The 135,196-nt window shown below is 38.9% G+C and overlaps 2 protein-coding genes across 2 annotated transcripts; one reads left to right on the top strand and one right to left on the bottom strand.

Moving 5' to 3' along the window:
- Positions 1-3,126: 3,126 nt before the first annotated feature.
- Positions 3,127-59,714, top strand: BMX (BMX non-receptor tyrosine kinase). Its single transcript, XM_010366076.2, has 20 exons — positions 3,127-3,146; positions 3,418-3,531; positions 11,254-11,400; positions 12,235-12,339; positions 14,353-14,434; positions 20,480-20,599; positions 22,298-22,362; positions 26,717-26,958; positions 29,729-29,806; positions 30,480-30,533; positions 34,152-34,206; positions 35,494-35,573; positions 38,381-38,508; positions 40,599-40,673; positions 41,710-41,881; positions 46,437-46,653; positions 47,540-47,604; positions 51,726-51,844; positions 54,951-55,108; positions 59,264-59,714. The coding sequence occupies exons 2-20, from the start codon at positions 3,529-3,531 to the stop codon at positions 59,336-59,338; spliced, it is 2,040 nt and encodes a 679-aa protein (XP_010364378.2). The 5' UTR covers positions 3,127-3,146; positions 3,418-3,528; the 3' UTR covers positions 59,339-59,714.
- A 3,711-nt stretch (positions 59,715-63,425) lies between these two features.
- Positions 63,426-111,293, bottom strand: ACE2 (angiotensin I converting enzyme 2). Its single transcript, XM_010366065.2, has 19 exons — positions 111,091-111,293; positions 110,180-110,468; positions 103,123-103,281; positions 100,053-100,146; positions 99,549-99,692; positions 96,868-96,980; positions 95,277-95,382; positions 92,986-93,083; positions 84,340-84,509; positions 81,201-81,427; positions 78,773-78,917; positions 76,475-76,573; positions 75,317-75,439; positions 74,739-74,911; positions 73,430-73,488; positions 70,547-70,647; positions 69,022-69,138; positions 66,465-66,659; positions 63,426-64,400 (listed from the first exon to the last, which is right to left on the bottom strand). The coding sequence occupies exons 2-19, from the start codon at positions 110,363-110,365 to the stop codon at positions 64,292-64,294; spliced, it is 2,418 nt and encodes an 805-aa protein (XP_010364367.2). The 5' UTR covers positions 110,366-110,468; positions 111,091-111,293; the 3' UTR covers positions 63,426-64,291.
- Between the last annotated feature and the right edge of the window lie 23,903 nt (positions 111,294-135,196).

The following is a 135,196-nucleotide window of genomic DNA, read 5'->3' on the forward strand; positions in this document are numbered from 1 at the left end:
ACTTTCAAGCAGATTATTTTAGCACCAGAAGGAATACATGCAGGAGGTAATGGAGTGATGCCCCTAAAGAAGAGATGCCCATGAGCAAAGTTCAAACTGTAGAGATAAGCTGTTGGAGCCCTTGTGGTCTTACTCTTCAGTGAGGAGAGACAAATAATAAAGGTAATAAATAAGTAAATTATGTATTATGCTATAAGGTGATGAGTCCTGTAGAAGAAAGAAAAACTAGAGCAGAGGAAGGGAGATTGGAGTGCTGGGTGGAGGGCGAGGCTGTGATATTAAACAGGGTGGTCTGCGTAGGGCTATTAGGAAGATGCCACTAGAAGCAGAACCTGGAAATGAGGACATGAGCCAGTCAGGTATCTGGGGCAGTTTGCCAAGCAGACGATATTGCCAATGCAATGGCCCTGGAGCAGATGTTGCTCAGAATATTGGAGGAATAGAAAAGATGTCAGTTTTAGGAGTGGTAAGATGAAGTAGAATAATCATGTGATGATGTTAGAGACAGTCCTAGGGGACCAGAATGGGGGGACAAGCGAAGAGTTCAGACTGGAGAAGTGCTAAGATGTGACTTACATTTGAAGAATCACTCTGGCCCCTCAGTGGAGAATAGACTGCAGGGGGCAAGAGTGTAAGAAGGAGAAGAGTCTGGAGACTATACAATATTCCCCCGGGGGCGGTGGCAACTCAGACCAGTAGGTGGCAGTAGAGGTATTGAAAAGTGGCCAAACGGTACATTTGAGGATAGCGCTAACCTTATTTCATGAAGGATTGAAGGTTTGGTGCAAGGGAAGGGTAAAAATTAAGGATGACTCCATATTCTTTAGCTAGAGCAACTGGAAGGGGAGAGTTCCTATTAGCTGAGAAGAGGAAGACTGTAGGAAAAACTAGTTTTGGGTGGGGGTGTGAATCAGGAGGTCAGCTTTGGACAAGTTTTGACATATATATCAGATATCCCAAGTACAGATGGACAAGTTGACAGTCAAACATGAGTCTGGAATTCAGGGAAGAGGTCCTGGTTGCCATAAGCATATAGATGGTGTTTAAAGCCATGAGTCAAATGGATTTTTAAAGTGAGAGAAAAATACAGGTCAGTCACAAGCCAGAAGGACTCTGATTATCTCATTTTCTTTCTTCCTCTCTCTCTCTCTCTCTCTCTCTCTCTCTCTCTCTCTCTCTCTCTCTCTCTCTCTCTCTCTCTCTCTCTCTCTCTCTCTCACAATGGATTCTACCAGGTTCTTTTTTATTTTAAAAATGTAAGCACAAGTAAACAGGCTTGTTCACATCATGAAGTCAAATTATCCCATGCCATGTCCCTTTAGTTGTTGCCTGCTAAAGGCTTGCATGAACAAGCTTTGGAGAAAATTCCTAAAATTCTGAATAAAGATGACAATGCAGACTATAATTTGAGTAATGAAGTCATATTATCGAAATAGCAGGTTGCCAAAAGTTAGGTTGTAACTAAACTCATGGAAAATACAGAGCCAAAGAAATGGTCAGGAGAAGTAGCAGAGGAAATGAATGAATAGAATAAGTAAATAAATCTGTGACATTTTGCCTTAGAGGAAACCACTCCTTCCAGCTGCCCTTGGGTGTTTTATGCCCCAAGAAGGCATGGAAATCCCAAGAGATTGTGGCCAGGTGTTTCCACAGTTATACCAACTGTATTAGTCCATTTTCATACTGCTATGAATAAATACTCAAGACTGAGTAATTTATAAAGAAAAAGAAGTTTAATGGACTCACAGTTCCATATGACTTGGGAGGCCTCACAATCATGGTGGAAGGTGAAAGAGGAACAAAGGCATGTCTTACCTGGTGGCAAGCAAGAGAGCATGTGCAGGGGAACTGCCCTTTATAAAACCATCAGATCTGGTGAGACTTATTCACTATCATGAGGACAGCACGGTAAAAACACCCACTCCCATGATTCAATTACCTCCCACTAGGTCCCTCCCACAACATGTGGGGATTATGGGAACTACAATTCAAAATGAGATTTGGATGAGGACACAGCCAAACCATATCACCAACTCCTCCTTCCCCTGCCCTAAGTTTACTTTTTATTCTAGAATCGAACTTTTGCCATATTACCATATATAAGTTGTGAAGTAAATACAAATCACCATGTGGAAAAGGAAATTAATTAGCAGAGTGTAGAATTAATTTATTTGACCAGGTTGTTATGCTACTGTTGCCCTGCTTCACCCTTAATTTTTTGAATGACTACCTACTATATTCCTAAAGAATAGAGAGCTATTTGGAATCCATCAGTGACTTTAATTTGCTATTAGAATGTAAGTTACACTCTTTTGAATTCTTGTGAAGGACTCCTTGCCCTTCCCAAAATTCCAGTTTCCAAACTGAAATGTTAAAAAATATTTCTGCAAGTTACTTTTCCCACACTCTACCGTAATTAAAACATTACTTGTGGCTCCCCCACCCACACACACACACATAAGCCCCTTGAAGATGTGGGCTGCTTCTCCTCTGTTTGCTCTTGTGTCTCTAGCCCCTCACGGAATGCTCAGCACATGGCAGGTTCTCAAATAAGACCTGACTGAACAAATTAATAGAAATGATGCTAATCCCATGTACACTCAAAAGAATACCTCTTTGAAAGTCAATAGCTTCACCCTCCTCTGCCAACCCAAGACTTCTTCACATCATAGATACTTACAAATAAGTTACAGTAAGCAACAATTTATAAGTAAACACAGTGTGTCAATGCATGGCAAAAGGATGATTACTTCTCTTGGCTATCCATAGCAGGATATAAAACATGCCCTTAGATTTATTACAAAAGGCCAGTCAGTATGCACCAGAGAAAATGGTGGAATGGGGGAAGCCAAAAGTTGTGAGTCTGTCATAATGATGTCAAGTGACACACTTTTCCATTGCAATCAGGGTGTACCATACCTTAGAAAAAACAATCTATTTTCCATTTCTGGATGTCTTAATAATTTAAAATATATAAATAAGCTCCTTTTCCACCATATGAACTGTTCTTACATATTCTCTGGCCTTCCTTTGCCCAAATGTTGAGTTGAAGTTTTCATTGCATATTCTCTGTGCGCTTTGGCATTACCTAATGGTTTCCTGGCTCGTGTGAGAGAAGTCAGCGTCAGCAGTCGGGTTTTGCCGAGGTATTTTCTTGTCCTTTCCAGCACAGAGCTCTACAAACAAAGGCAGGGTTATCACATGTACCCGAGAGCTGCCTGGGAAAAGCGGGAGCTATAGTTATCAAAATTTTAACCTTTATGAAGTATGCTTTTGTCTCCGTTTTTGTTGCGTTCAATCAGATCAACAAGTGTTGGCTAAGTGTTGAGCGTGGTTTCCTGTGGGATTGTGTAAGGCTCTGCAGGACAATAAATGTGTTGGGGGCACTGAGTAATGTAGCCATTTCTGACCCGGCAGCCAGGAAAATGTGAAACAATTTGCTTCTGGAAACAAGACAGCTGGGGCTGTGTTCCTGCAAGAGCAGACCAACCACCACGGCGGACCCAGGCAAGCACGGAACAAGCCGAGATGGTGCGTTTAAGCGGCAGGTGGCTACTCAGTGTTATATACTATGGGGAAAATAGGTTTGGTTCCCGGTGTTGTGGGGCCTGAAGTTACAAACTTTGGGAAGCTCACTTTAAGAAAAATAGTACAACATTTTGAATATGAAATTACTAGGGCTTCCTCTGGGACTTTAGATGGGACCAGGTAATTTGGAGATCAATGGCTGAAACTGCTATAATTTCACTGTAAAAATTCACTCCTTGCTCAAAATCTCAGTTAGGAAGCTATCAGGTTGTGTACATTTCACCACCAGTTCTATCTAGCTTTGTGCTGTATACTCTGCTAATTTTCTCCATCCTCTTCTTTAGGTATTGCCTTTCCACAGCTTTTCGTATTGGCCTCATAACTGCTTACAAAGAAACATAGAAGTGGCCCTTGTACCTTCTTTACCTGTGTTTTTACGATGTTACTTTAGCTACAAATATTTGCTCTTAGGTTCCTGAGGTCTCCCTAAATCAAGTGCTTTATGTATTTTAGATGAAGATAGACAGATGGGAGGGAGGTGAACCATACAGTTGTACTCACATCCATATAATTTTAAAAGATTTTGTGGGCCACAATGATTTCATTGGATTTGAAAAGGAGTACAACTTTGTGGTCCATATAAGTGCTTCTCAAACTTTCCTGTGCACATGGATCGCCTGGGGATCTTGCTAAAATGAAGATTTGGCCGTGCAAGGTCTCGGGTGGGAACTGAGAGTCTGCATGTCTAATGAACACCCGGATGATGCAAGTGCACGGACCACACTTTGAGTCACACCCAAGTATTTATTTGTAGGACATATGTGGCACAAATACACAGTCAATAAGGGGCTGGTTCAACCTCATTTTATGGTAACTCGTCTCAAGTTGGAAAGTCTGCTACAAACCTACTATGGACTGGTGTTTGTTGACATGACAATACATGAGGAGGACTTCCTGCCTCCAGTTATCTCCTATCCCCAGGAGCTGGGGACAGAGGGATGGGAAGTAAAATTTTATCCTTAAGGATCATTATCATTTCATTGTCTTTAGTTTTTTAACTTTGCTATGGTCTTTTTTAAAACTTTGCCTATGGAGCGATGAGAAGGGATATAAGTTTTTAGGATACCTACTAGGGTGTTGGGCATTAAGCTGCCATCTTCTCGACTACTCATAACCCTTCGAAGTGGTTATTGTTTCACTGCCTTTACAGATGGGGAAGCTGAGGTTTAGCTGGGTTAAGTAACATGACAGATTGCATAGAGACAGAGCAGGGATTCGAACCCAGCTCGGTGCTTTCACTCACACCAACCTGCATCACGTAAGCAGTGTTACATGTTTAATTCAGCATGAGATGCTAGCTCATGGATTTATTATTTTTTGCTTTTCTCCTAAGGAAGGTGCCCAGAGAGAGTGCCCTAGGCAGAGGAGAGGGAGCAGAAAGAAAGAGGTTAGTGAAAACAGGAAAAGACTTAGAAAAGCTCTATGGGGCACTGAAGATTAATCTCACACCTAAAGCAAAACTTAGCTCCAAAAGGACTAGCATTAAGATTCTTGCCTTCTTTGTGAGAAAATGATCTTCCCAAAGTGTCTGGTTTTTATACACTCACTTTGGATCAATTAAGGTAGATGCTCCAAGATGCTGAGAATTTGACTGTCAATGTTAAAAGATTTCTGTCCATATCATGCCAAGATCAACTTTAACTTACCCTCTCCTGAATAACATCATGTGAAATAAGGATATGTCAGGTTCTGTGAAGCCAGTATTTGTCTTTGGCCAGCATCATAAGACTTTTGGAACCACTTTACTTGATTATCAGTCAAACTTTTTGTTCTTGTTTAAACTTACCATCACATTTTATTCAGTTATTTAGCAGGAAGATAAGCAGGCCTGGCATTTGGGCAAATATTTGAAGATCAAGTTTGTCACAGGGCCCTCCAGTTTCCCTTCCAGATCCTGCCCCACTTGGAGCGTCTTCCCTTTCTTTCCCACCCTTCCTGCTCTACTGCCTTCCCACCACATGTATTATTTTAACACCTTGACACCTACCAAAATCTTCAGCTATATGGCATGTAAAGTAAGAGAGGATAACTAAACCAAGTCAAAGGGTAAGGAATTGCTATCCTTATCTCTGAATTTTAAAGGATAAATCTTTAAAAGCACCACCCTGAGCCAGTCAGGGAATACACTTCCTGGTTGAGGGAAGTATCCAATGGACATTTAACTAGATAACCCTGTCTCCCTTGGTATCCTGTCTCCTGCTCCCCTTCCGTACCACTGAGAATTTATTCCAACTTTTGAGGTTGTATGTTCTTACCTATTTCCAAAATGTGGTTTCAAATTTTGTTATTTAACACTGCCTTTCAGCAGGAAATTCCTACTGAAAGATTATAGGTAACATCGTTCTGATATATCCAATAAAATGTCTCTTGCACGGGTCTGTTAAGACTCAAATTTATGGGTAGTTTCACCAAACTATGTCCCTTAACAAAGCTGTAGTATGTTTGGCTGAACACATAGATATCTCCTACTCTGTTTACTGCCATCAGTGGAGTGGACGTTGTACAGGTATGACACCTGAAGCTGGCTCCCAGGGCCATGCCTCTTAGGTCACTTGTTAATGGTACTGGCTAAGTCACTTAGGCTGCTGGGGCTCAGTGTTACATCTGTAAAATGACTTCTAAGTTTCCTATAAGGTTTGACATCCTAGGACTGCCTTCCTTTAGGTTAGAGCAGTCTCTGGTTTAGGAGGGTCGCACAGCAGGCATGTCCTTCTCTAGCATTAGAATCATGGTCACGAATATGGGCTGTGGAGTTAGACTGCCAGGATTCAAATCCAGCTCCACCCACTAGCAGTGTGAGCTGGGCAATTTATTTATCTATTGCAGCTCCATAAGCTATAAGCAGGGAATGATATTACAACTTACTCTATAAGGTGACTGTGTCACAACCTACTCCATGGGCTGGGAGTATCACAAAATATCCCATAGGGTGTGGGTGTTCTGGCCTACCGCATAAGGTGGAGGTGTCATGACCTACCCCATAGAGGAGTTGTGACCAGTAAACTCTAAACAGCCTGGCACATAGTGAGCCCTCCTTAAGCACTGGCTAGGATCATTATCACAAAATCACTCTCATCCTTCAAAGTCTAATTTCAATGTGCTCCCTTCTCAAATACCTTACTTGGTTACCTTAAGAAAAAAAAACAGCTTTGCCTTCCTTGGACCTTTCATAGCAAAGTGTATGGACTCTACTCTAGCACCTACATTTTTTTCCCCATCTTTTCTTTTTTGAAACATAGTTGGTACCCACAATGTGCCAAATACTTTCACACAAGGTTTCTCATTTAACTCCCGTAAAGTAAGAGAGTTGTTACCTATCTCATTTTACAGATCAGAAAACTGAAGGTTAGTGCAAGGGAGGAGTTTGGCCAGGGTGACACGGTTTACAAATGACAGTTCTGTAACCTCCTCCATGCCTTCCAAGTTTGCCACCCCACAGCAATCTTGCATATTAATTAGTTATGCAGCCTATCTCTCAAACTTGTTCATTGTCACTCAGGGCCACGGACAGCTGATCTTTATTTCTGGAACCAGTCGTTCAATGTTGGACACACTGTAGGCTCAAAATCAGGCGTGTCAAATAGAACTGCCGACTTGAACTTCTTACTCTCATGACATGGTTTCCTTGTAAATCCTAAAAAACTATAGTGATTACAAGTCATGTTAATTTAACACACACCTTTTATGTATGTAAGAGGTTACCTAATGGCTGCTGGCTTCCTTATAGGAAATGCTATATTGATTTCTGCCAGGTTTTTGTGTCTCCTCTGTGCCTTAATCACTTTCTAGTTTCATCTGTTTATGAAAATAGGCAGCCTGGGCTATTTGGTAAGCAAATTGATAGGTCTGTTTATTCTATGTGGGTGGTAATATGAGAGTCCACCCAAATCCCACTAGCTCATCTATGGAAATAGATTTCTTGTTAATACTGACTGGGTTTAGGATCTCATTTTACTATAAAAGGTTTTTGTTTCACCTTCCCAACTGAATTTTCCTTAAATAAGTGTAAGAAGAGCAGGGTTTGCTAGTTGTTGGACAGGCATTTGACTTAACAGTGAGCCCTGTTTATTTATTGTCAAAAGACAAGGGGGGAAGATATTGCATTTCTAAAAATTAATCATCAGCAACTATCCAACTATCCTTCTATATCAAGAGAGACCATAGAAATGTTTTCGAATTAGAATTTAGGCCATGTAGAGGAGAAAGGAGAAGTATAAGGAAGGGACAGAAATAAATAGAAGGAGAAAGGCAAGTCCAAGCCTAAGCAGAAACCACATGGTTTATCTTAGAAGAAACTGATCCGGAAATGAAAAAAGCTTGACTCATCAAGACGAGGTCCTTCAAGATTGTTAGGAAGCCTCAGTAGCCCAGCTTAGGCAGTGGAATTTGAAAGACTGTTCCTCTTGGATGGGTACCTCAAAAGTCTGTAGCTTCAGGTGTTTGTTACACGAGAACAACATATTACAGACTCAAGTGCACAGTATGTGAACCCATCTTTGAGAAAATAAGCATATGTACATAAATATTTGAAAAGAAAAACATCTAGAGATGTGCTGTGTTTTTCTTTTCCCTGTCTGTAGCTCTTGGCTTTATAGAATAAACATATATTGCATATGAATCTTAAAGTGAAAGCAAAAAAATGTATAAAAGGCAGGATTTTGAAATGAATAATTATGTTGAAATTTCACAAGTTATATTTCATCAGATGTAACAACGCTTGTAAACCCCTGGAGGTTTACTGGAGAAGGTGCTTGAGGGCTCAATACCTTCCTTTTTACTCAATGTTCTTCCTTTCACTATACCGAGGCAACTTTGTGAATTTGTCAGTGGTCTCTATGACTCATCTTATTAATTTTTTATATAAAATTCCAAAAATTCTCACCTTTAGTGTCATGCACATAAAAGTTTTATTTTTCTTTTCTTTTTCTTTTTCTTTCTTTCTTTCTTTTTTTTAGGAAACAGGGTCTCACTCTGTCGCCCAGGCTGGAATGCACTGGTGTGATCCTCCCACCTCAACCTCCCTAGTAGCTGGGACTACAGGTGCATGCCACCATGTCTGCTAATTTGTTAGAAACATTTTCTAGGGACAGGATCTCACTATGTTTCCCAAGCTGGTCTCAAACTCCTGACCTCAAGCAATCCTCCCTCCTCAGCCTCCTAATGTGCAATGTGCTAGGATTACAGGCATGAGACGCTGTGTCCTGCCTAGGTGTGAAAGTTCTATAGACAGAAAAAAATATATATCAGCACGTAGTACTGGGAAAGACTGAATAGCTCCTTGGACATTGGGATTTTTACATTTTTAAAACAGCGTTGTTAATGTCACAAATTGATTCAGCATCTAAAAAAATTAAAAAGTAAATTTTCTATTCAACTAATCAGATCTATTTAACTAGCACTCTGCTTTGAGGAATGATGTTTCAGCTGTGGATATAAAAAACTGACAAGAGTTTTCACAGTTTTCTCCTTCTGCCTCATTAGTAAAATATAGAAATATAAAAGGCAAAAGTACCCTACGACTATGTGCAGTGTGATATTGCCTCCCCAAAGGAGGCTTTCACTCAAAAAAAGTAGACCCTCATGGTTTCTATAAGTCTCCGAGCAAATTCTCTTCTGGCCACAGACTTTGGATGTAGAAAATAAGCTTATCTGGGCAGGTGGATATGTAGAGTTCACAATGGAAGCAGAGATAAAAGGAAGGCATGCTACCTACCTCCATAGGCTCTACTATACCCTGATCTCTGCCCTGTCTTTGATCACTGGACAAAGAAACCAGTGACCATTGCAAATAGCACCCATTGTACTCAGAAGAAACCCATTCTACTTTTGTGAAAGAATTATCCTTTTTAAATAGCTAAAACAATATCCCAAGCAAAAAGTAACCAAGACTTTTTTTTTTTTTTTTTTTTTTTTTTTTTTTTGAGACGGAGTCTCGCTCTGTCGCCCAGGCTGGAGTGCAGTGTCCGGATCTCAGCTCACTGCAAGCTCCGCCTCCCGGGTTTACGCCATTCTCCTGCCTCAGCCTCCCGAGTAGCTGGGACTACAGGCACCCGCCACTTCGCCCGGCTAGTTTTTGTATTTTTAGTAGAGACGGGGTTTCACTGTGTTAGCCAGGATGGTCTCGATCTCCTGACCTCGTGATCCGCCCGTCTCGGCCTCCCAAAGTGCTGGGATTACAGGCTTGAGCCACCGCGCCCGGCCGACTTTATTATATTGAATGGATAAGGTTTCCACTACTTCTGTCTAAAAATCAAATAACGCCCTCGGAGGACAGTTTAGGAATTAATAAATAATCTTTTGTTCTATGTAGTAAATAATAAAAGCTGGTTTTCTTAATTCCACTTTGAGAGTTGTGTGGTCTATGTTAGGAGGAAAGCAGGCTGGAGGCAACCATGGTTTATTCAATGCCAGGCTGTATTTCTTAGTCTCCCTTTCATTTCATTCTTCTGCCATAGTGGGTCCATCATACTCCCAGGCCAGTGAGAAGTGCCCTCTAGTGATTGGATGGGTTCACTTGGCACCCGCCTCCATGCAGACAGAGCAATGCCTGTGTGGGTGCTTCCTGATCAAGACTGATAAGTGGGATGCAAATATCTTCTTTTGAATGCATGACCCTGGCATAGCCAGAGGGAATATGAGTGATGGTGCCTCAAAGCAGTAACTTTCTGCTTAGAGATTGAGAGTTAAAGTTAAGGACCACACGTATACTTCGGCTCTAGCGAGTCTAAGGTGAGTAAAGCTTTCAGATTATCAATAAAGAAAGATCTTAACTATTGGGCATCTGAATTCAAATAACGATGCAATTTCACAAAGCAAAGAAGAACATAAGAAAGTTTGTCTCTCTGGCCTACTGCTCAACATCGCTACTTTTCATGATCAGACCTGATATCAGACTGAGGGATGAAGTAACTGTCTTAGTAGAAGTAGAAAATTAATGCATTTATTTTTCAGAAATACCTTAAATTTTAATGTTTTACATGATTTTGGAATAAAAAGGAAGGGTCTTTTTAATTTGTAAATGTACTCATTTTTTCAGTTCTTTTAAACCTCTTTTGATAGCATCTGTTATTGCAGCCTCATACATTTTCCTCATTTTATCTTACCTTAGGCATTCACTTTGATTTTAAATTCTCATAGATATTGAAAATTATACCTGTATAATTTATGTTAAATATCTGGTCATGATCAGGGGCTGCAGGTGTTATTTACAATAATGTCAGTGTCTCATAGTGGTTTGGGTAATTTGGTCAAATTACTGGCCATTACTTCATAAATTGTGAGCAGTCTGGAGTTAAATTTTTTAAAGTTTTATTACATCCAATTCAATTCAACCAACACGTATAGAATGTTTAAAGAGTAAGGAGCATTTTGATAAGGTGGTCTGGAGAATGAGGCAAAGATGATGAATTTATTATCCACAGTGGGAGGAGTCAAATGTATAAAGTGTTTTTTAAAAATCAGCATATTTATAAAATCCGAAGCAAAGGCAGCAGAAAAACTGTAGCTATTGTGTAATTTATTCTATAATCCTAAGTCAGTCTCATTTTTAAAAAATTAGCATTTATATTATACCTTAATAGGAAATAGTTGAGGAAAAGATATGAAGGTTAAAGAGAACTTACCTAGATGCTGCAAATACTCATTTTAATTATTTATTTTGTTTAGGATGATAATATGGATACAAAATCTATTCTAGAAGAACTTCTTCTCAAAAGGTCACAGCAAAAGAAGAAAATGTCACCAAATAACTACAAAGAACGGCTTTTTGTTTTGACCAAAACAAACCTTTCCTACTATGAATATGACAAAATGGTGAGACATCATGTGTTGCTCCATTGTTTTTATACTATTTATTACTTTTCCTAAGTCTCCACAATGTACTTGATCATAATGAAAGAATATCAGGTTTCTACACAGTGAAGATCCACTTCTATCCACTTATCACATGACCTTTTCTTAATGAAAGTATAATGAATTCAAGATAAAGGATTTTAAAACATTAGTTAACTTTACTAAGGCAAATTATTACTTTAGAACAGTGGTTCTCAACTGAGGGCATTTTTGCTCCCCAGGTGACATTGGGAAAAGACTGGAGATATTTTGGGTTGTTCCAGCTGGAGGATAGGAACAGTAAGTGTTAAAGGCATCTAGTGAGTAGAGGCCAAGAATGCAGCTAACCATCCTGCAGTGCACAGGACAGTCCTCACAACAAATAATTACCCAGGCTTAAATGGCAATAGTACCTTAAAACAATGCTAGAAATAAGACTATTCCTGTACAGTTGAGAATTCTACTATAGTAAAAATACTGAAATACTGTCATAAGATTGAACCAAAATGAAGATGCTTTGCAGAAGTTAAATCTTGATTTTCCTGAGTATATTAACCACATGGTAGGTGATTTGAAACACATTTCAAGATAATCAAACAAGATTATTAACCACTGGAATGTATGCGTTTGTGTCCAGACTCAAGGAATAGATTCTGTTGTCATTGGATTTTGACTATTACGGGATAATGGGAAGTGACTCTCCATTGTCCACCCCCTACCCCAATCTCCCTCTCAAGCATAACTTGAGCTTTATGCCTTTCCTTGTGCACCATGATGTATTGCATGAAGTATCTTACATTTTGCTTTTTAATTCAGAAAAGGGGCAGCAGAAAAGGATCCATTGAAATTAAGAAAATCAGATGTGTGGAGAAAGTAAATCTCGAGGAGCAGACGCCTGTGGAGAGACAGTACCCATTTCAGGTAAAGGGAAGAACAACATTACATTGGGTGGATAGTTCTTCCTTTAATTTTTCTATTGTAAACTCAATATATCCAGGAAAAATAATGATATTTCAAAATAATCTATTCAGACAATAACAAGGCTTGGAATATTCCCACATGGGAGTTGGGCATTTTGCTAAAATTCTGTCCACAATCTGCCTTCTCTGGAGGGAAGGGAAGCAAGACAGGAGCGTAAGTCGCAGTGACCTGACCTGCCTCAGGTCTGATCATCTCTTTTAACACACATTGCTGAGTATCTCTGATGTGGTACACAGTAGTAGGCATACTATGGGGAATGAAACACTGCCCCTACCCCAAGGCACTGACAGGGAAGTGGCAAAATAAACTAATACACAGACCATTACAAAGCAGTGAGGGTGTTAAGGTGGAGGTCAGCAGAACGCATCCATGGAGTCCCAGGATGTGGAAGCTTCATTCCGCACTCCAAGAGGCTAGAGAGAGATTCTATTGGAGGTGACACTCAAGTTGGGAAGGACAAGTAAAATTTAGCCCAGCAAATACGAGAAGGACAGTGGGATAAAAGAAGCAGCAGGTGTCAAGGTGTCAAGGCACTGATGAGTGAAATAGTATGGCATGTTTAGAGAGCACTAAGTAGTCCCTATGAATAGAGAAGCCCATGCGGCAGTGAAAGAGATGAGCCTGGAGAGGTGACCATGCTAAGGAGTTTTCATTTTATCCTGAAGTATTTTAAACAATGGTATGGTATGGAGTGTATGCTGACAGTACCTTTCGGAAGTGGCCTAATCTAAGTCATGCCCTACTTTTCTTATATCATAAAAAATTACATTTCTGATCTAAAGGTAGGTGGATTGTCTTTCAGATGGCCTGACTAGCCTGTGCTAGTATTAGGAACCTGTGGCCAAAAATGAAATACAATAATCCAGTTGATTAACAACCCATACCTCCCATTTGGAAAAAATATTACCAGGCCAGGCACAGTGGCTCATGACTGTAATCCCAGCACTTTGGGAGGCCAAAGAGGGAGGATCACTTGAGGCTGGGAGTTCAAGACCAGCCTGGGCAACACAGCGAGAACTCATCTCTACATAAACATTTTTTTCATTGAAAAAATTACCCAATTGGGGGAAACCAGGGGAGGTCATGCTCATGGAAGGTGCTGCAAACTCACCTCACAGAGGCACAGAGTGCTCAAAAGATCACAGGGTTTGGAGCCCCCACAGAGTTCCTAGTCCCACCACTTATACTTGTGCAACCATAAACACATATTCAACTTCCATTTCTCATAGAGTTGAAATAAGATTAAAATATTGAAGTAGCTAGGAAAGAGCCCAGCAACTAGTAAGTGTTTAACAAATGTTGTGTATATTTACCAATCAGAGTTGAATAAACTAGAGAAGGATCTGGAGAAGATATTGTAACCTTCAAATGTTCAAACATTTGTCTTAAGAAATAGAAAAGTATATATTCTGGGGATTCCTGGGGTGCCACATGATGAAACAGATGGAAGTAACAGGGAGATATATTTTTACTCAAAGTGAGTATGAACTGTATAATAATCAGAATATATGGATATTGGCAGAGATGACATAGTAAAGAGCATTCCATCTTTGAAGGTATTTTTAAAGATAGAGCAGTTAAACATTTTCCAGTGGGCTGTAAGGAAATCATGCACTGGGTAGGCAAATGGACCAGAACAATCCTAAGACACGTGTAAAGTCTTACATATTAATGTCCATAGTCCGGGGCTTCCGCGATGAGAACTCAGTGTTCACTACTACTATTGGGTGCATCATCGCTGTAATTTTCCCAAGTGTAGGAGTGTCTGGGATAAAACAAACTGATAGCTGGAGGATTTTTTTAAGCAGATTTTTTTTTTAAATCTAATTCCAGAGCTGATGTACACTATATAAGCAAACTCAAGGTTTCTTTTGGATGACAAAAAATTTGCAGGTGCACCAAAGTGAACTAAGTGCAATTATATATAAACACACCAAATATTTTCCTTTCTAGATTGTCTATAAAGATGGGCTTCTCTATGTCTATGCATCAAATGAAGAGAGCCGAAGTCAGTGGTTGAAAGCATTGCAAAAAGGTAATTCAAAAAAAGAAACATTGAAAGAGAAAGGTCAAAAACATGTCATAAAAGAGAGCGTTTTTTGAGGCTTGGTGGAGGAAAGATATGGCAGTCAAAAGACTCAATGCCAAGAGACAATCTACTGATTTTCCTACTAACATCAGGGAATGTGTCACACTCATCCTCATTTTTGCATTCGCATTGTTACATACAGGGAGCCTGTGGGTCGGATTCTCTGTCCCGCACAGAGCCAGTATTGTGCCTTCCCAGCAGCTTAGGGGAAGCCAGGCCACCTGCTCTCCACTCAGTATGCTTGCCTTTACCGGGGGGAAAGTCTAGGTCATCATGGGGATATGTCAAGTCCTGTAGCTACCAGACTTTTGATGTTTATAGAAAGTTACATCTAATACTTATACTGAGCATTTACCTGTCGCCAGCTACTTTTCAAATACTTGTAAAACATTTTTTTAGGTAACGCTCCTAACAACTCTGTGGAAAGAGGTAATATTATTCTCCATTTTTCAGACAAGTGAAGTTTTTAAAACATGGCCAATGTCATAGATACAGTAATGAGGGACTCAGAACTCAATTACCTAAACCTGACTTTTTAACCAATACATTGTAAATGCTAGGCAAAACTGAAGATTTATTGAAGCTTTTATTCAGTAATGTTTAGGCCGCCCTGGTAACAACTTTTGGTAGAAGGGAAAGAATCATTGTTAATGATTTGGTACTATAGTATTTCCCTCTGTGGTATTTTAAAGATGGGTAATGGTGTGAAAACAATACTTAACTCAAATGAATTGTTCCATTTGTTGTGAAATTTCAGGTATTATGCTCCCAGATGGAGGAAGATTTTATTTTATTTTATTTTATTTTATTTTATTTTATTTTATTTAAGTTTTAGATTATGATTCTTTCTCAGTACATCTCAAATTACACACAGTTACTCCACTTTGATGCAAATATACCCTTTTCACACATAGGGCTTAATTTTTCCTTTGCATAAAAAGGTTTAGCAACCCATTCTGCGGGTAGCAAGTGGTCCATTGGGGGACAGAAGCTTCCCTCTACCCACCACCAGCTCATTGAAATGAGAAAGGCAACCCCTCTAGAGTTAGATACACCTGCAGCAAAGTCCTGCCTTGCTGTGTCGCCTAATAAGATCATCTAACATCTCTGGATTTAAGTTTCTTGACCTGTAAAATAGGAGATCACATTTCTTTTCTCCTAGAGCAGTCACGAGCCACAAATGAGACACTCATAAATATATTAAAATATCTTATGCACAAACATGAGTCACTGTGGTTGCACTAGGGCTTCAAGGAGGGGCTCTAAGATTCTGCTTCCCATTTAGTCTCCTTTGGTGGAATTTCCTGAGCGGTAGGTGCTATGTCCTATGTGCAGCTCTTGGTCATGCCCTGCTAGATCCCATGTGCCTGAGCAGCTCACGTGAAGACATACGAAATGTAAAGGAAGAGCAGAGAAAGAAGCAAAAACACATCTCCTAGCCCCTCATAAAACTGCAGAGAGTCCCGATCACTACAGCTGCCATATGCACAATAAGTGGTTTGTCTCTATGCACAATAAGTAGTTTGTATCAGTTAGCGATGCTTTGGGCTGCAGGTAAAAAGACATCAAACAGTTGCTGAAACAAATCCACTTTTGTTCTTCTCCCACAGTAACAAATGCAAAGGTAGGCAGTCAGTCAAGGGCTAGTGCAGCAACTCAGTGAAGTCAGTAGGTATGCAGGCTCCTCCTAGCTTTCTGCTCTGTTATCCTTGGAGGCTGCAGGAGAGATTCCAAGCCTTCCCAGAAGCCTCCCTGCAAACTTGTGCTTATGTCACATTATCCAGAACTATATCTGATGGCCATTGATGTGGAGGCTGGAGACAGCATCTTTTTTTTCCAGTCTCTGTGCTGGAAGATAGTGAGAAAGAAGGTGCGTGGGATTTGCTGTCAAGTTGGCCAACTAACCTGCTGCAGGAAAAGAAAGAAGTTCTGCTCAAATATTCTCCCCTACAAAGTTTCACTGTGCTATAATGACTCCTCCTGACTTTTGTGTCTATTATTTGGCTCAAGCATTATAAACTGAGGTAGACATTTAAGACAGAATTTTCCAGATGTTAACCTACACTTAGAAGGTTTGGGCTGATTCAGTGGTAACAGGAGTGTGGAGTGTGTGTCAGCTATCATGGTTCTGAATTCAGCTAACCAGATGTGGAAAAAATGTGCCCTTCTTTCCAAAAATTTAAACAGAAGGGGGTTTTGCAGAGGAGTTGGCACCTGTACATTGTGATGTAGTAGAAAAAGCCTGAGGCTGAGTCTCAGGTCTGCTATTTATTAAGCTTGTGAACTTGAGCAATTGTACTACCTCTCTGCACGTCAGTTTACCTAACTGTGTGAGAGGTGTAATAACAATAGCTACCCCTCAGGTTCTTGAATCGATTAAATTAGAGGACATATGTAAAGGAAAATATGTAAATGTAAAGTCCTATAGATATATGAATATATGAGTTCCTCTTATTGTCACTATTAGGTGGTGAGATTGTTGCAATGTTGACTTTTGGATTTGGTTGGAAAAAGAATTAGTTACTCAGGAAACCAAATCCATGTAGTAAGGAAATAATAGGAATCCCAACACGCGGAGGCCAGGAGCTTAGAGAGCAGGAAGGCAAGTAATGTGCCCAAGAGATTGCAATGGCCATTTGGAACCAGAATCAGAAACTTACATTTTATAATTTTAACTCTTTTTGCCTTTTGTGATTTCTGCCACATGAAAACACCAGCTTTTCAGCTAAACTGAACTAAGTTAAATTAAGGGAATGATATCACTAAAGCCCACTGTTTATTGAACACCTATTTACTCTGGGTCAAACACTGCTAGTTGCTTTACATACATTATCTAACAGCCTTCCAAAGACCCGGTAAAGTAAGTATTATCTCCATACACTTCCTTGAGTCAGGACTGTAAAGGAGAAGCAGAACTCTCCTGGGATCAACATAAGGAAATCTCAAGATGAACATTAAGTCAAGAGAGAAAGAGTTAAAGGCACACATAGAACCAGCCCTTCTCACCTAGATACTCTTCTTAAAATATACTAAGATCTTGTAGGTTTCTCTGTTGTATTTCAAAAGAGGCTAATTTGTTATAGATTAAAATTTCATTTATTTGAATTATACATTGCCCTATTCCTGTGGCTTTTTAAAATATGCACATATTCCTAGGAAAGTAGCCCCATAAACCATTCATTCCTTAGTATAAACATGTCAAAGTCACAAAAGTCAAGGAAGGGATGAGAAGCAGTTCTAAATTAAGGGAAGCAAAGTGCCATGTGTGATTGTGAATTGGATCCTTGATCAGAAAAAAAGTGAGTGATTATAAAGGCCATTATTGGAATAATTAGAAAAATTTTAAAGATGAAATATTTATTAAATAATAAATGCAGGCATAACAAAGAATGAGTTCATGTCCTTTGCAGGGACATGGATGAAGCTAGAAGCCATCATCATCCTCAGCAAACTAACACAGGAACAGAAAACCAATCACCGCATGTTCTCACTCATAAGTGGGAGTTGAACAATGAGAACACATGGACACATGGAGGGGAACATCACACACCAGGGCCTGTTGGGGGATGGGGGACAAGGGGTGGGAGAGCATTAGGACAAATACTTAATGCATGGGGGGCTTAAAACCTAGATGATGGGTTGGTGGGTGCTGCAAACCAGCATGGCATATGTATCCCTATGTAACAAACCTGCACGTTCTGCACATGTATCCCAGAACTTAAGGTAAAATAAAAATTAAAAAATTTTTAAAATTAATAATAATCACATTGTATCGGTGTTAAATTTCCTGAGTTTGATAATTGTATTACAGTTGTATAAGGGAATGTCCTTGTTAATATAAGTTATGTACTGAAGCATTTATGGATGACATTATTTAGGCCATACAATCTACTACTTCCTCATAAATTATTAAGCACAATATAATAATGATTTTAAAAGTGAAAAAATAATACATATGTGCAGAGAGAAAGTGATAAAGCAAATGTGACAATCAGTTAATAATTGGTGAATCCTCCTAATACCCTTTAACATATTATGAGAACTAATACTCTCACTTTGGGTGAGAATTGGGTTGGAGTCTTTACCCTTCATCTTAATGGTCCTTTATTACCTCCACTTCATATCATTACTAACTCTTCAAGATCTTTTATCGGTGATAATTATAACAAGTAATCACTTCTTCCACATATTCCACAGATACTTGGGTATATGGATAGAGTCTTCTCAGCATTGTTTGTTTATGATGAGGAAATCTTAATATAGTAGACTAATAAGAAATTAGTTGTACATTTAATACAGTTTTGAAATATAGGCCAGAGTACTAAATAGGTTTTCTCTGGGAATAGTTTGTTCTTTCGTTTGAAGCTTTTACATATTCAAGAGACAATGGAAACTTCTGCCTCACTTCTGCATTCTGAAGGAGTTTTTGTGGCACTCAGAAACATATATCCCTGCCATCAGCCCTAGATATTTTTAGGCCTATTTTTTATAGTGTTATAACTTCCTGAAAAGCCAGGCATTCAGAAGCTGCCTTGTATGCACCTATACCATAAGCCTGTCCACTAAGGGCAATGAACCAGGCCCACTCTCCTAACAGGCACAGATGAGAAGCAGGTGCAGGTAGACTACTCTTATCCCAAAATAATGTGTGCATCTTACTGGGTCTTCTAAATCCAGTACCTCTTCCTCTCTTCAGTATGTTTTGCAATCAGTCAGAGAAGACTGGGACTGGAAATCCTGGAAAGAAACCTAGAGTGTGAGGTGCTAAATATGAACCACTAGCACTAGCAGTGTTTTCTGAAGCAGATTGGTTGTTCCCCTCTGCCTCAGTTCCCTCAAAAAAGGGAGATAATGAGACTTGTCATCCACAGGTTTGCCCTGACCAAGAGTCATTTTCTAAGCCCATCAATCTGTAGGGCACTGTGTGCTTTTTTGGAGATACAAAAACTAACATGATGTGGCTCTTATCACACAACTTACAAGAATACTATGAAGATAAACATAGACTTGTAACATTTTATTATTACTTCATTTTATATAAATTGATAGTCTATGTTAATCTATTTTTGTCCCATAACAGAGAAAATATTTTTGATAGGATTTTGAAGTGCCCCAGAGTTTTGGTTGTTTTTCCCTCCTGCTTGAGGTTTCAATATGTCACAACTCAGGTGATTTGTATGTTGTGGCTTACCCATGTAGCTGGAGTCACTTCAGGAAATGTTATAAGAAAAAAAAGTTTTAAATTTTGAAAATCCCTGTTTTAGGTGAGAAGAAATTGATGTTTGGAACTGTCTGCACATGCATATGAATGAATGAACATTTTGAAAAATAAGTATTTTAAAAATAATTGTTACTGTAGCTTGCAGTTCATAAAGTTATTTTTAGGAAAGCTAGAAGACATTACTCTTGCAAAATGTATGTTTTATATTTGCTAACAATAAACAGGATTCTTGACTGTATCAAAAAAAAAATAATTGGTGAATCTAGGTAAAAGACATATGGATGCTCATTGTATTAATTTTATTCTTGCAACTTTTCTGTACATTTGAAAATTTTCACAATAAAAAGTAGATAGACGTGTATGTTTATCTGGGCCTTTTTAAAGAACTTTTTGCTAAAATTTAGCCCCACCCTTCCCCTTCTGCCACAAGAAAACACCATGTGCTATAACCCACTCTCTTTCTTTACGGATATATCTCTAAAATCCTAACATCAGGCTGATCTGTATATGCATTGTACTAGTTATTTTTTCTTCAAAAATGACATGTTATTGTGTTGTTCTCAACATACTCATGGTTAGACTTCTTTTTTCTTTTTGGCTTATTAACTGTTGCGTGAAAGACCTATATCCTTCCGGAACCATTTGCTCTTACTTTGGTTGCTGGCCAAATGGGGTTTTTATTGTTCTGTGATTACAGCACTTACTGAATGTGTTTCTCCTCTTGGATCAACGTTTGCTAACGTCTTGTTTTCTTCCTGTCTGCTCCTCAGAGATAAGGGGTAACCCCCACCTGCTGATCAAGTACCATAGTGGGTTCTTCGTGGACGGGAAGTTCCTGTGTTGCCAGCAGAGTTGTAAAGCAGCCCCAGGATGTACCCTCTGGGAAGCATGTAATGTGTGATTCCTCTGTTGGACTGGACCTTGGGTGGATAGTGCTCCATTAGGGTAAACCTGCCAGAGGCCAGAAGAGCTTGCCAGAAAACAAGATGTGCCAGATGGGTTGGCATCATGAAAATTCAGCCTTGCAGATGCTATGTGACAAATGAAATCTCATTCTAGGGTCAATTGAGTCATGGCCATTAAGATAATAACAATATTAACGTCTGCCATTCTTTCATTTCATGAGAAACATTTTAAAAATTTTAATCATTAATCAAGCAATGAGCTGTTATTTCCTCCCGTAATTTTTATTGGTTCAAGATAAACTCCAAAAAGCTAGAATATGTTGGATATGTCATCATGGTTCAAACAGCTAGGTTTCCAGTTTGATAAGAAAACCAGCTCGCTTTTCTTATAAATAACAAAAATCACAAACTGAAAAAACAACATTCTTTTTTTTTAAAAAAAAAAAAAGAAAGATATAATTTAAGTATCACTTTTCATCACCATATATACTAAAATGATGGTCAAGTTTTAAAATATATTTTTAAAGCAGTTTGCTATTCTGTATATGTGTGTTAATTTCTTAATGACATGAGAGAAGGGGTTGCTTTATGTGAAATCAGATTCTATCCAGAGTTGTATTCCCAGGGAAACGAGAGGGACTTATATATATTTAAAGTTTATAATTATTTAACATAAAGTTGTTGAAAAATACAAAATAGGAGAACTTATTTTGGTAACAGTTTTACCAGCCTGGACAAAATATGCCTGGATTACAATGGCTTTACAGAATTGAATGAGATCAGCTACAGAATAGAACTTCATGAACTGGAAAAGATAGAGGCACATAAAACATTTTTAAAATTCACTTCATAACAGTATTGATACCCAACAATCATGTTAATGCTACTACTGGTCATTTTATCCCCCCAAAATCAATTAATAAGTATTCATTGTGTTTTGCATCTTAATTAGACTATACAATGAATATTTATTAATCTCAACTAGATCACGTTGCTCTGTATACTCATGAATTATAGTGATTTCATGAACTCTACAGATTGGCTGCACATGGGCCTTGCCTCCACTGTAAGGGACCGAGGAGTAATGTCTCCTTATAGTGTTAATCATTTTCCCCAGTGGTTTTGTCTATGGTCTTTTATCATTACCTAGCAGGTCAGATTCCAGCTTTGACCATGCCCTAACTTTCTGGAAGGAGCAGGAAAAAGGCCAGAGAGAGCACTGCCTTGGGATTGCCTTCCTAGGCTCTGTCTGGATGACACTCAGCATGTGTTCTGGGTGCCACAGGTGCTGTGCCTCTGAGGAAAACTACAGAGTGTAGAGGTGTTGCAGTTCCTGAGCAGCTGTAATACTGTCTATCTGTCCAAGTATAATTTATTCCCTTGGCTTCTTCTGCTGAGCTACCAGGAAGTCCATGGGCATAACAACTAAAAGAAAAAGTTGGGTGTCTTTATTTCTTTTTGTCCAAGATGCCTTAATCCACCCTTTTTCCAGGATACATGGCCTACATAGGAGCTGGGCCTTATATAGGAAAGCTACAGAATCACTCCAGATGTTGTGTCTGGATTCACTTAATCTGGAGTATTGCTCACACAAGCTGGTTCATTCTTTTAATTCATAACATTGAGTGTTTCTCTTTGTTTTGTTTAAATTTCCTTCTGATATTACTTTGTTTTAATGCTCAGATGCTAATCTGCATATTGCAGTCAATGAAGAGAAATACAGAGTTCCTACCTTCCCAGACAGAGTGGTAAGTCAATATTTTAAAAATGTTTTTCATGGTCAGGATATATTAAACAAATCAAGAGTTGCCAGATTCAAGACTAGAAAATGTGGAATTCATTTAGACTTCCCAGGAAAGAGAGAAAAACCATGAGCTCCAGACAATAGTTATGGGTGGTATTGAATAGTGGATTCAAATATAGAACCATTGTAATATCTCATATTTTTGTATTTAATTGTTGTGTCTTTTCCTAGCCAGTAAGCCCATAAATAGTCACCAAAAAAATGTGTACATGTGGGAGATGTCCTTAAGATGGCATCACACATAACAGGCAGCTGTTATTAGCTGTCATTCTTTCCTTACCATCAACATGGCCAAGACTGCTTCATGGAAGCACCCTTGTGTTGAAATGGAACTCTACAGGACAAAAGCAGAAAACAATATAATTCTTTCCCTCCATTATCCCTTCAAAACTATTCAGTGGGCTTTCTTCCCCGCTTCCAAATAAAGTCTTTGCCAGATTCCATAGTTTTGCAGTCACTCTGAAATGATAAAAATTTCCCCATTACTTGTGATCATGAGAACAGCCTCTGAATTGTTCCACCCAATGTTATTATCACATGACTGCAAACATCATTCCAAGTTAAACATCCTTCGCCTAGCTTGGGCCTGCATCACCTGGCAGCCTGCTTTTGGGGAGGGATTTTGGAGTGGCTGAGGTTCATGGCCCTTTCAGAGTTAGTTCCAAGGAAGACAAGGTCTAATTAAAAAAAGACACACATAGCTGTTTCTGTCATGATGTGGTGGTGGTATCTGAGTGAATTATCCAGCACTGATTCTTTATCTCATGGGAGACTTTTGGGAATTTCCTACTGAAGGGCAGATCCATATGTAGTTTTATGACAGGGGAGAGATTTTGATCCTCAGCTCTTGGATTTTCAGATTTTCAGCCCTCAATCTTTCAAGATGGCTGTCAGCCAACTTTTTCCCAAGGGTGGAGTTGGCCTATAAGAAAACAAACAAAACCTTGATTGCTCTGGTTAATTAAGCTGTATGTAGCTCTTTCTTGAAGTACAGGCTACTGCTCTCTTTTTGCTCTACTGTCTTAGATTCATAGCCACAGCCTCCTGTTTTTAGGGTTCCCAGGCAGGTGTGAGCCTCCTCAAATGCCAGGATACACACAAAATGGCTTCCCAGTGGCTCTCTAGAAGTTCACCTGAAAGCAAGGGGACATCTCCACCCACCTATTGGATCTATGGTGTCTTGGGTACTTATTTTCAGCTACACACATTCGTGCACACTTACTTCTCTCTTTCTAAGTAAAAGCCACATAATTTTTGTGAATCAACATGAAAGAAAAAAAAATCCATTATTGTAGTAGACTGAATAATGTCCGCCAAATTTTATGTCCATGTAGAACCTCAGAATGTGACCTTATTGGAACTAGGATCTTTGCAGACATAATTAATTGAAGATCAAGATGAAATCACACAAAAGATGAGAGTGGGCCATAAATCCAATGACTAGTAGGATGAGAGGACACAGAGAGATACACAGAGGAGAAGGCCATGTGAAGACCTAGGAAGAGATTGGAGTTATGTTACCACAGGCCAAGGAACACCTGTTTCTTAGTCCATTTGTGTTGCTACTAAGGAATACCTGAGGCTGGGTAACTGATAAAGAAAAGAGGTTTATTTGGCTCACCATTCTGCAGGCTGTACAAGTAGCATAGCACTGGCATCTGCACCTGATGAGAGCCTTAGACTGCTTCCAGTCTAAGGAAGGAAGGGGAGCTAGTGTGTACAGAAATTGCATGGTAAGAGAGAAGAAACAAGAGAGAGGGAAGGGAGGTGACAGACTCTTTTCAATAACCAGCTCTCATGGAAAATCATAGAGTGAGAACTCATTCACTACCATGAGAATGGCACTAGGCCATTAATGAGGGATTCGCCCCTATGACCCAAATACCTCCGTTAAGCTCTACCTCCAACACTGGAGATCACACGTCAACATAAAATTTGAAGGGGTCGAATATCCAAACCATAGCAACTTGGAACGACCAGAAGCTGGAAGAGGCAAGCAAAGATTTTCTCCTAGAGGCTTCAGAGTAAATACAGCAATGCTGAAACGTTTATTTTGACTTCTAGCCTCTAGAACTGTGAAATAATAAATTTTTGTGGTTCTAATCCACCAGACTTGTAGCAATTTGTCATGGAAGCCCTAGGAAACAATTATAATGGTTAGGAGTTTTTACTTTGTTATTAGCAACATTGCTGTTTGGGTTTGAAAATATGTTTCAGTCCTGAAGCTTGAAAAGTATGGCCCTCTAAAACACCTAGGAGAAACGCCCAGATTAGGCAAATCTATAAAAACAAAGAGTGATCAGTGGTTGCCTGGGACCAGAGTAGGGATGGGAATTGACTGCAAATAGGTATGAGGGATCTTACTGGAGTGAGGGAAAGACTGGGTTGTGGTGATGGTTATAAAAGTTGATAAGTTTACAGAAGTCACTGAATTCTGCACTTTAAAAAGAATGAATTACCAATAAAGTTTGTTTTTGACAACTCTAAGAGCAGAAGATAATTTAAGAGCCAGAAACCATTGCATCTAGTCTCCAGCAGGGAATTTTTTGGCCAATATATTGAAAATTATCAGTTAGGCAAATCAGTGGCTAAGGGTTCATAAGCCTGTTTTGATTATAAGCTTCCCAGATGAACCATGGATCAGAGGGTATCATGTAAAGTATGTTTTTCTTTGTTTTGTTTTTTTACCAGAGTGTTCAGTAGAGGGCTTATTTTCTGAATGGAGGAAATAAAAATCAGCTCTCTAGCTGTTCTGTTCTAAGAGATTTCCTTAAATGATTTCCATTTAAGGAACTTCCCAGTGCATTTTTCTTTGGAGATAGCCCACTTCACAGCTCATAAATAACACTGTCCTGCATAATTAAAATTTCCAGAATGTCAAAGCCTTAACTCCAAGTAAATGAAATTTCTGAAAAAGTAAAATACAGCCTGACAAAAATGTTAAATGCATCTCTGTCTGTCACACACGCGCAGACACACACACACACACATATTGTGAATTTTTAACTGAGGTATAACATGAACATAGAAAAGCACACAAATCCTAAGTGTTCAGCTTGATGAATTTTCACAAACTGAACACTTCTCTATAATCTACCCTCAGATAAAGAAACACAACATCACAGAACCCCAGGGACACACTGATGTTCCCTTTCAGTCATTACTAACCTCCAAAAGTAGTTGCTAACCTGATTTATAACATCATAGATTGTTTGCCTGATTTTGACTTTTATATGAATGGAATTATAAAGTGTATAGTCATTTATTGTGTGTCTTCTTTTCTTCAAATTATGTGATTTGCCTTTTTTTTAGTATGTGATTGTAGTTTACTGTCATCATTGTATAGAATTCAATTGTGTGAGTATACAACTGTTTTGGTTTCTTATTACTTTTCTAACAAATTACCACACAAATTTAGTGGCTTAAAGCCACAAACATTTATTCTCTTATAGTTCGGAAGAGCTTATGTCTAAAATGGATCCGCACAGCTGTGTTTCCTCTGGAAGCTTTAGGGAAGAATCTGTTTCCTTGCATTTTCCAGTTCCTAAGGGGTACTTACATTCACTGGTTCCTGGCTCCTTCCCCCGTCTGCGGAACCAGAAGGTCGCAGCTCCTCTGCTCTCTAATCTCTGCCTCCATTCTCACAGCTCTCTAATCTCTGACCACCTTACCTCCCTTTTATAAGGGCCCTTTTGACTACATCAGGCTCATCCCCATAAAATCCAGAATAGTCACCCCATCTCAAAATCCTCAACTTAATTACAATCTGCAAAGTCCCTTTTACCGTGTAAGGTATTCACAGATTCTGGGAATTAGGACATGAACATGTTCGGGAGACCATTGTTCAGCCTTCAACAACCACAACGTGTTTATTATTTTATTCTCTTGACGGGCGTGTAGGCAGTTTCTAGTTTTTATCTAATTAAAATAATTCTGCTATGAACATTCTTTTACAGGTCTTTTGGTTTCACTGTTGGGTATATATACATATAATTTATGAGTCATAGGGTATGACCAGATGCACATCCAGATTTACTAGATTCTGCAAACAAATTTCCAATGTTGTTGTACCACTTCATACTCCAACCAGCAAAAGTATGAGTTCCAGTTGCTCCATATCCTTGCTCATACCTTTCTTCTTTCCTTGCCTCTTTCCTTCCTCCCTTTCTCCCTCCCTTCCTCCCTCCCTTCCCTCCTTCCTTTCTCTTTCTTTCAAGAACTGATATACTTAATTGTCAGTTCCCGGTACCTGAATCTGTGCCTCACTGTGATGTATTAAAATCTCTTCCCTTCCAAAGCTGAAGATACCTCGGGCAGTTCCTGTTCTCAAAATGGATGCACCATCTTCAAGTACCACTCTAGCCCAATACGACAACGAATCAATGAAAAACTATGGCTTCCAGCCACCATCTTCAAGTACCACTGTAGTCCAATATGACAGCAACTCAAAGAAAATCTATGGCTCCCAGCCAAACTTCAACATGCAGTATATTCCAAAAGAAGACTACCCTGACTGGGGGCAAGTAAGAAAACTGAAAAGGTAATCCCCAGCTTTCAGACCAGCTGCCCAGCATGTAAAGCAAACACTACCCCGCTACCCTGAACCTCAGCCTCAAAGCTGTTGATCCAGGCCTTAGGCTGTCCTCTCAGAAAATGTTCAGTGCTTGAGCCAGAAGCCTGGGGAAGCAGTGGCCCCACTGGGGCTGAGAAGCATAGATTTTCCATTTAGATTATCCAATCTAATGATCTCAAGAATGCATGATCATTGTATTCCCTTCCCTTTCTCCTCCTTCTCCCCCCAAATATCTCCACATTCCAGAATACAGAATCTTTAAAATCTATCCTTTATATGAAAGAGCTTAGGATGGGCTTACTTCTGCAATGTGCTTCAGTGTCACTAGCCAGATGGCAAATAGCATTTCAAGCAAGGCCATGGCTTGCCTTCTTGGAATGTACAACCTCACCTTTCCTGACCTGATTAGTCTTCTCACAGTTTTTAGCCTAAAGATTCTATCTAAAGCCAGAATTGAAAATTCCTTGAAGGCAACATGTAAATTGTGTATGTATATATCTCTTGATCTGGCACTGAATTTTCCCTACACTCGATGCCAAATAAATGCTGAATTGAATTGCAAGATGACTATATGGAAAAGGTCAAGTGACTCCCCTTCCTTATTTCCTGTCTCAGACCTCCTTCCTATCACATTGTCTACTCTCTGCCATCTTCTCACTCAGTTATCAGCATCCCTCCAGGGAAGTTATGTCTGCCTTTCCCCACAATGGATACAGATCATCTCTCTGACTCACCATGTGTCTCTTTTCATAGTTATTTTTCCTGTGTCCTTTTATTCCTTTGTTCTTTCCATCCTCATCCTTTTTGCCTAAGGCCAATTACTCAAAGTTTCAATAATACAGGGCCATATGGAATTTGAAATAATGTAAGTGTATTCTTCTTGATTGTTTTTTTCAGTATAATAAGCCATGGTCCCTTTCATTCCAAAGTGGAACTAGAATCCTAGTGTATTAATCTATACCTGGTGCCCAAGGGATGGGATTACATTTGTGTGCCTGTAGCCCACCATTCTTGTGGAAGGAGAGGATCAGTAAACCCAGATGCAAGGAGAGTGGAAGTCGTGTTAATGGTGTTCCAGGTCCCCTTCCTGACAGAAACTCCAGTGATTCACTGAGAGAGGTGTGAGGTGAAACTGACTGACCTGTTTTCAAATAACCAGGAAGAACTGTTGATTCACATGGGGTTGCTGCCCAGCTACCAACTCATAAATTGCCGGATCCAACCTTTATTTAAGATCTCAATATTTTGTTCATTAAAATATTATTTATCTTGATTATTGAGTTTTTGACACTCCCTTAGATTTGCACCTCCTTAGGTTTGGTCCCAACTGTGGATTTTCCCTAGAACTTCAGGAATCTAGTTATTTTAACAAAGGATTGATTGACCACCTCTTAGCATGAGCAGCATTGCATCTGAGAGTGAATTATAATAATTGCTAACAGGTCTTCATGGAGCTTGACTTTTTAAAGTGCAGCCGTGATTCTCAGCTCATATATGGGATAATACTTTTTATCAACTTTCTGTCATTCTTATAATCTTCCCCTGAGCTTCTTTTTAATCTGTTTTCTGTTTAGTAAGATAATCTATGCTCCTATTAAATCATTCAAATATTACAGAATATTCCATTTACATTCCCCTAAAATGTTTTCTATGCACATGTGGCCATGTGCATAAAAAGCAAGTAAGTTCTGACGATACAGTCTTTGCCATTTGTTCTTTTCACTTGACATCTTCAGCATTTTTCCTATTTGAATATGTGAGGATACACCTGACTTTTAAAATTTCATTTTCATTTAATTTTGGTTGATAACATAAAGTTTACCATCTTAATTATTTTTGAGCATACAGTTCATTGGTGTTAAGTACATTTACATTGTTGTGCAAATTACCTGATTATTTTTAATGTCTGTAAAGTACTCATTATATAGCTATTAGGTAAACCTAAGTGATGCACTATTGATGGACATTCTCTAAGTGTTTTTAGAAACAACAAGGCTAAATAAAAGCTATTCTAGTGGGCAAGGCTCTTTGGGAAGGTTTGGCATTTTAGAGTTTAAGGGCTTTATCTAGGCATTCCTTGAAATAGAGCCAGGGGAGCATTTCCTTGCTAAGGAAGCTTGTTTCTATGAACTGTGGTTTTGAAAAAAAAGTCTGGGCTATGAAGGCAAACAGGAAATAGGTCCTACATTCCAGATAAAACAGCCTTTAGACTTTGAGAGGTAAGCACTTCTTCATGCTCTGCTTAATACTCCAAATAAAAGAGATAAAATGATCTATGGCAGAGGATGATGAAAATCCTGCTTATCCATCTGTGTCCAGAAGGAGTAAAAAGATCAGCATTTTCAAGAATTTTAATTGTAGTCACATTAGCAACGAGGAAAATAAGTTATTTTAAAATATATAAGTGACAGAATGCTTGCATATCTATAAGAAAATCAGGGCAAATCCAATCAAGATGATTTATTAATCTAGATTTTCCATTGTTTGGGGTCATTATGAGCCATTATTAACAATTTTCTTTTGTTTAGGAATGTCGCCAAACTACTGCTTTTATTGGAATGCCTGAAAGAATCAAAATGTGAAAGTAACTCATTAGCTTAAATTTCCCAAACAAGTGAAATGTGTGGGTCAAAATGTCAAATAAAGCTAAAACATATATGAACAAAATTACTTCTGTCATTTAAAATTTATAAGTAGAAACATGTTTATTAACTTACAAAATGTCTCTTTTTTGCAGTAGCAGCAGCAGTGAAGATGTTGCAAGTAGTAACCAAAAAGAAAGAAATGTAAATCACACCACCACAAAGATTTCATGGTAAATCAAATTCAGATATTCCTCTACATCCAGAATATGCTTCCATTTTCAGGAAAACTTAACAAACTTGCAATAATTTTGCAGCTAGGCTTTGTACTTAAGGTAAATATAAAGCAAAAAAGTCTATGTAGTTTGCCTCTCTAGACCCTGAATGGATGACTTTTGGGTTCTAGTTTTTCTTGCACTGACTTTTCCTAGCCAGCATCGATGACATACACCAGTAGTAGCACGAACACTAGTATACCTGACCTAGGCATCTCTAGCGGGAAGAAACGCAATCTAGAGTTGAATAACTCTTCCATAAGAATAGCTATATACACAACCCAGTCTTTTTTTAACTTTATACTACACCCATCTCTGAAGGAGTCTTCATCTATTTCATGAGCCCACTCTTTGGAAAAAGTCAAAAAAATACAAGTTGCTCTGGGGGCTTCCTGGGGATCTCCTGTATCAAAGAACCATTCTTTCGTCAAAACTTGGCATAAGCCCAACTTTTGAGTGACTCTCTCTTTACTGTTGCTGTGTTGATACCTTCCCAGGTGCAGAAGGAGAAACCTAACAATCTAAATGTTAGGTGGATAAAATCAGGGTGGGATTTGATATTGCATGGCTAGGCACTTGGATTATTTCTTGGTGCTTTTTTGCACTTACGTTTTTCTCAACTTTTCTTAAGGGGATTCCCTGAGTCAAGTTCATCTGAAGAAGAGGAAAACCTGGATGATTATGAGTGAGTATTGAAAGTCTTATGGGTTCTTCTAAAACTAGACATAGATACTTCTACTCTTTTCCTCAAAGACATTAAAACAGATGACTGAGACTGTCTCAGGAGGTTGTATTTACATGGGTAAACTTATGTACGGTTCTGGGTCATTTATCTAGGTGACAGGTGACAATGAGCTGGGTTGTTACCAATGAAAGTATTTTCCCCCAAACTGGATTATCTAAATTGGCTGCAAATACTCATTGGATTTATCATATGTCCCGTATCACCTTCATTTTACTTTGTCTTTGTAGATGTAGCATATAATGTTTCTGCTCATTATTTCTTTCCTGGAGACCTCTAATTAAGGTGATGTTTGAAAGCTCTTATTAACATTGAGTAATATTTTTGGAGAAGTTATTAATGATGCAGCAATTTTACAGGGTAGCACAAATGAGACCTTGAACATGGCGATATTTATATCAACAAATCTCTATTCTTAGGGTGACCTTGGTTTTTTTTTTTTTTTGTAGACAGAGTTTTGCTCTTGTTGCCCAGGCTGGAGTGCAATGGCACGATCTCAGCTCATTGCAACCTCCACCACCTAAGTTCAAGCGATTCTCCTGCCTCAGTCTCCCGAGTAGCTAAGATTACAGGTGCCTGCCACCACGCCCAGCTAATTTTTGTATTTTTAGTACAGACAGGGTTTTGCCATGTTCGCCAGGCTGGTCTTGAACTCTTGACCTCAGGTGATCCACCCGCCTCGGCCTCCCAAAGTGCTGGGATTACAGGTGTGAGCCACCGCACCCAGCTAATTATACACTTAAAATAGCTTAAAGAGTATAATTAATTGTTTGTAACTCAAAGGATAAATGACTGAGAGGATGGATACCCCATAATCCATGATGTGATTGTTACACATTGCATGTCTGTATCAAAACATCTCATGTACCCCATAAATATATATACCTACTATGTATCCACAAAAATTAAAATAAAAATTACACCTGGACATCAGGCATAAACTGGACTTCTGGGCAAATAAGAATGTGTGGTCACCCCAAATATACTGAGGAGGTTGGCCTAAGTGGCTATTAAGTTTCCTTCCAAAATCTAAGGGTCCATCATTCTACAAATAGGGACAAATAATTGTCTCCTAGATGTAAAGATTAGTGTTAAGAAGAGGTGGGAATAATACAGCATATTGCATTTCTCAGACACTTGATACCAAATGGCACAGAATTCACTTGGACACTAGGATTATGCGTATTTCCAGTTCTGTTTTTGTACAAGTGTTGTATTATTGATTTATTGGTTACATGTGAAACAAGAGCTTTTCCAAAGTACGTGCTACTGTTTTCACTCCTCCTCTCATCTCTAACCCAGCCTGGCCCTAGCCATACCTGTTGCATTGGGGAAGATGTGCTATACCCTCCACCTCTTTGTGGCATGGTCTCTTTACCACTTTCTAGCTCTCTTTCGGCTTTACTTTCTTCCCTAATATCTATTCTCAGGAAAGCATTGATGGAATAATTCATACTAAGGCATAAAAGACTGAGAATGACCAACCCATGGTCATTTCCAAAGATAATTGCACTTTAATGAAACACAAAGACTTAAACCAATGGGAGTGAACCTCTAATTGTGGATTGTAGTCTTTAGCATTTAAATAAATTGGAAATCTTTCTCTGATTGGGTAAGCCGAGATATGACCATTTAGACAGTCTCTATTCCCATCTTTTCTGAATGCAAGTGGTGCGTGAGAGACAGACATTGAGGAAATTCTCAGGGAAGACTTGTCCTCTTCAAAATCAAAAAGATACCAAAGGGAGCTCGGGATTATAGGGCTATAGGATCTGGGACTCAGTCACCTCACATTGTGCTTGATGCTCTCCCAGCTTCCTATTCTATCAGTGTCATGGGAGTTTTTGTTTTATGGCCATAATTTCATGAGCAATTCCAGTCAATTCCATTAAAGACAGAAGCACTAAGCACTGAGATTTAGATAGAAAATCATGTGTTAATGAACTAGACTAGGCCAGGCCAGGCACAGTGGCACATACCTATAATCCCAGCACTTTGAGAGGCCGAGCTAGGTAGATCGCTTGAGCTCAGAAGTTTGATACCCGCCGGGGCAACATGACAAAACTTCGTCTCTACAAAAATACAAAAATTAGCCAGGTGTGGTTGCCCATGCCTGTAGTCCCAACTACTTGGGAGGATGAGGTGCAAGGATCACTTGAGCCTGGGAGGTCAAAGCTGCAATGAGCCGAGATCATGCCACTGCACTCCAGCCTATGTGACAGAGTGAGATCCTGTCAAAACGAAAAAACAAAACAACAACAACAAAAAACCTTATGCCTAGGACTCTGCTGCTGTCATTGAAATACTAAAATATTATTTAAAACAATAAGAGGCAGGCCTCAGCAAAATTATGACACAGGCAACATTTGCATGTGTGTGGGGGGTATAATGTATAGGGTATATAGGTTATATCACCTTGCCTCTCCAGGTCTCTCTCCTGATTCCTGATTTTCTTCCTTCTATTCCCCTGTAGGTATATATCCTGTATCATAGCTCCTGAAGGGCCTTTTGATTAGCTAGTATCACCTTAAAATGTTGACTAATAAGAAAACCTATCAGTTAATATTTCAAGTATTAGTTATACAGTATCCATAATGGTTGAGTTGAAAGAGACTTTCAGACTTATCAAGATCAACCCTCTCCCTAGTTTTACGGGTAGGGAAGTCCAAGGTCAAACAAGGCCAAGTGGCTTGTTCGAAGTCATACAATTACACATAGGGAAGTCATGCCTAGAACCCGCACCTCCAAGCTGGGTGGCCTAAGGCTCTTTCTATTTTATTGAACTGTCCACCAGCTCACATCCCTTCCCAAAACTCATACAGAGATTATACAGAGAATCACTTCCCATCCATTCCTGCCAAGTTCTGAGATACCTTCTACATTGAATTTCTCCTACAACTCCTCCCTTCTGCCCTCACCTTCCTCTTGTACTTCTTTCCTCTGCAGATGTTATCTTCAGGCCAGTTGGTCCTCCCACTCACCCAAACCCATGCTACATCCCACCCCATACCCTACTTTTACTCATTTCCTAAGTAGGACATTCTGTCTAAAACCCAAAGGCCACAGACATTGTTGCCCTCACACGAGGAACAGCTCTTGGCCTGTTGAGCTCCACATATAAAGTAAAAGCATTTGATCTGAAAATAGATGTTATCACCAGATTATTACAAGGAAATTATATGACTGGAAGACAAGGGCTTTCATCCTTGGCAGCCCTGACTTTCCTCTTGGAATATTCTTCATAGGTCTAATCTCTAGTCCTTACTCAAAATGGTAAAATGTAGGAAAACTTAGAAGTCACCTAGAAGAAAACCAAAGATTCCTAAATGCCAGCCCATTTAAAAATTAGATGTGCCGACCCCACCCCAACATCAGAATTTGGTAATGGGGACTTAAGCATCTGTAGTTTTGAAAAGCTCCTCAAATGATTCTCTTGAGCAGTTAGGCTTGGAAACCCCTGAGGTAAGCCAATGCCTCATTTTACAGATTAGAAAGTTGAGTGTCAAGCTATACAATCTAAAACTTATTGATTCTCACATATAAATTTTTTTCCTTTTGCAGCTGGTTTGCTGGTAACATCTCCAGATCACAATCTGAACAGTTACTCAGACAAAAGGTAAATAGTCTTGTCCTTAAAACAGCCTCACAGAATCTCTTTGTATTTTGGGGTCCAGAGGCTGATGCATTTCTCATAGAAACCTTGCTGCTAATTATATAGTCAAGTCATTGTAGTGTTGCTTGTCCAGTCTGCGGGTTGCCCAACTCTTCATGTCTAGCCACTACTTCTGTGTCCATTATTTATTGCTGCATAATAAACCACTCCTAAATTTAGTGGCTTGAAACAGCGGGATTTATGATATCTCATGATTCTGTGAGTCAGCTGGGCCAGCAGTTCTTAGGCAGGTTTTGCTTAGGGGCACTCCTGTGGCTGCATTTGGGTGGTGGGTTGACTAGGGGCTTGGGTTTAGCTGAGGCAGTCAAGTGGAGTTCCACAGTTCTTCCCCAAGCAGCCTCTCCATGTGCCTTTCTTGGGCCTCCTCACAGCATGGTGATCTCAAGGCAGTGGTTGAAGAGGACGAGCCCCACGGTGCAAGCACTTTTCAAGTCTCTGCTTTTGTTGTGTTTGCTAAGGTCCCATTGGTCATAGCAAGTCACATGACTCAGCCTAGAGTCAGTATGGGAAGGGACTGCTCAGAGTATGAATAAAAGAAATGATTTATTGGAGGCCGTCAATGTAGCCATTAACCTGAGCTCTGTCATTGCTCATTAGCACCTAGACCAGAGTATAGCAGATGTGATACAGTATATGTTTATCTGACTTTATTACTAATTAGTATGGAATGCAGTAGCAAACTCTTTTGATTTCTAAAAATGACACTTTGATATAGTTTAACCTGATAAAAACACTAAACACTACACTTATTTCTTTGAGGGGTACTAGTGAGAATGTAATGACTTCATTTGGTGTTTTGTCACATTCATAGTTTATAATCTGCTCTTTCTGAACCTTCATCTGCTTAGTATTAGCACAAGTCATTGAGAAAGACAACTTGAGTATAGAACTTTAACAACTGATTTATTCTGGATGTTTGGTTTCCTAAAACCTTCCAAGGGCATGATATGGTGATACATGGTTCTAAATTGCATTTCTTAAAGATGAAAACGTTAGGCTTACATAAGCACAACACAGAGAAAAGTATGTGATAGGGTTAAACATTAATTGGAGAGGAAGTGTTCATACACATAGGGAAGATCTGTAAAGAGACTGAGTGAGAAACCTGTGCCCTTTGTGACATATAAAGTCAATCTAAAAGATTTATTTTCCAACCACCTACCATGCAAAATCGTTTTCGAGAATAATGAAAATATTTTCTGTTCCTTCTATATTTTCCTTCCTTTTTAGGGAAAAGAAGGAGCATTTATGGTTAGAAATTCGAGCCAAGTGGGAATGTACACAGTGTCCTTATTTAGTAAGGCTGTGAAGTAAGTATGATAAGGATTTATTTATTTTACCTTTCTGCATATATTCGTTGAATATGCTGGTCACAGTCACATTTTGGGATAAGACATCATCTTTAAACTCTGGAATTTTAAATCAAAGTATTTCTGTTGAATGTGACCATTTGTAGTTGCCTCCACCACCCTCACCCCACTGCCCCACCATCCTTGCCCCACTACTTTCAAGAGGCCATTCTCTGGCTAATCCTCTCCTGCCCCACCCTAGGCAGTAACAGAGTGCCCAGAGCACAGCATGCCTCAGTAAATGTTTATTAAGAGACTCCCAGGTGATTCCCTTTCATTCAGGTCTAAGCCTAGAAAGAAAAAAAAAAATAGCAGTGGAGCCTCTATACTCTCAGCCCTAGCCACCTGCTGAGCAAAGGTGCCTACTCCAGTGTCCAGTTCTTAGTAAGTCCTTCCACTGGGTTCGGAGTTAGCAGAAGGTTGACTCAGTGCCGCTGTGTTCTCTACACAGCTTCCTTCCAGGGCTCTGTCCTCTGTGTGTGACTAAAAGTTCTTGTTTGAAGCCAAATTTCTAGATCCAAATCCTGGCTCTACTATTTCAGGGCTTTGTGACATTGAGCAAGTTTCTCAGCCTCTGTGCCTCAACTTCTTCATTTGAAAGGGGGACATAATGATTGTTACGTTCCATGAGTGGAGTGGGTTAATTCATATATTATATCCAAAACAGTGCCTGACACATAGTAAGCACTTAATAAACTAACAGTAATTACTATTATTGTTGTTGCTGCTGCTGGGGAAGAGTAGTTCTACCTGCTGCACTCCCTGTACCCTAACACTAGGGCATAAAAGACACCCCACAGTCATCTCATGCAAATCATCATCAGAATCCTTCTCCAGAGTTTTACAAGCCACTTTCTTATTGGTAGCTAGCTCTTTTTTTCCTTCTAATCATCCTCCAAAGCAAATGGGAAAGCTGTTTTTATTTACACCATATTGCAGATGAGAGGATTGAGGTTCCAAAAGAACTTATGAAGACCTACCTGGAGCTAATAAGTGACTAGTTGAAGCTGGGCTTCCAATAGCCAAGTCATATTCCTTCATCTACACCTCTGTGCTTACACCGAACCCCCAATGTTTTGGAATGAGAATCTGGTCAAATACTGATTAGGATCTTTTTTTAAAAATTTCTATGTGTGCAACTCTTTTTTAGCAGCTATATTGAATGATCGTCTGCCTTGGTGCCTTCTCCATGTGCCCTACCCCACAGTGCATATATGTATATTTATAATAATTAAGTAATAAAAACGTTATTTTATTTTGAAATTTTTTACAGAGTGCCTACCTACACTTGAGATAATAGGATGTACCCTGAATTGTCCCACAGCACTTTCCAATGCCAGAATCCACGTCCCCAGTGTATCTCATATATTATTTTTCACATGGTAACACCTGGATGCTGTCTAAAGCCAACCCAGTAAGAATTAGGAGAAGACTTTGTTGACTGAGTATCAAAAGCTTTGTGGTCCTCTGGCCCTGCAGTTTCAGCCAAACCTGGTATCAGATATCTTCCTAGTCGAGTTTCCTGACTCCAGATTCATTTTTTAAGGTAGCCAGGTAGATAAATAAACAAATAGATAAAGAATCAAATGAATACAGAAGCCCTCTTTTATGAAACCTCATCAATGGCCTTGAGTGAATTGTATGCTGACACCAAAAGCTGAATAAACATTTGCAGCAAAGAGAAGAACCCTTTCTCCTTTAGTACTTGCAATTTTTACTCGGTTGATGTTACAGCAAGAATTTTTAAAATTTTTTAGCTTTTATTTTAATTTGATGGGTACATGTGCAGGTTTGTTATAAAGGTAAACTCTTGTCATGGGGCTTTCTTGTAGAGATTATTTCATCACCCAGGTACTAAGCCTAGTATTCAATAGTTATTTTTTCTGCTCCTCTCCCTCCTCCCATCCTCCACACTCAAGTAGGCCTCAGTGTCCACTGTTTTCCTCTATGTGTCCATGTGTTCTCATCATTTAGCTCTCACTTACAAGTAAGAACATGTGGTATTTGGTTTTCTGTCCCTGTGTTAGTTTTCTATACAGCAACAATTTATTAACTGTTTCTTATATGCCAGGCATAACCATATAGGGTAGCTAGTGAGTGATAGAACTAAAATGAAAGCCTGGCTCTTGACCACTATGTAATTGTCTACAATCTAAGACAGGTGTATTATTCCTGATTAGCTTAAATCAACATGCATCAATTCAGCATTATTGTATAAAAGCAGAGGAAAAGAAAAAAGTGTTTTATGTGGAGAGGGTACAAGTTCACATGAGGAATTAAAGGACATCCCCACCTACTTCATTCTGCATGCCCCAAAAGAGCCTCCTCCCATGTTTTGGGGTGAGGATACTCAACAGCCTAATCACCTTTACCTCCCTCATTTCCACCTCTGTTATTATCCTATAAGATAATTTATGCTCAGAATAATGATCCTGAAGAACTGTAAGCCTCTCGATTATCAAAGAAAGATTCCAGTTTTATACACTTACTAAGGGAGGAGAAGCCTGGAAAGTTGGAATTTTACTGTACATGAATTCTATACGTGCACCAAAAGATACATTGGGTTCAGTGAAGAACTCTCTTCCATAATTACTTTTATAGTTACACCAGATGTCAAGACTGAGAAAAACATCAGATGCCAAGACGGAGAAACCCTCCCTGACTTCCCTCTCCAAAATTTGCAAATGCATCTAAAATAATTATTTAACCCTGCTTAATCAAGTTTTAATTGTTTATTTAAAACGTTCTAACATTCTCTCTGTTATTAGTGATAAAAAAGGAACTGTCAAACATTACCATGTGCATACAAATGCTGAGAACAAGTTATACCTGGCAGAAAACTACTGTTTTGATTCCATTCCAAAGCTTATTCATTATCACCAACACAATTCAGCAGGTAACTTATTTTAGTTTTTTCTTTTATGGGCCCTTGTTCTTAAATATTAATTTTCTTGGATAATACTGATCCTCCTAATATTCTTAATTATATAGGGAACCATGAAAGTAGGAAAAAATCCTCTCAAGTCTTTTGCCTATCATAATCTTTAACTTACATTCCTAGGAATATAACATGATTGTCTCCTTAATGCCAGAAAGAATGAAATTGAGTAAACTAGGTGACTTAGAAAGAGAAATTCTCTTTATAAAAATATTTGTAGGATTTTTCTGTGTATAGAAGCAAGAGGATTATAAATTTAAAATATTATAGAAATATACATATATATCATTGGATCATGGACCAATTGTCTATTATGACAGGGTTTTTTGCATGCTGACACTAGCACTTACTAATCATTACATATATAAACAGAAATTATATATTATGCATATACATTACATTTTTAGAGAGATGAGATCATTCTACACATATTGCTTAGCTTGCATTCTTTACTCAACATGTCTTAGAGGTTTTTCCATGCGAATACAAAGAGTTTACTCTGGTCTATTTAACAGCTGCGTAGAATTCTACCATAGTTACCCCATAATTTATTCACCTAGCCCTCTGTTGATTAGCAGTTGGATCATGTCCAATATTTTCACATTATAATGGATGTTTCAGTGCACAATTCTGCATGCATAGCTCTGTCCATCTATATGAGTGGTTCTATAGCCAAATCCCTAGAAATGGAATTTCTGAGACAAAGGCTAAGAATACTTACAATGTACAGATTGCCAACTGCTTTTCAGAAATATACAATCCTACTAGCATTTTCTCTCATCCTCACCAACACTGGGTGTTATTAATCTTCTAAATTTTTGCCTAATCAACTGGTGGAAATCCATCTAGAAATACCCTCTGTTTTCTAGAATAGTGCCACTTAAGAGCAGTGGCTGAGTGAATTTCCAACAGTGAGTAAAAATAAGCCATAAGCTCAGCACTAAATTTGTGCTACTTTATATGACTTGATTGCATGCATATAGGTAAATTGGCCTCACTTCTGGCTTTCATTTTGGTTTCTACTGTTGTGTTTCCTTTGTCCCAATTTCCTCAATTGTTTATTTTAACCTGTAGTACCTCAGAAGTACCTTTTGGAAAAGGTATTGGACAAATAGACATCTCTAAGTGAAATGATTCCACTGCAGAGGATGCACAGGAAACTTCACAGGATATCAGTAGGAAATATTAAGATGTTTATTTAGATTTGGATTTTTATCTCATTCTCTTACATTTTCTGTTTGTGGTTGTATTTTTATAATTCACACCAAATATATATTTCATAGAAATGTACTAATTTTTATATTTTAATTAATTAATTAATTTAGCTGATTAAAGGTGAAGGATTTTTATCAAGCAGAGAAATAAGAAAAAAACATAAAAGTGAAGGATTTTAAAAGGTTGGAGACCACTCATATAAAAACCAGACAGATATACAGAAAAAGGAAGGAGGGGAAAAGTACATGTGTGATAGGTTCCTTGACTTGGACAGCATTCCACATTTAAAGCAAAAAACATATATACATATATTTGTAATGGGTTCTTTCAAGCAACTATTAAATTTTATAATTATTTTAACCCAGTTTTACCATAACTAAATATAAACAATTAAAATGACTTGACCACTTAATGAAACTTAGTAATAGGTTCAGTTTTTAAAAATTCAGATGGCTTATTATTTTTTATCCTTCTGTATTGTTTGAATTTTTTGTCAAATGTATGTGCTTTGTGTATACATATTTAAGCGTAAGATTGTAAAGACATAGCAAAAAAGAAGGGAGAGAATTTTTAAAGATTCCATCATGCAATTAATTTCTATGGGATTTTTAAAAATCACATACAGTGTTTTATTCATCTAATTTTTGCTTTGCATTGAGCTAATTAGTCAAGTTAAGCACAACTACAACATGAATGGATTCTCTCTCTGCATTACAACATTCTGAACTCTTTGCTTTTTCAGCCACTTTGGAGACAGACTAGTTGTGAACCAATGTTACATAATGTGATAGGATATGATGTAATGATGTGATATGATGCTGATTCCATTGCAGGCATGATCACACGGCTCCGCCACCCTGTGTCAACAAAGGCCAACAAGGTCCCAGACTCTGTGTCCCTGGGAAATGGTATGGATACATACTTGGGCTCTTAAACTCCATTTTCCATCATTTTTGATTGAAATATATGGTTAATTTACTGACAAAAAAAAAAAAAAAAAAAAAGGAGGAAAGACAGGAAGGAGGCCTCTGCTCAGATTGTATCAGGAAGGATTTTCTTTAAAAAAAATTCTGTCCTTGGCCGGGCGCAGTGGCTCAAGCCTGTAATCCCAGCACTTTGGGAGGCCGAGATGGGTGGATCACAAGGTCAGGAGATCGAGACCATCCTGGCTAACCCGGTGAAACCCCGTCTCTACTAAAAAATACAAAAAAAAAACAACTAGCTGGGCGTGGTGGCGGGTGCCTGTAGTCCCAGCTACTCGGGAGGCTGAGGCAGGAGAATGGTGTAAAACCCAGGAGGCGGAGCTTGCAGTGAGCTGAGATCAGGCCACTGCACTCCAGCCTGGGAGACAGATCGAGACTCCATCTCAAAAAAAAAAAAAAAAAAAAAAAAAATTCTGTCCTCTCAACCTAAATCTGTAAGCTTCTAGCATCACCAAAAAGATCATCAATTTGTTTTCTCTTATTAGACCCCATTATTAGCCTCCAGCACCCCACTGTCTATCCTTTTTCTTTCCTGGATTTTGTGCCCACTCAGCAGAGCTAGTATCCAACCTTATGTTTTAGGACGATCACATCCACCCCGATCACAGTTTAATTTTTTTATTTAAAAAATCTAACAATGTTTTACCAACCTAAGGACATCGGGTACATTTTGATGCTGAGCCTCTCCAAGATGCCTCTGGTTGGCAAATCGTTTTTGCTCTGAGCCTTCTTGTCAAATAACTGTAGCTACTTCGAGAATAGTGTTGTCCTGGTGCCATTGTCAAGTAGTCACAAGACCACATCACTAAGGGTTTGTTTTTTTTAATTTATCAACTTAAAATAAAAAGTCTTGTTTATATTGTCACTGTGAAACTCCCATTGGAGAAGAAATCACTTGGGAAGCTGTTAGCCCCAAAACTTTCTATGCTCATCCTAAAGAATGTCCATCTTGCCTTGTTAGGAATCTGGGAACTGAAAAGAGAAGAGATTACCTTGTTGAAGGAGCTGGGAAGTGGCCAGTTTGGAGTGGTCCAGCTGGGCAAGTGGAAGGGGCAGTATGACGTTGCTGTTAAGATGATCAAGGAGGGCTCCATGTCAGAAGACGAATTCTTTCAGGAGGCCCAGACTATGACGTAAGTTTTTCCCAAGGAATGGCTCTTTAGCCCTCATCATGGGAGGGCATTAGCACTAATAGGCCTACTCTTAACTTTGCATAAATTTGACATAAATATTTAGAAGTTATAAATCGGACTAACACACTGTTAAATCAAATCAGTCTTATGCTCCTACTTTGACAAATATACCTTCATAACAACCTGAAAGGCCATATTCAAATTTAGAATTCCAAGACTCTACAAAGAAACCAGCCTCTGGCCTGTGGTCTTCCAAACTCCACCCCTGCCCCTCTCCCCCAACACCCAACTCCGTCCTGCACTATAAGGGGCCTCAGTAGTTATGTGCAGACAGAACATTCAGTACACACAAGCTCCCTCTCTGTCTCCCTCAAACAGTTATCTAGTGGCTAATAATCTTGGCTAGGGGTAGCGTGCTTTACCCTTAAGCGGACAGACCCCTCAAGGAAGAGTCAGCACAGGTCTTGAAAGAGGACTCAGGACTACATGGATGTGTGATTTCAGAGTCCTGGTGCTCTAAGGGTGGCTGAGAAAGGGATATATAGGAATTGAGTAGGCATGCCTCCTTGGCCCTGTGGCCTCCTTGCCCTGTGGGGAAGTGCATGGTGGGATGAAGAACAGAGTGCTACCACCCAGAACTAATGCAGTACTGAAAACTAATGCTCTACCAACAATATCCTTTTCCATCTTGGTACCTTCAATACAGTCTAATACTCTTCCTAATGTGTCTCAGCTCCCAGCACAACAGCCTTCAATTCTTGCCAATACATATGTGTTCTCTTTCCATCTGTGTCTTCTCTCTCTCTCACTTTCTCTCTCTATCCCTCTCTCTCCCTCTCTCTTTCAGTTATATATAATTCTCCCTCTTCTTGTCAACATAGTAAATCAGACTTTGCAGAGTGACCACCGTTCAGGTTTGCCGAGGTCTGGGAGGTTTTAGCACTGAAAGTCCTGTGTCCTAGGAAATCTCTCAGCCACAGGCAAACCAGGACAGTTGGTCACTCTACTTTTAGAGAATCTATCAGTATGGTATGAAAAATGATGTTATAGTAGGTTTCTGATCAAAAAATAGTTGAAATAAAAAAATTCCTAGCCTGCTAGAGATTGAGAGCATTTTAAAAATTTTTACTTAAATAATTATACTGTACAGTGTTTACAGGCATTTCTCTAAGCACTTTATAAATATTAACTCGCTTAATTCCCATAAGAAACCTATGAGGGTTGTACCATTGTTATCTTAGATTTACAGGAAACTGAAGCACAGAACTGTTGAATAACTTGTCCGGAGTCAGCAAGCTAGTAAAAGTGGAAAAGCAGAGATACAAACCCAGGCAGACATTCTCGTGTCCATTTCTTTAGTCATTCTTTTATGAAGACCAAAGGAACCAGGAAAGTCAGAACAATCACTTTTACCATAATTGCACAATTATTGGGAAGCAGAGATGCTATGTGAATATAGGCCTTTTGCCCCAGCTGACTTCGTGAGCATATGAGATCCGCATAGTTGCAAGGGCCCCCAGTACCTAGAAGGGCCCTGTGCTTGGTTTAATGCTCTGCTGTTGCCATCTTGAAATAATACTTCGTGATTTTTAAACAAGGATTCCTGCATTTTCATTTTGCATTGGTGCCTGCAGTTATGTAACTGGTTCTGCCTTCAGCGATTGGACTGTCATAAAACTGGGAAGGGGGCCCTTGATATTCTCCTTTTGTAGGACAGATTTCTGCCAGATGGGAACTTTCTGCCAGATTTTTCTCATGGTTACAGGCTCATGGTGTAACCTCTGTGTCTTGGTATAACTTTAAAACATATTTTTACCATTACCAAGCTGGTATCCATAAAAAAACACACAAGAAGTCATTTAAAAACATCACCTAATCATAAAGAAAGATGTCAAACTGTGCCACAATGGGAAAAAGTCTAATCCCAAATGTAGGGGCCAAACTGAAGCCTATCATGTGAGGAGTATCAGTTAATATGGTGCCCCACCTTGAGCTGCCTGGGTAGTGACTGAATTTGTTCAAGGAATATTCCTTTACTGGGTGATGGACCTTTGTGCCATCGCAAGCCTTCCCTTTGAAGGGAGCAGTGTTGAGTACCATGCAAGTCTCCAAAACTGCTAAAAGATGAATACTCCCAAGCTCATCACCTTGAGTGACATGATAAGCATTGTCTGTATAGTTAAACTAAGAAGGAAGAAAATAACTTAAAATTTAATAAATTCTTATTAAAATATTTAAGACTTCACATGTTAAATTTAGACTTCTTTACACATTTGAACATTACAGAATAATCCTGTAAATTGTTAAAATTAGATTAATCGTATACGAACAAGTTAATGAGCTTGTAAAAACTGAATGTCCCTTCTCAAAAGAAGACATTTATGTGGCCAACAAACATATGAAAAAAGTTCATCATCACTTGTCATTAGAGAAATGCAAATCAAAACCACAATGAGATACCATTTCACGCCAGTTAGAATGGCAGTCATTAAAAAGTCAGGAAACAACAGATGCTGGAGAGGATGTGAAGAAATAGGAATGCTTTTACACTGTTGGTGGGAGTGTAAATTAGTTTAACCATTGTGGAAGACAGTGTGGCGATTCCTCAAGGATCTAGAACCAGAAATATCATTTGACCCAGCAATCCCATTACTGGGTATATATTCAAAGGATTATAAACCATTCTACTATAAAGACACATGCACACGTATGTGTATTGCAGCACTATTCACAATAGCAAAGACTTGGAATCAACCCAAATGTCCATCAATGTTAGACTGGATAAAGAAAATGTGGCACATATACACCATGGAATACTATGCAGCCCTAAAAAAGAATGAGTTCATGTCCTTTGCAGGGACATGGATGAAGCTGGAAACCACCATTCTCAGCAAACTAACACAGGAACAGAAAACCAAACACCACATGTTCTCACTCATAAGTGGGAGTTGAACAATGAGAACACATGGACACAGGGAGGCGGACATCACACACTGGGGCCTGTTGCGGGGTGGGGGGCTAGGGGAAAGATAGCATTAGGAGAAATACCTAATGAAGATGACGGGTTGATGGGTGCAGCAAACCACCATGGCACATGTATACCTATGTAACAAACCTGCACGCTCTGCCCATGTATCCCAGAACTTAAAGTACAAAAAATAAAATAAAATTTAAAAATCAACTTCTGCGTGGCAAGAAAACAAAATAAAAACCCTATGCAAACTAAAAGACAAATGACAAACTGGGCAAAATTATTTGTAATTCATATTACAGACAAAAGACTAATCTCCCCAACAAGGTTAATACTTCCAAACTCATTAACAACTACACTAATGCACTGTTTGTTTGTACAATGGATCACTCAGAGTCAGCTCAGAATCTGAGGGTAAAGTACATGCCAATCCAAAAATGTGCCCAAATTCACTGAAATACAATGTAGAACAGAGAATAAAGAGTAATTGGAGTTACTAAGTACTTTCAAAAGCTTTATGCTTAACCGTGAAGACAGTAAGAAGAATAAAGCAGTAGTTCGGGAGCCTGTTTGGAGAAGTGAAGGTGATATGGCAGCACACTGCTAGAGATTCCGTTAGAAATTTAGCCTGACCTATGCATCTCACAGATGGAAAAATAAATCAAGATAGGTGAGAAAAGACATCATGAGAAAGGTAATTAGGGTAGGAGAATCACACTTTACAAGAAGATTTGCTTGATTTCTTTTAAGCTCTAGGCTAGTACAAAATTTAAGGTTGATATTACTTAAATTAATAAGAAACACTACAGAACTCTTCAATTGCAAGATTAAACACTTCCATCTGGAACATCTGATTACGAAATAAATAGCCCATAGCCACATTATGCTCTGTTTTCTTCTACTTAACTTTCTCATTTTAAAAAGGGTGCTGGGAAGAGGTACGGTAAAACCATCCGCCATAATAAAATGAAAATTATCTCATTAAAAAAAGTCTGAGTGCCCATACCATCACGACCTACCAGAAGTGCTACATCGTATGGTTAGTATTTTATAAATTTGTTAATCAAAAATAATGAAAATAATAATGTAAAATAATTTTTAAAAAATCAAACCTCATCTGACTTCATTTAACCTGCATCCTTCATATTCTGCTATACATTTTTAGAATGAAATATTTAGATGTGAAAGTTAATAAAAGGGAAATGATTGTTCTTAGGGTGTGACTTCCTCTAAATAAGTCATCGACGTTCCCAAGATGCCATGAGACTAAACAGGGTTTCCAGTGCAACAGACCATTGCTACCCTGATTCTCTGTAGGAAAGTTGAATACAGCATTTGAATACAGCATTCACAAACTGCTAAATTGCTGCTGAAGTCACCAATGTCTGATATGAGGCAGAATTTTTTTTTTGCCTCCAAAGATAATTGTGCTTGCAATATAAGATCCTAAACTTTTCCCTCTCTTTCTCTGTTCAAGTGAAAGGGGGGAAATTAAAACAAACAGAAATCTGAAAGCAATTCTTTTTCAGTACATGTAGAAAATGGAGTGTGGAGCATTGAACTTTGAAAATCTGTTATTTCCAGAAAACTCAGCCATCCCAAGCTGGTTAAATTCTATGGAGTGTGTTCAAAGGAATACCCCATATACATAGTGACTGAATATATAAGCAATGGCTGCTTGCTGAATTACCTGAGAAGTCATGGAAAAGGACTTGAACCTTCCCAGCTCTTAGAAATGTGCTACGACGTCTGTGAAGGCATGGCCTTCTTGGAGAGCCACCAATTCATACATCGGGACTTGGTAAGCAAAGCCATTGGAATTTCAAAGAAAGGAAAGCAGTCCATGGCTCCCACTTCTGGAGATGGGGTCACTGGTGGGGAAGGCAAGAAGGGCACCATCCCTTTTGCTTTGCTCACTTGTGCTTGTGACTTGTTTAAGCAAATGACATTTTTACAAAAATCAATGTAAAAATATTTGAAGTATGGAAAGAACAGTGAGAATAGCATAAGCTGTTAAGGTCTACATAGCTGTGTTGTGGTATGAAGGAGAACAGATGGAAAGGAAAGACTTTGGCCAATTTAGTGTTTCTCAAAACCATTAAACCCAAGTTGACCTTTATTTCAGGAAGGGCTTAGTGCTAAAGCAGGCATTTGATACAATAACTGAAAATGAAAAAAAAAAAAAAAAGGAAACAGAATTTGTGTGTCTTTGGATCAGAATGAGAGTGGGGAGTGCTGTGTTTGGTATTCGCTGGGATTTATCTTTAGAGATTTTCTTGCACTCAACATTAGACCTGCATTCACACTAGGCCCGTATGTTCCCTAAGTCATAGGTGCAGCGTTTATGCCTTCAAAGTATCTGTGAATGCACACACGGTATCTGGTGGTGGAAAGGGAGATTCTAGAAATTTCTCATCTTTCCTTGATAAGCTAAGGTTCTGTGTTTAAAGTGTAATACCTTTTCATGTCGTTTGACAAGGATGAATGCTTGGTTGAAAGTACTCACGGGAGAACATTTTTATTTTGAAAAATTGAAAATTGCAAAGGAAAGAAAAGACAACTTTAGAGCATTTGGGGGTTGTGCTAGGTAATCTTAGATTTTGCTGAGAATTCTACTGAAGAGGAGGAAAATGTCAGGAGATTCTTGGTCACTTTCACTACTTGGTGACTTTGTTTTTCCTTTAAAGGCTGCTCGTAACTGCTTGGTGGACAGCGATCTCTGTGTGAAAGTATCTGACTTTGGAATGACAAGGTAAGCCAATTCCAAAAGGGCAACCAGTGAAAGGGGGATTTCCATTCACATTGGAACACCATCATAATTGAAGGCCTTGTGGGGATATAGAAGGTGCCTTGAACTGGGGACTTAGAAACCTAAGTCCCTCCCATACTGCCTCTAACTACCTGTGAAACACGTTTCACCTCATTCCTTCGCTTATAAGATGGGATTGTTCTTCAGAAATTATCTGAAGTCACTTTTAGTTCCTTCAACAATCCAATACTTTCTAAACTTCTAAATAAATTCCATGAAAGATCCTAAATTTAAATACAGTATGTTACAGCCACATTATTGGATTTTTAAAATTTCTTTTAAATTTTTTTATTTTTAATTTTTGTGGATACATAGTAGGTGTATATATTTATGGGGTACATGTGATGTTTTGATACAGGCATGCAATGTGAAATAATCACATCATGGAGAATGGGATATCCAGCCCCTCAAGTACTTTGGAGTACTACTCAGCCATTAAAAAAGAATGGATAAATATTTATAATTTTTTAACTCAATCAAGGATCTGCTAGCTCTTTTTGTTTGTTATTTAAAAAAAACCTGATGTTCAAATGGGTAGAGCATTCACACTAGGAAAATTTTTGTTGTCACATCATTAGATTTTCTGCATCACAAAGTAAGGTATAAAACTAGACTCTGAGATTCTCTTGATGGGCATTCTACCACCACTTGATGATTTGGAACAATTATTTTGATTACGATAGTTTTTTAAAAGTCATCTTTTACCTTTATCCTGAATCCTAATACTATTTAAGCCTCAGAGCAAATTTTCATAGTTTTACATAGAAAATGAAGACATATACATTGACCTTTCTATTCAACATTTATTGAGTGCCTACTGAATACCTCAGTCCTGCAGGAGATACTGATATGAATAGGATAGTCCCTGCCCTCAAAATGACCACAGTTTAGTCTAGAGGGTAAGTAGATATCCCTGACATTGAGACAAGATACAACTATAAAGTTGTGCTGACTCAACATGTAATTCTGAAGGTGAATAATGCAGTTTAAAAGAGATCTGAAGAGTTGACCAAGGCCAGGTTAATATTTAGCAAACATGGCCCTAAAATGCCATAGGAGGATCTGTTTTTTTAATGTCTTCTCCAAAATTCAGTGTTAGGGGATGCCTTTTGACCCCTGTGGCACATACCATGGAAGATACAGTAATTCCTCTGGGAGCCCTAAATATTGGCAAGATGTCCTTTTAGCTGTGTACTAGTTACCATCACTCCAACCACCATACACTGAGTCCCCTACACTGACACTCCAAACATGTAGCTTTCTCAAGGGCAAGAAAAAATAATCTGCTGACAGGTTCTTAAAGCAGGGAGAAGCTCCCAGGTCAAGGGAACTTTACTCTAAAAGCAGGAATATTGGCTGTTATGTCAGCATCCAGGGAACATGCTGTCACGTTCTCTGTAGCTTTGGAAAAGGGAGACAAGAGATCTTGCTCTGAGTAAGAGATCCTGGAAGCCATGTACCAGCCCTGTTGGTTATGAAGCTCTGTGGCCACATCAATTAGATGCCTGTGACTTCATTTGCTCCTACCAGCTTGAAGGAAGGTTTAAGCCACAAGCATCCCCAAACCAGGAGTGCCAGAGTAGTGTCTGGGTGTCTGGTAATGTCTGGGGAACTGAGGGGTTCTAGGGAGAAAAGTATGGAATGTACTGTATGTAATCCTATGAAAGTGTAGTTTATTAATATTATTGTTAATATTTAGAAGAATGATCTTCCCAATCAGCTGTTTTAAATTACAGTGAGATCTCTAAAACATTTGGTGTGTAAATTATATCCAAAATTCCAATTGCCATAACTCCTGTTGTTTTATTTTCTCTAATTAAGAGTCATTATGTGTTTGTTTTTGTTGTGTTTTTTTGTGGGCAAATATATGATGTTCTCTTTTATCAATACCATAAATAATATGTACTTATTATAAGAAAAATAGCAGTAGTGTATAAAGCAAAAAGTAGAATTGTTAGCAGCAGTGAATCTATAAAGGTCTGCAGCAACTCAAATTCTTGCCTCCTCAAAGGAAAGGATTCATCTGAGGGGCATAGGGCAGAGAGAGAGACTGAGGCAAGTTTTTGAGCAGGAGTGAGAGTTTATTAAAAAGTTTTAGAGCAGGAAGGAAAGGAAGTAAAGTACACTTGGAAGAGGGCCAAAAGGGCAACTTGAGAGATCCAACTGCCCTGTTTGGTTCTTGACTTAGGGTTTCATACCTTGGCATAATTCCAAGGTTTGCATCTTTTCTCCCCTGATTCTTCCCTTGGGGTGAGCTGTCTGCATGAGCAGTAGCCTGCCAGCACTTGGTAAGGGCCGCACGCACAGTGTGTTTAGTTAGGTTGTGCTCATGCTCATTTGAGGCATTTTTCTTTTACCAGTTGGGTATTCCTAGAGGAAGGTCATACACCAGTTAAACTCCATCATTTTGCTTCTTAGTGCGCATGTTTGACCCCAGTTGCCCAACTCCTGAGATCATATCAGGAAGCTGTTGATCATCAGCTTCAAGTATTTTCTATCTATTGGGAGACTGCCTTTCCCTGGCACCAGCTGTGACCAATTATTATTTTAGAGAGACGGTTAACAACTGCCTATTACCTGACGGTCACCTAACATTCCTGGGTTGGGGGTGGGGGACCTCTCCTGCCCTGCTCATGTCTGCCTAGCTACCTACTCTGACAGAATCCGTCCCTCATTTTCAGTGCTAGGAGTAACCACTGCTCAGATGTTTGGTGGGTATCCTTTCAGACCTCATTCTTAAGTGTATCCAATCATATACACAAATATGCACATTTACTATTTGTTCCCACACACAAAAAAGTGAAATCACATTATACACACTTGCTTTTGCGCATAACCATATACCATGGGCACCTTTTTATTTTGGTAAAGAGTTATCTCATTTTTTAATGGCTACATGCTATTCTATTGTATTAGTGTGCCATAATATATTTAATTACTCCTCAACATTGGGAACATTGAGGTTGCTTTCATTCTATCATTATTACAAACAAAGAGTTTAGTGAACATCCTTCAACATGTATTTTGGTTTTGATATCTCCATAGGATATTTTTGTTCATCATTATTCATAACAGCAGAAGATTCGTAGGGTGGGTTTCTGAGTAATTTTATTTTTGCTTTTTTGTGTTTTTCTATTTTTTTAATTTTTTTATTTTTTATTATTATACTTTAAGTTCTAGGGTACATGTGCATAACATGCAGGTTTGTTACATATGTATACTTGTATACTTGTGCCATGTTGGTGTGCTGCACCCATCAACTCATCAGCACCCATCAACTTGTCATTTATATCAGGTATAACTCCCAATGCAATCCTTCCCCCTTGCCCCCTCCCCATAATAGGCCCCGGTGTGTGATGTTCCCCTTCCCGAGTCCAGGTGATCTCATTGTTCAGTTCTCACCTATAAGTGAGAACATGCAGTGTTTGGTTTTCTGTTCTTGCGATAGTTTGCTGAGAATGATGGTTTCCAGCTGCATCCATGTCCCTACAAAGGACACGAACTCATCCTTTTTTATGGCTGCATAGTATTCCATGGTGTATATGTGCCACATTTTCTTAATCCAGTCTGTCACTGATGGACATTTGGGTTGATTCCAATTCTTTGCTATTGTGAATAGTGCCGCAATGAACATACGTGTGCATATGTCTTTATAGCAGCATGATTTAGAATCCTTTGGGTATATACCCAGTAATGGGATGGCTGGGTCATATGGTACTTCTAGTTCTAGATCCTTGAGGAATCGCCACACTGTTTTCCGTAATGGTTGAACTAGTTTACAACCCCACCAACAGTGTAAAAGTGTTCCTATTTCTCCACACCCTCTCCTGTGTTTGTCTATATTTACCAAACATTTTACATTGAGGTTTTGCTATATTCAGTTAGATATTATTTCTTAAATGCTTACAAACCATAAGCAGCCTCCAGCTAAGCCCACACATTGAAAGGAAGCAAAAGTTCCAGAAAACTGAGGCAATCGACTGAGACTCTGGGTGGCTTCTGTGTCCTTCATCGGCCTGTACCACCACGGCTTAAGGTCTGTGTTGATGTGTTTTCCCTCGCAGGTATGTTCTTGATGACCAGTATGTCAGTTCAGTTGGAACAAAGTTTCCAGTCAAGTGGTCAGCTCCAGAGGTGTTTCATTACTTCAAATACAGCAGCAAGTCAGATGTATGGGCATTTGGTAAGGATATGGCCACATACGACCTGGTCCTGTTTCGTAAACTGACTTCCACAACAGGAAACCACAAGAGTAGCAACGTCCATTTTAAAAGGGTCCTTGAACACTTAAAAAGTTACACATATAACCTGAGACAAGCAAGCGGTTGAAGAAGGTGATTTATTTTCTTGGGTTTGGTATTAGGATGTCTCCTACACATTTTGTAACGTACATCCTGCTAGCACTTTTTCATAAAATCAAAGGGGACAAATCTACTCAGAGGTTGAGGTGGAAGGATTGTTTGAGCCCAGGAGTTCAAGTCCAGCCGGCGCAACACAGTTAAGACCCTGCCTTGGAGTAGGTGGTACCAGAGAATGATTCCTCATTTTCTAAATGGGGAGATTGAGACCTAGATTTAAGTTTTTTGCCCAAAGTTGTACAATTAGTTAAGTAACTGAATTAAAAACAGAATTCCGATCTTCAAAAAAAAAAAAAAAAAAAAGACCCTGCCTTTAGAAATATCAAAGGGGGTGAAAGTTTTTCCAGTGAAGATTTCAAATAGTTTTTTACAAGGAGTCATTGAAAGCTAAATCTCAGTTTTTGCTAAGCCCAAAAAGTGGAAAAGACATCGATCGTCTGCATGAAAATAATGTGATAGCCATTCCCTTCTGCACTGACCAATTCTTAGTGTAAATACCACACATGACTTGGTATTTTCCTTGACTCCTGCCTAGTTTCAAGCAGTCTCCTCTCTGTTAAAATTTATATTTTAGATTGGGATTGGCAAGCCACAGCCCAGGACCAGGTCAGTTGGTTTTTGTAAATAAAGTTTTATTGGACACAGTCATGCCCATTCATTTATGTATTGTCTATGGCTCATTTTGTGCTACAACAGCAGAGTAGAGTAGTTGCCACAGATACTGCATGTCCCAAAAAGTCTAAAATGCTATGTGGCCCTTTATAGGATAAGTTTGCTGACTCTTATTTTACTAAAATATCTATATTAAAATTTAGTAAAGGTCATTAGAAAAGGGAAACAATTCTTAAATTGTGACTACATTTTCTGATTTTTTTCTATGTTGTGAGAATATCAAGGCTATTTTCAATCACTGTTGGATGGACCCAGGAGAAGTAATCCAAATGTGACTGAGACTTATTTCATGCCTTAGTTCAGAAGTGTAATTTGATTTACTGCTTGTCACCTACAAGATTGCCTTTGAAAAGGGGAAAATTTAGTCATTTATTTCTCTATGTGACACAATTTTTAAAACTATTCCCTTTGTAAAAGTGGCATTGTTCGTTGTTAAAAAAAAAAAAAAGAAAAGAAAAGAAAAAAGATAATCAAATACACATAGAAAAAGAACAAAAAATCACAAAGATAGCATTTTGGTGACTACTTGATGCCATGTTGTGCTGATTAACTTTTGTACCTTGTTATCAAAATTAGTTTTGAGGCTGAGTGCAGTGGCTCACGCCTGTAATCCCAACACTTCAAGAAGCCGAGGCGGGCGGATCACTTGAGGCCAGGAGTTCAAGACCAGCCCAGCCAACATGGCAAAAACTTGTCTCTACTAAAAACACAAAAATTAGTCCGGCATGGTGGTGCATACCTGTAACCCCAGCTACTTGAGAGGCTGAGTCACAAGAATCGCTTAAACCTGGGAGGCAGAGGTTACAATGAGCTGAGATTGTGCCACTGCACTCCAGCCTTGGCGACACAGCAAGAGACTGTCTCAAAAAAAAAAATTAGTTTTGATAATCATACATCAATTATAAATGATACCAAAAAATCAATGCCCTTATTTAATAATTACAGCTTGTTTTTGACCAAAAAATTGTATTACCCAGCTTGATTATTTACTGTATGCCATAGAAGTTGGCCCCAGATATTTTCCAGCTGTTTATAAACACTAAATTCATTCTTAAACCGTATATCCCAGTGAGGATACCCAAAATGAATCAAGGCCTCTGATAGCAATTCCCAAAAAAGAACCCCACAGATAGTTTGAAATAAGTGTGTAGCCTTCCAAAGAGAAAGTTATGAGGAAACTGCATTCTTTTGGATGGTTGCTTTAGATTGTGTGTTTTAAAAGAAAAAAGCAGCCATAAAATTTGTAAGGTTGCTTTATTATAAATATTTGAAAGTAGCTGATTGTTGACATTCTCTGACCTTGGCCAGCACAGCACAATTGCCGCCATTTAGAGAGAACTTGAAACATCTCAGTGCTCTTTTAAGTGTTCTACGTGTTTTATCCTATTTCATCCTCACAGCAAGTCCATGAGGTGCAAATACCCCATTTTATAGACAGAGAACCTGAGGCTGAGAGGGCTTGAGAAACTTATCCTGCCTGTAAATGACAGAAGTCAACTTCAAAGGCCATGTCTAACTGACCCCAAATGCCACCCTCCTGACAACCATGACCAGAACCGAGATTTCTTAACCTGGGGACTGCAGTTTCCTGGATGAGTTTTGGGGGACTGTGAACATCCTGAAACTGAACACAAAACATGCTGTGTATTCACTTTTCTAAAAGGCGGCCAGTGGCTTTCCTCAGATTCCCAAAAGGGCTCCGACCCATATAAGATTAGGAGCCACTGCAGCAATAGAAAGGAGAATGTTGTCAATGACTTTCTCTTTAAATTTCCACTGAAAGGTAATCTGATTGTGCAATGAAATTGTTGCACGCAGCTGCCAAAGCAGAGAGACAGAAGGGTGAGGACATCAACCACTCATTCATAAGGGTTGGGGCAGGGGCTCACTACACAGGTAGTTGTAGTGAGGCTGTGTGAGGCTGAATGAAATCTCAGCCACTTCCCAGGAGTAGCTCAAGAATGATGTCTTGGCCCCAAGCGGTTCCTCTGTGGCCGCCCTTGCCGTTCACCCATTTTCCAGCAAGCACAGATGTACAGGTATCAGGGAACATGGGGAAGAAACCCCAGGCTCCAGAAGCGATGGCACGGGCTCACCTTCCAAGCTCTGCTCATTTCGCTGGGACTCATTTCCCAGGGATCCCTCGCTCTGACCCATAGCCTTCCTGACCTGTTGTGTGAAACTCACTCCACAAACCCTGTACTTTCTAATAACAGCTCTCTTCCTTTTTCATCTGGGCCACCTCTTGGTGCGGTGCAGGGATCCTGATGTGGGAGGTGTTCAGCCTGGGGAAGCAGCCCTATGACTTGTATGACAACTCCCAGGTGGTTCTGAAGGTCTCCCAGGGCCACAGGCTCTACCGGCCCTACCTGGCATCGGACACCATCTACCAGATCATGTACAGCTGCTGGCACGAGGCAAGTGTATCCTCTGGGTGGGCTGGAAGGGGTCTCAAGCACATCCGGGATGATTACTGCATCACCACTGGGACGAAGCTTTTTTGAGGGAAAGCCCCTGGCACAGAGCAGGAGAAAATGGCTCTCAGCCCCTGCCCTATGTTTGTAATCTAAAACATGCAGGTGCCAAACAATTTACTGAACAACTTATATCCAGCTGTGTTCTAAGAACACTATAAATATTAACTTACTTAGGCATCAGGAAACACACTGAGGTAAGTATTATCATTGCTAAAACTAACAGAAGAGTAAACAAAGACTCAGGAAGGTTAAGTGACTTGCCCAAGGTCACATAGCTAGTAAGAGGTAGGCTAGCTAGTGCCAGGGTCCCTGTTCTTAACTGCAACACTATGGAGCTCCTCAAGTAGCAAATGAGTAGCAGAAAACATCTAACCACACGTAGAGAACACATAATGGACACTATCCCGTCTTCTCTCCCCTGCCTCCCAAACACCGAATAAAAGCATTCCATTCAGGTAGAAGATAAGGGTATCTTATGGGGAAGACATGGAGCTGAAGTTTCAGGGGATTAATTTGCAAAGCATCCACTAACTTCATAGAACTAATGGAGGTTGTTAAGGAAGTATGAGGCTCCATGTGTGCCCTTACTGAACTCAAGGTCTTTACACACACACACGGGCGCGTACACACACACATACACACACACACACACACACACACATAACAATGGGACTGAAAACACCTAGCAGTTTATAATTATGTGCCAGAATTAGAAAGACAAGGTTTTTGCCATAACTTTCAATGGCAAAAAACGTGATTACTTTTGCACCAATCTAACACAAGAAGAGCTCAGAGGAAAGAGAAACCAGCTTCCTGAGATAAAGCAGCTTCCTCAATGCATTGGTACCTGAGCTGAAGCAGGAAATCTCTACAAAATGTCCTAAGTATGTGAGTGGAGACATTGTAAAAGGGTGTCCAGGTGAGAACAGCACAAGCAAAGGTGTGGCGGCAGGAACGAGCATGGCATGATAGGTTGGTGCTATCGTTGGAAGGGCTGGAGATAAGTTTGGAAGAGTAGGTCTGGTTCAGGTTCTACAAGTGCGAGTTTTGGTTGTTATAGGCAATGAGGAGCCACTGAAGACTTTTGAGCAGTAACATGATAAAAGGAGGCTTTTGAGAACATTAATCTAAGAGCCCATGTTCATAATCATTATATGGCACTTCCTCAATGACAAAGGGCCTAATGCTGCATTCATTCATTCACTAGTAAAAGGCAGATTGGTGTAATGGTTAAGCCTGTGGGTTCTGGCATCAGAATACCTGGGTTGAATCCTGTCTTGATCACTTACTAGTTATATGACCTTGTACAAACCTCCTATTATCTCTGTGCTTCACTGTACTGTAATACTTACCTGTAATGTAATACTTACCTCATAGGATTTTTGTGTGGATTGAATGAATTAACATTATAAAGTCCTTAGGACAGTGCCCAGTACACAGTTCTGTTTGTCTGTTATTAATATTGTGTGTGTATATATATGTATTTACAAAGCACCTATGCACCAGGCAGTATGCTTGCTGCTAAGAATAAATTGTCACACACAACTTAAATAGTTTCTAATCTCTTGTACTGGAGCCTAGAGTCCCACTTTGGAAGAGTTGCTGATTGCATCACATAACATTATTTTTTGTTTAGCCTTAAATTATCACCTGGAATATGAGCACTCTGTAATTTCCCACCCTATGGCATTTGGAACAGTATATAAGATTTCCCCACCTTTTTTTCCCCAAATGTTGACTATGGGAACCATGGATATGGACAGGGATATGCAGACTACAGTGGCCAACAGAGCACTTATGGCAAGGCATCTTGAGGGGGTGGCAATCACCAAAACAATTACCAGCCATACTAAAGGAGAACATTGGAGAAAATAGGATGAGATGTTAAAGTAACCCATCTTGCAGGACGACATTGAAGATTGGTCTTCTGTTGATCTAAGATGATTATTTTGTAGAAGACTTTCTAGTGTACAAGACACAATTACACAATTGTGTCCAACTGTATATAGCTGCCAATTAGTTTTCTTTGTTTTTACTTTGTCCTTTGCTATCTGTGTTATGACTCAATGTGGATTTGTTTATACACATTTTATTTGTATGATTTCATGTTAAACTTCAAATAAATGCTTCCTTATGTGATTGCTTTTCTGCATCAGGTACTACCTAGCTCTATAAAAATGTAATTTAAAATAAATAATAATTAAGGCACAGTTGATTTTGTAGAGAGTATTGGTCCATAGGGAGAAACTGCGGTCCTTTATAAAGAGCCAGCCAGGGTCACCCTCTTCCCCAATTTGTAGATGTATTCTATGCTCTTAAGGTTTCATCTTCTCCCTGTTAACTGAGGTTTCTACCACACTTTTGAATAATGTTCTTTCCGCTGTGGTTATCTGAAGACTGTCCTGAGACGAAGACATAAGTGTTGTGATTAACAGAAACTTTCTAGTAGACCATGTCTTTTTTCTTTTTTCTATCAGGTTTTAAAGATCTCTTTACAAATTAGGGAGAGTAATACTTTAAGCTATCAGCTTTATTTGATTGAGGGTGGGTGGGTTTTTTTTTTTTTTTTGACCATGCAGAAGTTTTTCTTAATATAGCTGAATATATCAATATTTGTTTTTATTGCTTCTGGAAATTGTCATAGATAGGCTTTCTCATGCCCAAATTACAATGACTTTCACCTGGATTTTGCTCTAGTACTTTTATGATTGCATTATTTTCCATTTATGTTTCTGATATAGTTTGTGTTTGTTATGGTATATGGTATCAAATATGGCTCCAAATATATAATCTTGTGTGACTATTCTGTTGTTGTCAGCCCTATTTATTAAAAGACCATCTTATCACCAGGAATGAGATACCACCTTAATGGTGGTGAAATGCCACCCTAATATTATACTAAATTTCCATATGTACTTGAATCTATTTGGAGACTTCCTCTTCTGTTCTTTGGTCTCTTTGTTCATGTGCTAGCACCACACTGCTCTGATTCTGTAGAGACTTTATAATATGTTTGAATACTAGGTAGGCTAGCACCCCGTATTGCTCACCTTACTTTATAATTTCTTAGCCATTTTTACATATTTTTTAATTCTATAAAGAATCAATTTGTTTAGCTTGAAACAAACTCATTCATATTTTTGAGGAGATTGTATTTAGTTTGTATTTTAAGTTGGAAAATTTGACATCTTTATGATACTGACTTGTCCTAGTCTAGGATGAAGGAAGTTTTTATTTTTGTTTTTGTTTGTTTGGTTGGGTTTTCTTAGACAGAGTCTTGCTCTATCACTCAGGCTGGAGTGCAGTGGTATGATCTAGGCTTACTGCAACCTCCACCTTCCAGGCTTAAGTGATTTTCATGTCCCAGCCTCCCACGTAGCTTGGACTACAGTTGTGCACAACCACAGCTGGCTAATATTTGTATTTTTAGTAGAGACAGGGTTTCACCATGTTGGTCAGGATGGTCTCAAACTCCTGGCCTCAAGTGATCCGCCCATCTCAGCATCCCAAAGTGCTGGGATTACAGGCATGAGCCACTGTGCCTGACCAGGGATGCTTTTTTATATAGTCCAGTCTACATTTGCATTTTTCATCAGTGTTTCAAAGTCGTCCTCATTTTAGAGGGGGAGACTTTTTAGTGTTTTATTTTGGTGGTGGTGTTACTATAAATGGGGTTTTCTCTTCCATGATAACTTCTAAGTGGTTACTGTAGGTATATGTGAAGGCTATTGATTTTGTATGTTAATTTTATATCCTGCTGTCCTAGTGAATTCCTTTATTCTTTAAGTTGATTCTAACATTGATACGCTCAGATTTTCCAGGTATACACTAAAACGCTTGCAAATAAAGAGACTTTTTCTTTTCCAATTATTGGGGCTCTAATTGTTTTGCATTGGTTAACACCTTCAACATAATGTTAAGAGTGGTTATTATAGTGAGCGTCCTTGCCTTATTTCTGACCTCAATTGAAATGCCTACTGTGTTTCCACATTTTAAAAGTTGCTAGCTTTCTTAGGTGTAAATCTTTTATATATTTTATCTTTGATCATAACTTTCATCATCTAAAACACTGGGTTTTTTGTTGTTTTTGTTTAGCTTCCAGAAAAGCGTCCCACATTTCAGCAACTCCTGTCTTCCATTGAACCACTTCGGGAAAAAGACAAGCCTTGAAGAAGAAACTAGGAGTGCTGATAAGAATGAATATAGATGTTGGCCAGCATTTTCATTCATTTTAAGGAAAGTAGCAAGGCATAATGTAATTTAGCTAGTTTTTAATAGTGTTCTCTGTATTGTATATTATTTAGAAATGAACAAGGCAGGAAACAAAAGATTTCCTTGAAATTTAGATCAAATTAGTAATTTTGTTTATGCTGCTCCTGATATGACACTTTCCAGCCTATAGCAGAAGCACATTTTCAGACTGCAATATAGAAACTGCGTTCATGTGTAAAGATTGAGCAGAACTGAAAAATTACTTATTGGATAGTCATTCTTTTCTTTATATTGTCACTGTCACAACAATTAAATATACTACCAAGTACAGAAATGTGGACATTTGTCTTCATATTTCAATGTTTTCAAACTTCAGTAGGCATGATGATAATCAAATGCAGAGTTTATGAAAAGATTCCTAGAAACTACCTCCATAAAACCTGGTGGAGGAGGTCTGAGTGCAGCCTGTGAATTTGTATTTTTAGCAAACTCCCAGATGTTACTGAAGCAGTTGTTCTGAACTGCCCTACGGGACCTCATTACATGGTGGGGTATCATTAGGCGGTCCATTATTCAATCCAAATGGCACAATTCTCTCCTAATATCCAGATGAGTACAATGACTCTTAATGTCATGTATAAAACTAAAGTTAAATAATATTAAATAATATATTAAATATGTTGCACATAAAGCAAGTTTTTTAAGATGCTAAGGTACGATTTCTAGAATTAATTACATTGTTGCTTTCTAATCATTTTAAATCCTTGAGTTTGGGGATCTGGGGCTTCTGGCTAGTTTGATAACTGAAGTTATCAGTCTGCTATCTTAACATAAAAATACAGAAGTACTATTTTAGCTTCTCATGGCTATTACTAAATAGTATTTCAGCTTTAAAACTGTACCTGGGGATGCCCTTCTTCACGGCCTGCTACTGAACCCACTGGTTTTAACCTCTTTCCGAGTATGCCCTTGTCTTTTCTATAACGTCAAGAAGGGGGAGACCGATTCTGTAGAGGGCACCATTACAATGAAGAGACACCCCAATTACACCCTGCTGCTATTTTCCAGAGATCAGTCAATAATCTCTCAGAGACATTTCTATCCTCTCTCATCCCACTCTGTCCTTCAGCCACCAGCTAGTTTCAATGCTCCCTCTTGCTTATTTGTTTCTTGACATTTCATTAGTAATTCCTTCATTTCAACAGAGAATTGACACTCGTGAAGTCTTCTATTTTTTACAGAGGCACACAAATCTCAATTTATAATGAAATGTAACTCAAAATAATCACTAGGGCATTTGTATATTTTATTTTTGTAATTTTTTTTGTAGTGTTGACTATATCCTAGGTTCTTTCCTACCCAAGAGAAAAGAAAGAACAGGTGACCCAAACCCTCTGTCTCAATGGACCCACAGTCCGATGGGGGTGCCAGCCTTTCCTGCACCACAGACTGTTTCCCCACTCAGAGGATGAGCTCATGCACAAGCTGGGTCTTTCTGGTCTCCCTCTTGAAGATTTTTTTCCTCTCTTCTTCTTATTTTTGTATATTTACCTTTTAAAAATAATCCTCTTTATAACAAAATACACGCTTGTAGCAAAAATTCAAACAATACAGAATTGTTTACTATGAAAAGAGGCCAAAGGCCTGCTTAGAAGCCTAGCTGCAAAAATCAAGTCAGGCAACAATTTAAGGTACCACTAGAGGTTTATCAGAAAACAAGTCCAGTGATGCTAGGAGGAGCCAAGCAAAAGAACACTATTCATAGTATTTCAAACGTGTATAATGATTTTTTTAATGCTGTATAACTGTGTTTAGTGGTGATATCCAGAATTTATTATTGTTATCTTAAACCAAGAGTCTGCCTACGCTCTTTTGGCGGTGAAGAAAAAGGAAGACTATGTGGTAAGAAACTTTCCCAAAGGGCAGGCTGCAGAGCAAGTTCAGATAAGTCACTTGCTAGGTAAAATCCAACAGATGCTCCCCAGTCTTGCTGAGCATTTTCTGACCCGCCAGAAGTCAAACACAAAGTCAAGAGGGTCTGGCAAAACTCACCTCACATCTACTTGAGTTAATTAAGATTCCAACACAGTAGATTTAGCAAGTTGAGTTTCTCAGTTTGTATTCTATCTTGGGAGTGGGTTTATGAGGAAGAGAGATTGGACCTACGGCCCCATCTTTACCTAAATGTGGAGGGAGGAGGGTCTCAAATGAGGAAGAATAGTTCACTGAGAGACACCAGAGAAGAGGAAGCTAGCACCTGCCCTTTCTGGCCTGATCACTACGTTTCTCTGGTCTGTGAGCTCCACAATGGCCCTTTTGCATTTGCAGTTTCATTTAATCCTTGCTTCCTTATAGCCCAGGGTTTGGCAAAGTTTGTAAAGAGCTTTGTGGGCCATGCCGTCTCTACTTCAACTACTCAGTTCTGCTCCGTAGCATGAAAGGAGCTCTAGATAATATGAAAATGAATGGGTGTGGCTGGGTTCCAATAAAACTTTATTTATGGACACTGAAATTTGAATTTCATATCATTTTCATTTATCATGAAATCTTAATTTTTTTCAACCACTTAAAAATGTAAAAATCACTCTTAGTTCACAGACCAGACAAAAACAGGTGGTGGGGTGGCCGGGTGCAATGACTCACGCCTGTAATCTCAGCACTTTGGGAGGCCGAGTCAGGCAGATCACCTTGGTCAGGAGTTCGAGACCAGCCTGGCCAAATGGTGAAACTCCATCTCTACTAAAAACCACAAAAAATTAGGTGGGTGTGGTGGCACACACCTGTAGTCCCAGCTACTCAGGAGGCTGAGGCAGGAGAATCACTTGAACCCGGGAGGCAGAGGTTGCAGGGAGCCGAGATTGTGCCACTGCACTCCAGCCTGGGTGACAGAGCAAGACTCCATCTCAAAACAGAACAAAACAAAACAACACAAAAAAGGTGGTGGGCAGGATTTGGCCCATGGGTCATTGTTTGCCAACTTCCATCCTAGGCCCAGGCACTGGTCCCTCTTTGTAGAGTCTCCATCCTTTCAGAGGATGCTCCTACACAGGAAAAGGACCACAAGCTTTACCTGGTGGGCAGAGTGAGGACTGTTCTAGAGAAAACCCCAAAATTAAGTTATGGAAATAAGCAGGTTTTTCTTTCTGTGTTACAGTTGGACACTATGTGACATGACCATGGCTCCTTTGCCATGTCTGGGGAGGCTCTTTTGAAGGTGTTAGATGATGAAAGTGGTTCCTGCAGAAATTATTCTTGCACTGTGTTGAACCAAGACAAGGACTGAGAACTTCATAAAGACCATGTGGCAACTACAAAGGATGTTTAGATAGCAGTAGCTTGACAGAAGATTTTCATGATATATTACAGAAGATGGGACATATGCAAGATAAAAGAAAAAAACTGTCTATGAAATGGTTGCTTTGCCAAGGAGTAAATTATGCTGTGGGCCCAATGAATGGCAGGATGATGCAGATGGCGATGTGAAATGTTGATTGTATCTCACAAAATAACAAAGAACTCTATCTCTGCTACGTGGGTGTCAGATAATTAAGACATCAAAGAGCCTCAAATGATCCTTATTTTGAGGCTATTTTATAGATTATGAAAGTCATCTTCCCCTGACTTGGCTAATTGATCCACCATTACCACAGAGAATTTATGAAGTACAAAGTCATTCTAACATTATGCTGGTCACCACATAGAATGAGTTAATGGGTAGAGTTTGGATATGTTAATCTATTTAATCTAGTTTTAATCAATCTTCAGGTATCTAAGAAATTCTGTGCTTACACTGGGATAGTGACTGTGAGAAATATAAAAGCAGCATCAGGTTTGGTTCCCAACCTGATGGTGTATACACTCTGTACACAACTTTTTTGGGACTAATTTTACAATTGCTTTGTACAATAAAGCGATCTGAGAATTTGCAATATATCAGGAGACATTTGGGAGGTCAGGAGCTCCAGACACTCAGATGATAACTTTGTTCACAGAAGTGAAAAGCAGACAAAACGTAAAGAAGCCCCAGCACATAAGTAAGCATAAGGAGTGTGCAAATCTAGCATTTATTGAGTGTCTGCTTTGTGCTCAGCACTACTCAAACACTGTGGGCAAATACAAAAGATTTAAGAGACTAGATATCCACTTCAGAGGGTGAACATACAATTGGAATTTCCATTCACTCCACAGTTAGAGAACAATGGAAATGGGTTTCTATCAGGCATGCTCTGGGAGTTCACGGAGGCCCCTGGTGCTAGTTTTGTGTTGTCAGGGAGATGTTGATCAAGCAGCTTGGAAGTGAAAAAGCAATGTCCTCTACCTGTTCCCTGGATTCTTCTCTCTTTAGACCTGTCACCTTGAAGAAAGCATGATCTGTTCCAAACATCACTGTAGGCAAATCACCATAGTACTTGGATTAAGTTAATGTGAAGAAAGCATGTCATCCTTGACAATGGACTAAATGAAAGTGAACTAGTGCATGCCATTCTCAATCCTTGCAGCTGCACCAGTTCCCAGGCACTGTCCTTACAAGTGTTCCATCCATATTCCATACAAGGTCCAATACTTGCTCCCATGATATATCCTTGTTTTCAACTTCAGAAATTCAACACACATTTACATTTAGATTATCCCTGAACAGCCTGTGAGACCAAATACACACTTTCCCTAATACACTCTAATACAAAATCCTTATTAGGAAACAGAAGTCAAATCCAGAGACAGAAATAAATACTGAAAGCAATGTCAGTGAAGATGCTCTCTCCTTGACCATGTTGTCTTTGGACAATTTTTTTCTGAACAGATTCATAGTTTTGACATTTAATGATATCTTTATCATCTCATATGTTCTATACCATGAAACTAACATTTACCTACAACAAAATCACCTCAAGAGGAAAAACATAGATTTTTCTAAAAGGAGGTCTGAACATCATCAGTGTTTTGGAATCCTGGATTATTTTCTCCTTGGCTAATATCGATGGAGGCATAAGGATTTTCTTCACTTCTTGCTTGATTTTTCCTGTTAAATAGAGCAAGGTTGCCTTAATATACCTATGTTAAAATCAATCGGATTGATGAAGATCAAAAAGTTTGACAGCACTCTGTGTTAAGGAGGCTGGGTGGGAGGAACAGGAAGTTTCATAAACTGTTGATGTGAGTATAAATTGGTACAGCCGCTATTGAGGGCAATGTGGCAATATTTATCAAAATCAGCAATTGCACGTGTGCTTTGCCGCAGCTCTCCCGCTGCTAGGATTCATCTTATGGGTATATTGGCACACACAGGAAATTACCTATATGAAGCCATCACAACTCTTTTTTAAGTAAACATAAATATTTGGAAACAACATAAAAGTTCATCAATAGATGACTGTTTAACAAAATTACAATCCATTCGTGAAGTGGGAAATTATACTGCCAGAAAAAAGGAGAAGTTTTTTGTGCAACTAAATGTGTAATGATCTCTAAAACACATTAAGTGGGCTGGGTGTGGTGGATCACACCTATATAAATAAAAATGTTAAAAAACCATTAAGTGGAAAACAAAATATGCAGAACATTATTTATAGCCTGCTAACATTTGTATACTAAAAAATAAGATATACATATGCACATATACACATATATACACTAAAAAAGTATATATTTGTATACTAAAAAGGAGATATATATATATATCCGAGAAAAAAGAAAAAAGACTATATATATAACTCTTTCTATATATATCTCTCTCTCTATATATATATGTGTGTGTGTGTGTGTGTGTGTATGTGTGTGCGTGTGTGTATCTCCAAGGAACTGATAATTTTGTTTGGCTTTGGGAAGAGAACTTGGAGGCAAAAGGCGATAAGGAAGACTCTTCATGTTCACATTTGTATTTTTTAATTTTAACTACATGAATGTATTACACATTCAATGCCTAATTTTTTAGATGAAACTATTTTGGGTAACCGAAAAATCTCTATAGTGAAGAAAATTGAGCAAAATAGACTAGCACATATAGAGATTCAATCAAGAATATGTTTAAACAACCTGAGGTGTGCATAGAGTTTTGTTAGGTGCTATAAAATATTAACCTTCATTTCATAAGCCCAGCAAGAGTCAATTTCTTAAGGACAGAAGAAAAACATCTAGTAGTAAAGCAAGACTAGAAATCAGGTCTCTAGTAATTTAAATCCTCAATGAGCTTTGATATTCAGTTCAGGAACAAATTAGAGCATGCCTAACCATGAACTGAGAGAATGATATGGAGTCTGAGCTACCCCACGAGAAATAAAGGTGAGTAAAGAGTGGCAGTTTGGGCAGGGCACGGTGGCTCACGCCTGTAATCCCAGCGCTGGAGGGCGAGGCAGGCGGATTGCTTGAACTCAGGAGTTCAAGAACAGCTTGGGCAACATGACAAAACCTTGTCTCCACAAAAAATACAAAAATTAGCTGGGTGTGGTGGCGCACCCCGGTAGTCCCAGCTACTCAGGAAGCTGAGGTGGGACAATCACTTGAGCCTGGGAGATCAAGGCTGCAGTGAACTATGACTGCACCACTGCACTCCAGCCTGGGTGACAGAGCAAAAGACTCTGTCTCAAAAAAAAAAAAAAAAAATTAAAAATTAAAAATTAAAAAAAAAAACACAAGAGTAGCAGTTTGAAAGAAATCTCACAGCCCATTCTTGAACAGTTTCACGGTTCAAACCCATCAGCAATCCAGTCTCCAACAATCCAGTCCCCACTTTTAGACTGAAAAGGATTCAGCAGTGAGAGCAGTGAGAACCATTCCCTGAGCCCAACCATACCTGCTGAGTTTACAGTGCCTCTTTGTAGGAGGGAAATGACACTGTGGCTGGGATGGAGTTTACTAGGGCATGCTCATAAATCCCAGGCCAGATACTTACTGTGTGGGCTTACTAGGAAGGGGAACTGCTGATGACATCTAGTAAATTTCTAGGGAATGCATCAGAGTATTTAGGTGCAAAATTGTCCAACTGAGTAATTGGCCTATACAATCTACCACTTACTGAAAATTTTCCAGTTACTGTTCTCTAAATCTTTCTATTTTCAGATAGTTAAGTCTAGGAAAGGCCACTTACTTCTTTCGATCTCTGATCCCAGTGAAGATCAGGACAACAATGCCAGCCACTATCACTCCCATCACAACTCCAAAAACAATTAGCCATATGGTAACGGGGGGCTGGTAAGGAGGTGCAAGTGTTGGCTGTATCCCCAGAAACTCCAGGCTGTTGTCATTCAGACGGAAAGCATCATTGATACGGCTCCTGGAGATCCTATTTGCAAAAGCAAAACATAGCAAAGAGGACACTTAGACAAAATAAAATTGCATGTAGTTATTTACTCTTTTTTTTTTTTTTTTTTTTTTGAGACAGAGTCTCGCTCTGTCTTCCGGGCTGGAGTGCAGTGGCCGGATCTCAGCTCACTGCAAGCTCCGCCTCCCGGGTTTACGCCATTCTCCTGCCTCAGCCTCCCGAGTAGCTGGGACTACAGGCGCCCGCCACCTCGCCTGGCTAGTTTTTTGTATTTTTTAGTGGAGACGGGGTTTCACCGCGTTAGCCAGGATGGTCTCGATCTCCTGACCTCGTAATCCGCCCGTCTCGGCCTCCCAGAGTGCTGGCATTACAGGCTTGAGCCACCGCGCCCGGCCGTTATTTACTCTTTATATCATTGTTCCTGAAAGGTCTTAATAGAACTTATCATAAGAATATACACCTAGCCAGGCGTGGCGGCACGTGCCTATAGTCCCAGCTACTTGGGAGACTGAGGTAGGATAATCGCTTGAACCCAGGAGGCAGAGGTTGCAGTGACCCGAGATTGCGCCACTGCACTCTAGTCTGGGTGACAGAGCAACAAGACTCTGTCTCCAAAAAAAAAAAAAAAAAAAAAAAAAAAAAAAAAAAAAAAAAGGAATATACACCTAAAATCATAATAGGAGCAAAGTAAATAAGGTCTAATTAAATATATAAGTCTTTGACAATTATGCATCTTTCATGCCTTGCAACCTAGATCAGGTTCATCAACAGCTCCATTGGAAAATTGAGTTGCAAGTGTGGAAATGTATAAATGGTTGGCATTTATTCATTTGTGACTGCTGTGTTTAAGGGCAAAGTTAGCAGATTTGGCAAGAATTTCCCTTCTGTCAGAATACATCTACAATGACTTTATATCAAATAATGGAAATGGATAATTGGATATACTTCTTCTATTATACAAACGAATCAGGTCCTGTGACCAAGTCTCTATAATAATATTTTCCAAATAAAAGGTATTGGCATTTGGAGGTAGCACTGGGGAGGCACATAAGAAAGGGAACTTTGCCAGTTTCTTCAGCACTGGGATGGGAAATGGCTGACTTTTATGGAGGCAAAAGGATAAAGATTGTTTAAAGAAAAAAAAAAAACAGTGATATGGAGAACATTCTGGGGATCAAAGATCAAAGTGTCTGGCATCTCATCTTCCTACCCTTGGGTATAGCCCAGGTCAGGAGGTCAGAATCCACCAGAGAGGGAGAGAGAGCAACGCAGAATTAGTCAGGTAACCCCTGGCAACCTCAGCCAGAAAATATCTGAAAAGAGTCATCCTGGAAACAGAGAGTTTGAGGTCCCCTGTAGCTTGCAGCTGAGTATCCAGGAAGGCTGAGCTTTTTCATAAAGATCTCAGCTAGAAGTTTTCCCTAAGACAGACACAAGTCTTCTGGAGGCAGTAAGTGAGTCTCTGGGCACAGTTGGGTCATACATTCCAACCAAGCCAGATTTTTCTAGGCACACCCTGCCCAGCAGGTCTTAGATCTGCTTCCAAAGTTAAACAGGACTCTGATGCAGCTCGAGAGGGCCACCTAGTGAGCTGCCCAGAAGCAGTAGGTATATTATGCCTTTTTATAATGACAGGAAACCATCTGCAAGGTCGATCCATTTTTCACTCCTGCTGTCTGTTGTGGGAAACAATTGAGGCAAATTGGACAAACTGTATCTTCTAAACATTCATTGCAAGCCCCTCACCTAGCGTAGAGGCCAAGGAATGCTCTACTTGCCTAACTTGTTTCAGGCTTTGGGCAGTTAAATGAATCCTACATCAAAGTCCCTAGAGCAAATGATGGCAATACCTGTCCATGTCCCTTCTGCACTTACTATTTTCCATGAGTTCTAGCCAGACTTTCTTTAACCAGCACCTGCTCCCCTTTACCAGAGAGCATTCTCAGACCACATGCCTGCAGGGCTGAAATGCTGGGGAATTAATGCCACCTGGAAGCAGTTCTCAGCCAATAACTGATGGGAGGTGGTAAATAAATACCCCAACTTCCTCAGCCCTCTGATGGGACAATTCAGGTGCACATTCTACACAGTCTCTTCAGATTTCCCAGCAGGACTGAGCTCTAGTTGCCCGTAGTGGTCACTTGCTTGATAACATGTAATCTACAGTTTTCCTTTCCTTTTGTAAGGGCCTACATCTGGGGGAACTCAAATCAAGATTATTCCCTTGCTGTGGGATCCTTCTGGAATTACATGGAGTTTGTAGCATGAAGTAACACATGTAAATGACTCAGAACAATGCTTGGCACACAGGAAGAATGCACAAAATACTGGTTATTGTTGTATTTGTTAACCCCCTCGTCCTTAGATGAAAGTAAAATGTCACCTGATGGCCTCTTCAACTTCAGTTCTAGGAATGATGTCAGACACATTTTTAGGTGCAGTGACATAGAAATTAAAGGAGATTCTTGGTTTAAAATCAGCAACTCGCACATCCTCCTCCCTGTAGACAAACAAAACAAACATCTTCACTTGTGGCACAGAGGACACAATAAAGAGAATGAAGACTTCCCCTGCTGGTGAAAAGGAGATTAGAGAGAGGATCACAGGGTAGAGAGGCATGGGGGAGGGTGAAAAGGAGATTAGAGAAAGGATCACAGGGTAGAGAGACATGGGGGAGGGCCAACAATGGGAGGATGTAATTGTCAAAAAAAAGTTAATGCTGCCCAAAGCACATGAAATCAACTACATAAAAATGTGATATCAAGTCTTGACACTATTTATTTGCCTTCATATAAAACCCACATCTTTTTCAATGATAGAAAATTTTCAAACTGAAAACAGCAGGAGAATCAACAAGGAATAATTGGTGGCCCAGGATTGTGGCAAACAATGTGGTGGGCAGAGATGGCTCAGTACCACACACAGAGATTTACACACACAGCCTGGTCCTATCCAGCAGAAAACATCGTGTTGCACCCATGGGTGAAGGTAATGAGTGGGGTCTACCATATGATGTGACAAGACTGTGCTCTTATAGCTGTCAAGTGATCCTAGCACAAAATAAGGTAGATCATGTGGCTCACAGCCCTTGAGTGACTACCCATCTAACTCAGAATAAAAGCCAAAGTCCTTAGAATGGCCCTCAAGGCCCACATGACCTTTTGTCTCTCCCTTCTTCCTCTATGCCCTAACATCATCCTGGCCACGTCTCCACTTGTCTGCTAATCTGCTCCAGCCACAATGGCCTCCTTGCTGTTCCTTTAACAGGCCGAGGCTATTCCTTCCTCAGTGTCTGCACCTGCTGTTTCCCCCAGCTGAGACACTTTGCCCATTGTCTGCATTTCTCTCACGCTCTCTCGCTCTCTCTTTCACTCTCTCTCTCCTGCTTCATATACTTGTTCAAATAATAGTGACGTCTTTTCTGACCATTTTGGTTAAAATTGACATACCCCCTGCCCAACACACACACAGACACACACACACACACACCAACCCTCCCCAGACCCGTTTCTCTTATATTTTTCTCCCTAGCACTTAGTACCTTGTAATTCTACTATATTTCACTTACATATTACACACATAGACACACACACAACATGCATACTAGAATATAGGTCAATGAAGGCAGGAAGTTCTGCCTTTTTTTCTTTCAGTGCTGAGGGTGTGTGACAGCATTCTAAGAAGAGAGTGACAGCTGTTTAGTAAGAACGATACTCTTGCAATCTACAAGTCAAATAAGGCACAATCAGCCCTCTGTGGAGTCGCCCAAATTCCACGACACCAAGTAAGTATAAGTTACTAGGAGATTTTTATCAATTTCACTTGAAGAAAAGTTTAGGCAGAGTATCTCCTCAGACTCAAGAGAAATCCTAGTTAGAGTAACTTGAGAACCCAGCAAATCAACTCACCCAAAAAGAATCGTCTGATGTTTGATTTCTAAAAAGTACTTCCTCATGGCATATGCAACAGATGATCGGAACAGGTACATTTCATTGTCGTTCCATTCATACTGCAAATTCAGAAGAAAGACACTGCTCAGCTGGACTCATAAGACACATTTATAATCTGATACTCCTCAAGAATTATTCTTAATATTCCAGAGATTCCTGCTATTTATTACGTCAGTGACCGTCAGCATTTAAGTGTGCATCCATATCACCTGAAGGGTTAGTTAAACCACCGAGTGCTGGGTCCAACCCTAGAGCATCTGATTCAGGAAGCCTGAGATAAAACCCAGTAATTTACAGCTCTAACAAACTCCCAGGTGGTGGTAATGCTGCTGGTCAGGCGACCACGCTTTAGGAACCATTGGGTTCACGGGTCCTTTTTCTTTAGTTTGATGTAAACTGAAACTAACACTTTCAGTGTAGGTTTACCCACGGGAGTCAAACAAAAGTTGTGGGTTTTGTAGCAAAATGTCTGTACGTTGTGGATAAAATCAGTTTTTACTATTTTTACAGTAAGTTCTCAGAAATGTACTTATCTATAAGTGTAAAAGAAAAACTTGAAGTTCAAATAAAAAATAACACTTTGTAAACAGCAAACTACTCTGTTTGTTCTTGTTTTCCAGTGCTAAACAAATAGCTTATGTTTGCATAGCTTTTAAAGACTTAAAAGAAAGCATTCACTCTTTCCTCCAGTAGCTGGCAGTAGGAATCAATGAATGGCACTAGTTGTATGTTTCTCCTTTCCCTTTAAAAAGATTATATTTCACAAAAGAATTGTTACATTCACTTCAGCTTGGTTTCACCCAGGTTTGGAGGAGTTCCTTTAATAGTAGCATTATTAATATTGTTACTAATAACAGTCTGGCTACTATTTCTATAAATATAAAATATTTTAAAGGCTGAGTTCTCAAAATAATGCCATAGATCCGATTGGAATTCACCATGAAATAGCTTGAACTGAGCAGATATTCTGACCCTGATGTGTATATGCACTAAATATATGATCTTGTTTCATCAAAACAGATTGTTGCTTGGTGAATTGGCTTCAGAACATTACAGCATCAAACCCACTGAACACTATTTACTAACCCTCACTGCATGGAAAGAGGATGAGTATAAATGTCAAGAAAAAAAGATAATTGAAAAATGTCCTGATCTGCCGAGACTAATTAAAATTTATTAAGCCAAGGAAGAGCTAATAAAAATATGACAGAGAAATAGTCCCACAATCACCCAATGATTATTAAGAAATAGGAACTTGAACACTTAATGATTGGAAAGAAATGCACTTCCATTTTCATTTTTTCTTTCTTGAATGTTCATCTTTTTACTCCTGAGTTATTTATGGTTTGATGTGTTATCTATGAAAATTATACTAAAAGTGTTGTTGAATCTTGGACAATGTGTAACTTTGCAGGAAAGGTAAGGGGGTAGAAACACAATCTTTGCATCTATCCAATGCAGACAACAATTTGCTGTAGCATCTTGGACCATTTTATTCAATAGCCCCAGATTGACTTCTAACCCTGCAAAACCTTCAGGGTGTCATGCCCACTCTCAGGCTTTTGAGCCCCATGTACCCGAGACTACTCTTTCCTCTCCTCTTTCCCAATCAAAGCTACTACTTCCTCAGACTGGATCACCTGAGACAGGTGTTAAGGAGAGAGCAATAGCTAAGTAAATAATTCACATAAAGGGGTAAATAACATAATTTCCTGTAAAATATTTTGTTACCCCCAAAATGCATTTCTCTAAATAAGTGGTTCTCAAACTTTGCTGCGACTAGAATCACCTGGGGAGCTTTAAACACTCTTGATGCCCAACTCTTGAGTCCATGCCCCAGAACAATTAAATCAGAATCTCTGGAGGTATATAACCCAGGCATTAATATTTTTTAAACTTCCCATGTGATTCCACTGTGCAGCCAAGTTTGAGAAGCAGTGTGCTAAATTAGAGCTTCCCAGTCTTGATTGTATGTACAAATCACCTGGAGGCTTGCTAAAATGCAGATTCTGATTAAGTGATCCAGGGCTAGGCTTGAAATTATGCTTTTTTTTTTTTTTTTTTTTTTTTGAGACGGAGTCTTGCTCTGTCGCCCGGGCTGGAGTGCAGTGGCTGGATCTCTGCTCACTGCAAGCTCCGCCTCCCAGGTTCACGCCATTCTCCTGCCTCAGCCTCCCGAGTAGCTGGGACTACAGGCGCCCGCCACCTCGCCCGGCTAGTGTTTTTTTTTTTTGCATTTTTAGTAGAGATGGGGTTTCACCGTGTTAGCCAGGATGGTCTCGATCTCCTGACCTCGTGATCCGCCCGTCTCGGCCTCCCAAAGTGCTGGGATTACAGGCTTGAGCCACCGCGCCCAGCCGAAATTATGCATTTTTAACAAGCTTCCAGGTGATTCAAATGCTGCTGGTCCATGGGCCACACCCTGAGTGAAGCCAGGATACAGATGATTTACTAAAACAAAACAAACTAAAAAACACCTAACTGTACTGCTTCTAAAAACTATCTTTCAAAATATAACCATGTTATCTTTCTAGAATAAAAGTAATGGTGACAAGAGTCAATTGAAAGGATTGGTGTTTGATATTTAAGGATTGATACAGATGTTTTCTCATTGAAGTTCACAACACCTTCAAGGCAATAAAAAGTAGGAATAGCTTATCCAATAAGGAATGTGTTACTTTAAAAACCCAAAGCCAAAGGCCAGAATCTGGAACTTATAGTTTTGAAAAGAACCACACGGCCTCTCCTCTTTCAGATCACACTGAAAAGGGTTTATTGTGTCCTATTTAATGTGAAGACTGTGCACTCAAAAATAATGAATTCACGGTCCAGAATACTCACTGCTTTATCTCCAAGAGCTGATTTTAGGCTTATCCTCACTTTGATGCTTTGGTCAGCATCTGATTAAAGAGAAATCGCAGACCGCTGGTTACAGATGACAGACTGCCCACATGTGCTTATTTCCTTTTCCTCCCAAGATCCCACTAAAGTGATAGTAAAGGGATCTTTTAAAGGTATCGACAGACTTTTGGAAAATGAGAAATGATGAGAGGGGGTAATTGCTTTCTCAGGGACAGGAAGCCGTGACCTAATTTGTACATAGAGGGAGCACAGACCCACAAAGAGCCAAAAAATCCAAAAGAGGTTTGGAATTCAAGCACAGGTGAGGGTGGGAAAATAATACTGGGCTGAAAAGAAGAGGGATGGAAGTCAGGGTGTGGCTAAAACCACTTTGGAGAACAGTTGATCCTCCTACCCCTTGTGCCCTTGCTTAGACACTCAGTTGGAGGTTGTGCTCCAGAAAAACAAGAGGTAATCCAAGAAAGAAGACATGGAATCTAGGAAGCAGTGGATTCAACCCAGGAGAACAACAAATGTTGGGACAGGAGGATGTAAGACTCCAAGAGGGAAGTCTCTAGGGGAAAAAAATGGGACTGAAAAGAATAGATACGTTGAAATATTTGGGAGAAAAACAAATACAATGTAGATAGCAAATTAGGTAGGCCAAAAAATTTAGGCAGGTAGAAACTTTTAGACAACAAGCCACATAAGAAAGGACACAAAATAGTATATTACTTGGCTCTTCGGGCATAGTGATGTAAACACTGATAACTGTTTTACTAAAAATCATTATAAGGGCTTATTGGAAGAGCAAGAAATGGAAGTGGAAGAATAGACCAAAGTGAAGGTTTAAAACTGAGCAATGACAAAATAGCAATGTAAGAAAATTATTTAGAAATATGAAAGTGACTGCCAGAAAGAAGAGATAATAGCATTAAAATTGTTTTTTAAAAAAAGTATTTGTCTTTGGAAAGCAGGATTCAAGTACAATTGGTTGGAGAAAGTTATAATATGTATTTTAAAGATGAGGTTAATAAAACAGACTTGAAAGAGTACACACTCTTGTATGTGTATGCATCTGTATGTGTTTGTACAGTTACTTTCACTATGTCTCATACATAGGTGCTCGACAGTTGTGATTTTTCTGCCATAAAACGGCAGCTGTCGTCATAGCAGAGAAAGAAGCAGGTACTATAGAGAAAGAAAACATTCTCAGCTGTGTCACAAGTCCTCATGAGACTGGGGCCAAAGGAGACTAGAAGAAGTAGACAAGGAATGGGTGTGAAACTTGTCAACTGGGTGTACTCACATGGACTCCAGTCGGTACTCCATCCCACAAAAGAATTCTTGTTCTGGTCTTTCAGCCAGGTAAACAAGGGCTCAAAGTAGTTGAGCAGTGGTCTTACATTCATGTTCTTTGCTCCTACAACATTTTCCAATGCTAGGGTCCAGGGTTCTGATTTTCCAAGCTTCAGCATATTGCTACACAAAAAAGAGGGGGTTCAGGGCCTTTTGAGGGGTTCCAGCTATACATATATTTACATCTATGATCTATGGTTTCTTCTCTTTGACTTGACTAAATTTGCTTCTGGCAGATAAGAAAATAATGCATATTAATGGATATATTCCTCCCTCAACCGCTCTTTCCTTCCAATTACCACAAAGAGAGGGCTGTAGTTATAATAGGGAGAAAAGAGGTGGCCCATCCAATTGTTGTATGGTCTAGGTTCCTGTGTGACCACAAATTAAATGTTTGGTTTGTAAATGAGGACATTTTGAGGCCATGAAATTTTCTTTTTAGAACAAAGAAATCAAATTCAAACCTAGGCATGGAAATGAGTAATACTGAATACTAGGAGAGGTTCAACATTTTGAGGTATTTCTTACAGCAGTTTCTGTCCAGCTTCTGTAGAGTTTGAGATGTCACATTTGTGCAGAGGGCCTTCGTGTTTAGCTGCTTGACAAAGTGCTTCATGAAACTGGAATTGGTAAAGGGTCCTTGTGTAATATCTGCACAAGAGACAAAAACAAAAAAGCAGTACCATGTTTACTTACTGTCTTAGAGTTATAGATTGGAGCATATATTTAAATCTGGGGCCCAAGTAACCAAAGAGATACTGATCAAATCTCTTTCTCCAGACATGAACTCTTCACTCATCATAACCTATTTGCATTTTATGTATCCGTTGATAAACATGGCAATATTACTCTGGTAAATGTTAGCTAACATTTGTTTTGTGTTTTACAGATTAATAACCCTTTCATATAAATGATGCAAATCCATCCTCATAACAGGTCAATAATATTATTTTCATTTTACAAATAAACTGAGCTCCAGCAAATTCAAGGACTGGGGTTACTAGGTGAAGAACATATGTTTTTGGACTTCAAGTTAAAAATTCTCTTTCTGTTACAATGCACAGTAAACTGCCAGTAACAAGAAGACAAACAAAACTACTTTTTATTTCTCCCAATGATACTATTGATTGCTTGATGACAGGGACAAGATCTCACACAAATTTAATTGAACCCAATAAATTGTGTTAATTTAAATTGAATTGAAATTGATCATCTATACAGACAGTCCCCAACTTACAATGGTTGGACTTTTGATTTTTCGACTTTACAATAGTGCTTTCAGTTGTGTATGCTAATGGTAAGTACCCAAAGGTTTTCACTTTCAGCGCAGTATTAAACAATTACATGAGATATTGAACACTTTATTATAAAATAAGGTTTGTGTTAGATGATTTTGCCCAACAGTAGGCTAATGTGAGTGTTCTGAGCACATTTAAGGTAGACTAGGCTATGCTTTGGTGTTCCATAGGTTAGGTGTATTCAGTGCATTCTTAAGGTATTTTCAACTTATGATGAGTGTATTGGGACGTAACCCCATTGGAAAGCAAGGAGCATCTGTATTGAGCTTGGTAGTTATGGGTAGAAAAATTATAATTATCACTTCATTTATCCCTACTTTTTGTCATTATTAGTACAGCTATCCACAAACCCTAGAAGTTAAACAGAAATGAGAAAACTGTAATTTACCGAATGAATGAGTAATCATTAGAAACATGGAACAGAGATGCGGGGTCACAGTATGTTTCATCATGGGGCACAGGTTCCACCACCCCAACTATCTCTCGCCTTTGGGGAGAAAAGAAAACAATACATTAGCTGTGGATCACCCATCACAAGCAGGTGGGCATAACTAGTGCAGTTTCATCAATCATTTTTTTTTTTTTTTGAGACAGAGTCTCACTCTGTCACCCAGGCTGTAGTACAGTGGCACGATCTTGGCTCACTGCAACCTCCGCCTCTCGTGTTCAAGCGATTCTCCCATCTCAGCCTCCCAAGTAGCTGAGATTATAGGTGTGCACTACCACATCTAACTAATTTGTGTATTTTTAATAGAGACATGGTTTCACCATGTTGGCCAGGCTGGTCTCGAACTCCTGGCCTCAAGTGATCCACCCGCCTCAGCCTCCCAAAATGCTGGAATTACAAGCGCCACCGTGTCCAGTCAATCAATGGTATTTATATTAGAAATGGTTGTCAGGTGAAATAGAAACAAGGTAAAAAAAATCACCTACAAAAATAAAAAATAAATAAAACTTTTTTAAAATCAGACAGTAAAGCTCATTACATGGTTATCTCTTAGTTTTAATTCAGCCAGAATATACCCTTGGAAACTAGCTATGTCTTCAAAAGACTAATTTAATAAAATTCATAAAGTGCATTGCATGGCCAAAAGTGTACAGTGAAAGCCCTAATAATTCCTCTCAGGCACCACACTTCATGTGCTCCTGGCAGAGAGAATTTAATAAAATTGAAATCTTTCTTACTCTCCACGCCTACCCAGCTCAAGTGTTCCCTCCTCTGTGAAGCCTGGCCCTGATCCCATCCACCTTCTGGCAGAATTAACCCCCAATCTCCTTTAGCCTTCTCTAGTTGTGCCTCCTTTGCCATTTATCTCCTGTTTTGTTGTTATTCACCTATAGTAACTTCTTGCCTTAGAGACTTAAGTACCTAGAGGGTGGGGCTGTGTCTTGGTCTTCTCTCTAATTTCAGTGTCAAACATGGTGCCTGTCACTACGGAAAGAATTCATTTATATTTATTGAACAAAGGAACAATTGATGCATTAATGAATCACTCTAAGGATCTGATTCCATGTGCCTTTAAAATAAGCTAAGAGGGATCAAAAGATTAATCTAGCCAGAAAAAAAGGTAGCAAAATCATGTATTTGACCTTGATTAAATGGAATACATTTTTCCTTTAAAACTGCAGGATCACTGTAGACATAACTTCAGTAATATTTAAATACTAGAAACAGTTCTTATAGGTGCTGCATATTTCCTCCCAAGTAAGATGTATGTTAACAGAGAGAATCTTGACAGAAGAAGTGTACTGTTTTAAACCTGTGCATGTGGAACTGCTTGTTACACATGAGATCTTCATTTCAAAAAGAAAATATAAGAAAAACAAAGAAAGAAATAATTGATGAGGGTCTAAGATGGTAAAAAGAAGATAGATTTCTTTCTTTCTTTCTTCCATTCTCTCCTTCCCTCTCTCCTTTCTTTTTTTCCTTTTCTTTTTCTCTTAAAATTCTTTCATCCAAAAACCTATTTATTTCATACTTGCATGTGACAGGCACAGTGTGAGGCACTTGTGACACAGCAATGAGTAATGTAGTGCTACAACTATGGAAATGGTCACTGTTGCCCAAATGTGTCAGGTTCTCTCTAGCTTGGAATTCTCTGTGTTTCCCACATCTTTCTCAGGGCTTAAGTGCCTCTCCTCATCTGACACCCCCAGTTGGGCTTTGGATCTCCCCTGGACATTAACGGACCCTGTACCCTTCCATCACAACACTACACATTGCAGTGGTTTAATTTTCCACACCCTGCCATAAACTAAACGTTTTATTGGGTTGAGGACCATACCTGAAATTATTAGCATTGTATCCCCAGTGCTTTGCCTAAAATGTGGGGTCACCATTTTGTTTAAAAGGCTGGATAAAAGAATATGTAAAATGGATAAATTGATCACTTTCAACATAATATCATAGTTTAATGAGTAAGCCAATACTTGAATATAGAGTATGAAGTAGTGTCACCTGACCCAAGGAAATTTTATCTGAGGAGATGGCATCCAAATGGAGACTAAAATGTAAAATATAACAAACTAAAAATACCAAAAGGAGTTAGTTAATGTGTGCCTCTGTGTGTGTGTGTGTGTGTGTGTGTGTGTGTGTGTGTGTGTGTGTACACGCCAGTCAAATGCTTTTAAATACATAGCAAACTCATTAGAAAACATTTTACTGATTACATATTCATCGACTTACTTCATCTCCCACCACTTTTTCATCCACTGGTCTTTGGGAATTTCACCTTTAAAGACCATCCACCTCCACTTCTCTAACATGTAAGTAAATGGCAGAGTCCCAACAATCGTGAGTGCTTGTTTGAGCAGGAAGTTTATTTCTGTTTCTGAAAGTAGAATGGAAACGGATAAATATTATGATGAAGATGACAGTGGATGTTTTGTGTTAAAGATAATTTTCCTAACCTCAAAATATTATTCCTCAAGATATACTTACTATAAGGATACATGAGAAAAATTGACAGTATACATAATAATATGTATATATTTATTTTCTCAGCTAAGGGATTTGGAGTAGGTTGAAGCCCTGGAACAGAACAGGTAAATAAAAACCCAAAGTTACTTCTAATCCTCATTTTCTTCATTAGTTTCGGTTTCCTCCCTTAAATACCTCTTATCAGAGTTCATTAGAGCTCTTTCATCCACTTTCCCAGTCACACTGTTTATTCTGGAAAGCTCCATGAAGTCAGTGACTGTTAATGTCTCATTTAAGACTGTATAACCTACTCCCACGTCTGCTATGTGATGCTTTCTGTGAGTCTTTGTTAAATAAACAAATGCTAAACAGATTCAGTGAGAAGCCTGTAAATCGGAGAGGGGAAAGAAAACAAAAGAGCCCCCCTGGAGGGCACTATCCACTGGATGGTGGAAAGTACAATGTACTTTAAATGTAAGGATATCTTCCTTACCAAGAATTTAAAAGGCTTTAACAAATCATGTTATTTCATTTTATCCTTTATTAGTGACATAAAGAGGCAGTGGAGTCAATCTCTAGTGTACAAAGGAAATGTATTGAAATGTAAGCAGGGGATGTTATCTACTTTTCACATCACTGTGTCTCTAGTGTCTAGAAAAATGTCTTGCACACAGTATGTGCTCGATAAATATGTTTGGAAGAAGAAAGAAAGAGAAAGAGGGAGGGAGGAATGGAAGGAATAAAGGAATTTATTTAACATTATTCACAAATCGGGGCAGAGTCAAGAAAAAAAGCAGGAGTTTTCCAAACCAGTGGTTTAATCATGTCTAATACCATCTTTAAAAAAAAAAAAACTTTTATTTTAGGTTCAGGAGTATGTGTGCAGGTTTGTTACATAAGTAAACTCATCTTACAGGGTTTGTTGTACAGATTATTTCATCACTGATCTAATACCATCTTAAGAAACAGTCATCAACCATTTTTACCTGCTGTCAGGGAATATTTTAAAATAATAAAATATCTGTTCATTGACTTGAATTAATGATATTTTAAAATTAGGAAGCAGGTGTGGTTACTGTTAACTACCTTTGTTACTCTCTTCATGGGAGGATGCTGCTACTGGTCTGTAAGCCACTAGGACTATGCTTACAGTAACTATTTGCAACATGATGACAGGCTTTACGCTGGCCTGCTCCCAGGCCCTTGTGGGGTCACCAAGGATCTGGAACCAGAGATCAAGGTAAAGTGAATTGTCTACTCAAGGATGGAGCTCATGACCTTGATCTCATTGACCAAATGCTCCAGACAGAGGAGCTGATCTTTATGTTTAGTTATGTCACAAATAACTAAAATTAGAGGAGAGAATACATGGAAGAGAAGAAGGTATTAGGCTTTATTTGTCCTCCTTTTATGAGGAAGAAGCAAAAGCCATGGCATCCTCACTGAAGAAATTCGATCTCCTGAACATTTGTCATGTTCCATCAAGTCCAAGCCATATAAAAGGAAATGGGATGCCTCAGGCAGAAATGTTGAAGGATAGCACAGATTTAAGGGGATGTTACAGGGGAAATTCACGCTTCAGCAGGATGAACAAAATGTTTCAATCCCTTCCAATGTTGATATTAAACCACCTGTTCTTTAAGAATTCAAAAATTTAAAGCTATACTTTGCTTTGCATAGTATTATGGAAAAGGCTTCAGATTAAGGCTCTTGTTTTGGTTCGGCCACTGCATTGCATTTTGACTTCAGGCTACTTTCCCTCTCTTGTCTTCAGTTTACTCCTCTATAGAATGGTTTTTAGAATCTATTCCAACTCTAAAGTTTTGGGAAGTTTTTACCTACAACCAGAGGGGTCTAGTTAGAATGCTGACACTAATCGGACAAGCCATTTCGGTTCTGTGACACTGTTTCATCATCTTTAAGAAAAAAAAACAACTTCTGTTAGATGTTTCACAGGATCCCAAGTCCATTCATTCAGTTACCTCTCTTATTCCCTTTTCAATAATACAAAACTGAAAGTTGACATGTTCTGATATATACTTAAAATTTTTCACCAGTAGTAATTTCCAGTTACCCATAAATACCTTATACCTTATGCGGCAAAAAGTAAATATTTCCTACATAAGATAATAGATACCTTTGCCCGTATCAGATTAAAGAACCTCCAAAACAAGCCATGAGAAAATGTCCATACCATTGTCTTCTTGAAAATCAGGTGACAGAAGACCAATGGATTTTAAATGCTTAGGTGTGGCTGCAGAAAGTGACATGATTTCCCCAACAGCTTCATGGAATCCTTCATTAGCTCCATTTCTTAGCAGAAAAGGTTGTGCAGCATATGCCATATCATATTGGATATGCCCCATCTCATGATGAGCTGTCAGGAAGTCATCCATTGTCACCTTTGTGCACATAATGATCCTGCATGAAAATGGACAAGATGAAAATGAATCTCACTGACTTTCATTTAACAATTACAGTGGAGTTGTATGGGGTTTTGGTAGCATGAATCATCTTTCCAAGATTTATTCACCAGTGAATCTTGACTACCCACCTTTTATGTCCTAGAAACAGTACTAGTTGCTCAATATAAAGCAATAGGCATGGCTGAATCCTGTTCTCTTGCTCATAGACTACGAGGAAGACAGATAAGCAGAGTTCTCTGCTATAAGAACTCTGAGGCAAGTACTCTATAAATGATCAGTACACACAGCCTTGAGCATAAAAATGAGTGAACATAGGCACAGTCCTCTAGAAGCACCAAGAAGGGCATGACTGAAGATGCAATGAGCAATATGGACCTTAATCAATGTGCAGGAGTTTGTCCGGTAGAAGGCACAGAGGTTGACGTTCCTAGTGCTCAATGAGAAAGCCTTAGGGGCAGAGGGGTGGAAACGTGGCATTCAGGACGCTGCAAGCTATTTGCTATTGCCAGGATAGAGAAATAGTAGAAGGAGCTGCAAATTGAAACTTGGGAATCATTAGCATGTAAGCTGGGAAGTAGATATGATGGGCCATGGAGCACGGATAGAGTGCAAGAAAAGAGGACCAAAGATAAACCTATAGAAGGTCCAAGTACCTAAGGAGTGGGGAGAGGAAGATTATTCAGGGGAGATGGAGAAAGTACAATCAGAGAGGTTCAAGGAAATCTGGAAAAGAATGACAATGTGGAAGTTGGTAAAAAAAAAAAAAAAAAAAAAATAGCATTTGAAAGACAACTCGTAAATCTTGTCTAATGCTGCTATAGCCCAATGGGATAAGAACTGCATTTGGCAATGAGATGGTGGTCCTTTTTAACTTAGCAAGAGCATTTTCATTCAGGTGGGTGTAGGGGTCATATTTCAGTAGATTCCCAAATTTATTTCATACCACTTGGATCATGTCACCACCCCGTCCAATATCCTGTGAGGCCTCCTCATTGCTCGAGAATAGACTCAGCCACCTTTTATACACCAATATGACCCTGTAAACCAAAAACTATTTGAGATAGGTCTCAATCAATTCACAAGTTTATTTTGCCAAGGTTAAGAACATGCCCAGAAGAAAAGAACACAGAATTTATAGAAACAGTCTGTGGTTTGTGCCTTTCTCCAAAAATAATTTTGAGGGCTTCAATATTTATAGGAGAAAAGTGAGCTGGAGGGGATAATGGGAGGGCATGGTAATCCACACATTGCAAGAGAAAGGGGGAAGGTAAGGAAATATTCAATTATGTATTCATCTTATGCTCAGTAAATCTACTTTCCTTTCACAACCCCAACCTACTTTTTTAATTTGGTTTCTCTCTATTCTCCTCTGAAATAATTATAAAAATAACTACTATATATTTACCGCCTACTGTACGTAAGATTTTGCTCTTGAAAACTTACTTATACCTTCTCATTTTTAAGCCTCACTGGTATCAGTAAACTATGGCCTGCTGGCCAGCCATCTGTTTTTATAAATAAATTTTTATTGGCACACAGCCACATCCATTTGTTTGTGTATTGTCTATGGCTGCTTTCATGTCACAAGGGCAGAGCTGAGTAGTTGCAACAGAGATCTGCAAAGCTTAAACTATTTACTATCTGGCCCTTTACAGAAAAGGATTGTAGATCCATTCCCTACCCTAGTCAATGCTGGTGGGCGCCTGCTGAGACTTTATCCACCATCCCCTAGCTGCCTGAGTCACAGCTGATAAGGGCCAACAGCTGCTCCCTTCACTGCCTTTGACCAAATGGGGGTTATGCTCCCCCACACTCTGGGGCAGTCCACAGTCAAAGACTGCCTAATACAAAAGGCTAGTCCCCTTGTCTTGAGGTGTGGCCTAGTCTGTGGCTCAAGTTATGCTCCACAGAGCTTCATGGGATAAGGCTGAGGCCAAGTTTCCAGTAAAGACCATATCCTTACTTACCACCCTCCTTTGTCCCAGCCTGCTTCCCTCATTCCCCTCTGCCTCAGAGCTCTCCTCAATGAAGCATTTGTGAAACGATCTCCTTTTCAAGCTAGGGAATCCAACCTAAGGCTCTCACAAACCTGCAACCTGGGAGTTACTATCCTACTTTATAAAATAAGGAAACTGAAACCAAAGAAAGTTAAATACCTTGTCCAAGGTTGCATAGTCATTAAGTGACACACCTAGGATTCCGAAGCCTGTGCTCATTCTGCCACGTTACACAAACTCTCCTTAACTTACTTCTCATTCTAGCCTAACTTGCTGACTTAAATACACAGGTTGGGTCCTGCCACTCTGTATTTGATCCTGCTGTTCTCACAGCTTGGGTCCTCCTCCTGACTCTGTGTATCTGAATCCTTCTTGACTTTCCAAACCTAATTCAAATCCCACTTGTAAAGCACGGTCTGATCCTATCTCCTATTGCAAGTGTGGTCAGTTTTCTTCTGATTCTCCATAGGGCATGCCCTGTGTCTCTCTTACGACATGTACCACTTTCTCCCTTCCATCCAAACTTATTTATTCACCTATTCTGTCTCACTCACAAGAGTGAAACATGGAGGGGAAGATCAATGTGTGATTCACATGTCCATCTTACAAAAATCTTAGCACCAAATCTTTCCTGATATGGATGCAACCATCCCCATTACCATACAATGTCAATGGATGCATAATATTTCAAAGAAAGCAGATGGTCTAAAGGTTCAAGTCAGAGACTGTTGGCAATCCTCTTTTCCTGGGAAAACCCAAATGTGCTGTCCTGGACTCCCAGCCTTAGTTCAAGGAGAGTTAACTTATCTTTTCTGTGCTCAGAAAAGCAGAGAAAGAATTCAAGTTAAACTTCAGCCTGCCTCTGTTGTCTCCCATTTAGTATCAGTTGTGTAAGTATCAGCCCCACTACCTGAAGTCGCCCTTCCCCAGGTCCCAAGCTGTGGGGTGGCAGACTACTTTCTGAACATTTCCTGGATCAGTTAGCATGGAATTTTCCCAGAATCCTCGAGTCATATTAGGAAGACCAATAGATACAAAGAACTTCTCGGCCTCCTTGAATATTCTCTGTGCATTCCAGGCCTGGGAAAAGAGAACAGTATTAATTCCAGCATCAAAACAACCACATTCTTAAATTGAATAAGCCAGGCACAGAAAAACAAACACCACATGTTCTCACTTATGCGCGGAATCTAAAACAATGGAACTGGTAGAAGCAGAGAGTAGAATGGTGGTTACAGAGGCTATGGGGTGGGGGCAATGGGGAGATGATGGTCAAAGCGTACAAAGTCTCAAACAGGATGAATAAGTTGGTTTTATTTTTTTGAGATCTATTGCACAGCATAGTAAATATAGTTAATAATAGAACATTGTACATTTTGAAATTGCTAAGAGAGTAAATTTCAAATGTTCTCACTGCACAAAAAGTATGTTAAGTAACTGATATGTTAATTAGCTTTATTTAACTATTTTTCATTGTATTCATAAATCATGAAATCACCTTGTACCCCATAAATATATAAATTGACAATAATAAATTGTCAATTTACAATAAAATTTTAAAATGGAAAAAGTGCTAATGTAATTTTTAAAATAGCAGCATTATTTCTGTTGGATATATACACTGGCATAACCTTTCCAAAAGGCAATTTGATAACACACATGGATATCATTTGAAATTTTTTTCTTTGTCTCAGTAATGCTGTCTCTAAGGAACTTACCTAAAAAGTTATCAGAAATTAGATTCAACAATTACACTGAGAATTATTTTTAATAGAGAAAAAAGTTGAAATGACCATCAGAATGGTTAAATAATGATACCTTTGAAAAACAGAATAATGTGCAGCCACCCAAATTATGTTTATGAAAAATGTTTTGGTTTATATCCAAAAGACAGGCAATAACAAATGCTGGTGAGGGTGTGGAGAAAAGGGAACCCTCCTACGCTGTTGGTAGGAATGTAAGTTAGTACAACCACTATGGAAAACAGTTTGGAGGTTCCTCAAAAAAGTAAAAATAGAGCTACCATATGATCCAACAATCCCACTGCTGAGTATATACCCAAAAGAAAGGAAATCAGTATTTTGAAGAGAGATGTTTGTTGCACTATTTGCATGTTTGTTGCAGCACTATTCACAATAGCCAAGATTTGGAAACAACCTAAGTGTCCATCAACAGATGAATGGATAGAGAAAATGTGGTACATAAACACAATGGAGTACTATTCAGCCATAAAAAAAATGAAATCCTGTCATTTGCAACAACATAGATGGAACTGAAGGTCATTATATTAAGTGAAATAAGCCAGGCACAGAAAGACAAACATTACATGTTCTTACTTATTTGTGGGATCTAAAAAACCAAAAGAATTGAACTCATGGACATACAGAGTGGAAGGATGGTTACCAGAGGCTGGAAAGAGTAGTGGGAAGGTGGCAGGGACAGGTTAGGATGGTTAATTGGTACAAAAAAATAGAAAGAATGAGGCTGTGTGTGGTGGCTCAGCACTTTGGGAGGCCAAGACGGGCAGATTGCTTGACACCAGGAGTTCGAGACCAACCCAGCCAACATGGCAAAACCCTGTCTCTACTAAAGATACAAAAATTAGCCAGGCGTGGAGGGGCACACCTCTAATCCCACCTACTTGGGAGGCTGAGGTGGGAGAATTGCTTGAACCCAGGAGGTAGAGGTTGCAGTGAGCTGAGACCGTGCTACTGCACTCCAGCCTGGGTGACAGAGTGAGATCCTGTCAAAATAAAGTCTACTATTTGATAGCACAACAGGGTGACTATAGTTAATAATAATTTAATTGTACATTTAAAAATAACTAAAAGAGTATAATTGGATCATTTGTAACTCAAAGGAAAAATGCTTAAGGGGGTGGATGCCCCCATTCCCCATGATATGATTATTATATGTTGCATGCCTGTATCAAAACATCTCATGTATCCCACATACCTAGTATGTATCCATAAAATTTTTCAATCTGAGAATTTTAATTGATATTATAAAATACAATTTAATAGTAAGTAAAAAAGTAGAATATATGAGCGACTTAATGAGGTAGTACATGAAAATGTTAACAGTAGACTGAGTATGATTATTGATAATGTTTTCTTGGTTTTATTTTTTATATTCCAAGTAGAAACACAACTTTCCTACTCAAGCCAACAATCGTTGATTGATCTCCTTCAAGGGGAAAGGCCCTGTATTAGACTTGGTGGAAGACATAAACTATAAGGTGGATCTGAAGGCATAGGCTTTTGGAATCAAAAAGGCCCAGATGTGGCCTAGCAGCCAATGGGTAGTTGGGCCTTGGCTTCATGATCTGTATGAAGTTCAAATTTTCACAATGTTCTGGGACTAAAAAGAGGCAGCAGTAGGCATCTGCCACCCAGAAAACTCTTCTGGGAACAAGTCTCAGGAGCTGGCCAAGCCTGCTTAGGAGGAAAGGCCTACATTAGGTGAGCTAAGTTTGTGTAATTGGCAGCTAGTCTATGAATCACTTTTAGTAACAGAAAACTTCCTCTGATCCCAAAGACCAGTCAAGTCTGGTTTTTCTCCTTTGCCAGCCCTGGGAATAAGAAAGAGGATATGAGCCTATAGATGGTTTAAAAATTAAGGACTTATTGTCAGGCAATTGGTATTGATGAGTATGACATTCTTAAGTAGAATGAACCTATACCAAAACAGTGTCGATTAGGAAATACAGTTAACATCTGTTGAATGAACAATGAATGAATGAATAGAAAACCAGGCTGAAATTATTAGGAGTTCTGAGTTCAATCCTTAGTTGCCAATGACTGACTGTCTTTGTGACTTTGGGCAAATCATTTACCTGAGCCTCAGTTTCCTCACCTATAGCATGGAGCTGTCACAATACCTATCCTGAGTCTTAGAGATGACAATAGAAGAGATGAGTGTGAAAACCCTTTAGAAAGACTAAAAATCTACATCCAGATGGCCCTATCCTGCTGTTCAACTTCAAAGTGGAGCTAGAACAGCTACAAGAGTTTAGAGGCCCTTGCAGCTTCACTTTTTATTCTGCAGTGGACTTTTCCCAGGAGTATGTTATGTATGTGAAGATGTTCATTGCATTGCTTCTTACAGATTTAAAACTATTAACAAGCAAAGGTTCAGCAATGCACAAATAGCAAATTATGGTGCAATTATCTGAAGAAATTTCATAAGGCAAATAGAAGTATCATTAGGTATTCTACTCAGAAATGTAGAATTTTAGTCGAATGAACAAAAATACATAATTTATAACTATAATATCATTTCATCAACAGAAGGGAACACAGAGAATTTTTTTTTTTTTTTTTTTATTTATTTTTATTTTTTTAGATGGAGTCTCACTCTGTCGCCCAGGCTGGAGTGCAGTGGTGTGATCTCGGCTCACTGCAACCTCCGCCTCCCGAGTTCAAGTGATTCTCCTGCCTCAGCCTCCTAAATAGCTGGGACTACAGGTGCACACCACTATGCCCAGCTAATTTTTATTTTATTTGATTTTTTATTTTTAGTAGAGACGGGGTTTCACCATGTTGGCCAGGCTGGTGTCCAGCTCCTGACCTCGTGATCCACCCGCCTCAGCCTCCCAAAGTGCTGGGATTACAGGTGTGAGCCACCGCGCCTGGCCTGAGAATTTTTTAATTTAAATTATTTAAATTTTAAATTCAGGGAATTCACGTGCAGGTTTGTTACAAGGGTATATTGCATGATACTGACGTTTGGGCTTCTATTGGTCCTATCAACCAGATATGAACATAGTACTCAATAGGAAGGTTTTCAGCCCTTGCTGCTCTTCTCTCCCTCCCTCCTTTTGGAGTCCCCAGTGTCTATTGTTCCCATCTTTATGTCTGTATATACCCAAGGTCAGCTTATAAGTGAGAACATGTGATACTTGGTTTTCTGTTTCTGCATTAATTTACTTAGGATGACAGTCTTCAGCTGCATCCATGTTGCTGCAAAAGACATAATTTCATTATTTTTATGACTGTATAGTATTCCATGGTATATATGTACCACATTTTCTTTATTTATTTCTTTAGGTTGATTCCATGTCTTTGCTATTGTGAATAGTGCTACAATAAACACCCGAGTGCAGGTGTCTTTTTGGTAGAACAATTTATTTTCCTTTGGGTATATACACAGTAACGGGATTGCTGGGTCGAATGGTAGTTCTATTTGTAGTCCTTTGAGAAATCTCCAAACTGCTTTCCATAGTGGATGATCTAATTTACATTCTCACCAACAGTGAGTAAGTGTTCCCTTTTCTCAGCAGCCTCACCAACATGTTATTTTTTTACTTTTTAATAGTGGCCACTCTCACTGGTGTGAGATGGTATCTCATTATGGGTTTTGATTTGCATTTCTCTGATGTTTTGAAAATATTTTCTCCCATTCTGTAGGTTGTCTGTTCACTGCATTCTGTAGGTTGTCTGTTTACTGCAATTCTGATTGTGCTTATTTGGATCTTCTCTCTTTCTCTGTTAATCTAGCTAGAGGTCTTTCCATCTTGTTTATCCTTTTAAAAAACTGAATTTTTATTTTGTTGAACCTTTGTATGAGTTTTTCAGTCTCAGTTTCATTAATTCTGCCCTGATTTTAGTTATCTCTTTTTTTCTAGCTTTGGAATTAGTTTGTTCTTGTTTTTCTAGTTCCTTTAAGTCTGGTGTTCTATTATTAATTTGGTATCTTTCTAGGTTCTTGATGTAGGCATTTAGCACTATAAACATTCCTCTTAACATTGCTTTTGCCACATCCCAGATATGTTGTTGGTATGCTGTGTCTCTGTTTCCATTTGTTTCAAATTGCTGTACAGCAGTTTTTTAGTTTAATTAGGTCTCACTTGTCAATTTTTGTTTCTGTTGCAATTGGTTTTGAAGACTTACAAATTCTTTGCCCATGCCAATGTCCAGAAGAGTTTTTCCTAGATTTTCTTCTGGGATTTTTATAGTTTGAAGTCTTGTATTTAGGTCTTTATTCCATCTTGAGTTAATTTTTGTATGTGATGATTGGTAGGGCTCTAGTTTCATTCTTCTGCATCATACTTCTATTTGCCTTATAAAATTTCTTCAGACAACTGCACCATAATTTACTGTTTATGCATTGCTGAACCTTTGCTTGTTAATAGTTTTAAATCTGTAAGAAGCAATGCAATGAACATTTGAGCATACGTAACATACTCCTGGGAAAAGTCCACTGCAGAATAAAAAGTGAAGCTGCATAACCATATATGGTTAGCCAGTTTTCCCAGCACCATTTATTGAATAGGGAGTCCTTTCCCCATTGCTTATTTTTGTTGACTTTGTCAAAGATCAGATGGCTGTAAGTGTGTGGCTTTATTTCTGGGTTCTCTATTCTGTTCCATTGGTCTATGTGTCTGTTTTTGTACTAGTACCATGCTGTTTGGGTTACTGTAGCCTTGTAGTATAGTTTGAAGTCAGGTAATGTGATGCCTCTGGCTTTGTTCTTTTTGCTTAGGATTGCTTTGGCAATTCAGGCTCTTTTTTGGTTCCATATGGATTTTTGAATAGCTTTTTCCAATTCTGTGAAAAATAATGATAACTTGATAAGAATAACATTGAATCTGTAGATTGCATTGAGCAGTATAGCCATTTTAATGATATTGATTCTTCCAAATCGATGAGCATGGGATATTTTTCCATTTGTTTTTGTCACCTATGATTTCTTTCAGCAGTTTTTTGTACTTCTCTTTGTAGAGATTTTTCATCTCTTTGATTAGATGTATTCATACATGTTTTAATTTTTGTGGCTATTGTAAATGAGATTGTGTTCTTGATTTGGCTCTCAGTTTTTGGTATATAGAAATGCTACTGATTTCTGTGCATTCATTGTTGTATGCCCCCGCTTACTGAAGTCATTTATCACATCTAGGAGTCTTTAAAGTTTTCTAGGTAAAGAATCATATCATCAGCAAAGAGAGCTAATTTGACTTCCTCTTTCCTTATTTGGATGATTTTTGTTTCTTTCTCTTAAATGATTGCTCTGGCTAGAACTTCCAGTACTATGTTGAATATGGGTGGTGAAGTGGGCATCCTTGACTTTTTCCAGTTCTCAAAGGGAATGGTTCTAGCTTCTGCTGATTCAGTATGATGTTGGCTGTGGGTTTATCATAGATGGCTCTTATTATTCTGAAGTATGTTCCTTCAGTGCCTAGTTTGTTGAGGATTTTTATTATGAAAGGATGTTAGATTTTATCAAATGCTTCTTCTGCATCTATTGAGATAATCATATGGTTTTTGCTTTTAATTATATTTATATGGTGAATCACATTTATTGATTTGCGTATATTGAACCAACATTGCATCCCAGGAATAAAGCCTTTTTGATTATGGTGAATTAACTTTTTGATGTACTGCTGGATTCAGTTTGCTAGTATTTTATTGAGGATTTTTGTGTCTATATTCATCAAATATATTGGCCTGTAGTTTGTTTTTCCATTATGTCTTTGCCAGATTTTGGTATCAGGATGATACTTGTCACATAGAAGAGTTAGGGAGGAAAACTTCCTCCTCAATTTTTTGAATAGTTTCAGTAGAATTAGTACCAGCTCTTCTTTTTACATCTGGTAGAATTCAGCTGTGAATCTATCTGGTCTGGGCCTTTTTTTGTTTTTTGTTTTGGTAGGTTTTTAAATTATTGATTCAATATCACAACTAATTATTGGTCTGTTCAGGGTTTCAATTTCTTCCTGATTCAGTCTTGGGAGGTTGTGTGTTTCCAGGAATTCATCTGTTTTCCCTAGATTTTCTAGTTCGTGTGCATAGAGGTGTTTGTAATAGTCTCTGAGGATCCTTTGTATTTCTGTGGGATCAGTTGCAATGTCACCTTTGTCATTTCTGATTGTGCTTATTTGGATCTTCTCTGTTTCTCTGTTAATCTAGCTAGAGGTCTTTCCATCTTGTTTATCCTTTTAAAAAACTGACTTTTCATTTTGTTGATCCTTTGTATGATTTTTTAGGTCTCAATTTCATTAATTCTGCCCTGATTTTAGTTATCTCTTTTTTTTCTAGCTTTGGAATTAGTTTGTTCTTGTTTTCCTAGTTCCTTAAAGTGTGGTGTTAGATTATTAATTTGATATCTTTCTAGGTTCTTGATGTAGGCATTTAGCACTATAAACATTCCTCTTAACATTGCTTTTGCCACATCCCAGATATGTTGTTGGTATGCTGTGTCTCTGTTTCCATTTGTTTCAAAGAATTTTTTGATATCTGCCTTAATTTCATTGTTTACTCAAAAGTCATTCAGAAATAAGTTGTTTCCAGGTTATTTCATGGTTTTGAGAGTTCCTCTTGGTATTGATTTCTATTTTTATTCTACTGCAGTCTGAGAATATGCTTGGTATAATTTTAATTTTTTGAATGTATTGAGACTTGCTTTATGACTGAGCATGTTGCCAGTCTTAGAGTATGTTTCGTATACAGATGAGAATAATGTATATTCCATAGTTGTTGGGTGGAATATTCTATAGATGTCTCTTAGGTTCAACTGGTCAAGTGTTAAGTTTAAGTCCGGAATTTCCAGAATTTCTTTGTTAGTTTTCTGCCTCAATGATCTGTATAACACTGTCAGTGGGGTGATGAAGTCCCCCACTATTATTTTCTGGATGTCTAAGTCTTTCCCTAGGTTTAAAAGTGCTATGTTTATGAATCTGGGTACTCCAATGTTGGGTGCATATATATTTAGGATAGTTAAGTCTTCTTGTTAAATTGAACCCTTTATCATTATGTAATGACCCTCTTTGTCCTTTTTTACTGTTGCTGGTTTAAAGTCTGTTTTATCTGATACAAGAATAGCAACCCCTGCTCTTTTTTGTTTTCTATTTGCATGATAGATCTTTATGCATCCCTTTACTTTGAGCCCATGGGTGTCATTACACATGAGATGGGTCTCAAAGACAGTAGAAGGTTAGGTCTTGTTTTTCTCTCCAATTTGCCACTCTCCATCTGTTAGGTGAAGCGTTCCTGTCATGCTGTTGTTAGCTGGTTGCTCTGTAGTCTCGACTGTGTAGTTGCTTTATTGGGTCTGTGGGCTATGTACTTACTTGTGTTTTGAGGAACCCAGCACATTTAAATAATTAAACCAAAGTAGTAATAAAGGTGTTACTTAAAATTATTTTAAAGATTCTTGTAATATTTTTAACACTAATAATTTTTAATATGCAAAAATCCCCTCATAATATTCTTGTTTTTACTATCCATAGAGATTACTGGCTGGTTACTTAGCAATGACAAACTTTGGAAAGAGTGATACCAACCAGTTGACAATTCTACATCTTACTGCTTAACGGAAAACTCAGATAATCTCCATTTTAAATACCTTTCAATGAGATCAATACTACACCTGCAATTCAAGGTATCTGAGGCCATTGTAAACTATTTTTCCATGAAAATATAGCTATGTAAGAAATAAATTTCAATTAGCTTAAATTTTTTATTTACATGGTTTCACATAAAAATAAAAATAGAAGGATGACATAAAAATAAATGAAGTTGAGAATTTAGATTTAGTTTTTAAGGGCTCTTTTTCCTACCTGGTTCACCATTGCATCAGTAACATCTATGTTTGGTTTCTGTCCAAAGGGAACTGTCAAAGAGTACAGATTTGTCCAAAATCTACCCCACATATCACCTATTAAAAAAAAAAAAAACTGTTAGTATATGACAAAGCAGCAGAAATGCAGACATAATTTATTAAATATATGGACCATCACTGATACTATAAATTAGAAAGAGATTTCCATAATCCACCATCCATGGTACAAAATATTACAAATTAAGCTGTTAGTAATTCCCAGTGTCGGCTTCAAAAGAGGCCGTATCAGATCATCATTCAGGAACTTCTACTAACTGGTAACTAAATTCCACTTTTATTCCTATATTCGTGTACTTAACTTGGTGACTTTGTAAACATCTCAAACAAATGTTAAGTTGTATTCCAAGGCCAGAGATCATGAAAAAGAAGATGTATCTAGAAAAAGTCAATCTAAGAGCAGGACCAGAATCCTGGTGCCAAAGAAATGGGGCAACAAACTTCATGAAGAATACTCCTGTAATCCCAGCACTTTGCAGAGCTGAGGCAGGCAGATCACTTGAGATCAGGAGTTTAAGACCAGCCTGGTCAACATAGCAGAGATATGGCAAAGCCCTGTCTCTACTAAAAATACAAAAATTAGCTGGGTGTGGAGGCTTGAGCCTGTAATCCCAGCTACTTGGGAGGCTGAGGCAGGAGAATCGCTTGAACCCAGGAGGCAGAGGTTGCGGTGAGCTGAGATCAGCCACTGCACTCCAGCCTGGGTGACAGAGCGAGACTCCATCTGAAAAAAAAAAAAAAAAAACTCTATAAACTTATATTTTAAAAGATAAAATTTAGTAGTGATACATGTGAAGTCCTATGCTTAAATTTTAAAGAAAAACTTAACCATCATAAAAACATATATGTGGCATCAGGCTAAAGCACAGTGCACATCTAAAAGACCAAAAATGAGCCAACAAACAGTATGGCCTGGCTTCTAAAGCATAAATGTGACCTTGAGCTAAATCAATAGAAGTATAGTGTCTAGAACAAAGGTAGTCATGGTACCATGTCTTTCTTTATGTTGGTCAAACCTCATCTGGAGTAACTGTTCATCTCTGAGCATGATAATTGAGGAGGCACATTGACAAAGTACAGTTCATCAAAATGAGAACAATTATAGAAAAGTGAGGTTTTAAGGAATGGTCGATAATGTATAAGATATTTAACTTAACAAAAGAAAACAGTGTAAACATGACAATAACAATAATAGTCACTAAAATGTATTGCACCAGGTACTATGCTGTATCTTATATGATGGTTCTTTATGAATAACTGGAAGGTCATCTTGTAGAATAGGAATTGACATTCTGGGTAACCTCATAGCATGGAAATAAGACTAATGAATGGAAAGCATCAGAGGGGTGTTGCTTAAGTTCCACATAAGGTAGAATTGTGTTACATTGGTTCCAGTTAGCAGTAAATTAGTCTGCATTGGAATGAAGAAATTATCCCATCACACCAGACAGGTTTAAGCAGAAACTGAATTACTAAATAATGCTTGCCATTGACTTTGTAGAAAGGATTTCCATATTACTTTAGAGTTAAAAGTCTCCATAGGTCCTTTCTCCGCATTCTCTCCTGCTGACAGATACAAGGTTTGGCTGTGAAGATGAGCTTCCTGCAATTTAGTTTGACTACAGTAGAAATGCTATGTATGCATGGCATGAAATTTTCAAATATTTATATTTTATTTGGCCTCAGTTGCTGTGGTGGGAGAGGAGAAGATGGTCACTTTTATTCTTCACTCATGCGATTCCAAGCCAAGCACTTTTCAGCAAAAGTAATTGGTGAGGTCTAGCATGAAGTTAGGAAGCTTTCGCCCAAGCTATACCTTTCTGTTACCCTGACCACCCCCAGCCAACCAAGCTTTTTTCCTCTGACAATATGATACTAAAATCTCAAATTCCACCTTAAGAGCTTAGCCAACCAACTTAAATACTAAAAATTATTTTCCCCATTTCCACTCTCATTTGAGCCTGTAATTCTTTCTCTAGTTATCTTAAATAACCCCTTTATCATTTGAATTGCAGCCAAAATAATAACTCTTTATGTATAAAAAAGTAATACAATAGAGAATTGTTTAAAATAGACTTTTGGTTGAAGAAAATGCTTTCAAAATGTGGTTTCTACAATGTTACCACTTACAGAATTTTTCAAAAGTTTTATGTTAAGGCTCACTCAAAAAGGCAATTTTATTGTTAGAAATAACAAAGAGCCAAGTACATAAAGAATTCATGGGCTTCTTACCAAGCAAATGAGCAGGGAGGCATCCAGTTGGACTAATATAGGAAGGGTAGGCATTCATCAACTTTGCCCTCACATAGGCATGAAGATGTTCATATAATGGTTTAATCTGAAAAGCCCAGGAAGAAAGTTTAAGACCAAGAGTAACCAATTCTAATTTCCATTCAACAACACTAGAAATAGAAGATTCTTTAAACAAGTAGAATTTCCCCAAATTATAATTCTTCTTCTCTCAAATTTCTGGAAAATTTAAAAGTATTCCTTCTTCCTAGATATTGATGATAACTCCATTGCATAAGTCAATAAACATATTTGGGAGAACACAGGTCCCAAAATAAAAGCAGATGTGAAATATATATATATTCATTTTTAAGATTGTTACCTCCTTCCTTTGTTTTAGTTTGAGGTATAATTTACATATTATAAAATTCACCCATTTTCAAGAGTGTAGTTCCATGAGTTTCAATAAATTAAAACTACTGGGAAACTGTCACCACTATCTAGCTTTTTAACATTTCTATAACCACAAAAGGTTTCCTGTAGTCAGTTCCACTCCTATCTCTGGCCACTCTGAGTATATCAGAGTCTGTTTATCTGTTCACTAGTTGAAGGACAGCTGGGTTTTCCAGTTTGGGGCTATTATGAATATTGTTGCTATGAACATTTGTGTATGTCTTTCTATGGATAAGGATATATGTTTTCATTTATTTCATATAGAAACTTAAGAGTCATGGTAAGTGTGTGCTTAACTTTTTAAGAAATTGCCAAACTGTTTTCCAAAGTGACTGCCCCATTTTACATTTCTTCCCACAGTGTAAGAGGGCTCCAGCATCTCACATTTTCCCCAATACTTGGTATTGTCCGTCTTTTTAATCATAGCTATTCTGGTGGGTGTGGAGGGGATTTTCATCATGGCTTTAATTTGCATTTCCCTAATAACTTTTTATTTTCTTATTTGCCATTTGTGTCATTTCTTTGATGATATACTTATTCAAGTCTTCTCCCCATTTCCTTTTTGGGGAGTTGTTTATCTTACTTCCATTTTTGATAGCTCTGCCAAACTATGGCTGTGACAAGGTAACTCACATTAGAAGTTTGAAGGTGCAGGTAAAGGGGAGGCATGGGGCCAAAATGAAGGAAAAACATCCATGGGACATTTCTGTTCACAAAACTCTCTCTTCCTGATGAAGACTAGCTTACTCAAAGTAATAGTATCAATTGTCCTGAGGAAGGAAGCAAAGTCTATAGCTCTGCTAACACAGGAAGACAGTACCAGCCCTGGGTAACTCAAGAAGATCATTCCTACTTATAAGCTAAAGGACCATTTCTTCTTATAATATTTCATTCCTATAGTCTTTCTGTTGGTAATTAATGGTCAGTGACTGAAAGAAGGAGGAAAGCAGAGCAATTCTGATCAGCTGTAGGACTATCCTATTATTCTCTAAAATCTTTTCAAACTCTAATATTCCATAACTTTATGAGGCCTGGGAATGGCTGACCAATGTGTTAAGAATGAGCCAGAATGCCTTTAGTCACTGTCCCTCTTTCCCATACACTGCCCCACAGCTGTTTCTGTGTACAGTTCCTTGCTTACCTCTTCAAAGGTATGTTCCACATCTTCAATCAACTGGTCGCGGTTGTAGTCGTAGCCATCTACCCCGTTTACTTCATAGTCTCCTCTCCAATAATCCCCATAGTCCTTATAATCTGTTTTTTTTTTTTTTTTTTTAAGAGAAAGGGAAGAACATAAGGGAAAAAAAGAGAGAGAGTACAATATACATAGATTAGCCTTGCTGGGAGGTTAAAAGAAATTTAAAGGCTTATCACATTTTTATTGTGATAAACATCAACTCAAAGGGATGCAAACGAATAATAACATTAAGTAATCTCTGTTTAAGCACTTGCTCTGTGCCAGGAGTTTAAATGTATTATTTTATTTAATAAGCGCAAGAACCATACAATATTGTCATTATTATAACTCCCACTATGCAGAGTAACAGCCTATGTTTATTTTAAAATAAATTTTATTGCGTATATTTAAGTTGTACACCATGATGTTATGAGATATATATATAATAAAATGGTTACTATAGTAAATAAAATCAACATATCTATCATCTCACATAGTTGAGCACTGTACCCCCATGGAAGAGCAGCTAAAATCTACTCATTTTGCAAAAATCCTGAATACAAAACATTATTATTAACTATAGTCCTTATGTTGTACATTAGATCTTTAGACTAGTTCATCCTACATGTCTGCTACTTTGTATCCTTTAACCCACTTCTCCCCATATTCCACCCCGCTCCACCTCACCTCTGGTAATCACTATTACTCTCTCTCTGTATATTTGATTTTTTTGTAGAATCCACGTTTGAGTGAGATGATGCCGTATTTTTCTTTTTATGTCTGGATTATTTCACTTAGCGTAATGTCCTCCAGGTCTATCCATGCTGAGGCAAATGACAGGATCTCCTCTTTTTTAAGGCTGAATAATATTCCATTCCATATGCCTACCACAGTTTCTTTATTCATTCACCCCTTGACAAACATTTAGGTTGTTTCCCTATCTTGGCTATTGCGATTAATGCTGCAGTGAACATGGCAGTGTAGATATCCTTATGAAGTGTTAATTTCATCTAATTAAGGTATATACCCAGGAGAGGGATTGCTGGATCATATGGTAATTCTATTTTTAATTTATTTAGGAATTCTCATACTATTTTTCCATAACTGCTTCACCAGTTTATATTCCCACCAACAACCTGTGCTTAGAGTGGTTAAATCGCTTCTCCAAGATCACACAGCTGGTAAGTGAAAGAAGCACACTCCTAGTCTCTCAATCCTGGGTGTGTACTCTCTTGATACATCAGTTTGTATCTTTAGCTTTAAAATATGTGACTGGATCTCTAAGTTTTTAAATTCTTCTTTTGTTCATGGCCTTGTATTTTTAGATCAGACCCAACTCATCTTAGACTTTGCCACAGTGAACCTGTGTTTGTTTGCAAATTATATGTATCAATGCATGTTTCTATGTGCTTCCTTTAGTATCTCACCATTAGGAAACAGAAGCTTGTGTTAGGATATTAGCTAATAAAGTGTGTACACATAATTTAATACTTTTTATTTTCACATTCACATTAGCAATTAATGACCAGGAAGATGAGGAGAGAAATAAATATTTGGATGAAAGGACATGCAGGATATTGTTTTTAAAATGGTGATAAGCAGGCCGGGCGCGGTGGCTCACGCTTATAATCCCAGCACTTTGGGAGGCCGAGGTGGGTGGATCACAAGGTCAAGAGATCAAGACCATCCTGGCTAACACGGTGAAACCCCATCTCTACTAAAAATACAAAAAATTAGCCGGTCGTGGTGCCAGGGGCCTGTAGTCCCAGCTATACTCCGGAGGCTGAGGCAGGAGAATGGCGTGAACCTGGGAGGCGGAGCTTGCAGTGAGCCGAGATCGCGCCACAGCACTCCAGCCTGGGCGACAGAGCAAGACTCCGCCTCAAAAAAAAAAAAAAAAAAATGGTGATAAGCTATTGTCTCCAGCTTGCCTAAGGCTTAAGAATATTGAATTTAAGTGGCAGTAAAGGAAATTTTAAAACAACAAATGGGGGGAAAAATTCTTCCTTACTCAACCTCAGCGGGCAGTAAATCATCAAAGCACAGTGTGAATAATGATTCCATGACTTCAGCTCACTATTCAGGGAAGAGAATAAGTTAAGAGATATGGAAATTCCTTCCTATGTTAAGATTTTTTATGAGCACATAATTTGAGATATAATTACAACTGCAGAAAATAATACATTTCCAGCCTAAACTAATCTGATTTTTTTTCTTTCTGGGGTATCGCCCTAAGGTAGACACACAAATGACCTTTGAAAGTGAACTGTGGGGGCTTTAGACAAAAGACAGTGACTCTGTCTCTCATCCTGAGAAATGGGATCCCTCCTTAATCCCCAGACTCCCTCAGGAACTTTTAGGGGTCTGAGATCTTCCTAGATTACTTATAATTCATAATTCCTGGATAATTTATTTTAGGCCTTGTAGTTGAGTCTCATTCTTGAGCTTCTTGAATTGTAGAATGCCAGTGCACCTTTTCTTTTTCCCCAGTAATTTCTTTTTAAAACACGTCATCTGAATTGTTCAGGAGATGATTGTTAATTGAGGGGTATCCCTGATATCAAAGGGCAGGCTTGGTAATGCAGAAGAAATAGCCCCGCCGCCACACAGAGAGCTTCAGGACCTCTACAGATCAGCAAACTTACGATTTGCTCTTGCCATCTCATTTTTCAAGACCACATATTCTTCATATAATGGCCTCAGCTGCTTGCCGACCTCAGATCTCCAGCCTTCCCAAGCCCAGAGCCTCTCATTGTAGTCTAAACTCTTTTCCATTATTTCATTCAAACCTGTTATCCCAAAGCACACAAAGACAAGAAAAGATGCATTTGTAAAAATTTTATTTGTAAGCAACTACATGAACTTTAAAGAATTAAAAGTAAGGTTGGCAGACATCAGGTCATAAAGTGGTTAAATAAAATCTCATGATTCATTCATTTCCTTGCCCTTATAGTTCCAAAATATGTCTGCAGAGAAAATAAACCACTGAAATAACTTACTTATTGACTTGATTAAATTAAGTAAATGTGATAAAATTTACAAGAAAGTTAAAAGACCATGTATGTATTGAAACACACATATTTGCAATCATTTTTAAAACTTGGGAGAAAAGTAAATTTCATAATCACTATTCAAAATTAGTAGCCTACCTGGATCAAGTAATAAGCATTCCTGGGAATTATTTGGGTTACAAACTTTTCCAGTACTGTAGATGGTGCTCATTGTATTTAGAATTGTGTTCAACTGCAAATTTAAGATAATAAACAATGTTAACAATGGAAATTTTGCTGAAGAGAATGCTAATATAAACATACCCTTTTGGCCACATGATTTTTTGATTCCTCAAAATACAGCAATTTACTTCTTTGCCATGTATCTTTCTGCCGTGTATTTACCTCAAAATACAGCAATTTACTTCTTTGCCATGTAGAGAAGGAATAGCCCAGTTAGGTTTTCCCACTGTCAACTAGCACAAAGTGCTATGAGCACATAATAAATATATATGGAGTAACTGAAATAACCAGATCTACCAAAACCCAAAGAATTAACACAGAGAAGTGCATTTTTTGTTTCGTTCAGCATTTATTGAACCTGTAATATGTCCTACACTCTGACAGTTCTGAAATGAACAAGTCAAAGACCGTAAAGTCATAGGACAGTGAGGCAGCCATGAAATCAGTAACTATTAATACATAACAGAATGACAAGTGCTATAACTGTCACCAAAAAGTGATGCAGTAGTATAGAAGCAGGGAGAAATTAATAACTAATAACCTGGAGATTCAAGAATGGGTCCAAAGAGAAGGGAAGATAAGAGCTGTGTCTTGGAGAAGAAGTAGGCATTGGTCATGTAGAGAAGGGAGGTAGAGGGAAGAGTCTAAAAGGAAAGGAGTCGGCCGGGCGCGGTGGCTCAAGCCTGTAATCCCAGCACTTTGGGAGGCCGAGACGGGCGGATCACAAGGTCAGGAGATCGAGACCATCCTGGCTAACACGGTGAAACCCCGTCTCTACTAAAAAAAAAAAAAAAAAAAATACAAAAACTAGCCGGGCGAGGTGGCGGCGCCTGTAGTCCCAGCTACTCAGGAGGCTGAGGCAGGAGAATGGCGCGAACCCGGGAGGCGGAGCTTGCAGTGAGCTGAGATCTGGCCAGTGCACTCCAGCCTGGGTGACAGAGCGAGACTCCATCTCAAAAATAAATAAATAAATAAAAATAAAAGGAAAGGAGTCTTAAAGAGGTTGGAAAAGACAAGGCATTCCCAGGGGACAGTGAGATGTTGAATGAAACTGGAGTGACAGTGTTCATTAAGGGAAATGAAAGACATGAGAATGGAGAGATAAGCAGGGGCCAGATCATGAGGGACCATCTATGCCATATTAAAGTTGTTAAACTTTACCCTGTAGGTAAAGTGAAGGTGACAAAGTGAAGCAGTGATACTCCAGGTGTAATCTGTGGACCAGTGCACATGAGCAAATAGTTTGTTTCCATTCTGTGATAAGTACAGGAATTAAGAGAATAAAAGTTTATAAACTTTGGAAAACAATTTGATATTTCCATGACATCTAAGCTTGTGATCAGTGAACTTAAGCAAGTATTGATCTGCAATGTATTGGAAATAAAGGAATAAAGGAGGGAGAAAGGAAAGACGGGAGGGAGGAGAGAAAGAGGGAAGGAGGAAGAGAAGGAAGGAAGGAAAGAAGAAAGGAAGGAAGGAAGGAAAGAAGGAAGGAAGGAAGGAAGGAAGGAAGGAAGGAAGGAAGGAAGGAAGGAAGGAAGGAAGGAAGGAAGGAAACGGTTCTCTCTCTCAGATTGATTTAAGAAGCACTGGATTAAAGGATCTGTTTCTCCTTCTCCTGTTTCTCTTTGGTTCTGCCTTGAGAATCATCCTAAAACATGAAATAGATCTTATGCTTAAAACTTTCACACGATCCCATAGTCCAAAGGAATAAACCTAAATTCCTTACCAAGGCACAAAACCCCTCATGGTCTCTCTCTACCTCTTCTTCAATCTCCACTGCTTCCTCTCCATTGAATCTAAGCACCCTTGAGTCCCTCCTCTTCCCAAACACTTTAAGCTCTTACATGAATTTCAGTGGTCTTCGGTACTGACTGCACATTAGAATTATCTGGGGATTTTTTAAAAAATAAAATTTCCAGGTTCCACCTAGGCTAGACCAGGCTGTCTATATGTGAATAGGCAAGGTTTCTCACAGTGTCCTTGTGGGGGGAAAAATGGAGAAACAGAATGGATAAGGTAGAGTGGATTGATAATTAGTTGGATAATTGGATCAAAAGAATGCAGAAAAATAAATGTTAACTTGTAGAAAGATACATTTCACATGGTTTTATCTTTGCCTTTTTGATATACTTTTATTTTTATATACACAGATTAGAACATACAAAGTTCCAGAGGACAAGCAACTGAGAAAGAAGACTTTCTTTTTAAATAGCTAAATATTTTAGATTAAAAATATTTCAGTAGGCTATATCAGAGGTCTGCAAACTATGTTCTGCAGACCAAATCCTGTCTGCTGCTTGTTTTTGTAAAGTTTTATTTGAACACAGCCATACTTGTTCATTTACATATTAGCTACAGCTGATTTCCTGATACAACAGCACAGTTGACTAGTTGTAACACAGACAATACCTAAATACACAAAACCGAAAATATTTACTCTTATCTGTTCCTTTATAGAAAAAAAGTTTGCTGTTGACATTGTGGACAAGATCATTCTTTGTTGTTGGGGGCCACCCCATGCATTGTGAACTGTTCTGCAGCATCCCTACCCACCAGATGTCAATAGTATCCCACATTTGTGGCAACCAAAAACGTCTCCAGACATTGTCAAATTTCCCCGGAGGGCTAAAGCATCCCCAGTTGAGAACCACTGACACAAACTAACTGTATTCTTCAGGCTGCCTGATCCTTCAGGAAGGTGACCTAACACTAGGGGGTGTCCATACACACCACAGTGCCAGGGACAATCTCAGTTTAACTCTGTGTTTAAATATAATTATTACCAGTGTCTTTCACTCTCAAAAAGATTCCAGTTTGAATAATAAATTGTATGGTCACCTTACCTAGGCATAGAGATAACTTCTTCTAACATCAGCATTACTATCTTTTCAAATAAAGGAAGCTGCTGTGGGTGATATTAATGTTTAATATTTCCCAAATATTTCAACTCTTGGGATCAATGCTAAAATGTTCACAAACGTACCCGTTTGCTCTTGTCTTCTGAGAGCACTGAAGACCCATTTTGCTGAAGAGCCTGCAACTGAAGCTTGACTGTGAGATTCTGAATTTCTTGTAGTGGATACATTTGGGCAAGTGTGGACTGTTCTTTTAAAAAGGCAGACCATTTGTCCCCAGCATTATTCTGAAATGACATGAAAGAAAATTGAAGTCGGAATGGCATTGCTTGAACAGATAGAACAGAAGATATAGTCCAAAGAATATCTGGTGAAACATTTAATATTTCCTGAGTGATTTAGTCCTCTACTCCGCTGAAGGTCAAGGTTTAGGTTAAGAGTGACCAGGCCACTTTTGACCACTCTCTCTCTCTCTCTGGCCTATTGCCTGGTTTTCCCAAGGGTCCTGTCCCTAGAACTGGAAGTGAATTCTCACAGATAATCCACATTGTGGGGCCCTGGAATTTGTAGCCTTAGTGCTGTGACGTAGGTGAGTTGGCCAAGGATTCAAAGATGAGTGCTCTAAAAGGAGAATCCAGTAGAGCTCAGAGTGGACTTAATGATAATAGAGACCCCTAATAACGATGGAAGCCATAAGAAATGAGAACCAGTTCACAGTAACCTCCTAGCTGCCATAACTTAGCCCAGGGATTTTGATCTTAAGTTACGATTCCCAAAAAAGGCTTCCCAGAAAATGGCCATTGGTAGCCATGGTGATTTTCTACCAGCAAAAGAAATCATCAAGCAGGTGATGATGCCAGGACACATTTCCCACCCCATCTCCTCCAGCTGCCCAATCTTGAACATCAGTTGGAAAGTGAACTTCTCCAAACTACTCTAGTGTATGTAGTCTTTTCTCAGTGTACAAATTCATTTCCATTTACCAAAGACCAAAATGAGCAACTACTTGGTACGGTGTACGGCTGTAGACCACACAAAAGAGATAATGTGTGAGGAAAGCAAGAATTCCGCTCCTGGACTCAAGTACCTTAGCCTCTCTGAGCCACAGTTGTCTTATCTGCAAAATGGAAGCAATAATAGGACTTACCTCAAAGGACTGTTGTAAGGATTCGAAGAAGTAACAAAAAATGAAATGCTTACAAGAGTGCCTAACACATCCTAATCATTCAACAAATGTTAGTTATTTTATTATTTATTTGTTATGTATTATTATGTTATGATTTATTTTATATTTTATGTATAGGGGGAAAGTTCTTGTCCTTAGATTGCTTTCAATTTTATCAGACAGGTAAGATAGGCATTATAAATGTTTCATTAATGAAACATAAGAGTATTTAGTAATGTATAAATCATGAGTGGGCCAAGCAGTTTCTGTTACAAAAAAGAGGAAATTCATGCAGGTGACTATATTTGGCCAAGCCCTCATGCAGAAGTTGCAACTTAAGACAGACCTGAAAGTAGGTAGGAGTCAGATGAGTAAAGAATACTTTGCAAAATAATTTACCTCATTTGATTTTCTTAACAACACTATGAGGTAGAAAATCACTCTCTCTCCTTTTTTATACATACAGAAAGGGGGCTGAAAGAAATAAACAGTGGAGCTGGCAATCAGCCACCAGCATTTGATCCTGGCCCTGTGGCAGACAGACTCTAAGAATGCTCCCATGATCTCTGCCTTTGGTGGTTACACCCTTGTGTGATCCCCTCCCCATAAGTATGAGCAGACCTGTGATTTACTTTCAACCAATAGCATACAACACAGGTGACAGGATGTTCATGTTTATGTTACATAAGATTTTAACTTTAATCTTCATAGAAGACTCTCTCCTTTGCTGACTTGTTGCAGCAAGATGCCATGTTGTGAGCTACCCTATGGAAAAGGCCACATGGCAAATAATTAAAGACGGCCTCTGAGTAATTGCATTGGCGTGGAAGTAGATCCATCCCCAGTCAAGCCTCAGAAGAGACCATAGCTCTAGCCAGCACCTTGAATGCAACCATATGAGACTTAGAAGCAGAAGATCCGGCTGAACTGTGCCTGGACGCCTAGCCCACAGATAATGTGGGATAATAAATATGTGTTGTTTTAATCTGCTAAGCTTGTGGTAACTTTTTGCACAATAGATAACTAGTATAGCTCCCACAGGTAGAACTTCAGGCATGATTGCACTTTCCAGGCCAAGGAATTTCACTTTTACCCTCTGAGAATTAAGCAGTCACTGAGCGTTTTGACTACACATGTGACATGATGGAAATGATGCACGGAAGTGGCAGTAATTAACCACACAAGAGATAAAGAAAATAGTGGCAGTGAAAATGGAAAATAGGCTGTGTGTGGTGGTTCATGCCTGTAATCCCAGCACTTTGAGAGGTTGAGGTCGGAAGATCGCTTGAGCCCAGAAGTTTGAGAAAAGTCTGGGCAACATGGCGAGACCCCATCTCTGTGAATAACACAAAAATCAGCCAGGTGTGGTGGCTCGCACGCGTAGTCCCAGATACACAGGAGGCTGAGGTGGGAAGATTGCCTGAGCTTGGGGAAGTCGAGGCGCAGTAAGCCATGATTGTGCCACTGCACTCCAGCCTGAATGACAGAATGAGAATCTGTCTCAAAACAAAAAAAAAAAAAAAAAAAAAAGGAAAGCAATTTCTCTCTTTACTGAACACTCACAACCTCTCAGAAACTGCTTTTTGATTAATCTTCACAACAACCAACCTTGTGAGGGAGTTGTTACTGTCTCAACTTTGCAAATAAGGGAAATTAGGCACACAGCAGGTAACTTTCCCTAGGTCACACAGCTAGAAATTAGAAGAACCAGGGCATCAACCCAGTGTTTATTTCCGAAGCTAATGCTCTGAACTATTATCCTACAGATTGTATTTGACACAGTCTAGTCTTCTCTCTAACATGCAGGAGTGGGAAGAAGTGAGCTATGGGAAGAGGAATTTGGTCTGCAGCACAGACTCATCTATGCAACCCACCTGACTCACTTCTCAATCCCTACCTGGTTTCACCCAATCCAGATGATTTACCGTGAAGCAAAATTTCTGGTAAAACTTTCATACCAAATTATAGGAATAATTTTACTCTCTATCTAGAGGAAATAACTCACAACCTCCCAAAGGCCTCAGTCTTAGAACATTGTTTATCATACAACATGTGGGAATTTTGAGGCTATCCAATTATATTTTATTTATCACTATCATCCTACATGTGTTATAATTATAACACCAAAAAAATCACTTTGTGTTGCCTTGCATTTTGGCCCCTGAGGATGTATTTATTCCTTGCCAAGCTATTCTTTTAATATTATTTACAATTTATTTCATATCCTTACCCTACAGCTCCCAAGCCTACATAAAACAGACAGCTTAGCAGTTATGCAAAGAATCAGTCAGTTCATGCATATCTATCAGATAATTTAGCTGTTGATAGCTATATGTAGGCTGAATGATGAATGGAATGAAACATATATAGCAGTTTACATAGCCCCAGGCTTGAAAGAAACCATTACAGATAAAATTGGTGACATTCCATACTACCTCTGGGCAAAAGCAGGAGAGAAGCAACTAAAACTGCAACAATTTCTGTAGCCATACAAGGGAGTTTCGGGAGTAAGGCACACACTGTTTGAGATAATCACAAGAAATTAAAACACTCTCTAAACCTCATCTATAACTGCAATGGATAGCATTTTCCCAACTTCAAAGAGATCCTTTGTAATTTCAAGGACTGGAGGTGTAAAATCCTAAATTATATTTTAAAACATTCAAAAAGATACTCTGCTCTTTTTGGCCCTAACTATATGCACAAATTAAATATATGATTTCTTAGGCCATAGGTCTGGTGGTCTTTACCAAACTTGTGATAATTGTATTTAAACTATTAAAATCCTTTTGTAAGAAGTTGTTTGAGATTTAAAGTATTGACAACTTATTTTCTCTTTTTCTGTAGCTCACTATCGCCTAAACCAGGCTATATACTTTTGGTAACCTCTAAACCATTTCTTCCCCTGTAGGTGTGAGAGTTCCATGAAGACAGAAAATGAAAACCTGAATGGAATCTTTAGCATCTATCCAGTACCTTCGAGCCCAAAAATCTCCCAGGAAAACCTTCACCTTTGGCTCCCATATGCTGGCTCAATTTCCAGATAGAGCTGTCAAAACCACATTGGGTTCAAAGACAAAAACTGCCTTGGTTACTTTCTAAATATGCCCAGGTACTTGCATATTAAAAAAACAAAAAAATAAAAAAACAAAAAAAAAACGCATTTCATTTAACAAAATAGGTAATGTAAATTATAAGAATGTGAATTCCATAACTCAAGCTTGGAATTTAAGAAATTATTTTTTCTTTATTTTAGATGGGAGGTTTAATATTTTAACATTTACAATTTTTCATCTGTATGAACATTTTTATTTTTTCCTAATTTTATCTCATGGGAAAAAAATTCAGCTCACCCCTGAATTTTATTTTATGTGCTGCACAGTGATCTTCCCCCACTTGTACCTGTGGGTAGGTGTTCATGTGTATTAAGGGGCATGGGACAGACTCATTAAAGACAGGGATGAAATTTCCTTGGGTATATACAGAATAGCGGTTTAGAATCATCCTGCTGAGTTCACTGTGACTCTATCCCTGGAGACAGGAATAGGTTCAGAAATGGGGCATGCCCAAGACCCTAGGGGCCCTGGCAGCAGGGGGCTGAAGAAGCTCTGGAGACCACGCAAAGAGTAAGTGTGGTAGGCTAAGTGCAGTGGCTCATGCCTGTCATCCCAGCACTTTGGGAGGCTGAGGCAAGAGGATCGCTTGAGCCCAGGAGTTCGAGACCAGACTGGGAGACAAAGTGAGGTCTCTTCTCTACAAAAAAAAAAAAAAAAAAAAATTTAAATGAGGTGGGAGGATTATTTGAGCCCAGGAGGTCAAGCTGCAATGAATCATAATCATGCCACTCCATTCCAGCCTGGACAACACAGTGAGACCCTTCAAAAAAAAAAAAAAAGTATGGGCTTCATGCTCTCTCTTCATGGCTTCTGATAACTCACCAAGAAATAGCTACAACATATCTTTGCTTTTGTTTTTTGGCCAGGAATTGCTTGATCCTGAAAGTCTTATAAGAAAAGATGAGAAATGGAGTCAACCACACATACCACAATGGCAGAGAAAGGGACAGAGCTTTGGAAACCTGTTTTAACCAAGCCTTTTTTTTCCCATATCGCTATCTGATAGACCTCTCCACACTTCTACATCAGCAGCTTTATGACACTATACTGATCAAGTTTTGATGCCTTCTATTATTTTGAGGTATATTCTCAGAGCTTGACATAAGGATCACCACATTAGGTCAAATCCATAGGCTGACAAGGATATTCTGACTTCTGAAAGTTACACCATAGGACAATATGGGAATGGTAGATTATCCTCAATCATGTCACTCTGATAGGATATGAACATACACATGTCATGCAGCCCAAATTTCCGTTCCCGTATCAGTTATTTATTGCTACACTAATACTACATAACAACTTTGTTTGTTTTTTGTTATGTAATACTACATAACAAGCAACTGTGTTTGTTATTTAGTACATAACAAATAACCTTCTGTTATGTAACACTAAATAACAAATAACAAACCTCAGTGGCTTAAGCGGTTATTGTTTACCACTAGAAACAATATTTTGGGTGGCAAAATTCTGCTTTGGTTACAGTTTGAATCGTTTTCCAAATACTTGTCTGTATACTGAGCTGCCAAAAATTTACTTTATGGCATATTATAAATATTTATTTTATGGAAGAAATTTTTTCAGATTTTGCAAACCTTATTTGAGGTAAAAAGTATATCACAAACATCAAGATTTGAAGCACTAAGTGGTCTTAGAAATATTAATGGTAATTTCTTTCTCTCTCTCTCTCTCTTTTTTTTTCTGATAGGGCCTCACTCTGTCTCCCAGGCAGTGTCAAGATTTCAGCTCAGTACAACCTCTGCCTCACGGACTCAAGTGATCCTCCTGCCTCAGCCTCCCGAGTAGCTGGGAGTATACGCGTGTGCCACCACATCCAACTAATTTTTGCATTTTTTGTAGAGACAGGGTTTTGCTATGTTGCCCAGGCTGGTCTCGAACTCCCAAGCTCAAATGATTCACCCACCTCGGTCTCTCAAAGTGCTGGGATTACAAGTGTGAGCCACCGCACCCAGCCAGTAATTTCAAATATTTTACTTATTTTCAGTTAAGAGTGGGTTATTCATCAGCAAATATCCAAAACTGGGGATTACAGAGCAAGTTATTTACTCTAAGAAGTTCATTTATTGTTAACCCCAAAGAAGATAAACTTGATCATCAGAAAGTCTCATTAAAATAAATCTGTGCTGTGTTTAATTTAGTGAGTCAGTACATACAACCTTTTCTTAAATAAAGTTGTTTATTTCTCAGCACTTAAATATGTAAGGATACTGTTTTGGGATCTGTGAGAGAAGAAATTCCTAAGTCCTTGCACTTGTTTAACAAAGCATCTGACTTTCCCAGAGCATTCTGATATTTGTCAGAACTGGTTTAATCATGGTTTTTTTGTTGTTCGTTTTGTTTTTGTTTTGGAGGGCTCTGCCTGGATTCTGTGACCTTTGGGAGTCCCTTGGAGGTCCGTGACAAAGAGAAAAGGAATTCCCAAGTCCAGCCTCACCCAAGCCCTGATTAGCTTAATTACTGGTTAGTTCTTTCACTAAGCCTCCAGTTGCATTTTTCAGTTAATATATCATTTATAGAGAATCTTTAGATATTCCTATTGATATTGTAGACTAAAGAAAATTATTAACTCAATAACTTATGGAATTTCCATGAAATGCTTTGAAATCCTGACTGTGATGAGAATTATGGCGATAATTTTATAAAGAATATTCACTTGTTTCCAAGCATCTGGATTGAGACCAGTGAATTATTTTGCAACAATTTTCTGAATGAACCCCAGGGTGAATTAAGTTTAGTTATCTGGGACTCCAAAATCAGGGATATGGAGGCAAACATCCAATCTCACAACTCAGAGCATTTCTTTGACGTCCCTTTTCAGTTTCATGGGCAGTAATCTAATTTTTAAGAGGCAACAAATAGCCCAATAGAGCCATGAGAACTCACCATGTTTTGGACATTCTCTTCAGTAATATTGGTGTTATAATTCCAAGAAGCAAGTGAACTTTGATAGAACAGGTCTTCGGCTTCGTGGTTAAACTTGTCCAAAAATGTCTTGGCCTGCTCCTCAATGGTGGACTGAGCAGCAGTTACAGCAACAAGGCTGAGAAGGAGCCAGGAAGAGCCTGACATCGTCCCCTGTGAGCCAAGATCACATCCACTGAATGACTTTCCCTAGACTAAAACCTCCTCATGAGATTTTCTCTCTTATCAGCCTTTGAACTTGGGTTGGGCACTGAGCAGGAAAGACCAAAAAAAGAAAAAGAAGAGCACAGTAAACAATCTGCTGAACCAATATAAAGTTCATCCTGGAGAGGACAGATATGTAACAGATTTCAGAATAATTTTTTAAAGTAAATCAAATAAGAAAACGTTATTCTTTAATCCTAGAGAACCTTACCTCTCCTGTCACTTTATGACCAAATCAAAACCGGTACTTTTGGTTAGTTTTCCTAGAAAGCTGTTAAAGATACATGGGAAATGTTATAATTTTACAGTGACCAAAGAGGTCTAGAATTAGGGATCATGAAAATAATGTTGGTGTTTGTATGGTTTTCAGACAATTTCATTAATAGTCAGTTATCTCTCATTTATTTTTATTTCAAGATCATATTCACAGACTCTCTACTTGGGTAATATTTTCCCTTCCAAATACAAGACTTTGCCCTTGTCTTTATGGAATTCATATTTCTGATCAGTTTTAATTTCCATGGCCATTTTTTAAAATTATGACTATTCTCCACTCCGCAGGTCAACTCTCCTGATCTGCCTTTGCAAAACTTAAAAAAGCTCATTTCCTGTTTCTCACACTGGTTCTATGGCTGACTTCTTTAAGTGCCTCCTTCTCTTTCACTTACCTATTCAAAACTCAGTCAAGGTCACGTGGAAGTAAGAAAGCCTCCATACGGTGTGAAATCCAAAGAGTGTCTATGTCAACTCCTGATCCTCTGTAGCCATTGGATCACAACAATATAGAATTCAAAGAGATTTTAGTGGTTATCTTGTTAAATTTCAGAAGCGAGCTCAGTGTCCTCATTACTAGAGTGTATGTATGAGTGCCACAGATCAAAGAGAGGAGCACTTTAAATGGCAGGGTTCAAGGGCCTACTTGACGATGATTGTGAAACTTTGACACAGAGAAAATATTTCTTCACCCAGAAAAACAAGTCTTCCAGGTTCAGGTGACATTGCAATAATCAAGCCTTTAAAAAAATGTCCATTGCTTTTCCTTATTCCAAAGTTGTGTGTATTATTGTAGAATAGGAAAAAAACAATTATAAGTAACTATTCAAAGTGCTTTGCATTATAATATCTCATTTGAGCATGACAAGAAACCTATAGGCAAATATTTTATCACCATTTTATGAATTATGAAACTAAGTTTAAGTAAATTGCTATATCTCACTCAGCTAACAAATGATGGAATCAGAACATGGCTCTGTGTACTCTGATTCTAGAGTATAGGCTCTAAACGAAGTTGTGGTCAACAGTCTAAAAGCAATAATGGAGGCATAGATAAAGTGTGACAGAGGGCCTTGTGCCTCAGTGAAGATGATAGATTTAGATATGCTGCATCAAAAAGAGGTGGACTCTTACTTCCCTTGATGTGAGTCAAAATATACTCTCCTTTTAAGAAATAAAGCAGTTCACAAATACAAGTAATAATAATAAAGAATTTTAAATGAAAGTGAGATGAGGGTAAAAAAAAATCAGTGCAGAAATTTCAGAAAGGCTCCTCCCACATTCCAGGAAACCTAGATCCACTCACTTCTTGCACATATTAGGAGAGAAAACAGGCAAGAAAGAGGACAGCACACGAGTGTCTGAACAAAAAGTTGAAATGTTACTGTAATAAAAGCGGAAATAAATTTCTACACAGGTAAGTTCCTGAATGAAACACGTGGATTTAGTGGAAAAAATGGGAGTAGTCCAAATTCAATTCACTGAGGCAGAAAATACGATTAACTTGATCAAACTGAAACGGAGAAAGCAAGATATAAAATCTGAAAGCTTAGAATAAATGAACAAGGAGCCTGGGATAGCAATGAGGCAGGAAAATGCTAGAAGCCAAGAAACTTTGAGAAGCAAGGGAAAAGGGAGAATTGTCTACAGTGATTCTGTAGAAAAACTAGCCCAGAATGGCCAACTGCAAGCACTGACTGAATTACTGGAATTTTTGTTCACACTTTTTTGAGAAGATGTCAATGTTCTGATAGTTCCCCAGAAACATTCTCTCTGAGCCCATTCTGAGAATGGAAAGAATTCACTGAAGACCCAGGGGATGAGACCCAGAAAGACAATTGGCCTAAAGGAAAGTATTGTCTTTGAGAAAAAAATGGAGAATCAGAAAAAATTAGAAGACCAAAGATGCAGGAAAGATGTTCTATGTTTCAAAAAGATTGGGGGAGGGGGTGGATATCATAATGATAAAGGAAAGTTTGACTTTAACATCTAGTAAAGCTATAAAGTATAATTTTTAGAATGTGGTTTGCACTTGGAAAAATATATCTCTGGTCCATTAGGAATTCACTAGGAATAAGTCAGATGCTGCCTGCCCTATCTCCTCTCTGATAGAATATAATAGTAAAAAAAAATATATCCAAAGACATAGTGTATCTTCCTTTTCAATAAGGGATTTAACAAAATGTAAAATGTCATGACTAGATCCAAATGTCTCCTGAAACAATCACACAGTACAGGATTAGGCAGTCCTCTGACAAACAACAATTCATGTCCAAAACAACAAGAATCTTGCTTCAATCATTGTTTATTGACTACCTACTATATGCCAAACACTATTCTAGATATTGAACATAAGCTAATAAATATTGTATTATGAGGTGAGAATAGAGGGAAGACAAAAATAGTGAGTGATAAATGCCATGACTTATTATAAGTAAGAAATGGAGGATAGAGAATCATGGGGTGGGGAGAGGGATTTTCTATAAGGAGGGCCTCTCTGAGAAGGTGACATTTGAGCAGAGACCCGAGAGAAGTGATGAAAGCTGTGCGGATCTCTGGGTGAAGAAGTTTTCCTAGACAGAGGGAGCAGCAAGTGTAAAGGATGCAGGCAGATTTCAAGAACATCAGAGATCTTTGTGACTGGAGCTCAGTGTGCAGGGGAAAGTGGCAGGAGGTGAGGTCCAGGAAGAAGCTAGGGTCGCACCAGGAGGGTCTTAAAGACAATTAACTGTGAGACTTTAGCTTTACTCTCAGCAACATGGGAAGACACTGGAAGGCTTCAAGCAGAGAAATGATCTAGTAGAAGCTTTAGCAGGGTTGCTTTGGCTGCTGCTTAGAGAACAGACACTAAAGGGGTAAGGATGGAAACAGGGAGACTAGTTAGTGAGCTACTGTAGCAGCCCAGTCTAGCTGGTTGAATAAAAGCTTAGTATGAGCTTCAAGATCCAACTAGGAGGCCCAGTAAAAAGTACTGGGCCTATAAGTATATCTTATACTATATTAGACTTTGTTAATATAAGCATTAGATACAAAATAATCTAGACTATCACATTCATTTCTGTGAACCACAATTTTAGAGGCACACAAGAGAGTATCCAGAGGAAAATAAATAAGAGAGCAGATGGATCTAAAATAATATAATTTGGAGAATGGTTTAGATATGGAAGAGAAGACAGGGTAGACAGCTTTCCTCTATCATGGTACTGCCATTTAGAAGAAGACTTAGCATGGTGGATTTACTCTGCCACTTGTTAGCTGTGTGACTTTAGGCAGGTAATATCGTCCCTGCACCTAATTTATTTCAAAGCCAATGACAGTTTTATATCCATTTCATAGGGATGTCATATTATATGAATTAATACATAAGAACACAGAGAGTGATGCTGTAAGCCTAGTAATAAAAGCCACTGAAAATGAAACAAGCTGTGTAATAATTAGGGAACTTCCACACTGGAATGTTTAATCAAGCCATCTGCAAGGTCATCTTTCAAAGACACTGCAGCAGACAGAGATTGGCTGGGAGTTTGACTCAAAGGTCTATTTGGACTGTAGGATCCTGCATTGTAGGAGAATTCTGCTAGTCTGTGCTGAAACAGCAGGATGGAGGAGCTCACCAATGGAATAAGTAGAGTCATACATGAAAGGAAAGGGGAGTCAGCCAGTAGTCTATGTGAGCCCACCCATGGAGAACCTCTCAGCGTGCTTTCATCACCCAATCATGGTCAGGTCCTGGTATAAAACTTCCTACATACAGAGAAGAGAAAACTTGAGTCTGTCACGCTATCTTGAGGAAGAAGGGGAAAGTCATAAAGGTAAATGACTCCCTCTCAATATTTATAGATGTTGTATCTGTTGGTCGCATATGCTTTGTACCTGGTCCGGTACATAAACTCTTCACAACAACTTTACAGGTAGAAATAGTGATATCCATTTTATAATTAAGGAAACCAAATGTTCCTATGATTAATTCAAACTTCCACAACTGATAGGCAATGGGGCTGCATTTTGATCCCAGATTTCTTAAGAGACCTTTTCTCTCCACAGAGTCATGGGTTCAGTTATCTGCTAACTTCATGTATGTCTAATAAGTCCTCATCAATCTGTCATATTCTGAGAAAAGGCAGGCCCGCATAAGCAAAATTAAAACGTACTGCTTTGATTACACCAGTTATACATTTTTAAACCATTTTAGGTAGAAATTTTTCTTCAATATATTCCATCCTGATCGGGATGTTGCCTGGACATTATTTTAGGGTTATTTTTCAGATGACTCAGTGTCATCATCTTAAATAATATTTACTGGCTAAGCTATAATGTGACAATGTCTTCAAGGCTTTACATTAAATGGCTCAACAGCTTTATTGCTATTAATTCTGCTGTTTCTGCACATTCTGAGTTCACAGTCACAGTATCAACTTTTAGTAGCCCTGCCCTCCACAAGTCCCCTCCCTGTTTCTGATCTGCTATCTGCTAAAACCTAAATGGAAACTAGATAACCATGGAGTTCAACTAGAAACCTCCCTTTTCATAGGCTGAAATCTGAGGGTGGGTCTTTATTCTGCTAGAGCAAAGTACATAGACTTTGAAATCCATATTTCCCTTACTGTTCAACTTTTTATATCCTTCCAACTGAGTCAAAATGGTGAGGTTGCCAAATAGCTATAGGAGAAACCTCTTCCAGTTCCCCAAGTTGGGTGGATAACTTTGGTAAACATCAGAAAAGAAAGGATGTTTTGTTCAATTTCTTATTGATTAATACTGCTGACAGAACAAGGAAGGGTATTAGGAATACAATGCACAGAGAAATTCAAAACTTTGCATGGTCAAGAACTATTTACATTCAGTACAATTGATTTTGACCACATGTTTATCACACAAAGTGAATTTATAAGTGCTTTACAGAAAATAAATAACAAGTTGGCCTTTCAGCCCAAAAGAAAAGCTAAAGCTCTTTCCTGTTTACATTTTTAGTTGCATAGCAGTCCCTTTTTTCCTAAATGTAAAAAGTAAAGTAGAGGTTCCTCTTCAAAGACTTTGCTCCCTGTCTAATTAGGAATAAATAATAACTTCTCTTAGAAGCAAAATTCATTCAAAAACCTGTGTTAACATTCTTAAATATCTGCTAGCCATAATAAAAAAAAATCAATGTACTTTACGCTCTTAGCTCCCACAATTTAACCTAATTATTTGCCCTGGCATCCTTAATACTGCTCCAAACAAGCATTAGGTCATAGCCTGTTCCTGTTCCTTATTTGAAGGGGTTTTTACCTTTCTCAACATTCCACAAGTTACTTCCTCCTTCCTTTGTTCTCCTCTGCCTTTGCCTCTTTGAAAAAGTTCTAAGTTGCTAGCCAATCAAGACAAACACAAAATGTGAGGTCCCGTTCCAGCCAATAAAAACCAGACACAACAGTAGGGTAAACGCGTCAAGTTATTTATAACCCTATCTCCTTTGTTCGGTATACTCTCGTAACAAAACTACTGGCAAGCGGACCCTTTCTACAGAAAGTATAAAAATAGCCTTACTAAAAAAATTAAATCTGTGTTCAAATACTATTTCTTTACGGCACCAGAAAACAAACATTTCAAACACTAAAGATACAGCAAAGATAATCTTCATTAACCAAATTGATAAATAGTTTCAATAGACAGAGTTCAAATCTGTAAGAATAAACATTGGATTCCAAGAAGGTTATACTGATTGTTACTGGCCTGAATTTATGATAGTACAGTGTTTGCCACAGTAACCCTAATTTATTTTGATACCTACACTGTACAAAATACCAGGCAGCACTAGAGCAAGGAAATCACTAGTATAAATTTACATCTAAGACTTTAGAAGCAAAACATGAGCGTTTATCCTAAGTGAGATGGGATGCATGGTAGAATTTGAACAGAAGAGTTACACAATACCACTTACATTTAAAAGAAATCCTGGGCCAGGCACAGTGGCTCACACCTGTAATCCCAACACTTTGGGAGGCCACGGCGGGAGGGTCTCTTGAACCCAAGAGTTCAAGACCAGCCTGGGCAACATGGCAAAACCCCGTCTCTACTAAAACTACAAAAAATTAGCCAGGTGTGGTGGTATGTGCCTGTAGTCCCAGCTACTTGGGAGGCTGAGGTGGTAGGATCATGTGAAACCAGGAAGTTGAGGCTGCAGTGAGCCGTGATCACACCATGGAACTGCAGCCTGGGCGACAGGAGTGAGACCCTGCCTCAAAAACAAAAAAAAAGGAATCCCTCTGGCCACTATATGAAAAACAAACCACATGTGGGGCAAGACTACAGGCAGAAAGACCACTGAGGAAGCTATTGCAATAATCCAAATGAACTATAATGGTGGCTTGGGGGTAACAGTAGAGTTGATGAGACGTGATTGGATTTTTAAAACATTTTAAAAGTAGAGCAAACAAGATTTGCTGGTGAATTGGATGTAGGCTATGAAAGAAAGAGTAAAAGACACTCCAGGGTTTTTGGATTGAACAACTAGAAGGAGGTTGCTGGTAAAATAGGCTTAAAGGGAAGACTGGAAGTTTAGTTAAGTTTATGATATCTATTGGCAACCCAAGTGTAGATGTTGAGAAGGCAAATCTGGAGTTTGGCAGAGAGGTCAAGGATGGAGATACAAATTTGAGAATTCTCAGCTAGAGATGGTTAGTCAAATATTGTCTCTCAGCTAAACTAAAAAGAAAAGATCTTACCTCTTCAAAATCCCAGTGTACTGAATATTATTGAAGTCTAGACCTCAGGAGGGAAATTGGAAGGATAAATAGGGGGGAAAGTTACTTGAAACAACTCTCCTTAGAAGAGCCATCTGTGAACAGAGACCTCAGAAATAAAACCACACATCTACAACCATCTGATCTTTGACAAACCTGATAAAAACAAGCAGTGGGGAAAGGATTCCCTATTTAATAAATGGTGCTGGGAAAACCGACTAGCCATATGCAGAAAACAGAAAGCCAACCCCTTCCTTACACCTTTTACAAAAATTAACTCAAGATGGATTAAAGACTTAAATGTAAAACCCAAAACCATAAAAACCCTAGAAGAAAACCTAGGCAACACCATTCAGGTCTTAGGCATGGCAAAATATTTCATGACTAAAACACCAAAAGCAATTGCAACAAAAGCCAAAATTGACAAACGGGATCTATTTTTTTTTTCTTTTTGAGATGGAATTCCACTCTTGTTGCCCAGGCTGGAGTCCAATGACACGATCTCGACTCACTGCAACCTCCGCCTCCCAGGTTCAAGCGATTCTAATGCCTCAGCCTCCTAGTAGCTGGGATTACAGGTGTCCACCACCAAGTCCAGCTAATTTTTTGTATGTTTTTAGTAGAGATGGGGTTTCACTATGTTGGCCAGGCTGGTCTCAAACTCCTGACCTCAGGTGATCCACCCGCCTCAGCCTACCAAAGTGCTGGGATTACAAGCGTGAGCCACCATGCCCAGCTCAACAAATGAGAACTAATTAAAGAGCTTCTGCACAGCAAAAGAAACCATCCTCAGAGTGAACAGGCATCTACAGAATGGGAGAAAATTTTCCCAATCTATCCATCTGACAAAGGTCTAATATCCAGAATCTACAAGGAGCCTAAACAAATTTATAAGAAAAAACAAACAACCCCATCAAAAAGTGGGCAAAGGATATGAACAGACACTTCTCAAAAGAAGACATTTATGTGGCCAACAAACATATGAAAAAAAGCTCATCATCACTGGTCATTAGAGAAATGCAAATCAAAACCACAATACGATATCATTTCACACCAGTTAGAATGGCGATCATTAAAAAGTCAGGAAACAACAGGTGCTGGCAAGGCTGTGGAGAAATAGGAACGCTTTTACACGCTGGTGGGAGTGTAAATTAGTTCAACCATTGTGAAAGACACTGTGGCAATTCCTCAAGGATCTAGAACCAGAAATACCATTTGACCCAGCAATCCCATTACTGGGTATATACCCAAAGGATTATAAATCATTCTACTATAAAGACACATGCACACGTATGTTTACTGCAGCACTATTCACAATAGCAAAGACTTGGAACCAACCCAAATTCCCATCAATGATAGAATGGATGAAGAAAATGTGGCACATATATACCATGGAATACTATGCAGCCATGAAAAAGAATGAGTTCATGTCCTTTGCAGGGACATGGATGAAGCTGGAAGCCATCATTCTTAGAAAACTAACACAGGAACAACAACAACAAAAAACACCACATGTTCTTACTCATAAGTGGGTGTTCAACAATGAGAACACATGCACACAGGGAGGGGAGTATCACACTCCGGGGCCTGTCGGGAGGTAGGGGGGTAAGGGGAGGGAGAGCATTAGGACAAATACCTAATGCATGTGGGCCTTAAAACCTAGGTAATGGGTTGATAGGTGCAGCAAACCACCATGGAACATGTATATCTGTGTAACAAACCTGCATGTTCTGCACATGTATCCCAGGACTAAAAAAAAAAAAAAAAAAAAAAAAGGCCGGGCGCGGTGGCTCAAGCCTGTAATCCCAGCACTTTGGGAGGCCGAGACGGGCGGATCACGAGGTCAGGAGATCGAGACCATCCTGGCTACCACGGTGAAACCCCCGTCTCTACTAAAAATACAAAAAATTAGCCGGGCGAGGTGGCGGGCGCCTGTAGTCCCAGCTACTCGGGAGGCTGAGGCAGGAGAATGGCGCGAACCCGGGAGGCGGAGCTTGCAGTGAGCTGAGATCCGGCCACTGCACTCCAGCCTGGGCGACAGAGCAAGACTCCGTCTCAGAAAAAAAAAAAAAAAAAAAAAAAAAAAAAAAAAAAAAAAGCCATCTGTGGAATGAACAGTAAAGAGAAACGGGAGTTTCAGGATCTTGGCCAGAGCATCGTAGTCCTCACTGGTTTATGGCGAAGTAGAAACATCTCAGAAGCATAGGGTGGTTAAATTGAGACAGGTGCCAGTTCAGGAAAGTCAGCTGACATGACAGATAGTCAAAGTCAAGGGCTTAGACCCAATCCAGGTCAAGGCTGCAACATTGGTGGGCATTTAAGGCATAGAAGACTTATTGTGGAACCAGCTCTGGCATCTCAGCTAGAGTCTGAGGGTGACCGAAGAATTTTATACTTTGGTCAATGCTTCCTAATTGACTCTAAATATCTTAAAATACACCTTTATTTTCTTGGCCTCCACCTCAGTCTATGGATTGTGTATAAGAGTCATGTTTTCTGATCCAACTGGAAATGTTCAACAGTAGTTGTCTTCTTGAGGTCTAGCAGGCTCATCTTGGAGACCTCATTGTATTCCTCCCTCCTCATCTTCTAAGGGATTTGTCTGGTCTGAGCCATCATTGGGGCTTGGTCAAAGCTAGTTACAGACTCCAACCTCAACCTTCCTATTCACTCATAGAGTCCCTTCTATTAAGTTGGAAGAAGAGACCTCACAGAGAACTAACGGAACAATAACTCAATAGAGCCAGCTTTACTAAATCCAGCAGTGGTCCCAGGAATGCTGGTCAAGGATATAAAGTCCCAATTTTACTAAACACTGTTTTTGCCTCCGGCCAATCTGATGACTTGAATTTTTTTTTTAAATATTATGATTCTTTTTTTTAATGAGCCAAGGAGTAAAGCTCAAGCTACCCAATCACCTAATTAAAATTTATCCTCCCTATCACCACTACATACACATATAGTGGCACTATTTATACAACATCCATCCTTTATTTTTTTTCATGACACCACCATCTGCTACACTGTACTGATAATGACATGTTTCACTAATGTATTCCTTTATTATCTGTCTCTCTCCACTAAAATATAAGCTCCAAGAGGGCAGGAACTTTTCTCTATTTTGTTCACTGCTGTATCTTCAGCTGCTTAGAAAAGTGGCTGGTGCATAACAGATACACACAATAAATATTTATTGAATACAAACATTGTTCAGCAACTCAGCAGTAAGGAGGAAGAAGAGGGAAAGAAGTTCAGTTGTCTACCCTGTGTGTAGCATAATTCATTTTCATATGGCATACTTCATCTATTTTTTTGCCCATCCACAGAATGTGATGGATAGAGATTAGTATCAACTGAAAAAAAGGTAGAAAAATTTTCTAGAACAAAATGAGATTTGGAAGCTATGATTCAAGTTACTTTGGTAAAAGACGTGAGAGAAAAACAGCATGATTACTATAAGTCAGGCATTGGGCTAAATGCCTTACATGTGTTGTCACTGAATCCACCAAATGACCCTGTAAAAACGGCATTGTTACTACCTTCTTATAGATGAAGAAAATGAAAGGCCCGGCCCGGCGCGGTGGCTCAAGCCTGTAATCCCAGCACTTTGGGAGGCCGAGACGGGCGGATCACGAGGTCAGGAGATCAAGACCATCCTGGCTAACACGGTGAAACCCCGTCTCTACTAAAAAATACAAAAAGCTGGCCGGGCGCGGTGGCTCAAGCCTGTAATCCCAGCACTTTGGGAGGCCGAGACGGGCGGATCACGAGGTCAGGAGATCGAGACCATCCTGGCTAACACGGTGAAACCCCGTCTCTACTAAAAATACAAAAACTAGCCGGGCGAGGTGGCGGGCGCCTGTGGTCCCAGCTACTCGGGAGGCTGAGGCAGGAGAATGGCGTAAACCCAGGAGGCGGAGCTTGCAGTGAGCTGAGATCTGGCCACTGCACTCCAGTCCGGGCGACAGAGCGAGACTCCGCCTCAAAAAAAAAAAAAAAAAAAAAAATACAAAAAGCTAGCCGGGCGAGGTGGCGGGTGCCTGTAGTCCCAGCTACTCGGGAGGCTGAGGCAGAAGAATGGCGTAAACCCGGGAGGCGGAGCTTGCAGTGAGCTGAGATCCGGCCACTGCACTCCAGCCTGGGCGACAGAGCAAGACTCCGTCTCAAAAAAAAAAAAAAAAGAAAGAAAGAAAGAAAGAAAAAAGAAAATGAAAGGCCCAGGCGGTGGCTCAGGCTTGTAATCCCAGCACTTTGGGAGGCTGAGGTGGGTGGATCACCTGAGGTCAGGAGTTTGAGACCAGCCTGGACAATATGGCGAAACCCTGTCTCTACTAAACATACAAAAATTAGCCAGGTATGGTAGTGCACGCCCTTAGTTCCAGCTACTTAGGAGGCTGAGGCAGAAGAATCACTTGTACCGGGAGGTGGAGGTTGCAGTGAGCCAAGATTGCGCCACTGCACTCCAGCCTGGGTGACAGAGTGAGACTCCATCTCAAAAAAAAAAAAAAACGGGGGGGGGGGGCATGGGGAGGGCATAAATGAAATTTACCTCAATCAAGCTGCTGCTTCTCCCAAGGTCATGCTATTATTTACTAAGTAGCCAAGCCAAGTGTTGAACACTGGTTAGTCTTTTCCCTGAGCCAGATATCTCAGCCCACAATTAATGTTTTAGGCAACAAGAGAAATGAGGACACTCCAGCATTGTATGAAAAAACCATATTTACGTTGCAACTACCATGATGCCAAAGCTCATTGATGACTGAAAGTGGGTGTCAAGGAACGAGGTAACAGCAATGGAAATCCCTCCAGTTGGTTTCATTAATAATTTTATTTTATAAAAATGTATGCTGAAATTTATTCTTCTACTTTTTATTTTAACATGACATTAATTCTTCACTCCTACTCAATGCTGGCCCATCTGTGGCCATAAGCTAGCACTGATTTTCCCATAGCTGCAGTTATCAGAATCCCTAGATGGTGAGATGTAGGATATTGTTCTAATTGGGATATCAAAGTGGAATGTTCCATAAAATAATAGTATTCTAGGATATAAATATAAAATGGCTTATAAAAATAAGTATTATAGATCAAGATTCAGGAGATGTAAACACTCTTTAAAGTGGGTCAGCAAAACATAGGGCTGGTAATTCTAGCATTACTAATTTATTCCACAATCTGGAGGGCTCTGAACTCAAGAGGTTAGAATGCTATCAAGAGTCCATGCCATTCCTTGAGGAGCTGCTATTTATTAAGTGTGGTCCTAATAACCAGCTATTAACTTCAGCAAAGATGAGATAGCCAAGTAGTCACAGACACATGCAAAGAGGCCAGAATGCTGGCTAAACCAAGAAGCTGTTTTGGCAGCCATATTGGATGCATTTTTTCCCAAACAATGTATCAAGAGAATTAGGATAAGATGATTATGACTGGGAGTTCTTAGACATGCCACACCTGTTAACAAGTTATCACATTAGGACATCACAAAAATAATATGCCTAAAGTCCTGAGAGAGAAAAAAATAATGATTGCAAAGACAGAACGGCATGGCAGAATATATGATAGTTATTCTACAAGGTATAAAATTATCTTTCCATTTGTGCCCCTCTATGACACACAATATCCCAGATAAGAACTTATTAACACCAGTGGTGCATGAGAAATTGTAAGCTTCAAGGCTAGGAACTACTTTGGAGACATCAGATCTCTGGAAAGGTAGAAGGACCAGGGTGAGGCTCAGAGGGAAGCTTGCTGGTCTGGTCTATAGTAAGAAAAGGGATCTTAATTGGGGCTTTGACGTTTTGCTCTAGGTTATTCTGTAAGACTGGTCCCTTACCCAAGGATGCTAATGTTTATTTGATTGAAGGACTCCTTTGTTTTCTCTGTATATAGAACCTAAGCAAGTGGTTAGTAAGGGAGATGTGGAGGAAGATACGAGAGGTCATAGAACCATCCCATTTCTAAAAATTACAGATATAGGGAAAGGGTAAGTTACTTTGTAAATTTTCAGGTGCTTAATATCTGAACTTCAAAGAGGACCAATCTGGAAGTCAAAGGTCAAAGGGCAAGGGCTTCAATTTTATGCCACATGAATACATGCACTTGCAATTATAAGAACTTTTCTGGGGTCTTATAGCCTATCATGTTTTAAATAAAAATCCTTTGGTTTTTGATGATGCCATAGATGTAATGTCACAATGAATATATAAAAACTAGAAGCTAAGTTGTACAAGAGCTTTACTCCTACTTCATTCTTTGCCACCAAGACCCTCCTAAGATTTACCAACCTGTCTTCAATCTCATCAGGAGTGTTCTTTGGCTGCAAAATATGTTCAGTGCCTAGAACTTACACAGTGAAAATTCTAAGGAAGCCTTGCATCTTTTCTGGGGATAGTCAAAATGTGGTAGGTCTTAATAATATTAATTTGGATTAATACAGAAAGGAATTGGGGCCCTGTTGCCTTGAAATTTGGATATTGCCATCATGCTACAAGATGTTATTTTTAGATCTCGGTGATTACCAATGTTTTTCAACACTGGTTGAAAGGCAGACAAGGACTGAGCAACCTCTACAAGGATGAAGTCATGAAGCAATTATAAAAATTGGAAATTTGAGAACATACCTGGAGGAACTCTCATAGTGAGTGTCTTTCTCTGCTTAGTCTTTTCACTGGATTTGGTAGTTGGTATCATCCAAGGCTTTTTTGACCTTCCTAGATCATCTTTATGAATTTTGCCTCAGTCTTCAGGGGAGCTTCCATGTTAGTACCAATATCATGCTGATGTCTCTACCTACTGACTACATATGAAATAACCAGATAAGAGAGGACAAGAGGAGGAGGAAATTCTGATAAGAGAGAGAGGAGAGAGTTCCCTAAACCACTATCCAATTTTGTACACATATATAGACCCCCCCAAATGGTGTTAACAACTACTTACCCAATTTATGAGGTGGATGAGAAAATGCAAATCATGTAGAACATGTAATTTATGGCTAAAACATCCTTGTGTTATTGGGACATTTTATTCAGATGGCTCAGATAAAAGATAATGTGAATAAGTTTTGATCTATAAAATCGTAAGACCTTTTATGATTTCAGAGATATAAGAGGTCAAAGTGGGCTCAAGGAGTCCGGCAGGCTTTCTGATGGAGATGAGACTCTGAATTATAGAGACTACTACTACTTCTCGCAATAATAATATCCAAACTTTGTTGAGTGCTTATTATGTGCCAAACAGAGTTTAACTGCTTTATATGTGCTCCCTTACTAAATCCTCACAAAACCCTATGAGGTGAGTAATAGCATCATTCCCATTTTTTAGATGAGGAAACCATGGCACAGAATCAAGGTCACACAGCTGGAAATCAATGGGACTGGGATTTGAACCTTAGCAATCTGTCCTCAGGCCCAGAATCTTTGTAGTCAGAAAGGGCTTTTTGAGAGAATTCTGATCAGAGGCATGAAAGAGAGGGACAGTTAAAGCATAAGGAAGCATAAAAATCTCTGGTTCCACGATGACATCAAACTGGCATGAATTACAAACATAGTTTGCCCTTAAATTTCTTATACTGCATTTTTCTTCTTGATTTTCACTGAAAGGAGACAACTGGTGCTCTCTTCTATCTTGGTAACAGGCCATGTTTTTCTCAGTAGGGTCAGAATATTCAGGATAGAGAGTAATTAGAGATCACAGACTCACAGATGACAACCTCAGTTGGTATAGCAGTAATTTGTGCTCTTCAAAGCACTATATCAGAGATATAGAACAGTGATTCTCAACCAGGGTGATTTTGTCTCCCAGGAGACATGTTTGGTTGTCACACTGAGGGGAGGGTACTACTGCATCTAGTTGGTAGAGACCAGGGATACTACTAAACATTATACAGTATGCATGACAGCCTCCCACAACCAAGAATTATTTGGCCCCAAATGTCAAGTACCAAGATTGAGGAGCTCTGATCTACGTAGTGCTATGAACATAGTGTTCTCAGGAACTAACATGTGTGCATGATTCCACCTCCCCACATCTCAGTCAGCGCCAAGGAGAATAGTAAATCACCTATTCCTAGTAGCAAAGCTCCCAAGGCATTCAAGCACAAAATATCTAGTCCTTTGGGACACGTATATGCATGTATAAGCTGTGGTCTCCATAACAAGTAGAAGAAACCAGAAATAGGCCAGGCACAGTGGCTCACACCTGTAATCCCAGCACTCTGAGAGGCTGAGGCGGGCAGATCACTTGAAGTCAAGAGTTTGAAACCAGCCTGGCCAATATGGTGAAACCCTATCTACTAAAAATACAAAAATTAGCCAGGCATGGTGGCGCACACCTGTAATCCTAGCTACTCGGGAGGCTGAGGCACGAGAATAGCTTTGAACCTGGGAGGCGGAGGTTGCAGTGAGCTGAGATTGCACCACTGCACTCCAGCCTGGGTGACAGAGTGAGACTCCATCTCAAAAAAAAAAAAAAGAAAAGAAATCAGAAATAAATAAATAAAACATAAAATATCAGTCCAGGTAGTTAGCTCTGACTAGAACAACACAGTGGGGATAACTAAAACTTCAAGTACTTACTATGTCTAGGGCACAAATGTACCTTACCTCACTGAGTGCTCACAACCACCTTATAGGAAGTTATTTTTCAAATCCTCAGCAAAGTTAGTAACTAGCTCTGTGTCATCCAGTAAGAGAACTGGGGTTTAATCTGTCAGTGTGTTTCCGATTGCAACCCCTGCCTCTTTCTATGGGATGCGGTAAAGGTTCAGAAGAACTAGTAAGGTTATTAAAGAAGAAAATAATTATCATTTTAAAAAATAGATGAAAATGATAGAGTACTTTTGCCTTGAAATTTGTTGACGTCAACACACAGGAGATATTGCCCAGATAGCTGTTTCTCACAAGAAAAGAACAGGAGGAAATGTACTGAAAGAACACAGTGAAACCTCATGTTTAGTCTTCAGGGAGAATCACTTCACAGTTTGAAACATTGACGCAGACTATTGAAGAATGTTGTGTAATCTGCGTCACTGGAGGGTTTGTAGAATAGATGCTCTGCTGGGGAGGGTTTGAGTTTGGCCCTGACCAAGGGCAAGGACATGGGCTGCCAGGACTCCACTCAACTGCTTCTCTGGGGATAATCCCTGACCACAGCCCAGTGTGGCCTGTTCCCCCGCCCCTCCACCATGCCCACTCCCACTTTGTGAGCAACTCAGTTCAGTAGGCAGTCTAGCCCACCTTGCATTCCATCTCCAACAGTCTGATCTGGTAGGTCCTCTCTCTTTTCATTCCCAACCCTCCCAGGACTCCAATCTCTCCAAGCCCTTTATAATGTTAGTTTTGAATTGTTAGATCAAATTGGTAGATACATGGGTATTCATAGTACTATTCATCCAACTTCTCTTTATGTATGACAACTTTTATAATGAAAAATAGTAGGGGGTTCACAGGGGTTGAGAAAAGATTGTGTGGGGGCTGGTTACCATTTAAAGACTTTGGCTTCTACCCTGGGAGAGATGAGGAGATACGGAGAAGTTTGAGTAAAGGAATGATATGATCTGCTTTTCTGTTTTAACATGATATGTCAGGGCTTTCTTTCTCTACTTAAACCTGGCTCAATACCGGGAGGATAAGGAGTGTTGTAGTTCTAGACATAGTTTTGCCAGAGGCTCTGAAATATGCCCTGCGTTACTCACAAGAAAAGCATAAATAGCCGGGCACTGTGGCTCATGCCTGTAATCCCAGCACTTTGGCAGGCTGAGGCAGGTGGATCACCTGAGGTCAGGAGTTCAAGACCAGCCTGGCCAACATGGTGAAACCCCATCTCTACTAAAAATACAAAAATTAGCCGGGCATAGTGTCATGTGCCTGTAATCCCAGCTACTCAGGAGGCTGAGGCAAGAGAATCACTTGAACCCGGGAAGCGGGTGCAATGAGCTGAGATTGCACCATTGCACTCTAGCCTGGGCAACCAGAGCAAAACTCTGACTCAAATTTTTAAAAAATGAAAGAAAAGAAAAAAAGAAAAGAAAAGCATAAACAACAAATGGCTTAAATCAAGGTATAGCACAGGAGTAGCCAACAATTGACCAGAGTGCTACGTAAATGCTAAAGCACAACTATAATCCTCATTTTAAAATGTCCAGTTGTGAAATACACCCAAATTGTCTAAGATTCTGATTTCCCTCTATGCCATTGCCCATGGTTCTGTGTTTGGTTTGGATCAATACTCACTCTGGCGACCACACTGCACATTATTCAGCCATAAGTTTTGCAGACGTTCCAATCCCAGTTCTTATTCTCCATTGAATATACACCTGTTATGGTGAAGATGATATCTTCAAGTTATTCCAGGAAGAGGAGTTGATGACTGCCTTAGTCCATTTTGTATGTCTATAAAGGAATACCTGAGGTGGGGTAATTTATAAAGAAAAGAGGCTTTGTTGGCTCATGGTTCTGCAGACTGTGCAAGCATGGCAACAGCATCTGCTTCTGGCCAGGATCTCAGGAAGTAAAAGCTTTTTGGATCCCGACCCAAATGGTGGAAGGGGAAGGGTGAGCAGGAGAGTCACATGGCAAGAGAGGGAGCAAGAAAGAGGAGGAGGAGAGTTGCCAGGCTCTTTTTAATAACCAGATCTTGCATGAACTCATTACCGTGCGGGAAGGCACCAAGCCATTCATGAGGGATCTGACCCCATGACCCAAACAGCTCCTACTAAGTCCTAATTCCAACACTGAGGATCATATTTCAACATGATATTTGGAAGGGACAAGCATCCAAATCATGTCAATGACAAAGTATTTTTTAAATGGGCATAAGGAAAAATAGAACAATCACAATTTCAAATAGGAACAAAAACAATCTATCACTACGAATCTTATAACACAACCTGTGAACATTTTTAAATGCTGTGTGATTTCAGGCAACATATTTAAATTCGCTTAGCCTCTGTTTCTTCTTTTGTTGAATGCAATTAGTAATACTTGCCTTATCCCTTTGGATGGATCCATCCAAAGGGATAGGCAAGTATTACTAATTGTAGTGAGTTAAATGAAATAATGAAAAACAGTAAGAATTAATGAATAAAATAAGACCTATGAACACAATTTTTATGTTATTTATACAAAGTAATATTGAAACTACCCGAGTCCACAAACTACAGGAAAAAAAAAGATTTATTTAGGAAAAATATTTTATTTTATATATAAATATTCATATCCTCAGTGACTCAACCTTGGACGTTAGATAACCTATCCTTCTGGGAAGACACATAGATCTCACAGGAAGGTGGTAGAAGGCAATAAGTAGATATATTAGGTATCTATTTGAATTCTTAGCACAAAGATAAAAAGAACTGTGAAACTATGAAAAAAAACTGCCAAGTACATTGATTTCTAACCCTCCACAACACCCTCAACTTCCCACCTCTCTCCCCACAAAAGGACTCTAGCATAATCCTTGGGGAGGTTTTGTAAATTGTGTTTTGTTTACTGATCTATTGAAATGTGCTGTGTCAAAGCAATGTGTTCAAAACTGTAACCTGAGGCTTTCTGCAATCATTGCACTACTAAAATGAACCTTGGTATTCCCCCTTTATAGCTGTGCAGATGATAATCTAGCAAATAAATATAATATGTGATGGGAATTTAATAAGGGCCTTGATCGCTCTTGCAATGACGGCAGAGATATTAACTTTGGCAAACCTCTACCACTTTTGAGCAAGCAGATTTTACTTCTTACATTCATTGGTTTAAATTTTCTTTAGCTCTCACAAGAGCACATTATGTCACCTGGAATTGTCCCAGATGAAAGCCAAAAGGCTTATCAGAGCAATAGATTGTTCCCCTGCTGGCTTATGGCTCTGTCTTCTCAAGGACCTTTGAGTTCTTGCTTGCAGGAGCCCCAAGCAATGAAGAAATAGAACAGGTGACTCATCCCCCACATACCTGGCAGATAAGTCAGAGGCACCAATCCTCAGTATAAGAGAGTCTAAGTAGCATTAGAATTTGACCAATCCACAAAGATTTACCATATTGACTAGTTAATTTAACAAAATAGCTTTTCCATCTATCAGATAAACTTTTTTTTAACTGAATTGATTGGGAAGCCAGTTGATTGAATAAATGTCAACTGGTACAATGATAGTCATGGTCAGAAAAAAAAAGTAATCATTTTAAAATATGGTCATCATTACCTGATTGGATGGAGGTTAATACTGGTATAATTAGCTTTTCAATCTCTCTCGCACGTGCTCTCTCTCTCTCTCTCTGCAGTTTGTTTTTTTGCAACTATACTAGTAGAGTTTTTCAGTGTCTTGTTTAATTTCTTTGTGTTGAAAATTCAAATAGATAGATACATTATCTACACTCCCTAGCAGAGTAGATCAATGTGTGGTTGCATTTTTCCAGATGGATAGATTATCCTACTTCTAAATATTTAGTCATCACAGGAACAATTATATATTCATATAGCAAAGTATTTCCCTTAAGTAAACCCTTTCCTTACTTCTTTATGGCCTCAGGTTGAATACTTTCAATAACAATTTTAATAAAGAAAAATTTCACTTACAGACCACATTTTCTTTACTAATTTTATGGTTTAATATTATTGCATTCTATTCTCCCAATAACTCTTTGGGCATATAGAACAACTATTAGTTCCTTTCTAAAGATAGTCTATTGATATCAAATGGGAACTAGTTCCGTTTCACTGGATTGCCTCCTCTCCACTTTTATGAAACCTTGCTCACCTGGGGCCACTCAGTTAGTAAATAGTAGTGTTAGGATTAGAATTCAGGCAGTGCAAGGTAGTGCTGTACATATGCTGTATACTCATCTACTCCCAGTGGGATCTGGGATAGCATCCTATCACCAAACACTTGAATATTTCTGCATTCAATAATATGATGGTCTCATTTAGTACAATAAATAAAGACCATTACACATAATAAACAAAGATGATAAAGAGCATTATGTCTGCTCAGGTCAAGTGTTGCCACCAAATAGTTTTTAGAGGTTTTTGGATTTTAGAGTTGCATATAAGGGATTGTGGATATGTTTTCCTCTGGTCTTCATGCTCTTTTTCACTATGTGAAGCCACCAGTCATTTAATATTCAAATAACTACCTACATGCTTTTTTTCTCTTACTTCAAAGCTTCTCTGGATAGCAATCAAGCTATTGGTAGTCAGCAGACAGAACCATTAACCCCAAATATTTTTTTATTGTCTTCATTATGCACAAAATGCAATTCTGTTCTTTCTTTCACTACTGAGAGCTCAACTACACTTTACACAATGTTACTCATAATTTTTCACCTGTTTCTTTCTTTCTCTTTCAACTTTTTCCCTAGCTTCTTTAGAAATGGTCCGAGAGACTGAAGAAGAAGTAAAAGGATGAGGTCATATCCCCGAAGCCAAAAAGGCAGATTCTGTCAAAGAGAGTGACAGGGCGCCCTACACTGTAAAATGCTTCAAAGAGATTTAGGAGATAAGGACCAAAAAGCTGTGACCTTGACAACCAGAAATTTACAGTGACCTTTGAGGAAACAGTTTTCTCAAGGTGTGGAAATGGAAGTCAGAATGCAAAGAGTTGAGGAGCAAGTGGATGGTGGTGAAGCCAATAGCAAATGTAGACCTATTTTTTAATTAACCAGGGTCAATGTCCTTTAAAAGTCTTTAGAATGCCTATAAGTTTCCTTTACTAGTTCCATGTACTTTCTTGTTTTCCCATAAAAATCTGGATTCTTGGCAGAAGAGTATGAAAAAAATTAAAAATGCTGCTTTTCCTTAAGCACTGACAAAATACAATAAAAGCTGATTCTTATTAAATTGTGTTCTCTTCTGCTTGTTTTCATTATGCTGGCATTATAACAGTTTGCATTCTAATATTTTATGTATAGATGTGCAAAATTTCAGATGTATTGTGAGATAATATGCTACTGTGATTTGGCCTGATGGCTGTATCAGCATAAATCTATTTATATAGGGAAATATCTTTCCTAAATTCCAAAGGATTGACCAGCAAACTAATAGCTTGAAGTATACAAAATTGCCATTTTGTGGGTCAAAATGATTACATAGCAGTAACTTTACATGGTTCTACCTCACAAGTTTTCAAATGCAACCTTGATACAAACTGAATATTGCCAAATACTTCATAAATCATTAAATGTGGCAGGCTATGAGCCAATGGCTTAGGATGACAAATGGAGTCCAGGGGACTCCAAGAACCATTAAGACATGAATCTTAATTAAACTTTTGCTAAATTTTGCAAATAAGGGCCACCTGTTCACTGTAGCAAGGCACTGGACAGTGGCACCTTCCAGGCTTGCTTGCCTGTGGTGACTAGTGGTCGGTCACCTCTGCTTTATACCATGCCCAAGAGTTCTTGTTCCACCCTTTTCAAAGGTCTTGGGTATGACCTAGCTCTGTTGTTCTGGGATCCTACTGCCAGATTGGGTCACAAGACATCAGACAGTTGAAAAACGTACCTTCTCTGGATCTGATTAAATGTCTTCTTTCATCCAACACCCCACACACATATTTACTTTATGTATTCACCAGTTTTCAAAAAATATAAGTGACATCAAGGGGTAATTATGGAAAAATTACATCTAGAGACACAATTGTCATTTTTTTATTGGCCAAACTCTCCCCTACTGGCCAGTACCACTATAAAGACTTGCACCAACTACTTGCATCCCCCTACTGGCCCTACTGTGTTATAATAATTTTTTAAAGATGAATGTCGTGTATTATAAATTGGCTCTTATTCTGTGCCCAGAATAAAAGTCCTTTTAGAACAATGTTATGAAAATAAAGAGCAGAATGACTCAATAAATAACAGCTAAAAATTATTCATTCGTTCAAGCCAAAATTTTTTTAAAATAATGATATTCTTAGTAATCAACTTAATTTTATCATAATTAATGAATTGGTCCCTTATAGGACATTCTTTCTCTATTTATATTATCTGAATCTAGCATGGTGTCTTCAGTAAAGTGGTGGGACATTCAATACATTTTTAAGGAAGGGAAGAAGGAAGGAAAGAAAACGTGCATTTGCTTATGTAATTGAGGTAACTAAACTTGAGAATATTTTATACAGGAAAATAAGATGTAAAATGGGAAACAAAATATTATGTTAAGGGACCCCATGAATTGAAATAAGGACTGAGAATTTGGACTTTGTGTTTCTTTTTGCTCTTTGGTTTTTAATCTGTGTCCTTTCCTATTCCCTATTTCTCATCCAGGAATGATGATAAATGTGCATAATCTGTGTAGTGGTACTCGTATCTGGAATCTGATCATTATCATTCTATATGCAATAACTTGCTCAATTCTTTTATATTATATTTTCTAATGGTTAGTTCTTGTGAAAAACATAGATGATGAAACTACACCAAAAAAAGTTATCTGCATTTACATTTCTTCTGTGAAGCAAGTCCAGGTATCACCATCCCAGTGCATTTTCTTTCTGTAGTGAATTGATTTTCAGACATTTCTGTCCTTCCAGTTTCATCAAGTAGTTTTTGCTAGGAACTTGGAAACTGGAATGACAGCTATATTTCCACTTCCTTTACAACATTTTGTTTCCAGTACATATCACCTCACAATGTGTTCCCTCATGGCACATTACAGGATCAGTAAATTAAAAGTGAGAGGTGTGGTTGATGATTGACTGCTCTCTAATTACCCAGAGTGTTTGTCAAAGGCAGTAGGCAGGAGATATAAGCTCTATTTTGCTGTTACATTGATTGTCAAGGTTACAGAACGTCTCTGCTAGCATAGAAAACTTCTCCAATAAGGATACTTAGTGGAACAGACCTTCCCCCAGTGGAATAAATTCCCTCCCCACCAGAATAACAGTGAAGAAAATGGTCTCATGATCAAAATGGGTTTGTCTCATGCCTTCAAAATAAGAAACATCTAGAATCAGTGTTTCTCAATCTTCTTTTTGTTATTGTGGCCTTTTAGACCTTTTTCTTAATGGTTATCCCATGAAATTTTAATATCTTAGATATACTGTTTACCTGCTTACATACTGTGATCATTTGGAGGACTACTGATATCATCTGGACCTGTGTCCTCATCAAATTTCATATTGAATTGTAGTCTCCAATGTTGGAGGTGAAGCCTAGTGGGAGGTGCTTGGAACATCAGAGTGGATATCTCATGAATCATTTAGCACCATTCTCTTGGTCCTGTTCTCATGATAGTGAGTTAGCATGAGATCTGATTGTTTAAAAGTGTGCAACACCTCCCCACTTGGTTTCTCTTTCTCCTGCTCCTGCCATTTGAGACACCTGGCTCCCCCTTTGCCTTCTACCATGATTGGAAGCTTCCTGAGGCCTCCCCAGAAGCAGAAGTGGCTATACTTCCTTTACAGCCTGCAGAGTTGTAAGCCAATTAAGCCTCTTTTCTTTACAAATTACCCAGTCTCAGGTATTTCTTTACAGCATTGCGGGAATGAATGAATATAACTGCAAACCACTGTAATATCTCAAATTTTTTCTCCCGGCCAAGAACAATTTACACCCTGTTGAGAATGCATATCTTGGATTATGCTTCCTAGCACACACTGATTGAATTCAGCTGATGTTTCACCAGTTAAAGACTTCTCTATGCAAAGTCAAATTATTCTTCTTAAGTATACCACTCAAAAGAGCGTAAGATAGAGAATAATTATTTAGTAAGTCACATCTTGTCAAGCAACAGGTCAAATCTCATTCCTTTTCTAACAATAAGGAAGCCTACTAATATTAAATAGCATATGGTTCCCAAGTCAAAATGGTGTTCAAGTCAAAAATCTTCTACCCACATATTCAAACTCTTCCACTTACAGAGAGAGGGGCAGGCTTTGCTCCCAGAAGGGATAAAACTGTGAGCTTGCAACAGCTACCACTTCATGTGCTTGTTTATTAGCACACATTCATTGAGCTCTGACTACACAGACTTTCAGCTGCACAAGGGCATGAATTGTGTTTGGTTTTGGTCAACATTGTAGGATAAAGGAAAGAAAGAAGGAAGGGAGAAAATAAGGAAACAGACAAGGCACTATGCTAAGTAACTTGAACACTACCTCTAAGAATATTATATTTAGTGTGAAGATACAAACATATAAACAAGTAAATAAAATGAAGTGTTATAATCATTATAAACAAAAATGTGTAGACATAAATTACAAAGCAATAGTTAATTATATCTGGTTGGAGGTCAAGGGCAAAGTGAAGTGGGTTACAAAAATGTTTATGGAGACAAGACTGCATTAGGACTTCTGTGGGCCCTAAAACACTCTTGCCTTTGTGGTCCCCTTCCTCCATAGAAAACATATTTAAAAATAATAATTATAGTTCAGTGAGATGAGTATAATTATCTGGGTGTTCTAGCAGCACATATCCTGGATGTCTGGCAAAGACTTCCTGAGATCAAAACGTTTACGTAAGATAAGAACAAGGTACAGGAGTGGCTGAGAGGTAGGGTAGAGAAAACAGCCTGTTCAAAAGCTGGGAAGTGAGAGATCTATGTATGACTGGATGGAAAAGAGAGAGAACTTGTGAGAGATGAAGATAGGGAGGGAGGTGGAGGTGGAGGGGGTGTCAAACTTTAGCAGGCCCTGTGTTAAGGGGTGTGGCTTTAGCCTAAGGATAATGATAAGCCATTTAAAAGTGTCTGTATTAGGAATTAACAGGACCAGGTTTACATTTGGGGCATTCATTCAGGCTGTATCACAGACAATGGACCGGTAGATATTCTAGGGGGACCTCTAGGCTCCCACTTCTAA

The sequence above is a fragment of the Rhinopithecus roxellana genome, chromosome 7, assembly GCF_007565055.1.
Source record: "Rhinopithecus roxellana isolate Shanxi Qingling chromosome 7, ASM756505v1, whole genome shotgun sequence".
NCBI lineage: Eukaryota > Metazoa > Chordata > Mammalia > Primates > Cercopithecidae > Rhinopithecus > Rhinopithecus roxellana.

Excerpts from the sequence above, each read along its gene's own strand:
- BMX (XM_010366076.2), top strand. Across the intron at positions 11,401-12,234 it reads ACTATGAATATGACAAAATG|AAAAGGGGCAGCAGAAAAGG; the intron begins GTGAGACATCAT and ends TTTTTAATTCAG. Across the intron at positions 30,534-34,151 it reads GAAAACCTGGATGATTATGA|CTGGTTTGCTGGTAACATCT; the intron begins GTGAGTATTGAA and ends TTCCTTTTGCAG.
- ACE2 (XM_010366065.2), bottom strand. The coding sequence starts at position 110,365 with ATGTCAGGCTCTTCCTGGCTCCTTCTCAGCCTTGTTGCTGTAACTGCT. Across the intron at positions 103,282-110,179 it reads AAGAGAATGTCCAAAACATG|AATAATGCTGGGGACAAATG; the intron begins GTGAGTTCTCAT and ends ATGTCATTTCAG. Across the intron at positions 81,428-84,339 it reads CTGGGGAAGGGCGACTTCAG|GATCATTATGTGCACAAAGG; the intron begins GTAGTGGGGCTG and ends ATTTTCATGCAG.